Source organism: Daktulosphaira vitifoliae, unplaced genomic scaffold (genome assembly GCF_025091365.1).
Source record: "Daktulosphaira vitifoliae isolate Bord-2020 unplaced genomic scaffold, ASM2509136v1 Scaffold_2, whole genome shotgun sequence".
NCBI lineage: Eukaryota > Metazoa > Arthropoda > Insecta > Hemiptera > Phylloxeridae > Daktulosphaira > Daktulosphaira vitifoliae.
The window spans coordinates 20,088,471-20,232,649 of record NW_026099573.1 but is presented as its reverse complement, the minus strand read 5'-3'; the positions used below and the strand labels follow the sequence as shown (position 1 = coordinate 20,232,649).

The following is a 144,179-nucleotide window of genomic DNA, read 5'->3' as shown; positions in this document are numbered from 1 at the left end:
CTCGTGTAGACACGGAATAGGCCTAGTATGTGTGCCAACAGGCAACAACAGTATATTGGGATAGTAATTTTCAGTTGTTGTTGTTTGTATTCAGGCTGGAGCTAACCGAAAAGTGAAATAATACATAACATTTACGAATAACGCAGCCTAATGTATTGCACATAAGAGATAACGATGTTCACTGTGAGAAATAAATCAGTCGAAATATCTAGATTACGTGCCTCTCGGACATACTCGAGAGTTCTAGCTGTGGGATATGTTATGTGATAAAATCGATTTGGAGAAAAAAGATAAAATAATACATCTTATATGCATATAATTTTTCTTTTTTTCTTCAATGAAAACATTTTTAACGAATGGAACAGACGCTCGCAGTATTTTAATGTCCACAAAATTTTGATCGATGATCATGTCTATACACTTTTCACAGATATCCGTGAACAGTATTTTATTGATCAAAAAGATGTTGGAATCAAATATAAATCAAGGTCAGCTGTAAAAACGTTTGTTCCCAAATAAAGATATCACACTTTTCCTCGGCGTGATACGTTCCCCCGGCAGATCCTCGTGGTTTTAGTTCAATAATAGAAATATAAAATTTTTATTTATGTTTACAAGTATGAGACTATACAAAATGACAGACGTTATAAATAGGCAATAATATTAGTCATGTAAAGCGATTGTTCTGTTTCGTTACAAGTGTATTTGCACGGATAACTGTTTACGAATACAAAGTTGTAAACAGTGTAGTGCATACATCAAATTGTCTTGTTCATTAATAATAATACATTCTGCGTATTCTTAAATTGCAATCGATAAGCTCATCCGTATGATGTCGGAGTTAACGGAAAAATCATTTTCTCCATACCGGATACGGTGCCACCCGTAACCTTGGTCTGTATGACAGTGTGTATACGGCCCCCTTTGACTCCTTGGCGTCTTAGTTGGACATACGGAGGAGCGGAAACACAATAACGTATTCCGTGCTGCAGTCTTCAACGTTTTCATAGTTGCGACTAGCTAGAGACGCCGCCTATGCTGCGCTTATTATTCTTGTGGTACCAACCCATGCGGTCGCACAGGCATGTATGTTAAAATGACCCCCAAAAAACTATAAAATATCCTGAATATTAGTAGCTTGTTAATAATTATATACGATTCGGCGGCGCGCTGTTATGTTTGCGAGGATGGGTGAGCAGGAAACGCCGAATCAAAGAACACGTAACACAATATAACATTAATAATATAATAGCGCCTAGGTAAACCATAAATTTGTAATAGCGTCCAGTCGTCGACGTCGTTAACATGCGTAGTCGGTTCGCGATGGTATGCGTGCACGCATATTAATATTTCAGTGCGGTTGTTTTGTCAGTATGTGTGTGTGTGTGTGGCATAGCGTTACGCTAGCGGCATGGACTCTTCTCCTACTATTGCTACTCTTCCCGTCGCTCCTACCCATCTAGTCGTTTGTTTCCCCATCCCCGCCTAAACTGAACGGTCGACCGCGGAACAGTGAACCTCATGGTGAAGGCGAAAAATAATGCGTGCGGCAGCGGCCAAGGAACGCACAACACAAAAAATAATAACGGGTGTGTAGAAAAAAAAAATACCATAAAAATAAGTGGTCGCACAAAAAGGAGAGAGAGAGAGGACACTGTTCTATTATAGCCGTTAAAGCGAGTAAGCAACCGAGCGAGCGAGCGATATGCGACCGTGGTAGGCGGGCGCCAGATGGAATGGGTATGGTAGGACGAGCGTGAACAAAAAAATAACCTCAGCGCTCAGCTTGGCAAGAGCGTTCCGGGGCCCGCGTGCGCACTCGGATTTCTTGCGGCTGTGGCCTTCGACGGTTACCGCCGTCCGCCTGCCATACCGCTCCTATTGCGAATTATCCCCGCCATCGTAGAACGGAGGACGAACGCAGTGTTGCACCTTATACGGGCGCTGCAACACCGTGCACGCGCGCACCGATTGTCGAAAAACCGAGAGTGGTCGATATCGGAAAAATAACATTTAGAATAAGCTCCGCCACACTGTCAGACGGTCCATTGTGATCTAAAGGGGGCGGCGGGAGGTACTTGGCGTTTTGCGAGAGAGAGGGAAGTACGGATCTATTGCGATTTTGCGCGTGCGTGCATTTGCTGTCGGACGCCGCTTTTGTGTGCGGCGTGGTCGTCACCCTCCGTCGCCACTGCCGCCACCACAGCCGATGGGACGCCGGCGCGCGCGGTATGCGAATAGTGATAGCATTAAATAGAAGTGGAGGGATGGCGGCGTGTCCGGGCGGGGATCTAGTGCCGTTTTCGACCGATGCAAAAACGTCAGCGCGCCAAACTTCGCGACTCATCGGTTCGCCTACAGCCGCCGCCACTGCTGCTGCATTATGCCATTTTCGCCTTCCGGCCCGCAGCCGCCGCAGCCTGTGCTAAAACTAGTGAGTGCGTGTGCGTGAGCGTGTGTGCGCGCTAAACGAGTGCGTTTTATTTTTCCCCTCGAACATACTTTGTATCGCTAGTAAAATATTACACTCCGTTTGTTCTAATAAAATAATACAATATTTAATATATTACACACTTACCGGTAACTGTTTCATATAAAATTAATAATATTAAATAAATTCATTAATACGGTCGATATTCATAAGGTCCCCCTCCACTTGGTGCACGATTGCAATTTTTTTTCCTACAAACGTTATGCGTCTTACGGCGCAGCCTTCGTTGTTGTCGCCGCCGCCGTCGTCGTCGCCGTCGCCGTCGCCGCCAACGCCGCGTACACATCGTTGTAATTGAAAAAAAAATTCTTAATAATTATTTCAAAGTATACAAATTAAAGTTATTTTGTATGTATTTTAAATTAACATATTAAATGTTTTTGCGTACGTTTTGTGCATAGTGTACCTCAATAGTTAAAATAGTATTTAATACTTATCATCGTGTATCGTGTGCGCCGCGGGACTTAGTCAAGAGTTGCGTCCAAAGTTTTGCCAAGGTAATTGTACTGAATGTAATGTAATAGCTAAAGTATTGAATGTTATCAGTCTGTAAAAAATACCTTTCACGACATGCATACCACTGCTTACAAGTGCACGCGCCCGACGTCTGCGATTTTTGCCACATAACTTTATCGTTTATTGAAAAAAAAAATGCAATATCTATTTACTGGCAACGCTATCGCATTGTATTTATCTTTGTGTTTTGTTGTAGTTAATCACCAATTTAGTTGCATGGATATAATTTCACAAATTATTTTAGCTTTTCAATAATAAGGTTGTCTATTAACAAAATTTAAACGTAATCGATTTTTATTTGACATATTAAATTGTTAATTTTTTCCACTCGATCGTATTTGCAGTTATCACTTAAAATTTCCATAATCATATATTTCTTTACATTACTGCATTGAATACAATGCATTCCATTTTTTTGTTTTGTTTGTGTCACGTGTAAATTAAAAGATTTCTTTTTGTTTAATCAACAGTCGATGTAATTGAATTTTTCCTAATAAATTTACCAGAATAGTTTTGATCTAGTTAAAATGTATAAAAAAAAACATTTTATCATTTAACATTATCTGTACAATATTCAGTATTATATATGGCATGCGTGTAAAGAAAAATCGCGCGTTGCACGTCAATTATTAACAATAATGATAATGTCGACGCTGCAACGCGGTAGGACCGTAACTTGGCGATGCGCGCGCTGTGTTCGCCACTAGCTCAGCTGATGCCATCGCTATCATTGTTGGTTGCTGGTGAGCGATCGTCCGTCCGTGTGTGCGTTGTGTATGTGTGAGTGTGTACGGTGTTCGGTGACGGTAGTGGCGGACACGATTAAAAAATTGTAATAAAATATTTATTAATTTCAACAAAAATTTTATGTAGTAATTATCATGTAAAAAAAAAAATCTCAATCACATCTTGTTTTTGTATCATATTTTTTTTGCATAATGCATGAATTTTACACCTGACTGTTAATTACTATTTTAAATTTTCATTTTCATCGTTATAAATTAGTGATAATAATACTGATAACTGAAATAATAATAGTTATTAACTTTTTTTGTGTGTGTAGACCTCAATAAATTTTGGACTTTTGGCCCATCTACCTCATTGCCATGTACATTTGACGGATTTGTTGGCGAAAAAGTTTGTTAACTGGTGAGTAATTGGATAAATTTTTAAAAACATACAACTTTTTCACTCTTTGACCATTATTTTTAATCAATATTTGCTTGGGCAAATTTTTTTTTTTTTTAATTTTCTGATAAGACAAAGATTATGGTTTTAAGAAATCATCAAATGTTAATGATGAAAAAACATTTATGATTTAAATAACTGTTTTAATAAAAAATGTGTGCTTTAGCACTATCTCTATTGGGTTATTATTATCTAGCCGACTTTGGCTGATTATTTTCTCTTTACTATTTATGTTAAAATTAGAAATTATATATATATATATAATTCAGTTTTTTGTTATATAATACATTAAAAATGTAATGTATCTTATAATTTTTTTAGTAGTGATCTGTTATTTGTGTTGGTTGAATTTTACAGATTTGGTATTGTAGTGATTTAATCGGATATTATCTATACTATTGCCCGATATTTGACTAACAATACTTGAAAGTGATTAGTTTTATATCACTTAAAAATCAATTGCTTGATTGTATATAGTACAAAAGGTATTATAAAAAAGATAAACTAGTAAATACATGTATGCGACTTAAATTTGTGAAATTATAACTAAATTCCTTGAAAATAAAATTTAAATTTTTTCTCTTATATTATTAAATTATTAGCCTTGTAATAATTCAAAGTTAAGTTTAAAAAATATTTATTTTTTCAATGCAAAGGCACATATACTTAAATATAAACTATATTGATAATATAATTATAAAGAACCTAAGTTCTTTATTGTTGTACATTTATTTTCTATTAGAAATTTCATTTACTTTTTGGACTTGTCATAATATTGTATAAATCTAACATTAATATATTTATAACTGTATGAATATACAAATGGTAAATTATTTCGCTTTTAAGTTAATTCTTGAAGAGTACTTTTTATACTTTGTAGCCATACATTTATTTATTACACATAAAAAAATGTTAATCATTATTAAAAAAAAAAAAAAAAAAAATGTAATTTAAGCATTTAAATTTACATTTGATTTTGGTATTGACAAATCAATATATGCATTATTAGTGGAATTGTTTAAATGTAATAATTTAGTGGGCAAGTTTTGACCCTCGATTAAAATATAGTTATTTGTAAAGTTGGGTTATTGTTTTTTAATAATAAATGTATTAAATTAATTAGGAAAAATAATTTTATGCATATGTGTAATGATATATATTCTATCATGTTTTGAATTCTAACTTATTGTGTCATCACTTGTCGATCAAAATATAAAAACAATTGTTGTATTTAAGCTTAAATAAATGTATAAAAAAACACTATAAAATCTTCTTTTGAATGTATTTTATGTAAATTTTTCTTACTTGAGCATTGATGTAGAGTATAACAAATATGTTTACATAGTTACATTTGTACTTATAGTATTTCTATACCTAAATAAACAATGACGCTTGATATTTAAAAACTGCAATAAAAAAAAAAGAATATGAAAACAGTAATTATATATATATTTATAATAGACACTATGTATACATAATAGTTTTTTCTATTAAAATTATTTATTTTTTAGAAATATTTATTTTTATACTAAAAAATAATTCTGTTATCATAGTTAAGTGATTAGATTAAAAAAATCATCTCTTAATGTTCATTATTTGAGAAAAATGTGATATGAAAAAGTTATATAATAACAAAAAAAAAAGTATTATAAACAAAAATGTACATAATATGATGATCGTAATAAAAATTTAAAAACAATTTTTTTATAAACTCAATTTAATTTAAATTTTACTAATGAATTAAGCTCTAAAAAATGTTTTTATCTATGGTTACAAAGTTGGGTTTAATTATGTTTTAGCCTATTTTTTTATTTTATTTAAAAAGGTTATTTGTTTTCAAGTTGAACAATAAAAATTAATAAATAGCTATCATTAGTCATGTTAGCAAAGATATACTCTTAAAATAATTTAAATATATGCTGTTATACACTAGAAAAATATAAATATTATATATTATAATAATTAAATATAATATTATAAAATATTTTATACATTTCAAATTTAAATTAGTATATTATTACTAATTCAAATTAAGTAGTAATATGAAATGAATTTATATTTAAATGTCATTTTATATGTAAATCTTTAAATAAAAATACAAACTCTTGGATAAAGTTAGGTTGGTTTATGTCAGCTAATTTTAGACTGGTGTACATTGGGAAAGTACTGCGTTCAAATCAAATCAAGGAAAATATTGATTTAAAATAAAAATACTTAAAAGAAAAAATAATGTTATTAATTGATGAATTTCTGTTGTTTTTTTTTTTTCAGATTACTGTTATGAATATTTAATTATTGTCTCAAAAAAAAAACTGGAATGGACCCACATCAACAATTTTGCCTCAAGTGGAATAGTTTTAGTAATAACTTAGTGACTGCATTTGACAGCCTTTTTAAATCAGAGAGCCTAACGGATGTTTCGCTATTTTGCGAAGGTAATTTATAGATTACATATGTAGTTTTTATGTATTTTAACAATATATATCATCTCCATTGACTCTTTCTAAAGTAATGGGGTTGACTCTACAATAATAATTACAATAAGTTAGGTTTTTACATTGGCTGAAAGAGCCAGTAAGGAGTATGTCACTAAATAATCTACTGTGCCATATAAAACCTACTTTTGACCATTTTTATGTTTATAGAGACCAATTTGAGGGGCTTAGGATTTTAGTATATAGCTAAAGATTATAGATCAAACTTTTTTATAGAAGAAAATCCTGGGATTCTTAATTTAGCTTCACATACCATATATTTTAATTATTCGTTCTTTAATATGAAAATTAATCAGTGACATAATTTTCGAGTCATCAAAATTTTTTTAAGGCTGCTATTTGTACAGTTTTTTTTTTTTACAAACATGCGATTTTTTTACTTTATTTAAGCTATTATAAAAAAATGTTTCATTTAATGTTGAATAAGAATTTTGTTTTAAAAAGTTTTTTGTAGAAATAGCTTTCAAATACAACAGTCTTTATATAATTATTAAATTTTGACCATTTTTACTAAGAATTATTTAATTATTAAAAAACTTTATGTCTTTTTTTTAGGAAAAACATTCAAAGCTCACAAACTAATCCTGGCAGCATGTAGTAAACATTTCCAAGAAATATTTGAAGCTACACCTTTGGGATCTAGTTTAATAGTTATTCTCGATGGAACATCTTCTACGAACATGGAATCATTGCTTGAGTTCATGTATCGCGGAGAAGTCCAAATATCTCAAGATAGGCTCTCTAGTTTCTTAAAAACAGCTGACCATTTACAAGTAAAACTTCAATTAATTTTAATTTAATTATTTATTTTATATGAGTATTTTGCTGTACTCAAAAGATTTTATTGAGGTTAATCTACTAATCATTATATCTTAAATATTCTTTATTGTAATAGATGATTACAATAATAAAGAAATATTACTCTGTGCGACAAATTTTAAAAGGAATAAAAAGGAAAAATAATTTTTAATTTTTTTAAATAACTTTCATTAGTCTATTATCTAGAAACTAAAATTTTAGAAACACATGTCATGTTGCATTCTTAGATTAACTTAATTTATACCTTTTACTGATTATCAAAATATATATTAATATATATTAAATATATAATAATATACTATTAAAAATTTATTCATATTTATGCGTCAAAAGAGAAATCTAAATAAATTTATAAAATACTTTTAAAATTTTAAATATAAGTTTGATCACTAACAGGTTGTCCAAAAAGTCCCGGGACTAACAAAAAAAACATTTTTTTTCACATAATTTGGCTATTCATCGACATGAATAATAATTAAATAGTAATAAATAATTAATTAATAATAATAATACTATTTTTATATGTTATATTAAATTTATATATTGATGACTTAGACATGAGTGGGTTTTAAGCAAAAATGCCACCTATAGTGCTTAATAGGCACTCAGTTTATGTGTTTTTTTAGTTCACATTTGTAATCTATGAAAAATTAATAAAAAAAAAATTAAAAAATTTTAGGTCAAAGGCCTGTCATTTGAATATGACAAATTCTCACTGACAAGTCAACGTGAACAATTTAACAGTGAAAACAAAACACCTATAGATTCCCCTCGGCCGACCCGGCAACAAAACGGATCGGAAGAGGTTCAGTTACAGTCTACCTCATTTAGTCATATCCCTTCTTTTATAAACTCACATTATCGTCAAGCTAGCAATGCACATGGTGAGCAGCATCCTCCATCGCCTGATCCCCAAAGAAATAAACGTTCACTTCATAGTAGTCCAAACTCTACACCGGTCTCGGACACTCTTGGAGTAAGAGAATCAGTTTTACGAAATGGTTCGAGACCAGAACCTCCTCTTTCTCTAACTTATCCGCCGACGACCCATATGGATAATTCACATCAGTCCCAAACAAACAATTCAGGTCCTGTAGATGCTACCACATCTTCTCACCATTATCGCAATATTACCAATGATTGTGGAGAAGGTAAATTTTTTTATTATTCTATACATCTTAATTAACCATAACTAAAATGTAAAATTAATTAAGTATGTAACCATAATTTTTAATTGTTTCTTAAATTATAATTACTTTAGTAATTATAATTTATTGATTGAGTAATTTAAAAAAAATACAAGTTGAAATATTTGACTAAAATGGCTGATTTAAATTAATTAGTACCTTTTGACAATAGAAAAATTTATATGAAAAAAATTTCAATAAAATCAAACACCACATATTTAGGATCCCTGAAATCATTAAAAGTAATATATCATTAATAAAATAATAAAAATACCAAAAATTAATAATAATAAAATGGATATAACATTTTTGTGTTCATATGATAATGATATGTTTTCAAAATATAAAAAAAGGGAATGAAAAAATTGTAATAAATAAATATATTAAGTTCACTTGTCTATTGCAGTACTTAAACTCCTAAAAAGCCCTTATCTATTTTAAAGTATTCTGTAGATCGTACAGCTATTACAACATCCTTCTTCAACATTTAATTTTTTTTTTAATTTTTTAATACTACTAAATAACTAAAAAAACAAATTTTATAAAAATTTTTTTAAAAAATCAAATTTACAAAAAAAAATTTATTAAAACGTTAATAATATACACTTTTATTTAATCAACAATCAAACTTATGTCACCAACTAATATAATCTATAACATAAACTAATCTATTTATATGTGTAAATATTAAATAAGTTATATTACTTTGAAAATAACTAAGTGAATTCATAAAGACATTAAAATAAATATTTTGTAAATAGAATGCATAAGTGTTAAGAAAAAGGATGTAGCAGTTTGAAACACAAATAGCTAAAAAAAATAATAATTTTTAACATTTTTCATTTATTTTATTAATATTCATTACTTTATTCATCTAATTAAATATCTAGAATTTCATTAAAATATTTATCACATATTTATTTCTTTAGTTTATGATATCTTTCCTAATTTTTGTCATATGGATATTAGTTAATTTAAAAAAGTATTTATCAATCTTATATTGTTATAACAATTTATAAAATTATCAAGTTTTAATTTTTGTATTAATGGTATAAATATTTACTTTGTAGATCTGCGAATAAAATCTGAACCTGTAGCTCCACCAAATATTGGAGATTTACATCCTCAGGGTACAGGTTTAACAAATGAATGGAAAACACTTGATAATGGGAAAACACCATCATCTCCTTCAAATCATTCTTGGAAAATGGATCCTTGTCATAAAAATATTGTGACAACTGTTACAGCTGATGGTAATATTTTTTATTATTATAAATAATAAATAAATATTAATAATAAAGTATTATTTATATTTTTTAGTATATAACTTATATTAGTATTTTGTTATGTGATATTTTTAGTTTATAAAATATAAGTTAAAGGTTGTAGGATATTTGTCTTTTTGGAAACTTGTGTTTCCTGAATTTTTTATAGAAATTTTTTTCTGAAAAGCAAAGATTTGTATAACTATCCTAATATTTAACAACATTACCTTGAATTTAATATAAACTTGAGGTGCTCATGATTTACATTTTGAACATTGATATGGGATGATTAGGTAGTATTTTATTTAAAGGCCTAGGATTTGGGAAAAAAAATTTTAGGTATTTTGCATAAGCTATACGTTTTAGTTGTTAGAGAGAAGAGATGAGCAAAAATTATCCATGCATACATTCAGACCTCTAGATTTACTGTGTGCATCTTTTATTGATTTATATGAATTCAGTTTCTTCATCTAAGTGTTTCCACTTAAGTATTGTTGCTATTAATTTTATATATATATATAGGACATCCTATTAGGCGCTTCCTATATATTCAAAGAGTTTTATCTCTCTGGATTTTAGGTTTTTTAGATCTTAATGTAGCTAAGATGTCATATTTAAATATAATGTGAAAAAGAATATTCTATTTTACATTTCCTGCACAGTGATGATTCTATCATTCCCATGTGTAAAGATGTTTAATCAAATGATCATGTTCTAGAAGTAGTTCAGTCTGACTTCTTGATATCTAATTATGTTACTAAGATCCTTCAGTAGTAGACCAGGAGTCTTGGTAAACATTTTAGATTTTCTGGATACTACAAGGTAACTCCATACTGGCCTGTGTTCTTTACAACAGTTTTTGGTAATACTCTGAGGGATTGCTCTTTGGTTCTAATCCTAATAACACCTCTGTTGCTACTAAATGTTTTACTGAATGTCCTGTTTACATTGACATTTTTTATTTTGTAAAGAGCCATCAGTTGACATTCTTGCATTAATAGGTTTTCCATAAGATTACTTTTCGTCACAAAATCGTTGTTTTGTGGTTTTACAATGTTTCATCCATAGAGTTTGCCACAAGTAGTTGAAAAACAAAGGGGTCCATCACAGCAAAGCTTGATACTGTGATAAAACTGTACAGAGGTGTTGTGGAGCGTATACCCACTTCTTTGTTTTTCTGTTATTGCGTATACTTATAAAATCATGAGTGATACGCGGGTATACGGCGTATATCCACTATTAGTTTTTTTATTAGTGCATATACGTATTTATAAAATAGTTAAAGAGTATAGACTAAAGAATAAAATAAAAAGTAATACGTGGGTATCGAATATAGGTATGTTTGTCATAAAACACAAATTTTGAATAACTATTATCAGTTTGTTTAATCTCTACAGTCATACCACATATAAACATATACCTGAAGTTATAAACATACAAATATGGCTCGAGACTATTATCATTTTAAAAATAGAATATAAATGTAAAACAAAAATAAATAAATAGGATAATGTTTATCATTTCACGACAATTTTATTGATAAAATTTAAAACATCGATCAGAAATTAACGATATAGCACATACTAAGTTGAAACTGAAATTTATTGGGTTAACCTATAGCTGTTGAAATTGGTAATTTGTATTTTTCCGTAATAAACCGTTTACCAACCAATCTAGTATTTAATATATTACCTATAATGAATTAAGATAGTACTAACATGTACCTATTCACGTTTATTTCATTTATGATTTAACGATTTGAAAACAATAATTGTAAGATTATTTTATTACTGCATAAAGTTTATTGTTTATTTATAAAAAATATAACAGTATCTAATAATACACATATCGATTATATGACTATGAAATTTAATTTATGTAAGAACTTAGAAGTGTCAGTAAAAATATTCGAGTAATAGTTTGGAAGGAGCTAGGCCGTATCTGGGAGGGTTAAGAGTTTTAGTTGCATTATGTAATAATTAGAAAATACATATTTTTAACACAGTTAAAACATCACAATATTTGTATTCCGTCTCCCAAAACTATGTTATAGTTAAGGCCTTTGAAAAGTAGTGTGGGGGTGAAATTCCCCACGTTTCCTCATTTAGGTTTTTAACTTATCTATTGATCAAATTACGACTATATCACTGTTGATAATGTGAAATATTGTATGTAGAAAATGTAAAGTGCAATGGGGGGTGTGGGGGGCGGAGCCCCCCACGTTATTCTCTATTCATTATATAGGCGTATACCCATAAACATTTTTAGGACTACACCACTGAAACTGTATACTGATATGGTACTCCTGATGCCATAAAAGGGATACCAATGATCACTGCCTTTTGGCTAACTTCTTGCAACAAGTTAACAACCCCTTTTACTTGGTATATCTTGGTTAAGGGGCCTATTTGCTGTTAGTAAGAAGGTATACCGGTCTCAATAAACCAAATTCATGACTGGGTTAAGTGCAGTGGTACATGTTGCCACTCTCATCAAGTTCAACTAGGGTCTGTGGCAGGGTAGTGAAGCATGTGAGTCTTGTAGATCCCTTTGCATAATATTCTACATAAATTATAAATCAATTTTTTTACTGTAGCAAATGTATTTTTTCATAACTTTGGTACAGGAATACTAATTTTTCAACATGATCTGTCATAAGTTTTGCTTTTTTCTTTTTTTTTTAAACCATGTTATGTTACTAGTAGATGAGAACTAGTGTCTATTTCACAGTTTGCAGTTAAAATACATAAATATGTTCGAACAGCATGTTTGAAATTGAAACACTAACATATTTTAATATATAACAATTATTTTAAAATATTGTTATATAGCAAAATATTTATTTTTTATTTGATCTAATGCTTTGGATACTAAAACATTAGCTTAATGCATTCTAAGGTTTTAAAGATTTAATAGTATTAAAAATGTCAGGGATAACAGATCTAGTAAATATGTGTTAACTAGAAATGTCAATTGAAAAAATTTCTTTACAATAATATTATTAATAGTTCATTATGAGTTTTTATATTATGAATTATATCTTAGTATAACAATTTTGACAAATGATGTCACTGGTGTAATTTTGAGGGGATATGGGGACAATATCTCCTCATGACATAAATAATTACATGATGAAGGTATAATTTTTTCATTTGGATAGGGTAGTGTAAATTTTTCATCTGTATATCATTCACTATTAGTCTATTAGTAATAGTAATAATTGTTAATAATAATTTAAAAATGTAATGTGTTAAATTATTTGTTTTATGTACTAGTCCAGTGGTCGGCAACCGGCGGCCTGCGGGCCGGATACGCCCCGCATAGCTATTGAATACGGCCCGCTTTAAATTCTAAATCGACTAATTTAATTGAATATCATTTTGTATAAATATAATTGAACGTTGCGTTTTTGGTACGGGTATTTTATATAAGTCATATTATTATTTTAAGTTTTAGATAGTATTTTTTTGCATAATAAATAATGTAATTATAAATTATTTTTTTTTATCTGGCCCGCGAACTCTTTTTAATTTGTAAATGTGGCCCGAGAATTAAAAAAGGTTGCCGACCACTGTACTAGTCTATTACAAATAATTATGGAATTTTGAAACCTATTTTCATTATTTGTATACATATAAAAGTAAATTTACTATTTTTCTTTTAACTAATAAGGTTATTATGTAAAATAACTTAAATTAAAATCATTATATTAAAAGAAACATAGTTTAAATCTTAATATATTTATTGCAGTAATATTTTTTAACCTATTTATTTAATTTTTATTAAATTATCTTGTTTATTAATTTTAATTCATTAAGTGTAATTTTATTCATAGGTAAAAAACTGCAGTGTCCTTATTGTGAACGATTATATGGCTATGAGACAAATCTTAGGGCTCATATTAGACAAAGGCATCAAGGTATTCGTGTGCACTGTCCATATTGTACTCGAACGTTTACACGGAATAACACGGTGAGAAGGCATATTGCTAGAGAACACAAAACGGAAATCGCGGTGAAATCTAATCCTGCTTTTCCTCAAACGGCGAATAATAACCAATAACTTTACCAAATTTACCTCTTTCCCTTACCCAAAAAACTTGTTATCCTAATACCTTATCTACCTCTCGCTAGACATAGATTATAATATTTATCACCAGGTCAATATGAAATATTCTGGTACATAAGCAAACTGCAGGCTAACTGCCCTTAAAGTACAAATGTAAACCATAAACACTTCTGTAACTATTAAGACTGATAAGGATAGTGTTAGTTTTTAGGTGAAAATACATTTTTATGACACTATCCTTAATATATAACTTACCTCAATGATTTTTATGTTTTATATATATATTTATATATATAACTCATAATACATATATATAAATTTACAATTACATATATATTATTTATAAATATGAATATAAATAAAAATGTTAATGTTTATTCTGTAGATTGCTTATGTGTCCATAAGATACCTTAATATCACAAAGTTAGTTAAGTTACAATGAAAGCAGCTCTCTTGTTGTGTAAAAAACTATTATTAAAAATGATTTTATTTCTACATTTATTTAATGATTTTATTGATGCATATTTATGTACACTTAAATAATTGATTATGAATGGTACATTTTTAGTAATACTTATTTGAGAATTAATGAATTCAGTAATTTTGTTGATAATATTATATAGTGATATAGTTGTTGTTATTATTGCATTAGAATGAATTCAAGTTTAATTGAAACTAGTTTAAAATGAAACTATTATCTTTTTAATTTTTATTATGTATTCATACAATGAAATAAGTATATATGAATGATGATTTTAAAATTTCTATATATTTAAAAACCATTCGTGAATAACATTAAAGTCAAAATTCTCATTAAAAAAACTAAACTTTTCAATGATTTAATAAAACTACTAAAAAAATTATTCATTGTAAAAAACAAGCGTAAAGCTTACATTATATTTTATCTTATATTACACATTTTATTCCATCATAGAATTTATTTCTCATAAGTATCTCTAAATGATATTTATAATACAGTATTGTACATTGTTGAATATGTGTAGGTTATTATTATTTTTTCAAAATGTACCTGATAAAAGTAGTGTTTCATACATTATCTTTTAATGACAAATTTCATCATTGAAATGTACCATTCATTTTCCAAATTGAAACAGTTTATTTCTTAATACTAGTCATAATATTGTTGCACTAGTCACAATATGATTGAAACCAGAATTTATCCTTTTTGTATTATACACGCTTAAAAGTCCAAATTTATTTTTACACCTCAAGACCCTCATTATAATAAAAATTAAGTGTATTTTTCAAAATTTTACCATCATCAGTTGTTGTAAAATTTATATTCGACATTTCTGGTATTAAAAAAAAAAAATTTTTACTCTGTTAATACTTGAATTTGTTTCTTAAATATAATTGATAATTTTTAATGAAGTTAAAAAATTTAACGACTTGTTTCAATTTAATGTACAAATTTTAAATTAAGTAATACTTTATAGTTAATAAAGTAAAAAGATAATGTCTATTATAGATTATAACAATTATATAATATGAAGTGAGGCGAATAGTGATCAAGTCTCAAGTCATAATGCACTTTCCTTTTCGCCTCTATAGTGTTAATGTAACGATAGTACAAGTATTTTTTAATACCACATGTTATAGTTTTATTAGAACGTAAGATGTTTTATTGTTTATTTTGTTATTTAAGCAGTTAAGAATTTTATTATGCGTTTTGCCGGTAATTATAAATAATTACACAACCTTTTTGATGATTATAGTAGCTAATTATAAGAATTAATGCAAAATCAAGAACTCCAATTTAATGTAATATTTTTTCTTTTTATGGTAAAGTAATTATAATTGGAATTCAAGTGAGCATTAATTTAATTAATTTTCATCATCTTTTAATTATTAATTAACAAAATAATTTTTGATTTTTGGATATTAAATTTTATATGGTATAATAATCAAGTCATTCTTATTTTGTTTTTTTAATTCAAACCAAGTTATTCATAGTTATTAAATTTAATTGTTCTGATTGTTACATGCATTTTATTGTATGATAAATTAATCTATTATTTTTATTTTATGATACATATATATTTAATTTTTTTTTTTTTTGTTAGTGATAATTGAAACAAAACATTTACCTTGCTTGGTACATAACTCAAAGTACAATTTGTGGTGTCTTAAGTAATGATTATTAGTAAAACAAAAATAAATAGATAGAATATTATTTGGGGAATTTTTTGCACTAAAATGAAGTGCAGACAATCTGTAAAGTTTGTTCAGTATTCTGTTATAAGTTATGACATTCCACGATAAGTGTTAAAAATTATCCTTTGTTGTTAGCTAAACATCACTTTAAGAATATTATAAAATAATATTTTTAATGACATATAGTACAAATTGACTACCTCCACTTTTAATAAGTTTTAGAGTAATTAAATTATATAAAATTAGGCTAATATTATTATCTAATTCATATCTATAGGGTTTTTTTTAAGCAAGTTCTTTTATTAATCTTATTATTATTACTATCAACATTTATCATTGTTTCCTAACCCATCTACCTCTGTTTTATTATTTTTTTTATTATTATTATTGTAGTTATATAATATTATTATTTTTATTATAATTATAATTATTATTATTATTATTATTTCGTATGGAAATGTGAGGAATATTATAGTACAAAAAGTGCAAAGAATTCCTCTGTTATTCTTTTTTTTTTATGTATAAAATTAATATTATTAGTAATTAATATAGGAATTAATTGTGTTATATTAATGTTGCTAAATTGTAGGTATTTTGTTAGTGTTTGAATTTATTCCATGTGTCACCGTTTTAAGTAAATATTTAATCTAGTGTGTAAGTTTTGCTGTGATTATTCTGTTTATACCAATTGTATAGTTTCACTGAATCAGCCATTTATATTCTTTTTTAAATGTATTTATTAATTTGTTGTTTACAATAAAACTGCTTGCAAATCAGTCTTGTAAAATTTAACTTATAAAATTATTAAAATAACTGGCAAAAATTCACAAAAACTATTTAAATTGCAATGTTTATTATAACATACAATAAAATTTTATGAAACCATTGTAAGATGATGTATGTGAATTAAAAATGAACTTGTTTTATTACCAGGGTATTTTTTTTTTTTTTTTTTAATTTCTTAATATTTTGTTATGGTCATAATTATATTTCGTTTCGTGCATTTAAACCCAATATAATTAATTAAGCTCAAACATGACAGGCTGTTTAATTTTTATTACATTAATATAACAAAACTTGAATTTTTTCTACATTTAAAATTATTTTGCAGAAACGTTTAGTTAACGATTTAGTTGGGAATAAGAAAAATATGAAAAACATTATAATTTGATAATTATTAAAACATTTTTATTTACAAGTTTGTTATTTTTTCTATGTTAACCTCTTATCAAAACATTTTATGGGTAATCATTTAAATTTGATACTCTGAAAATCTATATTTAAATTTGACAAAAACCAGACAAATTTAACAAAGTTATATCTTTTAATAATTTAGTGAATTTTTATAATTTATTACTGAAGCTGTTGTTATGTAATAATTTTAACAAAAATATTTTAAAGTTAATTGAAATTCTATTTTGAAAATAAACATTTGTTAAACTATGTTGATTAAAAGTTAACTTATAATTTAGATTCAGTAATTACGAGATTTATGGAATGTTCATTATATATATGAGTAACTTCTATTTTCATACAGCAACTATATTAAATATACGCGTAAAATCAATATAATTTAAGTTCCCTACTAAAAATAAATTATTTTATTTTGTTTATGAGACATTGGATCATATTTTTACTTCAAAATTTATAAAGGAAAAATAGTTACTGGTTAAATGTTTCTAAACCTTATACATTTTAACTGAATACCATCTAAATATCTTACTATTTGAATTATATTAAGGAAAAAATACTAATTCAGAAAAATGAATATATCACAACATTAATAGGGTGTTTCATTTATCATAAACCATTTAATTAATCAAAAAATAATGTTGGAATTTTTTTTTTATTACTTTTAGTATGTGTTTTACAATTTATCAATCATAAAGTACTTTTAGCTTCGATGCAAAACTGAGAAGGTATTAGTATTACTATGATTGGTTTTTTTTGTGTCTGTTACCACTTTTTCTCAGCTCTCACCGATTTCTTTCAACGATACGTCAAAAAATCACAAATCGTATCTAGTTGAAGACTACCCTCAAAAATTGAAAAAAATTCCCTCGTTCCCCGTAAATGGGGAAATCTCCAAAATAATTTAAATTTTACAAATTTAAAAATCGCTAATTTTCGACATTTTTTACTTAAAATTGCCATAACTTTTTTTAAAAATGAAGAAATCGATATAAATTTTATTTATATAGATACATGACGTATTTACCTATCATTTAATATATTTTTTTTATAAATTTGACCATTTACCTGCCCACAAGGAGGAATTTAAATGACAACTTTTTCATAAAAAATTAACTTTTGAAAGTGTTCCAGAAACTCTGACACTTTTATATATATCTTAAATTAAAATTAATGCAACATTTTTATCATGGGAAAAAAAAATTTCAGACTATTTTGTCTTCACGGAAAATGGCAACCGAATGCTATTCTTGTGTGAAAATTCTCGATTTTATATTTCATTTATTTGTGAAAAATGTATGGATCAATACAATATTTTCATGAGAAGTAGTATTTATATACATCTTTCATTCGACATACTTTTTTTTAAATCGGACCATTTACCTATATACAGAGAGGGTACAAAACTTTAGTCACACCCAGGAACCGCCACTGTTGTTAATGATAAGTAAATTAACACATCAAAGTTTGAGTAAAAAAGTTTTAAAACGATACCAGGAATTTTAAGAGATGTATAAAATTATATTTAGAAATATTGAAAGTAAATTTCTAGATAGATGATTTCTAAAAAAATTAAAATAGTACTAGGAATTTAGCAGATTTACATATCGTTTCAACAGCTGGTCGTTAGCGACAATTGCGTTATTCAACTTACAAAGTAGATGTACAGGTGTGATAAAACCATTGTAGAATAATTTTAGCCTAAAATAACTGATGACATCCTAGACGTTCAATAAAAAACAGAATTCGGCGTTTCCATGGTATATACATTTCGACTATACTGAGGACTACGAGAGAACGCAATTTGGCAACCAAATGATAAGACAAAAGATTCCTATGTTTTACAACTTGCATTCTCTCGTGATCTGCAGTATAGTAGGTTATATTCAACAATATAAGCTTCTGGTATTAAATTTTGTTAAAAATCCTTCATGAAACAATAAATCTTGACATTAATACGGTACCTGTGTATTTCAATTTATGTTATTTCCTAAAATAATTCGTTTAAGGTCCACGCACACTTAGTTTGAGAGGATTTAAGAGTAGAACTGTAGCAAGGAGGGCGAAAGATGCCAATACCCCGGACACAAAAATCAAGAAATTAAAAAAATATATTAATAATATAGAAAATATTTATCTAATTACAAAGATCGAACGAAGTAATGCATTATTATATTAAAAGGATAATTTAGTTATATCTTCAAAGATAAAAAGTAATTTTATTTTTAGAAAAAAATAATGGCGTATCGTTTCATCAAATTACAGATTTAATCTGTAGTAAAATGGGGTTGTAGGTCGAATCCGTCATAAAATCCATATTCTACACAGTTTTCAATATAAGAAAAAAAAAAGGTATGATGTTACCCTGGTTGTCACACTGAAGTTCAAAAATATGATATATACAATCCTATTCGGTAAAGTTAATCATAGTAAGCTTCTAAATGTTGAAATCTAGCTGTTTAATCGTGGAGGAGTCATATATATATACATGAATATTGTGAAAAAAATCTGCATGGATACTCCCACGCGGCCTTGGCGTAACTTGTCCAAATAATAGTTAAGGGCCCCCTATTTTACTTATTTAAAAATTTAGAAATTAATACTTATAAAGAAAGTCATCGAAAAACAGTAGCTTTCAAGTTGAGAGTATCCTATAAATGGTACTCATTTTGGGACCCCTAAGATCAAATTACGACACAGTTATTGTTCTTATAGTTAGGGTAGAAAATTAAGTATGGAAAATTTTTACTTGTTCATTGTGTTTCATCAAAAATAAATTTGTAATCATAGTAATATAAAAATTTGTGGATTAGACTATAAGTATATTTTTCATGAAAAAACTAAACCGAGTGTCAAGGAGTTAATTATAAACTCAACTTATTGTTAAAAATAAATGTACTATCAAGTATTTTTTGTAAAAAGAATAAAGCTAATTGAAGAACGCATGTTGCTTTAATTCAAAAATACTTTAAGATGACAATTATACGTGTTAAAAATGTTATATTTATTTTTCTTTTACTTCCATGATATTAGACCATTTACCAGAATAACCTTATATGTGCTACCACGTTTAATGTTCTTTAACCTGGTATTGCTTCATTCGGCTCGATTAAAAACTTGATAGGTAAGCGTTAGCGGATCGTTTATGTTTTTGTGTAAGTTTTGTTAATTATATATATATATAACATCAACAATTAACTACCAGAAATTTAATTGTTGAATTAAAAATGGCAAGTTCTGCAAGTAATAGAACGTCTCGGTTATTACCTGATGATTTGTCTCATGTCGAATTCGAAACTAGTGAAGATGTTGAAGTACTCTCTACCTTTGATGGCATGCATTTGCGAGAAGACTTGATTCGTGGTATTTATTCATATGGTAAGTGTCGAAAAATTAGTTAGACTATAAAATACTTTGTAAGACCATATAGGAAAATGAAAATGTCTAATAATGTAATAGTTTAAAATGTATGGCGTAGGAATTTAATATGGCGGACAGTTTGTACTATTATAGGTAGTAATAATTAGTAAATGGACACACTTTATTTAAAAAAAAAAAAAAATTTAATTTTTCACATTATAATACATAAAATTATATAAAAAAGTTATGTGTTAAAAATTTGAATGTATTGCAGATAATTTTAAGTAATTATCGATTAGTAATTAATTAATTTTCATGCTGAATTTTGCCTTATAAGTTTTATTTTCAATAGTTAACTTTGTTTTTATTTAAATTTTTTTAATTGGTGCTAAACTTTGTAAATAATAAAAATGACAACGTTGTTGTGTGTTGAGAGGCTCTTAGTATTAGCAAAATTGGAAGCTGATCTAATCTTTTTATTATAGAATCTCGGTACTTCTACCAGATTGTATCGAGTAATCCTGTTGAGGCCTTACAGTAAATTTTGTTGTTCCTAAAACTAGCTTCATTCATTCCATATAATTTATATACTTCTAAAATGGTAGTTATTGGTTTTGTGATTTATAAACATGAACTCTCAATTGGGGGTACAAGTTAACAACATTGTAATAGTATTTGTCTTTATGCCCCACTGTTTTAATTAAGATTGATTCTCATATACCCTCAAAATTTGTTTTACTATTTTTACAAACTGTTTTTTAACAATAATAATAGTAATAAAAATTCTTGTCAAGCTATAATAATAATATGTATTAAAAGCTATAAAAAAAAACTCAATGAACAACAATAATAATAAATATTTATTTCTATGGAGTGTTTTAAGATATCAGAACCTAATTGGTTCTCAAGGGATGTTGGCTGGTAATTCAAGTGTGGTAAATCAATGGTAACAAGCTTACACAAACTTTGTTAAAAACTATGTTACTAATATTTAATACAAATTCTAAGTTGATGTATTTGATAATGGTAAATTGTTAACTAACGTTGAAGTGTCTTATTAATTAAGCAAAATAATAAAATGTTTTATTTGCACCTGTACAGTTTATACTCATAATGAAGTTTTAGGTACATTTATGCTGATTAAGTACTAGTGTTTTAATGAATTGGTTATGTTGGACAAAGACAAATAATCTGTTTATAATGATTGTTTTAAAATTATTTATTGTATAATTAGGTAACTGATAATATTTATGGTTATATTTGTCATATATTTAGGATTTTTTTGGGAGGTGCTAATACATTTTTTTAATAATTTTGTGACAAAGTTTTTTGATAACTTTGCTCAAATTTCTTTTAAGGGTAACAGTTTTAATAAAAAAAATTAGTGGTCATATTTTTTTTGAGGGATGGCCCTTTGGTTATATGTAAAGTATACTCTTAAAATGTCACCAAACTAATATTAATTAAGTGTATTTCGTTTAAAGTTTTGAGAAATATAATTTTATCTCATCTTATAGAATATAATTCCCAGTTTACCTAAGTGTCTACCATCAATTATTATTCATTTATTTTTACAAAATATGTTTAATAAATATTTACTGTTATTTTTGTTTTTATTGTATAAGCTTTTATGTTATACAAATTAAATATTAGATTGTACAAAGTGTCCGTTAAATAGTCATTTGTGTTGTAAAATAATGATGTTTGTAGTTAAATCTCTAAAAATTCATGACAATTAATCTAAATACCTTCCTAGGCTTTGAACGGCCTTCAGCCATTCAACAAAGAGCTATCAAACCAATGATTAAAGGAAGAGACGTTATTGCTCAAGCTCAATCAGGAACCGGTAAAACAGCTACATTCTCCATTGCTATGTTACAGTCTATCGACACACAACTAAGAGATACACAAGTATTGTGTTTATCGCCAACTCGAGAACTTGCTGTACAAATCCAAAAAGTGAGTATCTTTAAAAACAAAACAACATAATTCCTATAATTCCTTCCAAAATTATACTTATATTAGTATAATTATATCAATGTTAATTAAAAACAAAATTTAATATTTAAAATGTTAAGCTTATTTCAAATCAAATGTCAGTTAGATTTTAATTTGTTTAATATAATTATCTTTTAAAAAATTTTACTAAAAAATAAAAAAAAATTTACTACTGAAAATTTTAAACTTATTTCATATAATGCTTAACATTAAAAAAATCTATTTTTAATTGTTTCTTTATAACGTAGTTAATTTTTTTATTCAAAGAGTAATTATTTTACTTTTTTGAGTTATCTACATTATTGTAATTTTCATTTCAATATTTTAAATGTATAAAACTTGATGAATTTTTTAATATTATTATTTTAGGTTGTTTTGGCATTAGGAGATTACTTAAATGTACAATGCCATGCATGTATAGGTGGTACTAATCTTGGAGAAGACATTAGGAAGTTAGATTTTGGTCAGCATATTGTTTCTGGAACACCTGGGCGTGTTTTTGGTAATAATATTGAGAAGTACTTTTAATTTTTTCTTTTATCACTGATTAGATTTAACAGTCTAATAGGCTGTTGCAAAATATTTAAATTTTGATAAATTAATTATGTAAGAGACTTTAATTAATTGTTTACTTAATAAATAAAATAAAATAGTAATGATTTTAAAAAAATATTCAAATCTTATTTAAATTTCATCTGATATTTATTTTTATTTTTTTGTAATTTGAAATATAATGTACCTATATTTTATTCTCTACTTGCATCACTAATTATTTTCAATTGAATCAGGTCTATTCTATCCTTTTTTCATTGAACATTTTGAATTAATGTATAATTTTCGGGGCTAATTGATTTATCAATCATACTATGAAATGAATTAGTATAATGTTTACAAGTAAAACAAATTATTATTACAATATATTTTTTTATTGGATTTTATTTTAAAAAAACTTGAATTAATGGGTAATAATTTTCTTTTTAACTATAAAATAGATATGATTAGACGTAAAACATTGCGTACAAGAAATATCAAAACATTAGTATTAGATGAAGCTGATGAAATGCTGAACAAAGGTTTTAAGGAGCAAATTTATGATGTCTATCGTTTTTTGCCTCCTGCAACTCAAGTAAATATATAACACTTTTTTAATTTTTAAAATTAAATAAAAATTTTTATTTTAATAGGTCATTCTTATTTCTGCTACTTTACCTCATGAAATTTTGGAAATGACAAACAAATTTATGACTGACCCTATTAGAATATTGGTAAAACGGTTAGTATATAAATTAAAGGTGTATATAATTTGTAGTGATTTTTTATAAATATTATATTACTATTATTATTTATAGTGATGAATTGACATTAGAAGGAATTAAACAATTCTTTGTTGCTGTAGAACGGGAAGAATGGAAATTTGATACATTGTGTGATCTGTATGATACTTTAACAATAACACAAGCAGTTATTTTCTGTAGTACTAAAAGAAAGGTAATTTTTCTATTATCTAATTAAAATATTATTTATCTAATATTACTTATTTATAATAAATAATATTTCCAATTAAAAGTTATTTTCATTTTTAACAATGTTTTATGGTAATTAAGAGTTATTATGTAAATATAGTTATAATGTATTAAAAATACATTTTTTAGTGTATTTTATGAGTTTTTTTTTATTGATACTTAGTTCTCTAAATAATGCTTTTATAATTACTTTATCTTTAAGAACAATAAAAAAATCTTCAAAGTTTGTAGCAACCTGAGAATCAAACTTTGAACTCTATGGTTCAAATTAATTAATAATTATACATATTAATAAGAAAAATTTATATATTAATATGAATATCAATTATGAATAATAATTGAATTCTCTATTTAGGTCGATTGGTTGACAGAAAAAATGAGAGAATCAAATTTTACTGTAAGTTCAATGCATGGTGATATGCCTCAAAAAGAGAGAGACGCTATAATGAAAGAATTCCGTGCTGGTCAGACGTACGTATTATTTCATTGTTTTTGAGTTTTTATTTTAATAAACTTATAATATTTGTATTAATACACCTTTACTTTTTTTTTAGGAGAGTTCTTATTACTACAGATATTTGGGCTCGTGGTATTGATGTACAACAAGTATCATTAGTTATTAATTACGATCTACCAAACAATCGTGAGTTGTACATTCACAGGTAAATTATTTTTTTTTTTTGTGCTTTCCAAACATTTGAAATTATGATTTTGAGATAAAAAAAAAGTTTTCATTTTATAGAAATTTATGCTTTATATTTTAACTTATTATATCATTGTGTAGATGAGTTAAATAAGTAAAAATTGGCCTGTTATATATATATATATATATATATAGTAAATTCCTTTATATATAATTTATAAGAATTTTTAATTTTGTGGGTTTGAAGAATCCAATTATCAAAAAAAAAATTTCATAATGTTGGTTACACATCTACCTGAAGTATGATTTTCATCTGACTTGAATGATTAGCATAGGTTATGCTCACTGTGTTCTTCTATTTTAATGGCAAAGTGCATCATGAATTCTAGTCATTAGATTAAACGGTTCAAAGCTGTTTGCGTGAAGCAATCTGAAAAAACAGCCCAGATTTGTGGCAAACAATTCATGCCTTTTGCACCACGATAATACACTTGCTCACTAACTCAAAGATATAGTTTGAGAAGAGTTTCGAGGATTAGAAGAAGCGTTGGCACAAGTGCATAATATCTAATGGGGACTTTTTTGAAGGCGACAACATTATTGTTCATGAATAAATAAATATTTTTTTCTAAAAACGAAAAATTCTCGTTATTTTCTGAGAACACACTTTGTATAAATGAGTACTTGGATATTGTATTAGAAAAGATATTCTATTAATTTCAAAAAATACATTTTCCCTGTATTTAATCTTTAAAAATTATTTTAATTTTACCTTTTTTGCTATAATTATAATAATCTCTGTAAATTATAATTTAGTTTTATCAGTTCTACACAATAATAGTAAGATATAATTTCTTCTTTATATCAGATTAAAAACTCATATAGTTTTTGAATATAATTTTATACAAATGCATAATCTTCAATAACCTAGCTAGAATAATTTTAATTTAAAATGTTGCTGTATTGTAATGTGTAAATCCATACATAATTTTTTCCTTTTTTACATGCATATTTTCCAATTTTTTAGCATAAAAATATGAGAATATAATATAATAGTTTAAATTTACATTTGTTAAATTTTTAGGATTGGTCGTTCGGGTAGATTTGGCCGTAAAGGTGTTGCAATAAACTTTGTAAAAAGTGATGACATAAGAATTTTACGTGATATTGAACAATATTATTCCACCCAAATTGATGAAATGCCCATGAATGGTATGTATATTTCAGTATTTTACCTTTCTCCTAAAACAATAATCATGAAATATGAAAAAAAATAATGATAATATTAGATTAATTTTTATTTTATATTTAGCTTTCAATACACAGCTATATCGCTTATAACTTTTATTGTTGTTATTATGTTTAATTAGAATTTTGTAGAAAAAGTTCAACAATCTTTTGAGGTTATAAGAGAATTGTGGGGTACAAGGACTAAATAGATTTAAATTTATTAATATTTATAAAAATTAACTTCATTTCTTTCTACACATTTAAACTTTGAAATTAAATATTATTTTATTAAATCTATGATTTTTTTTCTATAAATTAATTTCATATAATTATAATTACATATATTTGTAACTATAAACTTTTAAATATAATTCTTAAAATTTTATTGTCAAAATTGATAAATTATAAAGATTTCTTTTCATGATAAATAGAGTTTAAGAAAATGTTTTTAGGTCTAATTATAATATAATATAAAATTTATATTTAGACCCTTTGGTTAATTAACTAATTTTTTTTTCAGTTGCTGATTTGATCTAATATGTACACAGAAGAAAAAATATTACTAAGATATACTTGACAATTTTTTTTTATTTTTTTTTTAATATTAGTATTAGTTTGATAATGTAATGTATGTTGTTAATAAATTAAGTAAACCATAATACTGATAAAAAGTTTTATTTTTACATTTTAAAATCAAATTATTCAAATAAATAATTTTTCTTTATAGACACCGTCATAGATTAAATACACATAGATTGGCCATGGGAATCAGACTATTGGCAGCTGATTTTTTGTTAATTTATAACTGGAAACGTATTACCCCTTTGAAGAATATTTATTAATGATGGTAGAGGTTTTCTTTCTTCAGCTTCATTCTTCCCACTAAAACCATACCCTCCGTGTACTCTTTCATATCCTTTCTTCTGATTACCTACATGTCCATTCGTATCTCTACCTATCACCGCATCCTCATTGCCAGATACCCCTTGCATCACTTCATCCACCTCTCTCCAAAACACTTCCTTGTCTATTTCACCACATCATACTGTGGTGCTTAGGCACTTATTACATTCAGCACTTTTTCCTCAAATATCAAAAATTTTTGTTTTAATTACAATACTAAAATAATTTTATTGACCATTTTAATAGCACAATACTAACACTATCCAACTAACAGATACTTGCACAGATTTATAATAAAACCGTTTTATTATAAAACAGGACATTTCAGGTCAAATCACTAAATTTTCGTGTTTTCTTGTATGCCTATTAATATTGAATTTATTCAATGTGAATTTACAAGTTGTCAAATGTTATAGGCACCGACACTAGTTAACTTATTGTCTGCCAGAGCGAACTCTTCAGTTCGGTGCACGATATTTATAGAAAAGTAATCATAGTTTATAGAAAAGAAACATGCTTTAAAGAAAAAAGAACCATTGATTCTATAAACATTTTGTTTTATGAGAACTATGAAAAAACAAATTTACGAACTAAGATAAAATGGATTGGTTACGAAGCTTTATCGAGCAATCTGGTTTCGTTGATGCAACAGTTACGTAATAGCGCCATCTACTATTTTATATGAATTTTCCTGATTTTCCATTCCAAAACCAGATCGCATTCTTCGTTCTCGTCGACCTTATCGTGTCCAGTATATTTTATCTTAATTCGTGGTTATAACGTATAAAATAAGTAAAATGAATAAGAATATATGATATACATAAAAAACGAGAGTGAAATCGATGTAATTTTCCGAAATCAGATAATGAACTGTTGGTCGTGAGCCGAATCGAATATATGAACCTTTGCGTATAGAGTGCACTATATCTAGAAAGTTGGAGAATATTCATAGACGTAAGTAACATAGATGGCGTTACATTTTGAATAATCTAGACGCTTTAATTTAGAATATACGACTTCGTTTGTCACGTGTCTAATTTACTAAGAGTCATACAGTGAAAGTCTAACAATTTTTGATGATATCATGCTAACTAAGAAGCAATTAGTTTAATTTTCTATACTGGTTTTTTTTCTGTGTCAGTAATCAAATTGATTAACTTTTACATACAATTCTCCTTAATCATCAAGATAAAGAGATATATCCTCAACAATTACAATTCAAATAGATGAATTTAATTTTTTTTAAACTTGCATTAAATTATAGCTAACATAATGTACCTTACATGTTAATATAATGTACTTATAATATGATGGAATAAACATTCTGAATTTTGATTTTATGTATTCTTAGCCGAATATGATAAATTTTTTATTTTCAATTATTCTCCATCTTACAGCACATCAAAGCGTTTTCAATCAATACTAATCTAAAAAAATTGCCTCATCTCTCCTTTGTTGGATTCTGTCAATATTAGCAACTTAAACCGTTTAATTTGTTTTCGGTTATGAAAATCCCAAAAATCTATTTAAACTGTTATAATCAGTTTTCAGGAAACCGATTAGATCCTCTGGTTTGTAATTAACTTTTTTTTATGTACTTTCAGCTTGGTTGATATTTTAGCTATGAGAAGGTATTAATTTTATCGTGTGTTTTTTAAGTAATAGTTAGGACTGACATATGGGAATCTGGCTTGGTGGATACTAGTCTTTTTTTTTCCTCGCTTTAATCCCTACTAATTTGGAGTCGACCACCTTTATTTTAAACTTCACTGGACACGATCACCCTTGGCGAATACTAGGCTTGGTGGATACTAGTAAATATTTAAATCTAACTAATTAAAATTACTATGACATACACTTCAACGTAAATATACTTAAAAAAAAATTTGATCATTACTTTTTTTAGGGGTTAACTAGTTTTTAAAAGAAATAATAACCATCTCGAATATTAAGTAATATTTATTGTAGTAATAAAAAAAAAAAGTTTTCTTGTATTCAACAATATTTTTCAATCTAGCTATTGTACTCTTTTTTTAATATTGGTAAAAGTTTATAGATCTAACAATTTATAATTTTTAATGGATAATGATCCATATTTTGGGGTCTATTCATATATTCGTGAACCGTTAAATGCTTAATATTTTCTTCCATGATTACAAATTCATTGAATTTGTAAGCCACGATGTAGATATAATACAATTGTGACGTTATGTTATTATCGTATATGATTACATGAGGTATTATCACTAAGATCTCCTAAATATTATCAATTAGAGAAAATTCCGAATCATAAATGTTATTAGTTTCTATTAGAAGTGGCCAGATTCCTGGCTCTCTCTTTAATTAAATTAAGTCATCATTTGTTATCAGTCTGAGCGTATTGGAAAGCGAAAATATTGAGACCCTTGAACGAGTCAATACCAAAAGTATGTAAATGGGCATAGTAATTAAGATCAATAGAATATTTATTAATTGTTAACAGCAATATTGAATATAATATCAGTATCATTAGGTAGTATAGATCACTTACGTGGATTCATTATAAATGCCACAATTCAGTTATGACAACATATATTATCACATATCAAGCATAACTCATTCTGAGTTAATATATTAGAAATATTTGAATAAATTATTGTTTTAATATTACCTAAAATAATATTTTACTTAAAGTAATTATTGTTAGTAGCTTTTATAGTAACTTATTTCTTTAGGAGTTAAATTAAATCTTAATTTATTGAAAAAGAGTAGTTATCCATTTTGTCTTTCTATATTTTAATTTTAAAAAGTTCAATTTTGTAGAGTATTTCATTAAAACTCTGGCAAGATTTAGCTCAGAGTATTACATTTTGTTAGGGCAGTGATTTTTGTTTTCTCATTAATAACTAAGCTAAATATTATGTATCTTTTATTAGATATATTATGTTTTTATAACGCAATTGAATTATGGGTTTAATATATTGAATCCTAAAAATATTCTTTATAAAGAGTATTTTTGGGATTATATCAGGAACTACATAACTTTATAAAGAAGGATAACTTAAGCAACAGTTGTTTTTTTTTTTTTTTTAATTAAACATTTTTAGATTATTGTTATTTAAGACTTAATGTTTTCATGGCAGATTATTACATCATTTTATATAATAATTAAATTTTACTTAATTATTGTATTTAATACAGTGATTGATTTATCAGAAAATGTTTTATTTATTAAATAAAATATTGTATGTTATCATCTAAATTTATACTTAAGAATATTTAAATTATGATTCAGTTTAATTATAATATAGTTTTATTGTATTTCAGTAAATAGATAGAAAATGTTTCTTTGGGATTGGGTATCTGGAGCTTTAGGATATTTAGGTAAGTAAATTTTCTACTAAATTTAATTAATATAACAGCATTATATCAACTAATATTAGCATTAAATAGTTATAATTAACAATTAGTAAATTTATAACTGTAATGCATTATGTATCTTAGTAACATTTTACTTTATTAAAGAAATATTTTATTTTTACTATATTAATTATATTTTATTATTTGATTAAGTGAATTTTGTGTTTTAGGTTTATGGAAAAAGTCTGGAAAGTTACTTTTTCTTGGATTAGATAATGCTGGAAAAACTACTTTGTTACACATGCTTAAGGATGATCGTTTAGCTCAACACACTCCTACATTACATCCAAGTATATATTTATCAATTCTAGGCATATTTTTTAGAAAATATTATTTGTGTATAAATATCTATAAAAATTATATCCTCTTACTTTAATTAAAAATTAAGCTTACTTTTCTTAAAATATGAACTAATATCTTGTAATTAATTTTATAATTCTGAACTCTAGTAAAGTTTTTGGTTTTGGTTTAACATTACCAGTTAAAACATAGATAAGAGTATTTCATGTTTTAAAGCTCTATTAATTTCTCTCTAAAAGCTCTCTGGAAAATTTTCTGTTATAATAATGAAAAAATATTTATAATTGACTGACATAAATATTTTAATTTACTACTTTATGTTGAATATTAGATTTTTCTCATAAACAAAAGCTGTAAATGTTATTGTATTAAGAATTACAGTATCACAAATAATAGTAAAATGTTCAGTTTGTTAAAAATATTGGGGAAAAATCAAAAGTATTAATACAATAATTGTATTATTACTTTTGATTTTTGTTAGTATTTAGTTTTTTTCTAGTATTTTATACAGCTAAAGCAATTATTAATAATGGGTTAAAAATAGGTGATGACATTATGGAAATGTAATTATATATAGCTGAAAAAATTAATTTGAACATTTTATCAAAATAAAATTATTTTAAAAAAATGTAGAGAATTAAGTATACTTATTCTTTATTTTACTTCAATACTACTAACTAAAAATGTATACAGCTTGTACTGATGATTATTATTTGCATACTCTCCATGACATTTTTATACTTTGGGGCAGGAAGAGGACAACTCCGAAATTACTTATAATAAAAATAATACCCACGTTTCATTTCCAGTCATCACTATATCATGCTAATAACTTCAAAAATACGGTCTTATAATTATTATTGTCCCATAATTTTCTTAATCATTATCTATTAAATAAGTTAGTTAATTATATATTATACCATTTGACAAAATAAAGTTTTTTTTTTCTTCACCCTTATCCCAACTACTTGGGGTCGGCCACCCTTATCTTAATTTCACTTGATACAATCTTCCACATCAGATGTCCTCATATCGCATTCAATAACATCCTTCCATTTCTTTTTTGGGCTTCCTTTGCCTCTTTTTCCTTCAACATAAATTTCCTAAACTGTTTGTTCTTACAGCTTCCAATTCCTCTCTCTTTATAGCATGACCAAATTATCGAAATCTATTTTTTCTCATCTTATCCATTATTGACGCTATACCTATATTTCCTCTAATATATTCGTTCCTAATCCTATATACTTAAGTCGGAGTGACTTCAGTCTGAGTGGAGTACTCATCCATCTAAGCATTCTTATCTCTGCTACACTCATACTCTGCTCTATTTTCCTGTCAACCACCCAATACTCTGAACCATACAAAACTTACTTTTCAGTGTTATTGAAATTCTCTTGTCACATAACATACCAGATGCTTCTCTCCACTTCACCCATCAACACTTAATACTATGTCTTTCATCCTTATCAATACCACCATTTTTTTGTACAACTGATCTTAAATACTTAAAACTAAGGTATAAGTGTGGAACATAAATAATACTTTATAATTGATAAATTGAGAAAAACATGTAAAAATCTCCCCAAAAAATGTCTCAATTTTATTTTTATTTTTTGACTATTAAGTGGTTTATGATATATAAATTATTCTGTATAAATATAATTCATAATTATCTTTTTGTTAATTTTTTTCATATTTTAAAGCATCTGAAGAATTATCAGTTGGGAATATTAAATTTACAACATTTGACTTGGGTGGTCATTCTCAAGCTCGTAAAGTATGGAAAGATTACTACCCAGCTGTTGATGCCATTGTTTTTTTGGTCGATACATGTGATCGTCAAAGAATAATGGAGAGTAAAAAAGAACTAGATTCTTTACTTCTTGATGAATCTTTGATTAACTGTCCAGTACTTGTTCTTGGAAATAAAATTGATAGACCAGGAGCACTCAATGAACACGAATTAAGAACATATTTTTCTTTACATCAAACTACTGGAAAGGTAGTATTTCATTTTATTTATGTAATGAAATATTGAGTATTTATATTTATTTGGTTTTATAAACATGTAACATATAATAACATAAAAAATGTATAGAAAGTATAATGGTATACAGTCTCTTATTAAGTTTTGTTATTATACAGAGTTATACAGTGTTCAGTAAGTAAGGAAACGGGTTTCTATTTTTCTCATTGTTTGTAACAACTGACCTATTTCCTTATTTACTGAACATTGTATAATAATTTGTGTAATTATATATTTTTATAGGTAGAAAGTAAATTTACAATTACCAATTATTTTGTTAATTATAATATATGTCAAAATGATATTTGTAAAACATTTTCATCTTTGAATTAAAATTATGCATACATAATAACTATTGTTATTAAAAAATATTAGAATTTTTTTTTTATAAATACTATTTGCCAGTCAAACATTTATATAATAAAATAATTGTTGGTGTAAAAATGAAAATATAATACAATATAAGTGTTATACTTATTTTATTTTTATGTATTATGCTGATTCACCATTATGTGATGAAAAAATTTTGTATAATATCATTTCTTAATAATTAAAATTTGTACTCAACCTATTTCATACTTATAAAATCAAATTTTTAGGGTAGAGTATCAAGAGCTGAACTTCCTGGGCGCCCATTAGAAGTTTTTATGTGCTCTGTTCTAAAGCGTGAAGGTTATGCGGAAGGATTTAGATGGTTAGCACAATATATTGATTAAGATATAATATGCCTAATTTTTTTTTTAAATATACATATTTATAAAAATTATGATTCAAATATATATATTTTTTTTTACTGTATTAATTTTTAATTATTACGAAACTAAAATATAAACTTTCAATATACATTGAATTATTTTTCAAACAAAAAAAAATTACATGTAGATAAAAAGTGTGATTATGTGTACATTTTTACTGAATAATTACTGTTTTTATTGTTTTAAATTAAATTTTTATCTACAACAATTTAATAAAGAGTATTACATTTATTTTATGTATACATTTTTCTGGTAATTTTTTTTTTTTATTATTTATAAATCACCCTAAATTAAGGTGTTATTTAAATGTTTAGTATGAATGAATATGTTTTTAAAAATAAAAAATAAATTAAACACTACTCTATTTATGAAGTAAATCTTAGTCCAGAAATTTTCTACAAATCAGATTCAAATGTATTCGCACCACCGTTATTAGTTTATTTCATTGTATTGATCATATTGGAATATCGAGTTTAAAAAAAAAACCGATATTAGACCTGAATTAAAAAAAAACTATAATGTAAGGCGGTAAATCAATTTATACTTTAATAAACATAACAAAAAAATTTATGTTTGTGAGTCTGTTGTTGACAGATGATCATTAAGTATAAATAATTTTTTTTATAAATTAAGAACTACTTCATCCTTGATACAATAAAATGTTACATTTTTTTTAAGTAGGTATATGTAAATTGTTATAAATTATGTTTTTAATTATAATTTGTAATTTCTGATTGGTAAAAAATTAAAATTGACTCATCTCTATTATAAACCCTGTTTTTATTTATATACAGGTTGAATTATCTAGATATACTTTAATATAAAATATATAATTATCTCCCTATGTAATGTCGGCTCTACCTTACGATTTGAAGAAATTTATACACCGTCTGTCGACCTGATGTAAATTCATTATGATTAAGTAAGCCAGTATGGCGATAAGGTGTGTATCACTGTTAAATANGGTAGAAAGTAAATTTACAATTACCAATTATTTTGTTAATTATAATATATGTCAAAATGATATTTGTAAAACATTTTCATCTTTGAATTAAAATTATGCATACATAATAACTATTGTTATTAAAAAATATTAGAATTTTTTTTTTATAAATACTATTTGCCAGTCAAACATTTATATAATAAAATAATTGTTGGTGTAAAAATGAAAATATAATACAATATAAGTGTTATACTTATTTTATTTTTATGTATTATGCTGATTCACCATTATGTGATGAAAAAATTTTGTATAATATCATTTCTTAATAATTAAAATTTGTACTCAACCTATTTCATACTTATAAAATCAAATTTTTAGGGTAGAGTATCAAGAGCTGAACTTCCTGGGCGCCCATTAGAAGTTTTTATGTGCTCTGTTCTAAAGCGTGAAGGTTATGCGGAAGGATTTAGATGGTTAGCACAATATATTGATTAAGATATAATATGCCTAATTTTTTTTTTAAATATACATATTTATAAAAATTATGATTCAAATATATATATTTTTTTTTACTGTATTAATTTTTAATTATTACGAAACTAAAATATAAACTTTCAATATACATTGAATTATTTTTCAAACAAAAAAAAATTACATGTAGATAAAAAGTGTGATTATGTGTACATTTTTACTGAATAATTACTGTTTTTATTGTTTTAAATTAAATTTTTATCTACAACAATTTAATAAAGAGTATTACATTTATTTTATGTATACATTTTTCTGGTAATTTTTTTTTTTTATTATTTATAAATCACCCTAAATTAAGGTGTTATTTAAATGTTTAGTATGAATGAATATGTTTTTAAAAATAAAAAATAAATTAAACACTACTCTATTTATGAAGTAAATCTTAGTCCAGAAATTTTCTACAAATCAGATTCAAATGTATTCGCACCACCGTTATTAGTTTATTTCATTGTATTGATCATATTGGAATATCGAGTTTAAAAAAAAAACCGATATTAGACCTGAATTAAAAAAAAACTATAATGTAAGGCGGTAAATCAATTTATACTTTAATAAACATAACAAAAAAATTTATGTTTGTGAGTCTGTTGTTGACAGATGATCATTAAGTATAAATAATTTTTTTTATAAATTAAGAACTACTTCATCCTTGATACAATAAAATGTTACATTTTTTTTAAGTAGGTATATGTAAATTGTTATAAATTATGTTTTTAATTATAATTTGTAATTTCTGATTGGTAAAAAATTAAAATTGACTCATCTCTATTATAAACCCTGTTTTTATTTATATACAGGTTGAATTATCTAGATATACTTTAATATAAAATATATAATTATCTCCCTATGTAATGTCGGCTCTACCTTACGATTTGAAGAAATTTATACACCGTCTGTCGACCTGATGTAAATTCATTATGATTAAGTGAGCCAGAATGGCGATAAGGTGTGTGTCACTGTTAAATATAAAATATTATTGCTTATAAGTAATTTTAACAATTGAGAAAGGATATAAGATGACATATCGATAATACAATTTTTGATAAACAAATATAAATATTTGAAAGAATAGCGACAGAATTAGAGAGAGCTATCCCTCAGTACATCCCAAATTGCGTATAAGGTAATATTCAAACTCAAGTCGCTATAAATGTTATTGGATTAATCAAAATGTGTCGTAGCAATCATTTTTACACTTATTAAAATAAATAAGTACCGGACAAAATTAAAAAATTCGTATTCTAATGGTTTTCGTAAACATCATTGTAAAAATATAATAATTAAGTAAATCGCAACCGAATTTCCGTGATGCCATTTACGTTGATCGAACACATAACAGGACGAGGGCCACTTAGATAGAGGAGAACAATATTTTTCGTCAGTCAAAACATTTAAATAATTGTTATTCATCAACATTACATGAGAAAGTAAGAAATATGGTTCGTAAACAAATTGGTTTTGGCAGGTGGCTACCTACAAGTCGCATAATGCGCATACAAGATAAACGACCTAAGTCTATGAATGTAAATTCCATGAGCATATTCTAGTGGATAGCTTCCTTTAGAATGCATACGGTACACAATACACGTCGATGACATCAACGCTGTGTTTTTTTGTGATCGCAAGTATTATGATTAAGTGGACGTATTAAAACAAACGGAGCCCATTTAAAAATTATTTCAACTTACTCGAGGCGTTGTCCAAAATATCGAAATAACAACTACGCTCGCTAGTATAAACCCGTTTGGACAACAATATTCACCAATAAAAGCCAAGATGAGTCGGTAAAGAAGAAAGCCGACGGAACTGCACCGCAGGACCATTAACATAATTCAGTTTTAATTTCGATAGAATAAATCGAACCAAAAGAAATTTTTAGTTTAGTAATTTATATATTAATCTACGAGTAGTATTCTAGGAATTTCGCTTTACTTAAAAAAAAACGACCAATAAAAAATATTGACTAAAAAACCGCCTGGGTCATATTCTATTTAAACGAATGATTTTTTTTATTGGTCATATACTTAATCTTCAATTAGACTGAATAATTTGCACACATATACAGATTAATAGCAAAATATGTTCGTTTAATCTAATCGGTTGTGGTGTTCGACTAGTTATTTCGTTGCATGTACTTATAAAATTTACTCTCAAAACTTGCCAATTAATTCTTTTGAACAAAACTTTTTTTAGAGATGTCAGATTTAACAAAATTCCATCTTAATTAAAAAATTAACGCATTATGTGAATTTATTAGTATATTCCAACTATTAAGTTAAAACTGGATAAAATTCTATTTTTTATATTTAAATTAACTGTATCGATGCCGCCAATGCATATCAAATAGATATATTTTCTATTGAAAATGTATCAAATTATATAATTGGTATTCTATTCGATTCAAAAAGCAATTAACTAATAATCCATGCTAACAGAATATAAATTACAACAGAAATAGAGAAATCAAAAACCGGAGAAAAACAGCGTATAGGATTGCCATTTTCCTACTAAAACTAAACTCGTTTATTTATCTGTTATGGATTAACTAGGCAGTAAAAAATAATTAATACTTATTTTTAGAATTACTTATAGATTTTACAAAAAATGTAATTTATTATAATTTTTATTTATATATACGACAATATTAGTTATCTAAAATGAAACTTAAAAAACTACCGCAATCTCACACGCAATGTTATGAAAAATATGAGAGGTCGTTGAATTTTTTAATATATTTTTTTACGAAATACTACATACTCTTAGGGTTATTTCAATTTTATGTCACCGTAGAAGTTTTAGTTAAGTATTCGAAGTCATAAAAATATAATGAAATATAAATTTATTTTACACTATATAGGATAAATAAACAATTTTTTTAAAGACTATGTTTTACTTATATTTACTACTAGACATTAAAGTGGTTGACCCCAAATAGCCAAGAAAAAAATTTAAAAGATAATAATTTTTTGTTCAATGAGCAATAAACACGATAGACTTTACTTAAAGAACATTTTTTGAAATTTCATCAAATGAACTTAATAATTTTGACTGACTGTTTTACCTTCGAGTGTAAACTGATATTCGATCAGAAATTCTGAGGAATTTCGTATAACGGATTAATTGGAACATTTTAAAAGAACTAGAAAAATATATTAACCACAGACTTTGTGATTTTTAAATATTAAGTTTTTGTTTGGGAAATATTATTGTTTATTTCCAGAGACTAAGTGATTTTCAGTGTTAAGAGGGAGGCATCCAAAGCAAGTACCTTAGGGCCACACATTTGAGGGGTGCCAAATATATGATTGCACTAGGACGCCAATGACAGTTAGCATGGCACTGCTTATTTTTTATAAATTATAAAATATAATAAAATTTTAAAAGGAGTTTAATGATTAATCCTAAAATTGTAAATCGAGTATGTAATCATGTGAACTTGAGTGCCCTTTGTATTAATATTGATCTCAATAAATCAAATTTAAAAATTATTTCATTAATGAAATATTTTATAATGAATGATTTGTTTTGCTATTTCCGTTGATTAATCGTTCTGGTATTTGTAAAAAAGCTGAATGCAAGTATAAATATGAACCGCTATTATTATTATTATATACATTTGTTTGGTGTCATTCACTAGCTCATTAATTCGATGTAAACATCTACTAAGTAAACATCGTGTGATTAATGAAATTAAAGCCCGGAAGCTTCTTTCAAATTACCGAGTGTCCGCTGTCAGTGGGACATGAGTGCCTGCAACCAAAAGCAAATTAGTCGTTGTAACATTGTGGAGTGCCCGAAGACTTTGCGAATATATTTTTTAGTAACCATTACGAGCACATATTAATGCTTTTGTCGACTCGTTAATAATAATTTTTATCATCTGTTTATCGTACGTTGTCCAAAGTGATTCACTTTAATAACGACAACTAAGTGTGAGTATAGTACGAACGCAGGTCTAAGCGTAGAGATCTATAAAATAACCATTTCCACGATACAATCTCGGGTCTCACGATTATAATTTTTTTTTTCGTGTTCTCCGACACAGCATATAATGCTATGAGTTTATTACTATTGTTGTAATAGACATCGAAATTAACTATATTGAAACGAAATTTGTAATATTAAACGAACAACCGTAGCAGTACAAGTATTAAACAAAGTAAATTTATTTTTTGGCGAGCAAAAACCGTTAAGGAACATTTCTACTCTCTCACGGGAAAGAACCTGGTATTTTATATACATCTAAGGAAGGTTACATTATCATTTTACAGTAAACAAAAAGTTTGTTATTAATATAATTTTTATAGTTTCATTGCTCTTAATAATGGTAAACATTCATATAGTTTTCAAAATATTTCTATAAATCGAACAATGCCATAAGACCCTTATAACTGAATTGCAAAGGAGTTACTATATTTTATTCTAAACGCACATTTATAGTACAGTAAGTCCATAATTCATAATCCAGTGAACGAACACAGGTTAGTACAATACAACAACTCTTGAGAAATTTTAATATAAATCAGTTTTTTTTTTTGAAAAACAAAGATATAAAATACACACTATTCAAAGAGAACGTGTTCTATTAAAGCACACAATGTTTAGCAACGGTGGTAATTGTACCTAAAAAAGAGTGATAAATGTTAGATTAAGTGTAATATGACGCAAGTTTTACTACAAGAACTTAGCTATTTACACAGTTCTTTATGATTTATGATGGACACTTTTATTTATTTAACGTATAAGAGCCATATAAATATCATTATTATATAAATATATTAAGTTAACACTCGATTATTTATACATAATCAAATTTATAATTGTGTGGCACATACATGAGAACTAATTGTTGTATCAAACACTATACATTTTTAAAATAAAAAACTTTAAACATCCCAATCGAAAAACAAACATTTTTTTCAAGTTTAATTTAAAGATATACTTTCCGTCAAATGAATCCTCTTGAGGCACTTAAATATTTTACGAAATTTGTAAAATCGTTGATTTTCGCGAACAATTAATTTGAGTTTCTTAACATTACTTTTATACATTTTACTAATTATGTAGATTAACTAAAATGATAATAGATATATCTATTGTTATTCTGGTGAAACTTGAAGAATTACATATATTTAACTGCCTCAAGTTGGTTCGAGTTGTACAGTATTTCCAAACACTGTCAAGAATTATGCATTTGTATAAGTAAAATGGCTATAACTTATAGAAAATTTGACTCGTAGTATTTTAGAAGACTGTAAGAGTCTTACAGATACTTTTCAACATAATGTTTTTAGTTAAAGCTTGTTAAAGAATTGAGTACCTGCATTGTACACAAACACCATAATGCATGTAGAATAGTATAGTAACGCCTAAAAGTGTTACATGTTCGCGTGTTGTGAAATGTCAGTTTAGTTTTTATTAACTGCTAATATTTGAGTACTATAAAACGCAATTGCGATATAAATTTATTATTTTGTTAATTGAATGATTTATGCTGAGTATTAAATTATTTTTTGTAATCATTGGTTCACAGAGAAAGTCTGAACGACTAGTTAGTGGTTAATCAGTTGAGCAACTTTTTTTTTTAATCGCAAAACTTGGGGCTTTATGACTGTAATTGATGGGTTATTCGTCGCATATTGGTTGTACATATTGTTAATAGCACAAATTTAAACACTTCTTGGAACTATAAAAACCGAGAGACGAATAACTAGCGTACGGTGTTCAAGTCAGTTCTCAGATGCACTATACGAATTTTATAAAAAAAAAACCTAGTGGATGTAAACACGAGAGTTCATAGAAATATTTGAATATGATAGTTTGCCACGGAGGCAATAAAAAAATGATAAAAAAACTGTAGTTCGGTGTCTCTAGTAGAATTATGGACAATCACTCAGGAATATTTTAGCAGATAAATAGGTGCTACAAGATATTATATTAGCTCATAGCGCACAATTTACGGGCAATAAAAAAATTCTCTGCTCGATTTTTCAAGATGGTGTTTACTATTAATTTCCGGACGTTCACATTTTGCTCGTACCTTTAAATGTCGGTAGTTCAATAAAACAAAATTAAATAATCGCTTGTCAGTCGCGTCTGGCCAACGGTAAACGTTTACTACCACATCAGTATAATAATTCAGCCACGCTTCATTATAATAAACTGTGACATTTCTTTTTATGCGTGTGTTTACTTTAGTGTCAAAAGTCAATATTACCTATAATATATTAGAAGTATTAATTTTCCAGCTGACTACGACTGTGTCAAAATTTATGTTTTTTTATTTTCAGAGATGCAGTAAAAAAAAATTTTTATGCTTCGGTTTGAAGGGCCTTAATAGAAATTGTTGAAAAATGTAATTATAACGGGCGTGAGTAATAAAATTTTCGCAAGAGTCGACGTATGCGCATTGGCCTGATTAAATTTTTATCGAAGCAATAAAGCCAATCATTTTTCAGTGTTTTTTTTTTTATTTGTTTAGATAAATGCCAATACGGAGTCAAGTTGTTACGATCCTTTTCCCAGATGGACTCGAGGTTTGACTGGCAGACAACCTCAAGATTTATTCCATGTAACTAATGATTTTTTGAACAGTCGCAAGTGTCGCGATAAAATGTTCACCGGAAAAATAAAATGAAACCTTTACACGAAAACTTTATTCTAAAATACGATATAATTTTTAGCGTCGAACAACTGGCGCAATGTCAGTTTACAATTATTATCGATATATTTAACAGCACAATTATTATAGTGTTAAAAATCGCATTATTACCCCGCGCCTGCATCCAGTTCATAGTTCACGATTTCTTACCTTCTCCTCGCACTTAAATAAAGATCTACAACTCCGTTCACAATACAAATCGCACGGTGCGGCCGTATCGTGTCCGAATCGCGTTTGTTACATTGCGTTACAACTGAAACCATGTGCTTTGGGTCTATATATAATATGAAGCAAGCAATTCCTTCTACGCGGACACGTACACTAACCGTGTAAATCACACCACGCTGCAGCCTTTACTCATGAATCAGATCGTAGGCGTGTCCCTAACGAACATCATAATTACACAATCGAATCGTTTTAACAAAAAAATACAAGAGTAATCTTCGTAGTTGGTGTATTTTTCACTGTCTGATAAAACACTATTCGTAAGTTATAAGACTTCTAGACTTCTGACCTTAATTTCATAAGCTTATTCATACCCGAAATTTACAACTAGGAAAAGTATACGACGATGTGTTCATAAAATCGTAATAGTTACTTCTACAAGTAAAAAACTCATGCGTCGTTGTAGTTGTTTAAATAAAACAATTCCGTGGCTTCTACTAAAATTTGGAGCTATGCGCATGTTTGCTTCTCGTTGTATTTCTGAAATACAATTTTATTGCGCGTGCTGATTTTTTCTATGCCAAATCGATGGCTCTGTTATTTCGCTTTTTTTTAGATCATTATTATTTTGTTCCGAAACTACTTTTTTGGTTATGGTAGGTTACGGTTACGCTAGCCCGGTTCACCTTTGTTGTTCGACGAAGTGTACTCTTTACGATTCATCCCGTGGACATTAAAATAAAAAAAATAGCATTTCAAACAATCCGTTTCTAGTTCAACGAGTTGTTGAAACATAGTATTGATGGGGAGCTCTACTCTTTGTCACTGTGTGGTATCACATATAATGGAGATATGTGAGCTGCCGAAAAACGTATGTATCCATACTTTGTAAATTTTATTTACCAAAGACACTGTACTCTTGACTGTACGCGTTATAAGCAGGAGAGAGAATCTATTTTTTAAGTGTGCATGAAACACAAATAGACGCATGTGTGGCCCTAAAGAAAACCAAAAGAACTTTATTTACACTGTAGTCGGCGGTAATCAAAACAAGGTGCAAACCGCACTTACAACACGATCTACCACAGAGATCACCAGAAACGGTCTTATACGAGTATAACATTATTATGTGTTACAGGGCGGCAGTGTTAACTAGAGATAACACGACCGCGTGATATAGAGCGACCACAAACGATTAATGGCTGTCTGAGTCGATGCACTGCGTGGGCGACCAGTGTGTGCGTTATACACACGGGAACAATATCACGACACTATATTGTTTATTTACGCGCAAATAACTCCCACATAGTGTTGTTAATTTTTATATGAAACTGTTTTTTATCTAATTGACCACCTTTGACCGTCCGATGCCGAGTACAAAACGATTCTTATTTAATTGACACCGACCTATTTGACTAATGGTACACTTTTATTGTTTGAAAACTAAAGATCATTCAATTAGAATTAACGAGAACACCATTAATAAATAAATCGGTTAAAAAGTACGATATAACTATAGTTTATACGCTTTGTTTGAAAACAATATGTATTTTGCATGCGTTTAAATAGAAGAATAATTATAAAATCAAAACATTGTGTTCTGAATAAAAATCAATGATAAACGTAAACTGAGTGTATGATTTTCAATGTCGGTGAGGCACAAATAATATACAAATTGTTTCTTAGGCGCCGTACATCTGTTTGTACAGTGTACGATTTTGAGTTAGTACTTAAATGTTTTATATATTGTTGTTTTGGGGGAAAATTAATTAAAAATATACAATTTATATTTGAAATTGTATAGGTTTATTACAATTAAAAATATCCGAACTTTTCAAAACAGTATTGCAATATATTCGTAGATTTTTTTGATAATCTATTTAGTAATGAAACAAAGCCATTAGATGGATCCGTCAAGCTCTAATAACAATACAGTATTGTTGTGCTGCACGATCATTTTTGTATCTCTTAAACAACATTAGCGACTCGAGAAAATCCGTGAGTTCGATCTGAGTTCGTGATGAGTACGTCCTGATTAATAATTACGAATAAAAACAACCAGTTAATCGTACCATGACCTACTTAAAAATTAGGTAAAAAATGCATATACAATACAGCACACTTTATTACATCAAGTCATATAACAAGGGGTGATACAATTACACTTGTAACAATACACTTAAAATGTTTTTCGTATTTTCAATAGGCGCCCAGCAAATATCTTGTCTTTTGTATTCAACATTGAAGTCTAATTTTTCTACGATTAGATTAGTACTTCTGTTAATTTTACACTACAGTGTTTTTTTTTTTTGTGTCAGTTGACCAAACTGAATTCCTCTGGACTTTTTTTGCTTAAAGATACGCTAAAACATCACAAATCAAATCTAATTAAAGCTATCGGCGCCATAATTTTGAAAAAATCTCCTTAGACCCTTTAATAAAGGGAAATATCGCTAAAAATGACAATTATAATAAAACAGTTGTTATTTATATAATTTACTTCATATTGTAACAACTTTTTGAAAACTGGACAGATCATTACGACATTATTATGGGTAATAATTTAGATATTTATTTTTCAAACGACATACTGTTTTGAAAAAGCCAATCGTTTAAAAACACAACGAATTCGAAAACAAAAGTACATTATATTGAATTTTATTTTTTAATCATTATTAAAAAAAATTTCAAAATTTTAATTAAGAAAATCATACAAATTTTCATAAAAATAGCAGGTTTTATACATTTTTGCATAATTATAGATTAAACTAAAAAATATCTCATCTCCATTTTACTAAATTTCAACTGTATTTAACTTTTTAATTTTATTTTATAATAAAAATATTGTTTAAAAGTGATGGGTTAAAAAGTAGTTAAATTAAAAATATTCCTTTAATAAATGTCTCATTAAGCACATTAACATCAAAATACTTAAGACGCCATAGATATACAAAAACTTTAAGAGACTTGAAAAATACAAAAATCATTAAAAGTCTTGAAAATTTAAAAACTCTTAGAAGTTTTAGAAATGCATAAACTTTAAAAAGACATAGAAATGAAAAAAACATTAAGATGTTCCATGTCTATGCATTAAACTCTGTTCAAATTTATGGACTCATAATAATTATGTAAAACCATTAAACTACAACCTTCTGTAATAACAGTACTTGTTAGTTTGAACTCCAGTTTAAAGAAAATATGTAAATTTATATATATTTTTGAGTTGATCAAATATGTTTATTTAGATATTCATTTTGGATTCCAACCACAGATTAAGTTAATACGGCATAAGTAGAAGATAATAATTAGTAAACTCTATAAAATTATGTTTTAGAACTATGAATTTCTTTATATTTTTCTAAAAAGTAATCAAAAAGTACTAAAAAATTAAAAAAAAATTAATGAATTCATGATTTTGTCAGAAGAATAAATGGGTGACACTTAATTTTTTTGTGAACTTCTAATTTCAATATTTTTTTAATTATAATTAGTTTAAAGTGTCAATAATTAAATGGTTTATATTATTCAAGTATTTTACACGCATTTTTTTTATTTGAAACCGGTATAATCAAGAATAACATAGAAATTGAGTTTATTTTTCAAAATACATAAACAGATGGTGTATCATAGTATTAAGATTATACTTGATACCAATTATTATTTTCAATCTAAAATATTTTGCATAATTAACTATGTATGACATTACTTGGCTTCTTTTCATGTCTGCAATCAAATACTCTTTCAAATGTTGTTATATGCATGTTTGGTGTATCATTTAACTATAATTACTTGTAATATTATTGCTCATACATTCCGCCAAGTCCAGAAATGTATATGGAATTTGTACAGTACTCATTATCCTGAATTAGTATTCTAGAGGTTTTAACTGATTCTTAAGTACCGGTTAATAAATCAATGGCAAGTATTAATAAAAAAATACTGTAAATATTTACTTATCAGTTTAATACCTTTAGCTATGTTTACTAGTATACTATATTAGCAAAAATATAATAATAATCATATATATAATATAAATTGAAGTATATTTCATAAAAAATGTATACAGTCACAATTATTTATTTAAATTTTTCAATTTACACGAAAACGTTAGTACTAGTACATATTATATATGAATAAATTATATTAATTACATAATAACTTTAGTTTTTATATGTAATTGAGAAGTTATTGGTTTTACGTTGTCTTTTTTTGACTGCGTATATGCTATTATGTAAACTCTAACTAGATTAATTTAGTCAATGATACGTTAAAGATCACAAAACGTATCTAGTTAAAGCTATTAAAACAATATTTTTTTAAAATTTTCCTCTCAAATAAACTCAAATAAAAAAGAATGTAATCTGAACTAAAGAGATTATTGTTCAAATATTATAACATTTTAGAAAAATGATATACATTGCATCAATTTAAAGTAAAATGTTTACATTCATAATTATATAATAATATTACTTAAAACAATTGAAAAACTAAATTCAATTTAATATTCAAGTATTTTCTATAAAAATTCAAAAACTACCAGTAATTCATGTATATTTTAATAATAGTGATATATTTAATTAATAACGCATTATATTATTAATATTATAAATTTAGTCTTTAGTAATAGTCGTAATGTTAATGTCAGCCTTGTCCTTGACTCTTGTGTTTTTATTGATGATTTTCATCCAACCCTTTTTCTCGACTTATCAAAGATTAACCAAAGTCTAAGATCCTCTGATGATGAATTATTTTTTTTCGTTTTAATCAATCCAATTGTTTTTGTATTAAATGCTTTTTTTAAACTCATTCAACTGGGGAATTACTTTTTACTCTTTCAAATGCTAAATAGGCAGCGAATACCTTCTTGGATTCTATACATGTCTTTATTTTTCAATTTGTCTTTCAGCAAAAAATTCATTTCTTTAAATTTTCACCATAGTTTATTACTGAGCTCATGAATCTTTTTTTAAGAAAAAACGTGTCCACAACAAGTATAAATAATCATCCTCTCTAAATAACAACCATAATTTTTCTTTATATCAAGCATATTATAAACGCCTTACTCCACAAAATGTTTATAGCTGTTTTTATGCTGAAAATTCCCTCCATAAGAGTCTTCTATTTCTCCCGATTCTGTTAATTTATCTGGCAATGTTTCCCATAGTAAACTGTACTTTTTCTCTGTTTATTCTCAACCTTCTTCTTCCACTATCCTAATTATTAAACCCCACTTATTCTTCGATCTCCCTTCAAATACGTATATTTCTTTGGAAGACGTCTTTAATCATCTTTCTAAGCTCTCCTATAATAAGTTTATATGTTCAGATTGTATTCCTGGTTGTTTTTTATTCAATTTAAGATCATATTTATCTTTTCCACTATTCTATGTCCCCTCTTTTAAAATCTGGTGATCTAACATAAGTCATTAACTGTCGTCCTATTACCAAATACATATCTAAACTTTTTAAATTCCTTGTTCTTTAGTCAATTAATTCCTGTATTAATAATTTCTTCGTTGACGAGCAGCATGGCTTTCATCATAGCTGATCGACTTTGAGGTGTAATCTTTTCATGATCATGCTCAAGTTAATGTGATCTATACCAATTTTTGTAAGACTTTTGACAAGTTATAGTATATTAGTATAAAATACTTTTTTTCATTGATGATTTTAAATTATTTATGAGGATCTACAATAGTTCAATGCTACCTTGATTCAATACGATCTTAATCGCCTAATTACTTGGGGGAATCTATTGACTTTACGTTCATTATGCTAAAATTTTATAAAATGACATTTTTCTGTATTACTAATCCTCCATTTCTCAACAATTTACTTTATCCATAATCACCCTGATTTATCCATTTCCTCGGATGCTAATCTTGGTTTCCGTCTCTCCTACTTTAAATTATTATGCTCATACCGAGGAAATATGTTGTAAGGCTCTTAGAACCTTAAGATTTATTCAAATAATTGCAAGTGAGTTTCGTCTTATGTAGCCATTAAAGTCTTTATTGCTCTTTAGTTAGGCCTAAAGTGTAAATTCTGTCAAATCATTGTAAGGTGGTAGAACCGACATCAAATATCTAAGGACATGATGATGATTAACTTATTGAGTTAAATACTTGACGTCAATTTTCTTTTAATCAAGTTGAGTAATTTATTACAAAAAATATATATATATATAATGATTTGGCCGTAAAAAATTGGTTGATTAAAAAACAACACAATTGTAAGATAAATAACATTTTCCTTTATTTTTTGAAAAAAACAAAAAACAAAATCAAGTAAAACTGCTAGTTATTAGGAAGATTCTTTTTTGACTTCACATACATTTACAATACATTTCGCGAAATATAAAACAATTAATATTAAAACATTAGACCACAATGTTGGCAGACTTGAGTATTTGCTTTCCTGGAAAATTGTTGAAATTGACATATAAGCATTTGGAAAAAAAACATATATACAATAAATAATAAATACAAGGTGATCCTATTATTGTTGTCCACAAAATATTTATTAATAAGTGGTGAAATATTTTTTAGATCTATCCTTATATCAATATAATTTTTTTAAATGGAAACTTATTTTAATGTATTAAATATATGATCTAACTAAGAAAGTAACTGATCGGTAATTTTTAACCAATATTTCCGAAGTTATTAATATTTTTAAATGTAGACTGCAGGCGATGTGCAGATTATATTATTTTTATCAATAGGCATCACTCTACCGCACCCGTCCTTCCATGTATAAGTAATGTAATAAATAATAACATATGTTATTATAAAAAATAGATTATGTTTCGTCAATAAATTATATCTGCTATGAGAAAATGACCACTGAGGCCAAAATTTCTTTAAAATTTTCTGAAGTAATTTATATTGTGTATACTTTAGTTATAAATATCATAAGTATTCGATTTATATAAGTTATTTTCTGTTATATTGAATAGTGTTGAAAAATTATTATTTTGAATATATACTTTATATTTTCATATTTTGAAAAATTACTGAATGAGTATCTAATAGAGACATTAGGGGATCTCACGAAACAAGGGATTGGTAGATTTAATTATAGATTTAGTGAAAAAGATGGGCGGCTGTGGCATCAATGAAAAAGAATATGCAAAAAACAGTATGATCAGATAGATATCAGATAACTGTCAGTAGAAGTATGGAAAATATTAAGCGGTGTTGGCTTAATTGGTTGAGGGATCTTTTTAATAAATTCTATTAGAAGGGAAAATGCCAAAAGCATAGAGGAATAGTATCGTGGTGTCAATATTTAGAGGCAAAGATGATATATAAGAGTGTGGAAATTATAGAGGCATAAAACTACTATGAATCATAATATGAAGATTTGGGAAAAGGTATAAGAGAATAAGAATTGACACATCGGTAATTTATGCATGGTAAGTCAACAATATAGCCATTATTTTGTGTATGATATAGATTTGGAGAAAGTCAGTAGTAATGAGTACCGAGAGAGATTTTAAAATGAACATTAATGAGAACAGAAGTCCCGAAAAGATACATTTATATAATAGAGGAAATATATGATGACCCTTATACAAGGTTAAAAATGTGAGTAGAGTAACAGGACATTTTAGGGTAAGAGTAGGAGTGCACCAAGGTTCTGCTTTAACCCATTAGTTCCCAAGGTTAGGAAAAAAACAAATTTTATATTTTTACTGCATTCTATTAGTTTAATATATACCCAAATAAGAATTTATAAAGTCAAAAAAATTTTTTTCTTTTTAGTTTTTTTACAATAAAACGTTGCGTATACGAAACATTGCGATTAATACTTAATGATTTAAATAATTTATTAATGCACAATATTTAGTGTGAAATTGTTCAAAACAATTTGCATAAAGATGCACTTGACACTTGACACACATGTATATAGTGTTACTTTTACACTGTCTGATGTAGACAGTGTAAAAGTCTTCTCGCATTATTTTCATCTTCTACTATCACGTGACCAACATTATCAACTCGAATTTCCGTGGGTAATGCTTTACTAGATGGTTGTTTGGTTACTTGGTCCTGCAATATCTTGGCCTGGATTATTATCTTCAGTGACTGGTTCATTAAGAGTGATTGCTATGTAGGACTTGAAGTCTAACTATGACAATTTTGATTTGTTTGCTAAATTGTATATTTTCCAGGAATTTACAGTGACACTGTCGATCAAATGGCTGAGGAATGGAAACTTTTTTTCTTTTCTGTTGTATCTTTTTGCGTTTACAAGAGGTTTGACTACACTGTTGTTAGTGGCAATGGACACTACAGAATTGTCGTTCCAACTGACCAATAATATTTTTTGATCATTGTCAAAAGAAAAATCATATGAGCCACGATCTTTTTTCTTTATATTTTTTACACTTTCTATCACAGTATTACACGTATGTTTTCACGTATTGTTCCAGTAGCAAAAATCCCCTTTTCATTCAGCAAAAAGAATTTGTACGAAGAGAAGAAATTGTCAAAAAATACACGATGAACTGATGACTACTGAACAACTGACAATAATTCTAGTACAATATTTTCTCCCAGTCCTAATTGATGTTCATTGATTAATTGATGTTGTTTTTTCACCATATGGTATGAATTTGTACAAGTCACCATTTGAATTGCATAGACACCATAGTTTGAATCCAAACCTGATTGGTTTTCCCTTGATGCACATCTTACAACTATGTCGGCTAAAATATGGAATCATTTTCTCATCAATAGAAAAGTTATGAGAAAACACTCCAAACTACATATTCTTTTCAATTATCAAATCAAAAATAGGTTATAGTTTTGAAAATCTGTCGTTTTTATCAAGCTGATCGTTATCTGATAAATGTATGTAATATATGATAATGATATTATGTCTTCTTTACTAATGACCTTGTAGATATAAATTCATAATTTGGAAAATCCCATTGTATTCTGAGTCGACGAAAATACAGTACGTAGAATTCAAAGTTTCGTCAAACCTTATAAAAGTGTAAAAATTAAATCATTTAAATATAATGAATTAATGCATAAAAAACGTAATTATTGTTTTGTTGACAATAAATTTTAGCAGCTAAAAAGTAATTTCGTTCNGAAAATACAGTACGTAGAATTCAAAGTTTCGTCAAACCTTATAAAAGTGTAAAAATTAAATCATTTAAATATAATGAATTAATGCATAATAAACGTAATTATTGTTTTGTTGACAATAAATTTTAGCAGCTAAAAAGTAATTTCTCTAATCTATTCTTCAATAACAAGATAAAGAAAAAATTATTTTTTAAATGTTTCGTTTACGCAACGTTGGGGACTTATGGGTTAAAGCTTTTTTATTTTCTCTAGTGATAAATGAAATCACTAGAAAAATACAAGGAAAGGTGCCGAAGTGCTTGTTTGCCGACGATATAGTGTTAATAACAGAAAATAGCGAGGGAATTAATGAAATGCTAGAGGTATGGAAATAAGCTCTGAAAGAATGGGATTAAGAATAAGTAGAAGTAAGGCAGAGTATATAGAGTATAAGTTTGACAAAGAAGAATACGAGGTAGGTGAAATGAAAAGAATAATGACAATAAGTGAGGATATGATTGATGAGGTGAAAAGTTGTAAATATTTAGGGTCAGTTGTGTAGAAGTATGGTGGTATTGACCAGAATGTAAAACACAGGATTAAGTGCGGGTGGTTAAAGTGAAGAAAAGTGTCTGGTGCGTTATGCAATAAATGAATTTCAATGAGGTTAAAAAGTTCTGTTGCAAGAACTTACCTGTTACATGAACTGTAGTAAGACCAGCTATGATGTATAGTTCAGAGTGTTGGGCGGTTGACAAGAAAAATAATGATTGTAGCAAAGATGAGAATGAGCTTAGATAGATGAGTGGAGTGACAAGAGAAGATAGGATAAAGAACGAATATATAAGAGAGAATATAGGTGTAGCGTGAATCATTAATAAGATGATAGAAAATAAACTNTAGGTGTAGCGTGAATCATTAATAAGATGATAGAAAATATAGATAATTTGATCATGTTATTAGGAGAGAAGAATCAGAAGTTGTAAGAACAGTTTTGAAATTGAATGTTAAAGGAAGAAGACGTAGAGGAAAACCAAAAAAGAAATGGAAGGATGTTATTGAATGCGGTAAGAGGGCAGATAATGTAAGATATCGTGTCCAGTGAAATTTTAGAATAAGGTTGCCCGACCTCAAGTAGTTGGGATAAAGGCGGAGAAAAAAAAGAAGATTAAATAGTGTGAAAATATTGTAACTTATTCAAAAAAAGTCGGATCTTATTAAGGCATTTTAATAGGATATTGTAATTTATTTTGTTTTTTTTTGACAATAAATTTTTTAAATAATGGCAAGCCTTTTAAAATTTACCATTAAAATTGTATTAATTTATTCAAATTAATGCATAATTAATTTTGTTTATATCTAAAAAAAAAAACGAAAAAAATAATTAATTCTATTATTAATTCTAGTGAAGTTTCTAATCTATAAATCATTATAGATAGTATTATAGTCAATAATGGTTAAAATAAAAAATAATTATTTTTATGACAATTTAGACTAAAGCATTAAGTTTAATTTATAATGTAAAACACAATGATTAAATTTTATTGTTTGTTTTTCACAATTTTTATTTAATACTCAACCGGCTATTAAATGAGTTATACAACAAAATCATTATTATTAATAATGATTAATTTATACAAGATGAATAAAAACATTTAGTTTAAACCTTAAGGAAATATCCTAGGTTTCAATTAGTATATATAACTAGATACTAGATTTTTAATAAAAAATTAAAAATTATGGTTTCAGAATTAACATTAGTTAAATAATCATTTTTTTACTTAATACAAGTTATTGGCCCTCATTTTATTGGAACACTTTTTTAATTGGGATTATGTAGAAGCCATATTGAATTGTAATCTTTTTCACATAAACCATTTGATTTCTCTAAAAATAATAATTTTGTTGTGAATTTATTTCTTAGATTTTTTTTGGTACATATGTATCTCCATTTTTCTGTCTTATAAAAAAGTATAAACTTTAATTTTTCAATAAGTTACATAGATAACCACATACATAGATAAAACATAAAATGATTTAATTAAGAAATTTACTGGTCGATAACTTTAGACCAATATTTTTGATGTTATTAATATTTTTATACCCTGGTGGAAGAAGTAAGATTAAAAATTATCTAGTGATAAAAATAGAAGCAAATCTATTCTCCACTCATAATAAATTAATATTGAAAATTACTACAAAATATTACTATATTAATATTAGTTAAAAATATATATACCATTTTTAAAATAAAGTTCATGCTCCTATTAGACCATTTTTATAAATGATAATGGGAGATACATATGTAAATATATGATTTTAAAAAATTATTATTTTAAGAGAAATCGAGCATTTAGTAAAAATCATTCTATATATGTTATTCAGTTTTACAAAAAAAATGTATATGTTACAGCAATAACTATCAGCATAAAACATAGTACACAATACAGAAGAACACTATCTTGTAAAACGCTTAACACGTAACACGCATAACTAAAAACTATATTCGAATTAAATAAAAATACAGACATGGACGCCTATAAAAAATTTATGTTATCAAAAAATAATTATTAAAGAAAAGATCGCATAGTATAAAAAAAAAAATTATTTAATCGTCAAAATAAAATTTTTAACTCCTATTCCATATTTTTAGCTCCGGAACGACCCTGATTATTTTCCGAGACTCAACTAATAATTGGTAACTATTTAAATTTAACAATAATTCATTTTGGATAGTGATACTAGATCCGGATATTCACCGTATTTCCAAGAGAATCAAAAATTACTATAATATAATGATTTTTTTTTTATCGCTTTGTAAGCCCATCAAGGGCTATGGCGACCTCTCCCAAAGGAGGAAGTTTCTTAACCATTGATACCCCAAAACGGGTGTTTAGCCGTCGCCGGATAGAGAGATGTCGACTTTAATTACCGAACTAATCTTTTGTTCGGCAAATAAAGCCGCCTGTGACTTAGTTTCGAACCCGAGGCAGTGCGCGTCAAGCACTGCCGCTTTACCGACTTGGCCACACCGTCCCTCGTAATATAATGATATAAATATTAAAAAAATAAAAACAAAACTTACTTAAAGATTATTATGTCATTGTTTTGAATAATACATCTTTTGCAATAGGAACACATTCGGCGAATAAAAGGAACAATGAAACAGCAATAAAATGTACAAAAATAATATTAAAACACATTTATACTCTGATATAATTCTCATGATGAAAAAACAAAATATTTGGTTGTATTCTGATTTAACTTTAAATTGTAAAATTAACCAAGCCAATTTAACTAATGATGTAATCAAAATAATTATAACAAAAAATGATAGTAATTCGGTTATTTATATAATTTATTAAAATGTTATATAAGCCAACACTACTTTATTAATTTTGCTAAATTACTTTTATGAAATTGCATTTATTGAATAATTTTTTGCATAATATATATATATATACTACTTGTAATTTCATTAAAATTAATGAGGAAAAAACAAAATACCTGATAGTATCTAGACAAAATCACAGAACAGATTCCTTAAAAGCTAATGATTACATATTTAAAAGAGTAGGAAATTTTAAACATTTAGGTGCAGATATTAATAAAGATGATAATATCCGTGAAGTTAAAAGACTGAAGTTAATAGGCTGGGCCGGATATGAATGGAGATCAAAAGGATTAATTGGATAAATAACTGCATAGAAACCAAACGTAAAGAGACCTAGAGGACAAAGATGGATATATAGAATTATAGAAGACCTGAAGATGCTGGGAGTAAGAAATACAGAAAAAAAGGCAAAAGATAAAGGCGGTTGGAGACAATATGTTGTTGCGACAATGGGCCTTTAAAGTCCAAAAAGAAGAAGATGATACTACATGAATACCGTTAGAAAGGGCAAACTTGGAACAGTGGTTAAACTTCAAGCAGTTCAATGTCTATTATCAGTTTAGTCATATAAATTTACAGTACTAATAAATGCCTTAAATTGGTCCATTTAACGATACTAAAATGTGTTTTAAAAATGATTCTGTTTGCTGAAAGAAAGGTCAGTTCGGTTTTATGTCGTTATCCCTCTTTCCGGTTGTATACTAGTTCCAGAGTATTAGACAAAAAATTATAATAATTCTTATAATCATTATTATTTTAAGATATATGGTGTGTGTTACTTGTTGAAACGTAATTGGTTTTAATTTTGAGTCGATTAACGTTTGCATACAATTAATAACTCTATGGTAAATTTGAATGTCGTGGTTAATTTGTATGCATATCCGAAGTAATATCATTTTAAAATGGTAATGATTAAAATAAATACAAGGAACAATAAAATTAATCTTTGTTTCTCGGTGCCAGCATAAAAGAAACCGCTGTGCTTTAAAAGAAAGTATTACCGCTTTAAACATTTAAAGGAGTATTAGTCTAACAAAAATTGATTGAGGATGTGTTCTAAATAGTTAAAATTATAATATATAGTTAAATTACTGTACAAACTATTATTAAAATAAATATGAGGCCTAAATGATATTATTAATTCACAATTAGCTTCGCTGTCGTCATACTTACTTTAATACATAATTGTGCACATTAAATACCAGGTGTGCAGTGCGGTACCATCAATTTTTCATTGAATTCAAAAAACACAAAAACGAGTAGCTGTGATTTCCAAATGATTAATACCCACATAGCAATTTCAATATATTAATATTGTCAAAATATTCTTACAAAATACTTTTTAAAATATTTTGAATAAAATATTGTGACAATATCTCTTAAACATAATAAAAAATATATTCTATTGAAATATTTTCATAATATGCTCACAATATAATTTTTTAAATATTTGTTTATGTATATTTTGATAATATATTAAAGAGAATAAATACAGTATATTACACCGAAAATATTTCTACAATGTGCTTAAAAAATATCTTTTTAAATATTTGCTTATAAATATTATGAAAATATATTAATTAAAATAAATATAGAATATTTAACTTGAAATATTTGTTGAATATATTATCAATATAATTTTTTAAATATTATAAATATATATCTTGTTGGCCAACTGAGGTAACTTAAGAGACACAAGCCATCCTCTTTTCTCCCTTTAGTTACATCTTTGGATGATATTGGTATCTTGTTATATAATACTTATGTATTATATATACATATTCCTAAATCTTTAATAAGTAAACAGCCATTTTCTCTAATTAGTATCAATTTTAATTAACTTAATTCAATTAAGCTAAGTAAGTTAGGGACAGTAAAAAACCCTTGTTGCTATTATTTGCAGGCCTATCGAGTTAAAATTTTTTTAGTTTTATCAACGCAATTATATCTTATTATTGTCCTGTGAAACTAAAAATCCTAAAAAGTTTTTTTATTATAGTTAGAATATATTTCTATATTATCAACAATAATAGTCAGTTTCTAACTTACAAGGAGAAATCATGGTGATGGGATCGCCGATTTTCAAAAAAATTATATGAATCTAATCTAAATTGAATATAAAATTGTATTTACTTTGAATTTTTTTAAACAAGAAAAATTATTTAACAGACAAATAACCATTTGAATTACCTTAAGTAGTATTTTTTATCCTATTTTTTTCGAATCAACCTGGGGCTCAATGGGTCACGTACGAGTCCAAAGCGCTAGAAGTACAGGGTTCAAATCCCGCGTAGCGACCTATTTTTTTTGCATTTTTTTAATATATTTATAAAACATTTTAAAAATATTGTCACAATATATTTTTTATAACATTTTAGAAATATACCTTTAAAATATTGTGAGAATGTAATATTCGCTGCCAAAGTATATTCTGAGAACATTGTGAGAATATTTCAATATATTCTGGTTATATTCTAGAAATATTTTAATATCAAAAATAAATATTCTAGTAATATTCTAGAAATATTTCATTGCTATGTGGGTAGATGTTTTTTTCATTTTTATTCTTCTCTTTAACACGTTTTATGCATTTGTAAACAGTAAAAGAATAAACTAATTACCATTGTAATCGAAATCATACAAACGATCAAACAAAATGGAAAAGCTACCACATGATTAATTTTTATGTTTTAATGGGATACATAAAGTATGATGAAATAAATTATTTTTATTTATCATTTCATTTGAAAAATGCTAACAAATAAATGCAATAAAAAATATTCACCTTTTTTCAAACTAACTTACTTTATGAAAAAATTATTTTGTATATGACTAGATTTAGCATTAATTCTTCATTTAGATATGCCTTTAAAAGAACAGGTTAAATTAGAACACGTTTTCAGAAATGTTATAACTTCTAGATAATCCTATCCGATAACTCAACCAAAGTAAATGAATTAATTCTTCAAGTATTAAAACCTTTATAGCGTTTTAAAATTTGATAAAACTAGTTATACTTATTATATTTATAAAAAGGCAATATGGAAAATGTATAATTTTGTTACCTGATAAAAATGCAAATCGGCCATTCTATTTCAGATCAACTAATAGAATATCGAAAACTAACGTTAGCTAATGAATTAAATTTTTAACTAGTGAGAACCCGTTTCAGTTGAACAGAAATATTTGACAAGTTTTTATTTACTAAAAAATAGGAAACTGAATTTACGGTAACAAGTTAGTCACGTGTGTTGCTAAAAGCTAAGAACCTTAGGACATTTTACGCATTGTAATTTATTTTTACTTTGGTCGTGTCCAACCGATTATAAATGACACTAATGCATCGAAATTCAACAAAAACACTATTGCTAACGGCAATTCGGTTGTTCTGTACTTATTTAAATAACAATAAACCACTAATATTAAGTAGCTAAAATAATTTTTGGTAAAAAATGAATAAAATAAAACTTTTATATGACTGTGTATACGCTGAATTATCATAACAAAACCTATTTCGGTTTAAGGTCAACAGATAACCGACACTTTATTAAAAATAGCATTCGAATTTCAATAATCTTTTCGACAAAAGTTTTGCCGCCACATTAAAATCATGTGCCGATAATTTATTAGATATTTTTCTACAGTGAAAATGTTTACTTTTAAAAATTAAAATATCAGTTAACATTATGTATTTTTTAATTTTCATTAAAACTGAAATATTCAGTTCTGTCACAACTAGGACACAAAAACCGTAGTAGCCCTACTCGCTCTAAAACAATTAGCATTGTACATAAAAAAATTATGTAAAAAAAGAAAATAATTTTTTAATTATTAATTTAATATTATGTATTTCGAATAATTACAATTTCGATTAATACATGTAACAATGTTTCTGATCAAGCAAAGCAAAATTGTTTTTTTAATGTGACATTGCTCCTTGTTTCCTTGGGTTACCCTCCTCTGCTATGTTTGCACTACGGTTTGAAATGAAAACATTTTCTTAACGAAATGTTGTCAATTCAAATTTGTATACTTATGTATAATGTTGGTAGTATAAACGCTCCTAGAATAAGAGAACAAGGGATCAAAACTCTTTAATTCTACACTGAAGATACAACCTCTCCTGTGGCAAAATTCTGAGTACGCCTCTAGTAATTTCATGGATATCATTTTTACAGTCGTATATGAAATAAATGATAATCAAAAATTTAGAAATAATAATTTTAAAAAAAATTGCACTTGAGTTGTAAAAGTTTTTTCAATGCATAAATCGTTTTTAATTTATTTAAAAATATTTTGACGTTTATTTGAATAAGTGTGATAAATTATTTTGATAGACATCAGAATTATAAAATCATGTTTACTTGGTCAAAAACCATTCTTACGGTTGTTATTGGATTAGTACTGATTCTGAATTAAAATGTTATACCATGTATAAAAAAACCATTAATGTATTTAAATTTAATTTTAGAATTTTGTTAATATTTGTATAAAAACATTTAAAAATTTTAAATTATTATAATTTATATGTGGAGATATTGGCACACAACGTGACGTCTTAGCGAAATGTATATCCCAAAAAGTGGATCTCGAGACTTGTTTAATTTTGCAGCAAAATATTTCAGTTATGAGGCAAAATTATTGATTTATTTATTTTTTTAATGTTTAAAACTAGTTTCTGAATTGGATTTTTCGTCCCATATTTGATAATTAACAGTTCTGTTTTTGAACGAAAGTTGCATAAAAACGTTTTAAGGTCTGAAAGTTATCAAAACAGCTCATTAGTTATTAATATAATTAAAGGGAAGTAAATTGTTTCAATTTTTAAAGAGCACATTTATTTATTAATTTAACAGCTTTATGACAGTATTTAGGGAACATTACTGTCAGCATCTGTTTCTTTCACCTCTAAATACTTGAAGCTATTTACCGAATAAAACTTTCCGTTTGTGGTAGCAAAAATTCAAAGCCTTGTTTTATCACTATCTTCAATACAATAATTCGAGTATGTCGTGTAGTTCGTTTAGTGGATTACTACGAGGTAAAATGAGAAACTTGATACTTATTTCACGTCTAACGCACGTCCATAATTTATAAAATGACAACAACAATAGAACGAGAAACAACAATAACAAAATATAAGAGGGGTATTTTTTTAATGATTTTTAAACGGCTCTGGTAGCACGTGGTTGGACAAAATTATTAACAAGGGAATATAGTTCATTTCCCAATGCCGTCAAATCGCAATCAAATATTGTGATTTTATTTTATTTGCTTTTCTTTTGGACACTAGCCAGCGGGTTGCCAATCGACCTTGGAGGTTATTCGAATAAAATTATAATTAATTCTAATAATAATTTAAACGCAACCATTTTCATTAAAACTAGTTTTGCAATGCAACATCCGCGTTGTGATTTGAGCACATGATTATGAAGAGCATTATACCCAAAAAACTCAAAAAATTTCACCGCGATTGTTTTAAAATTTCTGTCGCATCTAGTGGACTAACCGGTCAGCAATTGTCCTTTCTACCCTTTTTTAGTATATTTAATTAATAATGTTCCACTGAATTGAATTTTTACAGTCTTCACTGTATATTTTGGTTAGTTTGGAAAGCAATACAATCTGTGGTGTATGAATTTTATCTTAACATAAAATGTATAGTTTTAAATTTGTATCCGTTGCTCAATAGGTATCCGACCTAATGCACAATAAATGCATATTCAAAATAAATTAGTGATCTTAATTACCAAACAAAATAAAATTTAAACTGATTTTATTCCTCCTTTTTTTTACATTATACAAAGCAAACAGTAGGTGAAAATTGTCTAGCCCGCATTTGTCATACATCATTCGAGGTACAATGCAATGTGAGATTACTTTCATAAATAATGCAGGTATAGTTACACAACTATACCTTTTTACTCTGCCCTTTGTGTAAAGGGAAGAGTAAAAAGGATATACAACATCTTTACTAATTTTTAATTACCCTATTGTCCAGATTAGCCGTACAAATGCGCGTAGGCAGCTGAGTCGTAGGCATAATGTGCAATGTTCTTCGGAATGGGCGGTTTATCTCTCATCCGTTATTAATTTCAATGGGTACAAGCGCGATGCCGATGGTATTTTTTGCACTATACGACAACTATCTTGATGCGTTTATCATGCAAATTGCATTTGCTACAACGAAATTTTTATGGTTGTGTATACATTCATTTCCATAAAACATTTCAGAATAACGCGAGTCACTGATATATTTCATAGTACATCCTGTAAGATACTTCAATCGTTGATTATGGGCTTACCTGGAAAACATAAAATTCCTCATGTTTCGACACCGACCAGAATCTTCTTCTATTCGTATCTAAAAACCACATCGTAAAATCTTTAACCAAACGAATAATTAAAAGCTATGTGAATTTTAATTAGTGTTATTGTTTTCAAATAAAATGATATCACCATAAATAAAATATGACAAAATTGACTGTATTATTATTTTAACACTATCTTAATTAAACCTAACATAGTTAAAGCAAATTTTAGACGATTTGTGAAATATCTTGGATAAATTGTGTTTGTAAGATATTATTATAATAAAGCTAAATAGTTGTCATGAATTTAACTCGCCGATTATTAGAATTTCGAATTAAATTTAACATGAAAAATAAATTGTAATTGTATATTGCCATTACTAAGTGATATATCACTGTAATTTGAGAATGCATAGTAGCCCCAGGGTGTATTAAAATAAGTCGTATAACGTAAGAAGGGTCCTGTAAAAAATGATAAACGGAAAAGAGTTGAATTATTCGTTAGTACTTGATGTTAACGTTAGTAAAAAATATTTTAAATAAAACAGTCACCTAATCATGAAAGTATTGATACGAGTATTTCTTCAACGGTGAGGTATTATACTGGTTAAATACAAATAAAGTAAAGTAATAGAGTAGACATGTACGAAAAAAATATTAATCTAAATTACACACTTTGCCAAAGATTTAAATGGTCGTCTACAATAATTCACACTTGGCCGTTGGAACTAAAATGACTGGTATAAACGTTTATTAGTTAAGTGGTTGTTATTGAATTAAATAAGTAGTTATATTGAACATTTAAACGCAAACCTCAATTAATAAATCAATACTCTAAATAAAATTTCCATATTTATGCGTAACATTTTTTAGGATATAAAGTTTGACATTTAGTTGTCAATAAAAATTCTATTCATATACATATCTAAATGTATATGAATAGAATTTTTTAACACAGGTTAAAAAAATGTTGGATTACCGATGTAACTTAAACGAAACTACCTACGAGTCAAAGAAAAAATGCATATCAACACTTACTAGCTGCGTGCAATAGAGAAATAGATTTATTACATTAAGTCTGTAAAAGTTACAAGATAATAACTTTCTAAATTCGCATTAACGTTGTCGTTGGAGATTTCATTAGTTATTTTATTGACTCTGATGTTATTATAGTGTGTTTATAATTCATTCCATTAATGGATTTCTGAATTACAAGATTATACAAATTATTCCACTTAATATAATTCGTTCGCAATTTTAAAATCAATAAATATTAAACAATCATTAACACACAGAAGCGTTAAAGCAAAAACTACAAAAATATTTAAATTTAAAACTATAATTTTGCATAAATGTTATGACTTTCACATTTCAAATTTTTTTAAATGTATCAGACAATATTGCTAAAGACATTGCTCGTTAGGATTAAGTTATTACATTTTTTTATAAATTCAAAAAAATAAAAAAGTAATTAAAAATCATTTTAATCAGATGATCCTATTGAAATTTTTGTAAATTAAATATATTTTACGTTAAGGCTCTTATTTCGAAAAAACTTCATTGATAATCACATTCAAGTCTATATGGTTTAATTGAAGACTGTAAGATTGAACTCAGACATCATTTGGCGTTAGTTTGTTACTACAATAAAAAAAATAGCAACAGTAGTAAAAACCCATACCGACCACATATTTTTATATACCTTCAAAGATCATAAATCATCGGCATGCAGCGGCGCTCGTTACATGTATGTATATACTTTAATTTCATATATATATATATATATATATATAGAATACTTTTTTGTAATTATTGCCGTGAAGAGAGTTACACACATAGCCACCGCTACTGTCCACAATAATACCTGATGCATATTATACACGCGAGTGTGTGTGCACTACGAGATGACTGGTCTTTTTTGCCGGTTCCTTATTATTTTCATTATTATGATTATTCTATTACACACCCGCCATGGGAACTAGACTCTACCGTTTAATACCGTAGGAACCCAATCCATTTCGTGATATTCATTACTGGACCACCGATCTCTCTTTATTTTTCACACCCTTCACCACCCTTCCCCTCGTGGCCTTCCACTCGGGATCTGCCGAATAGACCATTAGCACACCTTTCGCCACCACGCTCTTCCACCGACCCTGGAATAATGTGGTCACATAGTATCTTAGTCTGCGATATCCACAGTGTATCATTACTATTATTATTATTATTATCATTGCAGCGCGATTGTACCCACGCGCGTTGTCAGATACGGTTTTTTCTTCAGTCCAATACACGTCCGAGATATTGAAACGACAGCATAACAGCTTGACTAGGTATCATTAGCCTAGTGCAAAAATTGTATTACACACTACACAAAATAAGTACAAGTAAATAATATTTCCGGATCTAGTTATGGTGGTCGGAACAATGAATATATAACGAAAAAATTTGTACACATTCATCTTTGAAAAATAAAAAAAAGTTTAAAGAAAAATATTTATTGACAATTATAGAATAGAATCTTGTTTATTCTTCCTGTTAGAAATAATTAATTATGAGTTTTGTATATTTTTGTAGAGATAATATTAATTCTATAATTTAAAAATATATATGTACGTAGAAATGAAATATTAAAAAATCACTCAATATTCAACAAATAGCAAACACAGTTATAATTTTTAAACTTAACGAAAAAATCTACTTCTTAATATTTGTTTTAGGCCTTATAAGCATGGCCTGAACTATTTCCTTGTCGTGCTTTGGATACACTGAGCTGTCAACACATAAATAAACATCATGACAAAAAAAAACAATAGCCGTGTTTAGTTAAATCGATGGAAATTGCATTGTGCAGTTAAATGTTTCTGGATTGTTACTTGATGTAGGTGTATATTTTAACAATCGACCAAGCGGCTATATTTCACCCCATAGATAATCCGGATTATTAAAAGTGGCTCATGTTGTGTTAGAAGCTTAATCCGCATTTATTTATGTACCAGACGTTATCTGAATGGTAAAATCTTGTGATTTACCGTATCACGTTCAATACGTTACAGATTTAGATCAGAATACTTAAAAAAATAATAATAGATTATGTTATAAACAGTAAAATGCACATATTTTTGCCCATTGTATGTTGTTACATCGTTTGGATGATGATAAAATATGTTTTGCATTGAACAATTATAGACATGGTCACCGAATAGTTTTGCATAAAACTTAAAACGTAACAAAATAAACATACCAGCATGATACCAATATGAATTACTAATGAGTTACAAAGCATAAAAACAGTTAAAAATACACTATTCAGTATATAGGATAAGGATTTAATCTTCTGTGTAAACACAAATATTAAATGTGTAGATGCATTTCATTATGAATATTTTAATATCCAATGCACCTTCATCTGCTGGACAAATAATGAATCTTGTATAATTTATACCTCAGAAATATTTAGAAACCCTTAAGGTTACTAATTATTTATTTTAAAAACATCAAATGTTTCTATTATTTTCACCATCGCTAAATATGATATAGACGAATATCATTGAGAAATGTATCGTTTAAAATGAAAAAAATATTTATAACCTGGGTTAAGAGCATCGTCTTAAAAACAAATGCATTCGAAATTAATTTTTTTTTCAAAAAAAAAAAAAAATGCATTCAAGATAACATTTGTTCAATTTTTTTTATTAAACAGGTTTTTAGCTAGACAAGCATTAGCGCATGTTGGGGGTTTAAAAAGACTTAGCTCTTCCAAAATTCTAGAAGAACTTAACATATTAAATTTAAAAAATAGTACAGAGGGAGAACTATAAAAAAAATATCTAAGCATACTAGATATATATCTTGTATTAAAAAATTTTAGTTGATACCTTTATAAGACATTTATGCATCAATTATAATTGAAAAGTCAAAATATAAATTAATACAAAAAAAAATATCTTAGCATGACTTTTATTTTTTATTAAGAGAGTTGATTTTGATGAATTGATCACCTTGTATACTGTTTGATGGATGAAAATAGTATATATATATTTAAGTTTTATTAAAATTAAAAACAATCTGTTTTTACAATCATTAGATGAATACTTTTTGAATTGAATTTTTATGATATGATTTATTCATACTGTAAAAAATGAATAAATTAATTCCAAATCCTGTTAATTATGACAATTATTAGTTATAGTATGTAATATTTACACAAATATTGAGTAAAACTGATCATAATTAATTGTTTTGGTTTCTATTGAACGAATTGAACATTTTTATGAAGTCTAAAATTTCTTTTAGTATGAAAAATAGACGTGTTGTTGTTGTAGCTCTAAACTTTTCTCCAATGTTTTTACTCATTATTAAACTAATAAATACTTATTCATAAATTATTATAGTAATCGCAGTGATATAAATACATGTAAAGTGTGTTGCTTTGGCACGAGGCCATCATTGAATGGTCAAAACGACAACTACATAGATGAATTTCTAAGTTCCACCTTAAAAACTACCAATTTAAACTTGCCAAACTTGTGAAATGTTTAAATCGTTTGACAATCATTAAGTACTATTGCGTACTAAACGGTTTTAAATTCTTCAAAAATAATCATTGGGGTCTAACGGCTTATGTTTGTATAAGTTATAACCCGACTAATAATCAATTCTATCTGAATTATAAAATGGTAAAACTTATAATTAAATGATGATCTATAAAAAATACATCACTAAGCAATTGTCGTTATTTTGAAAAGGTATCTGATAAATAGATTTTTTAGTTGTTAGTTTGTTATAATTTATATTCAAAAACTTTGTTAATTTTTACTTTTTAAGGCTATCTTAACTTCATCTATGTTTTTTTACGATAAAAGAGTAGATGGTGTATAAATTATAAAAGTGGAAAAATTAGAAAAAAAGAATAATTATTTCTAAAAGCGAAAGATGAGACAATATTAATTTACATTATTATTCCTCTTCTTCATATGAAAAAATAAAATACTGAAATTTTAGCTAACATAATCATTGGTATTTTTTCATTTAAGTTAAATCGTTTTTGTAACTTAAAAAAAAGCGAAAATTTCAATATTTATAAAATGTTACTAAAATAAATTTTACGAATATTTTTATTTAAAATTAAAACAACTGTTTTATAAAAGAATGTCAACAATTTTAGTTGAATATTTTCTGAAAAAAGTTTGGTGACGTGGGGAATGGTCCGAAATTAGAATTATAAAACTAAATGACAAATATTATACATTTAAAACAACCAGATTTTTTTCGATTGACTGTTGCAGATAAACATAACTGCATTGAAAGCCATATAGATCTCTAGTATAATTATAAACATTATTATCATAAACACTTCTATGCCTATCAGTAAGGCGGCATTGCGTTCATCCGTAAAAGAATACATACAAAATCGGAACTTGAGCCGACTGGTTTTTAAACAGTTTTTTTGCGCATCCGTTTTAACTATCGTGTAGGTATTCGATCTTCTTTGAAATATTTAAATTCCGGACACTTTTGGACAAAAACAAGAATAATTGGTTGAATTTTTCTCAACTGTCACGACTGCACTTATGGAGATCTTTAGTAATGGCACACATATATGTATGGCGAGACGAGAATGCACCGGTATCACACTCCTATAAGTTTAATATATTAACATATTCGTGTATTAAATATATATTTTGGCAGTGGGTCAACCGGTCGAAACCTGTAAATCGAGTGGACCCAGTGGACCCGTGCAAACGTGCGACACGAATGAACAACAATGATAATACAAAAATTTTTTACAGAACTAGTTGGAAATTAAAAACGTAAATTCAGTCGAAGATTAGAATATAATAAAAGTAGTAACAATCTAGTTAAATGCACTTCAATCTAGAAACTTAATGACGTAATGATGAATTCATTAATTTCATATTGATTTAATAGCGCATGTTGGTAGAAAAAAATCTTATGGGCTTGATTCCTAAAATATATGTACAATTTGCAAACAAACTGTTTGAAAAAAAAAAATAAAAATATTAATCGAGCAAAAATAGATTTCATTTCTCTTATACTTTTACACTTATGTATTTTTAAAACTCCTCCACGTGTTTTACCGTTTATTGCTCTTACAATTTCACTAAAATATTAAAATACAAGTTTTATGTTAAACACCACATATATTATTCAGGAACTATACGATTTTCATATTAAAAAATTCTATACAACTATAAAAAAATGTATATAACTCATCGTTCCAAATAATTTGAAAAAATTGAACAGTTTACTTTATGTTTTTTTTTAATTAACTTCACTTTTTATATTTTTTTTAACTCGGCGTTTTATTGAACCGGTAAGTTAAGAGAAAGAAACATTTTTATTAGTTGTTAATTTTATAGTTAAAACACACTTATTGACTTGTTTAGTATAACCATTGGGTGTAGATAGAATCATCTATATTATTTATTCTCAATGATATAATGTAAGCAAATTGCATTAAACAAGATTAAAAACAACTTATTAAGCAAATGGGTTAAATAACGATGTTACATCACATAAAATAATAATCGAATAAGTAATACATTTTCAATTATGTGGTATCTATAATTTACACAGAATTTTGTTTTGATATACTGATCAGTAGTATTCGAGTTTTAATTTTCAAAAGTAATAATTTACACGCTACTGTGCGTGTACACATTTGAATAACAATGTAAAAGCTAACCGTTATTGTCATTATTTGTTTAGGCTGTCGTATACAGAAAAAAAATTTCATTTTTTATTTGTGCTATAAGTCATGACTGTAATAAAAGTGTCAATAGCTTTATTATTAAAATTTGCAATAAATTAAGACACGACGTAGTTTATTATTAATAAAAATTATGTTATGACAAACTAATATGTTCTTAATAACTGCCGCGATTCTCCAATATTCTGGTAAAACGTCGCAATGTATATTTTACTTTATTGGAGCCTAGAAAGTTTCAAATATCACTGAAACACGCGAAATTAAATTAAAATGTAAACAGTTACAACTTTCCCGGGAATACACACACAGTTTGATTGCTTTTTAAACTGTGCAATTATTCATGATATTAATTTAAAATATTGTCATACGTGACATGGTATACTGAAAAAACTGCGGTATAAGCGTATACGAGTTTACGGTTTTTTTTTTTAAATAAATGTATTTACCAAATTCCTCTCAAACCTACGTATGAGCAAAAAGAGACGAGTGCGGAACTGCCTAATGATATACACCGTAAGGCACCAGCATCTATATGCATTTATTAAGGTTACGCCTGGTGCTATCATATTTATTTGTTAGTGTGTAACGAATAAGGATATTTGTGTTAAAATATGGTTAAATGTCCATGAAAATAATTACTGGTGATAACTTATAAATAGAGATCCAACTTCAGCCGCAATGTTATTATTATATACTTTCATATTTAAATCATTGTGGACAAAATGATAACACAAGGGAGTTCATAGAGTTTTTAAACTTGTAAAAACGTTTAATTAGTAATTAAAAACCAGTAATGGTGATCGTTTTATGTGGGCTTTGTCGTTGTAGTCATTTAAATACTAAAAGAATTAATTTGTCACTCGATATTTAGGTCGACACAATAAATCTTTAAACCATATTGCAGCACACGTTGTAGTCACGTCTAAGTAGTGAGTAGTATACACTCGGTCGTTGGGTGTAGATAATATTTATGGTCATAGACTCCAATTCAAAAATGGAATGTGCAGGGTAGTATCTTCTATCTTACGAGCATACCCGTCTTTATTCCAAATTTATGACAAGGCTCGGCCAGAACAAAACTGCAGAGAGAGGAACTCATGAAGAGAGATTGCTTGATGGGAGATAACGTTGATCACTAAAGTGATCATTCCACGCAGGTGGCCTGAGCAAAATATAGAGAATCATTTCTCATTGATACATTTAGTGTATTGAGCAATGATAAAATTGTACCATTAATCAAAACTACTAGCAATTTTAAAACTTAATGATACTTTGAAATAACTGCGAGACAACTTAATTAATCATTAACTAGATAATTAATTTCTACAATTATAGTATACCTGTAATTATAAATAGGTTTTTTTTAGTAACAAAATGTACAATACGCTCCTTTCATACTTTTAAATTCAACTATGTTCACATTATAAAGAATCGTCGTATCTTTGAGATTTTGAACAAAAAAATGATTCCTTATTATGCTTCAATAGTTTCCTATTAAGAGATAATACTTATTATTCATCAATGATTGTAGCCAAAAAAATACTGTCGTTACATTACGGCAGCGCCCGCAATTTGTAGTTAGCAGTATAGAAACATGAAAAATATACCAACGGTTGTTTTTTCATTTCTAATTATAGCGAAACGCACAAAAAAATTAATCATAACTTCCTACTTCTCAAAAATAAGTTTCATTACCACCGTTTCGTGCAAGTTTCGTAACTCAGTAAAGACACAAGGTATCATATGATTTATTTTGTGTTTATATTTTCAGGCATTTTTAACCGAAAGACAAAATAAATATTTTATGCAGATGTCAAATTTACAATTTTTACTATAAAATTTTCAAAATACCCTCAACAATTATTTGAAAATACGCTCCGCATAAGATTTAAATAATTTTGTTACCCAATTGGATTTTAATGATTAAACCGAAAAAAGAACCCATGACTATGTGTTTCACAGATATTGAATGTTAAAAACATAAAACGCACTATGTTTTATTACTTAGAAATAGAGTTATTTATAAAATAAATAACTGATAGAATGTGAATTCAACTATATTTGGAAAAAAATCAGGTTATTAATCCTAAATTAAAATTAAATGTGGTCGGTTATTTGAGAGACAAACTCAAAAACTTGTCCTACTAATATATTTTGATTTAGGTACATGAAACTGTATACGAATTGACAGATATAATTAAGACTATAAAGTATAACTTGTGTAAATAATATTTAAATGAACATATTTTGACAATAATACAAAAACTAAAATGAATTAATTAATATAGCTCCAATTATCTATAGATTATTATTAATGTTATTACATTAATATTCTAGTATATTAAAAAAAATTACATTCATATTATGGCTTATAATTGAATCCAAAAATAGTAGAGAAAATAAAGAGGATGAACTATAAAAACATATTATTTTTCCTGAATGATTTTAAAACTTATTTCGCAAAATTATAATTTCTGATAGAATCAAAAATGTTTACATTCAAATTTTGTTGAAGTTTTTTCTAAAAGACAATTAATTTTATTTCTTCTTCTTCATATGTATTTCTCAATTTTCAGTAAACACTGACATTCGTTGCATCTATCTTTAAATTAAAAAAACTTTTATTAATCTTAGTCTTGATTTAAATTAGGTAATTAAATAAAAATAGATATTTAATATAATTTTCACTTACGTGTGTCTAACATACTAACTTATTAATTATACAGACTTAATTAAGTCTCTATAGGATACGATAGATCAATATCTTCATACTAAAGTCCAATCTTTAATATATTATTCTCAAACATTTTTATTTTATCTTTCTGAATTGTATTCTCTTATAACTAAACACAAAAATATTTGTTAATATACATTATCGGAATTCCTCGATTTTTTGTATTTTATTTTTTATGCATTATCTAAGAATTCGTTTAGTCATATAGGAAGATAATAAAAATAAATTTAACCAAAAGCATCAAAAAAATATTTAAATCATTGATTCTGTTTTTATAATATATCGATTATTCCAATTTTTACCTATTTTCAGTCCACAATTTTTAAATATTATAATTAATTGAATTTATAAAGCATAATCTATGATAAGAATTTAAATTATTTTTTCAATATTCATCAAAGGTATCATAATTATACTAGTTCTTCAACTATTAATGGCTAAACTATAAAGTTGTTAAATCAATATCAAAAAAGATTAGACCGGTTTTGTCGAATAATAGCATCAAGTTAATCTGCAGCAATTAAAATAAATTTACACGTCTTAAAAAAATAAGATCAACATCATTATTATTAACAGTATATTACACTACGATTTTATCAGTTTTCACAAACTAGTGATATTGATCCTTGTCAGCAGAAGGTTGATCTCTCCTATATATATCTATTATGGTTACAATAAATTAAAGAATATATAGGTAAGTGGTATATTAGAAGACATAAAATACCCTTCACCTTAAGCAAATACTTAGATTAATATAGTGGGCAATTTTGTCAGTCCCAGCCAACAATTCACAAATAAGACAATTATCTTTTTTTTGCAGATTGCAGATTTTCATAAGAAATTGCGTGTATATTATAGACTATACACTTTATTATTATTATGCCCAATTATTTTATGTCATATTTTCTCTAAAAGCAATAGTTCTTATCAAAAAATAAATTATTAGAAATATAATATATTTCTTAAACACAATTGAATTAACATATTAATTTAATCGTATTACATTTTACATAAATAACTTTGTGAATTTTATTAATATTTTCTTGTTTAAGCAATAAAATTATTCGAAGGTATCAAATGACTCAAGAAGTTATAAGCTACACGGGAGAGATCATTCAACGATTGACCAAAGAAGAACTTGTAATTTTCCTGGAAAAAATAACAGTATTAATTGCAACAAGTTTTGTGTGTTGTGTAGAAGTTATTTTACAGGCGCCCTACTTGTAAGTTGAAATAAAAGATGAACCAAAAGGAAAAAGAAGGCATTAAAAATTATTTTCAAAAAACTTAATGATTTTGACAAATTTATTTATACAGCGCTGTTAATGCGAAACAACTTTACGGTCAAAAACCGGTTCACCATATTGTCCTAAAAACAAAACGCCTATAAAATATTTTGCTAGCTAAAGATATTTGTACTATGTAAATTGCACAGGGGAAAAGGGACGTATAAAATAAGTGGTTACATATAATAACTCAGAACAGAATTTTAAAACAAAACAGTTAAGGGAAATGCAGCCTAACAGGTTTTTTATGGTCATTGATCTCAACAGTTCATTGTTTATCTTATACGTGATATTTTCAAAGCACTATTTAAGTATGTATAGAATTTTGTAAAAAAATAATTAGATTAAATTATAATTATCAAAATTGTGTTTGAATAATACTATATAACAAAAATTGATTCCTGGTGGGTAATTTTTTAAAATTATAACAAACATTTTTATTTAAAACTAAAATAAATATTTAACTCAAAAAGCCACAAAAAATAATTACTAAAATAATACGGATACGTATCTCGGAAACAATGTTACCATTATAAACGCTAAATACCATTAAAACCATTAAACTTATTAAAAACGTAATTAAGTACAAATAATTCAATATAAGAGAAGTAATATAAAATTAAAAAATAAATATCCGCGATTTTTTTTTTTAGTTTTAAAATTATATTTTTTACATAATTTTAATTTTTAATAATACTATCCATATTATCTATACTTAATATTATTAATATATTTTCATGAGATTATGAGTATTATATAGAAATAATTTTTTACTAATTAATCGAGTAGATATGTTATCTGTTAAGTTGTCATTTCTTAAGACAATCTATTGAAAGGAACTAATTTAAATATTAAGTGTTATATAGAACTGGCGTGAGGATAAGAAGACGATACAGACATAAAACGTTTGACAGGCTCAGAAAGACTAGAAGAAATTTCAAAAATCCGATATTTAGTCAAAATTATATTTGCATTGTTATTGATAAACTCAATGGTCACTCAATTTTATATTAATATAGCCCATTAAAATGTTTACCTAATGTCCGCCTGTGGTATCAGACACTTGGGCGGCAACTGAATATCAAAGGGTATCTTTTTTTATATGTAAGAGTATACGAATACCTCACACCGACCTTACTCATTCACTTTACTCAATCAAATGACCAAAAAATTCTGTCTTATGATATCTATACAGTAATAGCAAATTCAATTCAATTGCGGTTCGAACAATGTTTATACTTTGTGAAAAAATCTAACGTTCGAATTTACATAAAACAAAATATGTGTCAAATAATTATTATTAATTCTTTGGCTTCTAATGGTTTTTCTTTCTTTACGGAAAGCCCAATAATACCAATACAAAGGAATTTCATTGATACTTAACGATTTAAAAACATTGCAAAAAGAAGTTCTGTCGAGATGTGTTTACATTTACATACAATTTGTTTAAATTGTGTCGGAAAACTTTGTTTGTAAAAAAAAAAAAAATTAATGCGCCAGTGATGTCATTCATAGGCTATGCCTAAAAGGTGAAAGACTATCATCTATCAACAGCGTCGGCGTTTCCCTCGGGCAGTAGTTAATATGTAAACATAAACATAAAATGTGGTTAGCCACTAATTGATCACTACCGGTACGGTGCACTGTCAGTGTCGTGCCGCCGAAGAATTGTATGGGAACTAGTCCGTCAACGTCACAGCTCAACAAGCGCATGTGACGGCCCCTCGCTCGCGGTCCGGTGGCGTCTGAAGAGATGCTGCTCCGGATGATTCTTTCGCCCACTCGTTCGCGCGCTACCCGCCGTGCCGGTCTTCAGGTGGGTGAACGACTAGACACTGGCACGCGCTCTGACTCCCACTTTTTTTTAAGAACGGGACGGCCGAGGAGAGGGAAATTTTCACGTCCCAACGTGTGTCGGGGACCATCATCTCTCATTGGGTCGAGACGCTCAACAATTGTGCTATTCAGTCCATCGCCAATGGTCACGTGTCACGCGGCTCGTATTATTTTTTGGCGCGATTCGTTTTTTCACCGAATCGACATCCTCCACACCTGACACGCGTTGTCGCATATCATAACGACTCGCGCGAACTTGTTCTTAATTTTAAGTATAAAACATTTTTTTCCCTTTTTCATTTCATAAGAGTTTTAATTTAATATTTTATTTATTTAACGCCGCGTCAAACAGAAAAACAGTACGTATTTACACATTTTCTTTTGGCCATTTTTGTTGTTTTTGTGTGTGCATCAAGAGTTTTTGTTTTTGCTATAATAACATCCATCAAATTGTTGCCGTTTACACGTTTGTTTCACATTTATAATGAAGGTATTTATTACATAAAGCTAAGTGAAATAGTAATAATAACTTAAAATTGTTATTATTGCTAAGTAAACGCCAACGTATGAAATGAACAAGCTCAATCTTTTAAATATTCTGTTGTCAATATTATTATAAAATATTATTTCTGAAATATCTTCAAACAGTTAATCAGTCGCCGATTGTTATTCTGTTTAAAGAACAGATACCTACTTCTGTTTAAGAAGTAGGTATCATTTCCATGTAGTTACAACAAATATTTATACAAATTACAACTAGTAGTATGGTCGGAAGATGATTGTCCAAAGTTTTTGTTGTGAAAATTTCAACTTTTTCACTGATTAGATATTTCAGTTGAACGACTTTTTTTTTAATTGTACTTTTGTGACAAAATTTATCTAAAGATATTTAACCACAAAGTGCCCTTGATTGAGATTTAGCAGAGAACAACGAAATTAAAAAGCATTGTCGGACATTTTTTTTTCTCGTAAATTTACATAGTGGTTAACCCTACACTTATTTGTAATCGTTCAATTATGAATGTGCATAATTAGAACTTCAAATTGAGTAATACTTGTGCATACATTGATTTCATAGTATGAAATTAATTTACCCATTACGTACACAATCTATTGTGGGTACAAACTGCTATGGTAGCCGTCGATGTTTGGTCTCTCGTGTATCCCTTGGAACTGTTCGCTGAATTTACATACCTTTTTTATAAATCGAGGGAGTTCGATGAACTCTCGGAGGAAAGTTTTTGTAGGATGCGTTTGGCGTATATGACATATTATAAATATACATGCGGTATCAGTGTATTATATATACTTAATATGTAGAACATAAAAACAGTAGGTATAATAAATAATTTGCGTAAAAGTGAAAATGTATGTTTCGTTGAAAAATTATCAAAAAATATTGGACGCGGATCCATTTTGAATTGTTCAAAAAGTAGCTAAGCCTGTTTTTGGACGATTTAAAATATTATGAAAAACCGGTCGGAATGCGCCGACGACAGATATTTTTTACGATAAAGAAGCATTATATTACTATGTATTCAGGTTAGTTTGTCTTTGCGAATCAGTAAACTTACATTCATCATTAAAAAAAAGTAATTTTTTGAGAATTTCAACTTGTTTTCACAGATAGATTAATTAATCATCGTAGTTTGAATGTAACACCCATTTGTAAGTCATAAGCACCAATTCGTTTCAATAGTTGGAGCTAAATAAGAAAAAGTAAGGTTGTGGTAGGAAAAACTTAATTAACTAACGTCTTGATACTTAATAGTAATGGGGAAAAATGATCTTAATGTATTGACAACCTACCTAGCTCAGTCAGTAACGCGTCGTGCCTTGATGAGAAGGTACGGGGGTTCGATTCTTTTGTGATGAGCTTTGTGGATTTCCCGTCCTCTCTGGTACAAGCGTTAACTTTAAGACAGCATGTTAAACATGAACATAAACAATAATAACGAAATGGTCATTTTATCCAATGACGGGGCTAGGATTTTTCCCAATAATAATTGCAAAGGTTCCTGTGCCAGGAAGGAGGGGATTGAAATAGATTCCCCCAAAATATGATTACGTGATGAAGATACAATTTTTTTTCTCGTGCATATCTCCTAAAAAGTAAAACCTTAACATTACTATGCACAGGGCATCATGGAGCGCGGGGTCCGGAACAAGTACCCCACTTGCCCGACCTTGTGCCGGCTCTGATTGTATCAAAAATCACGATAGCTAATTAACTTAATAAGGTGCAGTTAACTCGCATCATTAATTTTGTCAAATTACTCTGTTTCTCCCTTTTACTAGTAAAAGCGGTTGTATTGATTTTTTTTTAATTCGCTACATATTTAATTTCAACAAATAAAACCTATTAAAAAAATGAAGATATATAAAACTATCTAAAGCATTAGTTGTGCTTCGTAGCGAGCGTACAATTTTAAGCAATTAAAAATGTACATTGAACAACAACAGCAGACAATTATTCGAATCTCGAGACGAGGAAAACGTCGTATTTAAATTTAGAATCTGTTTATCTGAGATACGTTCAGACAACAATTTTATAGTTGTGTCAGGTCAGTTTTGTTTTTGGCTTTTAACGTACTTACAATGTGACAATAGTGTTTATTACTCATAATTTCTCTGGTGATAAAAAAAGCATCAATCAAATTCAATTATTTTCTTTTGTCTATGTTTAATTATTTGTCGTAAATCACAATACCTTCCTGAAATTGCACGTTAATTTGATGAACTGTGTTGTTATAAGTTGTTTTACTACCTTAATTATCACTTCAATATTCGTCCACACGCAAAATTTAAGTTGAAATTCCTAAACCCATTGTAAATTTCTCTAACACATGCAACTCTTACGAACTGTTGTACATTTCAAGGTGTTGCAAAGACCGTTAGGCGTTTTCTTTTGATTTACAAATGGTAAGTGATCATCAGTACCGTCGGAAAGGCAAAGCCACAAATGCACTTTCCTCACAAGCGTATATAAAAAACAATACAATTTTAATTCAAAAATAGTCATTAGTCACCATTTAAATATTAACGAAAAAGCTTTGAATTTAAAATGTATCATTGGTTTATTCTTATTGCTAATTCGTCAAAAAAATACGTTATGATATTCAAGAAAAGCAACACAAAACGTATTCCAACGTATAAAATATTACTTAAAAGTAATAAAAAAAAATTTATGATTTTGAATAACATTAATTTTAAAGTAATAGGATTATAAGTTCCAATCATTAAGGAATATGTCAAATAAAAAATACTAAATAGGCTTATTTTTTTCTATTAAATTCATTTTCACACAAATCCATGAGAACCCTAACATTTTTTTTTTTTAGTAGATATACAGTTTACTTATGTCATTTTTTATTAGTTAGACAATAGACAAACTGGTTGTAAACGTTATTTAACCTAAACAACTTTTAAAAATATCTATTTTATTTTATTTTATTAACTAATTATTAAAGTTAGATTATCGATGTCTTATTGATACATGCCATCTTAATATAATTCTTATTTCCCAAAATATATTTTTGTTAAAGAAAGTTTTTTATTATGTATTTACAATAAATACAATAAGTAAAAGTACTGAAGTATATGGAAATAACATGAATATTATAAATAAGAAGCTCTCGTTAGAACCCCTCACAATAATAATAAAATATTTACTAACATATGTATAACATAATGTGTGTCTCATGAAAACACTAATAGATTTAAGCTTAATACACTTAATACATATATTTTGTGTATCAGAATCAAAATACACCTATTTTATAGTTTGCGAACTACAAATCTAACATTAGAGCAGTTCGATTTTCTAAGAAAATTTTAAGGAATCTCTATAAATGTAAACAAGTATGATCATTTTTTGAATCTACATATCGTAACAACTATAAATACTTCCATAATTTATACTTTGTACTGTCAAATGTATATTTGTGATAAATGAATTGGTCATTTTTTAGAAAAATAATTGGTCATAGGTGAAAATTACGGGGAAGGAGCTTCAAATAAAATAACGAAAAGTTTCTCCTGAAACAAAATATTTCTTCGGTTTATTTGTTTCAGTCAAAACATTTTCATGACTTTTGAACAATATTTTGAACTTATTTATGCTGTGGCCTTTATAAATAGTATTGATGGTAATTTCAAACAGTCACGAAAGTTGTTCAAGTTTAAGATTTTGCTTTCAATCCGATAACACATAAGTGTTAATAGACATTCTTTCTAGAAAAATTCTTTTATTTTCTAGTTTGCTTTGTTGTTGTTGTTGAAATCATCTGCGCAAAATTATTACAATTCCAAAAATTTCAAGTACGCTCGAACTAAAACAAAGCGTTTAATATTACCAATTTTAAAATAATTACATTTTAAAATGTTTCCGTCAATTAAATTGATATCAGACATCACTAGTTTTTCGTTGTCCGAAAAAAAACAAAGTGTTTTATCAAAGATCCCCCTTATATTGAAATTATTCCAGAAGAGGAGGAGTAAAATCTATGAGTGACAAAAAAAAACTACACAACGCGTAACATGCTTACTACCTGGGGCTCGATCGTTTTTTCGCGTTCATTGACTTGGAATATAAAAAAAGAAAATTCGTTACATTGTTATTGGCATGCAACTTAAAAAGAAACATCTCTGCAATATCGCCGTTGCTATTGCAACTTCTGACGTACGCCTGTGCGTGTGCAAGTTTTTTTAACTTGGACGGCGGTGGCGAAAAAAAATGAGCGGAACAGAAGACGTTTATAAAGAACATTGAAACGCATATACATATTAGCTTTAGTAAAAACGGCAATCGAGTATCGACATTAAAACGGTATACGTATCTATTTTTGGTTAACTTGTCGAATGAGCCGTCTCCGGCAACCACAGCACTTGCAGCTGCATCGACACACGTGTGTAAGTGTTTATATATGCAAATAAAATGCAACTCTAATACACACACACTTAACAAAAGAGTAATGACAAAAATATAGTGTCGAGTTTCTAAAAAAAATTTATTTATTTATTTTAGCATGAAAAATGTGATATATGTAACGAAAATATTACCAACTCCTTTTTTTTTTTTTATGAACTTTGGAATTTAACAATTGGCAATGTAACATTTTCATGTCTCCAAAGCAATTGATTTCATTTATTTTTGTTAGTTTTAAAAAATTTAGTACTTTTTATGAACATTGTTTCACTGTAAATGATCTTTTTTGAGCCGCTGAACAGACCAATTTATAAAATGCAACAACTGATGAGATAGACACGATCGCAATTTATTCCGGTCAATGACGTTAAACGGCTATTAATACAATTGTACAATATACTTGCAAAGATTATCTGGTAATTATATAATGCAGTTTTTGAAATGAATAAGTACTAGAAAGTACTACCAGAACAAAAAAAAACACTCGATTTGTAATAACTTAAGTCTATGAAATACGATAGTATAAGCGAACTCGTCATTTTCATCATCTTTTTTTTTGATTCATCAATCATCAAATAGTAAAAGTAAGAATAAAAATTACTCACTTAAAACATAGAAGCAAATTATTTTATTTTTTTAAATATAATTTTTCCCTTTATGGTTATTTCACCAATATAACTTCATACATAAATACAAATATAGACTAAAATGAAATAATTAGCAAGACAGTAATGATCTAATAACTCTACTTAAGATTACTCTTTTTCAGTATGATCTGTGTATGAACTATTTAAATAAAGAATAATTTATGTTGAATATTATATAATTATATTCAAAGTGACTTATAAAATAGACTAAAATAAAATATAAAACATTTTGTACTAAAATTTGTTGGATTTCTCTGTGCGAATTCCATCCAATTTAACCGGTTGATTTAAGAGCCAATTTTTTAGGAAGAATTTTTTTCTCGTGATTGAATATATAAATTTTGAGATAAAATTAATAATAACAATCGAACAATTCTATTCTAATCTTTTTTCAGTAAAATCTTTAACAATCGTACAGGACAGAAAACACATGATAACTTAAGTTACAAAATTGAGTTAATTATCTTAACTTTGTAATAAGTTTTTACAAACTTAAAGTTACAATTTTACCCTGAATTCGCAACATTTGGTACGGGACATCCCTTTAAATTTGTCACTTTGAGCTATCACTTGATAAAGTTATATTTTATTACCACTGCACATCCATTCGTATAACTATAGAATATATGTCTATATAAATTTAAAAAAAAACTGTAATATTATGCCACAGCTAAAAATTTTAGAACCCCAATTCAATTAGAATTATTTTAATTTTGATCTACAAGTAAAATCCTTTTTCCAGACAATTGATTTATATTAGTTATATCTAAAATGACCCTTCGGAGAAGTTACATAGAAGTAGCATTATAATTTAAATAACTTTAATTCTTCTTTTGACATTTTATTTAAGGCCATGTTTACTTAAATGTATTTAAATGCATTCGAATTAGATTTATTTCTGAATGAAACAACTGCAATATATTTTAGTCATAATTAATCAAATTACAATTACGTTACGATGAGTAATGAGTTTAAATAATAGATATCTCAATTATAACGATAAGTCTACATTAAAGGGCGCAAAGTGATTGAATACACGTCTATTATGAATTTAGATTATTATTATTATTATTACAGTCAGTGTAACACGAGAAGCTCGGCGCATGTGTAAACGTCAATTTTTCTAGGCTTATTGTGTCTATTATACAAGCTAAACGTATCGAAGCGGACGAGCATATAGTATTTTATTTGTGACAGAACGCTGTAGGACGTTCCTTAGGGATATCTAGTCCCGCCCACGCCGTCACGCTGGTCTCACACGAGCCCCCACCCCCTTTACAATAATAAAAACAGGGATATGTTAATGAGTAGTAGTTTATATCAGTATGACACTATTCCAATAAACGCGAACACAAAATTCTATTGGAATTAAATAAAAATATTTTTTTCTAAAAAATAAAATAAGCAAAGGGCTTTAGATATTAAGTAATATTGATTCTCAAAAAATGATATCCTCCTACAGAAAAGGTTAGTAACATTTTTGTGTAATATCGTTTATTCAGTGTGTTTTTTTTAATAACAAAAATATAAAATCATAGCGAGTTATAGTGGTTTTATTTTAAAGCTCAATAATATTCGTATATAATTTATTCGTATGCCATGAAAATGAATAAACGAAAGTATCGATTTAATTTTAAATTAAATATCAAGAAAAAATTAAACCTAATATTTAATTAAACATTTTTAGAAAAAATAATTCCTGAACTCGTTAATTTAACTTTATTTTAATAACCGTTAAAGTCTCTACCGAAATAATTTCATTGAATTTAATAAAAAGTAGTTAACTTTTGATGTCTTATTATCATAAAAGATATTCTTATGATAGAGCAAATAATATCTGTTTTAAAAAATGAAAAAGTTAATAAAAAGAAACTCTTTTTTTTCTTCTATATCACTGTTAAAATAACATCAACAATTAGATTATAATACTTAGTACAAAAAATTGTAGAATTAAATCTACTTAGTGTTTGAATCAATTATTACTTAAATTAAAAGAGACTGAGCAAATTTAGTGTCGATGATTAATATATAACGTTAACTAAGTTTTTTTGATATGATTAAATGTGTACCTGTTAATTTTATTAGTTAAAATAAACGCGATTTAATTATTTGTTTTGGTTAAAATCACTAAGAAAATATTCTTTTTTACTAATATTTAACTCAGTAATTTAATGTTGTAGGGAAAGAAGATTCTTCCAGCGATATTTACCATTCTCCTGGTTCATCGTTTCCAAGTCAGTCGAATATGCTTTTGTTTCAGACACAGGTAAGTCATCTAAACTATTTTTAACACTTTTAGTAAAATTACTTTAATATCAATTACCTGTACAATCAGTATCGTGAAATAAAATGTATACACTTTATGTTTTGCATCGCCATATACGCGACAGACAATTTACAAATTATTACATTATACTCCCACGTGATAAATTAATATTTGATAAATACATTGGAGTTTTTAATTATTTTTTTATCGCGTGATCATACAAACGTAAAAAAGCAAAAACGTTTTTTTATTTTTCTAAAAATTCGGCTAAGTTAAAATTTGTAATTTTAAAATCTCATTTCTAAACATCAAATATTTAATCATCTTTTTTGTTTATCAAACATTTTTTGTAAATATGGCAAATTGGAATTTTATGAAGTAAAATTTATATATATTATTAGAAACACAATCTGTACATAAAATTTTCCATAAGTTGGAACATTAATAGCGTTAAAGGAAGTCACCCATTGGTAATACCACTAAAAAAATGTAAAAAAATTAAAATTCTATTCAATCTCATTCAAATTCTATTAAATATAATATCTATTTTATATTTAAAAAACTGTAAGAATTTAAGTAAAGAGAAGTCACTTGGCAATATTAAAAACTGATATAATATTGTATTATATTTTGTAATATATTAAAACGTTAAACGAAAAAAATGTTAAATCTGACCGCTGATTAAAAATCAAACATTGATAAATTTTAATGTTTGTAGTAATATTGATGATAAGAAATAAAGTATCTCATTTCTGTTTCAATATTCAATTCCTAATATGACGTATTAACATTTCTTAAAGACTTGAAGTCTATTAATGTTTTTAACGAAAAAAAAAACAAATATTACCTTATTCATCAAATATTTCATAGAAATATTATTTATTATTTTTATTTTTACAAAACTAGGTTTACGCTAGTAAAAATTAATTGAAACATTTAGTGATATTAACATATTATATACAATATAATAAGTTATACTCTATTAGTTTAACTGTATAAGATTTTAACTAATGCATTAAATGTTTTTAAACTTGTGGTAAAAAAATTCACTAGTTTAGCTTGTGTACTTTCTAAACACAATAAAAATAAAGTAAAATTCAAGGCAAACGGGCAGTAGGGTGTAAAATATTCGTCTTGTATTATAACAATATGATATTTTATTAAATTATATCATCATTAAGTAATATATATAAGACAGTTTTTTATCATATTCCAAAATTCACTTGTTAAAATTGTTTGAACACATCGATGAAATAAATAGTCATTACTATAGGTTAGGTAAATCGTACAATTTTCAAATCTTATAAATAAAGAGATATTATCGCATAATTATCAAAAACTCAAAAAAAAAATAGTTGAATATTTATTAACACATCGAACAAGTACCAACAATACTATAAGGCGTAGTAATTAAGGATATTTCATACTTAACATCCTACGAAACTGTGCCAAATTGTTTATTAATGTTAAAGTTACTTGCCTATAGAAAAAAACATACCAAGCAAATTTAATATTTAGCTCGAAAATATTTTATTAGTCGATAACAAATACTGAGCTTGTCTTGAAGTTTGGACAAACCGGTGGTTGGCAAACTGCAAATGTATTGCAAAGGCTTAGTATAATAACAGTCGCAAACAATACGTTAGTATTAGGTAAAAAAAAAAAAATCAAATTAATAGTCCTTTGTCGGTGAACGAGGGAGGTGTAGTCGGGTTGGTTACGGGCGAACTATTTCCCGAGTCGCTGACATTTATGAACAAAATGCTTCCCAAGACGGTTCTTGCGGACATACCCACTGATTGTACGGTAGAGTACATAACTTCATGCACCAAATCACACAGCTATTATGTACATTTGCTTTAAAAAACACGCCCTCGACCCTTGTTCGTCCACCTACTTTCTCGTTACTGTTATTATTATTATTAATGCAGACAATATACGCAAGCATGTGTATTTATATCTGCCGTCAATTTACCATTTCATATAAGACCGGGTGAAAGTGTGCGTGAATTTATTCATTACAATTATATGTGTATATGTTTTGACGGACAAAAGGGAAATACTTTGCGAATGTCCAAAAAAATTATTGCCCTACAAGCGTGACTCTATTTGTACAATATTGATTATAAAATAACTCAATTAGAAGTATATAAATAATAGAGCTTAGATTTATATGCATTTATAAATTTTGTAAAATTATACACCGTCGGCCAAGGCAACATGTTATTAATTGGCTTTAAAACTTAGTAATATGTTATTATACCACTGGGAAAGATAAGGAGGTTTATCTCCCTTAAAACGAAAAATATTTCTATGTTAAAAATTACACCTACGACATATTGTACAAACATGGCTACCTTCAAAGTTACTTAAACAAAATGTATAAATGCGCATGATTTAGCGCCCTAATAATTAACCAATACATACAAAATTTAATTATATTAATATGCTCTATTGAGAAATAATTTAAAAAAAAATTTTTTTCATATTATGAGGGAAACTCGTGTAGAATATTTCTCAAAAAAATTATTTCTGTATTGCAATACACAAGTATTAATTATTATTTATCGTGATATAGTATTTTTAAAACCATTTTTTACCTCTTTAAATATCATAAAATCAGGGCCGTCATTGCAACTTTCTTTTTTTTTTTAATGCGTAGAAATGTTATAGATGTCAATAAGAGGTAGGAAGGATATAATGCTGGGAGTGGGGGGAATCACTCAAAACACTAGCGGTTCCAAAAGCGATGGCACAGAAATTTAGGTACAAAAATGTGTGAAATTGATTTAAATTGCAATTCAAGTGATTTTACCATTTATATCATCACTTGATAAAAATTTGTTTTTAATTATTAAAATTTTAATATAATTATTGACTGTCGTTCACAGTACCATCATAAATAGGTTTTGAAATTTAACTAGGAACTCAATGTATACTGGTTTATTACGTTTAATTCATAATTTTACCAAATAATCTCAAGGATGTGATTGCCTCAACGAATTGAAACATGAATACGAATCAATTATTATGATTATTTTTGCAATTTTTTGCTTAAAATTTCACAATGGTTAAACAATTGTAGTCGATCAAGGCAAAAAACAAACAACAATTTTTCTTTTACTAAAATAACAGATAAAGTTGTTCACCTAGTTAAATTTTTTTTTAACTAATAGTTGTTATAACTTAAAAGTAATATACATTTTTTATATGTTCACTAGTCAATGCCATCAAAACCGATACTTAATTATTATCACGTGTATGTTAATATAGAATGTATATTCTAAATTTGTTTTAAACATATGGGTAAACAAAACTGGTTGGAAGTATAATATTAACTTTAAGTTTATGAATGATGCAAAAGCTTTCTTAAATAAATTGTCTCGTTGATCTCTAAGTGTTTTTTTCGTAATAGCAATTTACTATAAATGAGTATAAATGAGTTAACCGGTAGCGACGAAAAAATGATAAGTGAGTTTGAAACTGCTAAAAATATCATTTTTAGGGGGCTACATTTCCATGCTGCATTTTTCTTCCATATAATTAATCATTCTATTACATGTAAAAATTATAAAACAGTACTTATAAATGATTTTATCTGACGTTATAACGTTTAAATGACTAAAATGTCGGTCATTCAAACATCTTTCCTTAAGTAGTTATAAGCTAAATTACTTAAAAAAATCATTAAATATAATGTAGATAAATGTGAAATTATACATTATTTTTGAATAAAAACATATGTTACTCATTGGATATTTTTAACATAACATATTACACGCTATAATATAATTATCTATATAATTGTACTTAATAATTTTGCCATAAATATTATACAGATTTACTTTCATGCAAAAAACAATATAATTTTAATGGAAGGGTGCTTGTATTAAACATCAAATTTAGCATAAGTTCCTTCCTTGACTAAACGTTGACCTTTTGAAAAAACAAATATAATATAATAGTGAAGCTTTAGAGGGAGTTGACAGGGGAATTTACCGTAGTAAAAATGATTATAAGATTAAAATTTTACTAAAGAAAACATATATATTCGTGTAGATATATTTTTTTTATGTAATGATTTTTTACGGTATCAGTACCAGAAACTTAATGTTTGAGATACAAAAATAAAAACCAATTGTACAGTCGAAACCCAGCATAGTTGTCTTAAAGATAGATTGATATCTGACAGTGATTTATATTACTATTATAAAACACTTTTTAGTTCGATTATATATAAAGACATATAAAATATAAAGAAGACATAAAAAAAATTTTTTTTAAATATTAGCAAACATTTTGACTAATATTTATAAAATAAAAATCGACACGATGTTTTCATTTTTTTAATCATAAAGTAAATTTTAAAAGCTTTACTTTGATATTGGTTTCTATTTATCAGAAGTCCCCAAACATTTTCAAATATTGAAAACATAAAAAAATTTGATTGCGTGAGTAGTCTTGTTCTAACTCTTCCTGTGCTCAGATTTAAAAATAGATTTATAAAAAAAGTATACAATTATTTTATTGTCTTTTGTATTATCGAAATTTTTTTTTTATTATTTGTGTACTTTTTAAAAGGTTATAGCAATTTTAAAAAACAAATACTTTCTCAGCTTCGTATTAAAGCAAAAAAAATCTGAATAGGCTTTTTTTATGGTAAGGTAATTTTGAGAAAAATTTTAATAGATTTATTTAATTTTTGAAGCTTATAGATACAACTAAGATAAATTTGAATTGTTTTGATGTATCATCAAAATTGTTTTGAGGCATCAAAATCAGCCTAGTAAGACCTTAGTGTTTTTATAGAAACAATAAAAAAAAAAATAGTAAAATCAACCTTCTCACCTTTGTATCAAGGTTAAAATACATAAATGACTCTTATAGAAATTTCGAAATAAATTTATGAGAATTGAAATTCAGAAAATATCTTAGAGATTAAAAACAAAGTTTTTACAAAAAATATTCTACTAATTTATCTCAAATTGTAAAAAATTTATATAAAATCATTTTTTTTTCTTACATCCATATTGTTGGTTGAATGTTAAGAAGTGAAAATTAAATGTACTGGTTTCTTCTTGTCTTCTGCATTGCCGCCTGCAAGTGTAAAGATTACATTAAGGACCACAGCGGTCGGTGATATTTAAGTATATATTTTATACTGTAAAATCCAAATTAATTTATATTTTTATTAATAGAAATCAAAGTTATAATATTGTAAAAGAAATTAAGAGGAAAATAATTAACAATACATTGACACTCAATATTTTTTGGTGTTTTAACGTTACAAGAACTATTTAAAACAAACCACGCTTTATGAAGTGTTACCTAAATTTTTTAAAGAAAAAACCCGTTATTATGATAATTACAGATTGTATTTCATTAAATTGAAGATTCGACGAACAAATTTACCATTAAAATAAAATAAAATTAGTGAATCGCTAGCAGTTCTTAGTAATTTGTTACGTTAGGTGAATATTTTTCATTTTCAAAACTAGTTCCAGACTGGTTTAAATATTTAATCTGTACTTAATTGATTTAGATTACAGTACTCGCAGACGACAATGATTAACGGATTTTGTACTAAGAACACTCGCGTACGTAATAGATCTACAGAAATTAAAATATAATAATTATTATTTAAAAAATAAAAATCAATACACGTTGATAAAGTAAATAAAGGCCTGGCTTCGGTTTTTTCCATTGATATGTCTAACACATTTTACATATAGTCGTGACCATATCAAAAAAAAGAAATAAATTGATATTGATTGCTAAAAAATAAAAATATTTTTCATTGAAATAAAGTACAGTTGTTTATCAATCTTTAAAGAGTTCTTAAGGCCTCTTTTTCAAGTCATGCCCACAGATAAATTGTTATTTGATCTGTATGTTTTAAATTAATTAATTTAAGTGATTTATTGCTTGATGTTTACAGAGCACATTCACTCCTAACACATTTGCAGAGTTACTCACCGGTGCTTACTCAGAGCTGCCATTAAACGAAGAGTTGGACACGTTGACTGACGTTCACGGAGTACTGTCGGACGTTTCTGGCACTGAAGATTCTCATTCGCATAATGCAGACACTGCCGCTGGTCTTTTGCCTAGTTTTCAAGAGACTTACGCCGGGTCTGGTGTAGGGTTCAAAATGGAAGACGAATATGCAAACATGCCGCAATCGGTCGCGGCTTCAGTTTACCCATCGCCGATGCATCAGCAACACCATCACCATCACAACAACCACCATCATCATCAACCACACCAACTCCCCCACCATCACCTTCAACATCAGCAACAACAACTTCATCACCACCATCATCACCTACATGGAGTACCACCTCCTCCTCCGCCACCACCGCCATTAGTTCATTTCGACTATCCGTATCAACATTATTCGGATAGTTCGGTAAATCACCAAACCACGGACTCCTCGGGTTCTGATCATGGTTTGGGTTTCGAACTTAATATGGTGACGGAACATGTTACACTTCACCCGCCACAGCAACAGCAGCAGCCGCCGCCGTCAATATCCCTGACCCATGACGTGTCAACGCGACCTAGAAGGTCATCTGTGCATATGCACAGGATGGATTCATCCGAGTAAATTACCCTTGCTAATTAAATATCACTTGACCGTGTTTCATACCTTAGAATGATAATAATTATCACTTCAAGGTATGAAGCACGATGATGATATGATTTATTCATATCATCATCGAACACGTAATACGATGTGTCAATAGACATAAGCTTTCTAATTCAGTAATTTAAAATTATTTAAAGGGAAAATGTCATAATCTTATGGCTCTTTTTGAGTCACTTTAATATTCAGCTATCAAGGACATTGGTAAAATGTTTGTCCTTCTCTCTTTGGCAGTTAAGAAAATATCGGTTGAAAATATAAAGGAAATGGTTTAAATCTTTCCTTTTATCTCTTTTCAATCGAGTCTTTCCGACTTGCAAAATAAGAAATAAAAAAAAAATTGTACCTAATCTCTGTCAATAATTCAATAACTATAAAATTTTTTTATTTTTTAATTTGTTATCCACTCTACAGAAATTTAATTACATATTTTCCCTAGAATCGTATAATATGATACCAATAATACTTTTTAGTATTGTATTTTTTCCATATTTATAGCGGGTAAATATTTAATGACCTTTAATTTTTTTTCGTAATTTTATAATTATTTAATAAAAAAAATCTCAAAAACAACGTGAAATCAATTTTACCCAGCTACCTCTAGACCGACAAATTTTTAAAGATTCTTTATTTACGATTAAATCTCCAATATGTGTTATAAATCATATAAGAGTAGGTCATTAGGTGGTTTATGAATTTGTAGTGTTCATGTACATTAGTATGAAATAAAATGAATTAAAAACTAACGGACTAAACCCGAATAATAAATTATTGTAGCTTCTGCTTTTTGCATTATATCAAGTATCTATTTATTCAAATTAATTCTGTCTGTTCAACGCAAAAAATTAACATTTTTTTATTTACCCGTCAATAAAAATAATTTTTGATTCATTTTTAATACTCGCAGAAGTTTATCGCCAAAAATGCGACATGGCATTAATTCGCTGTCTGTTGCTGCATCCAATGACTGTTCTCTGCAAGACGTTTGTTTGTCTAGGAACGTTACGGGGTCAGCACCCACATCGCCATCTCAATTATGTGCCGTGTGTGGTGACACAGCGGCGTGCCAACATTACGGTGTTCGCACGTGTGAAGGATGTAAAGGTTTGTATTAAATTTTTAATTCGTTTTACGGTGAACTGTTTCTGTCCATCATGAACTTTAGAAACAATTTCGAAGATAATTTCTATGTGTTTAGGATTTTTCAAGAGGACAGTCCAAAAAGGTTCCAAGTACGTTTGTCTAGCCGATAAAAATTGTCCCGTTGACAAGAGACGAAGAAATAGATGCCAATTCTGTCGGTTTCAGAAATGTTTACAAGTGGGCATGGTCAAAGAAGTCGTTCGCACCGATTCGTTAAAAGGCCGTCGGGGTAGATTGCCGTCAAAACCCAAGTCGCCTCACGGATCACCTCCAAGTCCACCCGTGTCTCTTATCACAGCTCTGGTGCGAGCACATGTCGATACTAATCCTGATTTTTCATCTTTAGACTATTCCCAAGTAATACATTTATACATTTATAGGTTATTTATTCAATAAGGGAAAAAGTTTCTATTATTTTCTTTATTCATAACAAATGATCTGTCTGTTTACTTATTGGAAAAATATTTGTTTACCTACATCGAATTTTCTAATGTATAAACATGTATTTTAGTATCACGAGCCCAAGCCATTTGAGCCTTTAACTACAGAAGCAGAAAAAATACAGCAATTTTTTGGGTTACTCACGACGTCCGTAGAAGTAATAAAGCATTTCGCCGATAAAGTACCTGGTTTCAAAACGTTATGTAAGGCAGACCAAGACTTACTTTTTCAATCGGCGTCCCTCGAATTATTTGTTCTCCGTCTAGCGTTCAGGTGTGTTTAAAGACCTTTGGTTTGATTAATTAAATTTTACTATGATAAAATCATTGTAAATTCCACAGGACAAAATATGCAGATACGAAATTGGTGTTTTGTAACGGAGTTGTTTTAGATAAACAACAGTGCTACAGAAGTTTTGGCGATTGGTTGCAAGCTATTTTAGATTTCAGTCAATCTTTACATTCATTGGAAATTGACATATCTTCATTTTCTTGTATATGTGCTCTTACTTTAATAACTGGTGAGTAAAAAAAGTGTTTCTTTCAGTCGAAATAATTTCAAATAACTGATAACAACTTTATAAGAATCATTTCAAATAATTTTAAATGTATATGTAACCTTATTCATTTTTAATTTCAGAGCGTCATGGACTTCGAGAGCCCAAAAAAGTCGAACAGATACAAATGAAAATAATTAACACCTTGCGGGAACACATCACCTACAGTATGTCTGATTCTCAACGCAAATCATACTATTTTTCGCGACTGTTGGCCAAACTTCCAGAACTTCGTTCTTTAAGCGTACAGGGCCTTCAAAGAATATTCTATTTAAAACTAGAGGATTTGGTACCAGCACCGCCTTTAATTGAAAACATGTTCATAGCTAGCTTACCATTTTGAGACATTAAAACCTTAACGTATTTCTCTATATGTTAAAACATATCAACGCGCGTTGAAAATACTTAAATCGCGAGAAATTTATTTACTATATATTATATTAAATTATAGAGTCACAATATAATGTCTTTATAATATCTTTGTACTTAGTTATACAGCTTTGTTTTATTTTTTATTGATGTGGTCACTCGCACTTATTTTTAGTCTTTAATTTTTGCTTGTAGATTGTTAAAATGATTCGAAATGATTATATTGTTATAAATATTACTGTTATTTTTATTTATTTTATTTTTTGAGCTTTTGTAACACAGAATCTTATTGTTTTATTATTTATTCTTATAACTATTTATACTTCTTTCAATTGATAACATGTATTATATTATCATGTAAATTGTAATTATGATCTGATCTACATTTAGATAGCCTATTTCTTTAATTTTTAATTTATACACTTAACATTTTTTTAATCATAATCGTTAATTTTATCAATTAAATATTATAATATGTCTAATGTTATAATATTTGCATTGAGGTTTTCAAGTGTTCATAAATAAACATGTACTTATTTATTTTAGATGCATATTTAACAATTTACAACAGTGGCGCAACCAGATAATAATTTTGCGAGAAAGAAGTGTTATTATCTTTTTATTTGGTCACCAAAAATTTTTTAATCTGCATCGCGATTTAGAAAATGTTAATTGAGCAGAAAAAAAAGATAACCTCGATTAAAAATTCAAAAATTGTAAATAATTTCCGGGGGGGGGGTTGCAATCCCATACCCCTAAGTTGCGCCACTGATTCACAAACATCTTAATGCATAACATTACATGTATAATTATCTATGTTGGATATTAACTGTCGTCAATGTAAAGCACAAACAAATTTACACATACAACTCTCTAATAAATATAATGTTCCCATCATAAAATTATGAGCAAATAATAACAAAAATAAGCAAACATTTCGACTTAACACAAAATATAACTACGGTACTGACCTATATAGTCTATACATAGTGACAAAAATAACAAGGGGATTTTCTCCATTAATCGATGTAACAAAAATTACATCTATAAGAAAATTCAATTAACTTATACATATTAACTTCAATTGTCTTAAATCATGAATTCAGCAGTTCGGTTAAAAACAAATAAAAAATAAAACGGTAGCAAAGTGTGGACGTGGCATAGTTGGGACAAGTCTAGATGATATATGACAGTGATTTTAATAACTATCTTAAGAAACGCTTAAATGCAAATCTGTAGATAGTATTTAATTCTAAGAAATTGATGGATTATACTAAAAGCAGAAAGAACTCTTATTTCATTATTCATATCCTGATGACAAGTTTTATGATTTATAATTGTTATAAATGAATAAATATTTACTATAGCAATTAAATATAGTATCAAATTGATATATAATAATTTAGTATTGCAATTTTTACGGAGAAATTATAAATTAGTTATTACTATTATGGCAACGCGTATAAAATTTAAAGGGCTCGATACAAAACTTAAAAAAAAATTGTTTGCTAAATTAAAGTATATTACATAAGCATTAATTTAAGATATACATAAAAGTGTCAGTAATTCCGGAATACTTTTAAAAGTTAATTTTTTATGTAAAAATTATATGACAAATATGAAACCCCCCTGTGTGCAGGTAATGGGTCAGATTTTTAAAAATAATTATTCAGATTTGTTCATTTCTCAAAAAATTATAACAGTTTTAAGACAAAAAAGTTTAAATTGTCAAAATTTACTGATTTTAAAAATCATAATTTATTTGGGGGATTTCTCCATTTACAGGAAACGAGAGAATTTTTTTAATTTTTAAGCATAATGTTTTCGACTAAAACACATGTCTCTTATTCATTAAATTAGCACTTTTAGATCTAATTCTTCTTTAATGGATTAAAATCATTAGAGTAACATATTTCTGGTTTAAAGATTAAAGAATTAAAATATTGTATCTTAATTTTGTTTTATTATTTCTTAGGACTCCTAAGAAATAATAAAACAACTATAAACAATGAAGTTAAATTATTTTAATCAAAATGATTAAAATATGAGGTAGGACGTTCCAATAATATTATTATACCAAAAAAGTAAACATTATCATTTGAATGTAACATTGTAACAATGTAACTTTAAAATAAAACAACGTTATTAAAATATTATGAAATAATGTGAAAATTGTTATAAGAATAAAAAAAATTATCTACTCATTTAAAAGTAATATTCTATGAATATTTATATTTTATTTATTATTTTCTTTAATTAATATAATAGAAATCTAAAATTACTGTCCGAGTATATCAATAATGCCGACAGCGTATTTATGATAATAAAATTGATAAATGATAACATTATCAAAATTTACTATTTGTTTACAAGAAGCTGTATATTTTTCTTTGATCTTCAATTCAATTTTAAAATAATAAAAATTTTAAAAATACAGAATTCTTTAAATACATTTTATATTATTTATTACTCGAGAATTTATCCGAAGTCAAAGTATTAAAATGGATCCAGCTTTATTAAGAGAAAGGGAGATATTTAAGTTGAAAGCTTCNTATTAAAATGGATCCAGCTTTATTAAGAGAAAGGGAGATATTTAAGTTGAAAGCTTCAGCTATACCCGTGTAAGTATATATTAAATGATGTTTACCTATGAATTTACTTTTATTTAATCTAATTATCATATATTTTAAGTGTTGAAAAAAGACAGAAAGATGATAGTAGTAAAGATGAATTTAAAAAAAAATCAAAACCATTGCCTCCTATGCCTAGACCTCCATCACCACCAAATACATCTAACTCCGTAAAGTAATTTTTTTTGTATTTTATTTATTATTTAAGAATTTATGATCTACGTTTTAACATTTTTCTATCTTCCTATTAGTTATAAATCATTTGGACAGAGTTCTCAATACAAATTTGGTGTACTCACTAAAATTGTCAAATATATCAAAGCAAGTCATCAAAATGGTGATGATCACCCATTAACTTTAGATGAACTTTTAGATGAAACTAATCAGTTAGATGTTGGTGCCAAAGTAAAAATAGTAAGTATAATTTATTTTTCTTCTAACCTAAAAAAAAAGTAATTGGTAAATCTATTAAAAAGTGGCTTGAAAGTGAAGCATTACCAAGTAATCCTAAAATTGAACGTACACAAGATGGAAAATATATGTTTAAACCACCATATAAACTAAAAGATAGAAAAGCGTTGTTGAAGTTACTAAAACAACAAGATTTAAAAGGTTTAGGTGGAATAATGTTAGATGATATTCAAGAATCTCTACCCAATTGTGAAAAAGCATTAAAGGTAGGTACCACATATATTCTACTTTTATATTTATCTTAGATATCATGTTTTAAATATTTTAATTTATTTGCTTCAAATATTGTTTTTTAATGTAGAGGTATGCAAGGTATGAGTTATGTTATTTTTATCATTACGAATCACTTTTCCACACTCTTCCTCTCACATAGGCATTACAAAAAAATAACCTATGAAATACATGTTCTAATGTTGTTGACAAGTTATATTCTTAGTTAGATCATTTTCTAATATGTAATTTTTTAAAATACAAATTTTAAAATGGTAACATACATATACACAAAAGAAATCTAGTGTTGAACAATAAATCTTATACATTAAATGTAAACTGAAATATCCTAATTAATATAAAATAACAAATTACTACAATTTGCTAGCCTCTAAAAATCATTACTATATTCTTTCGTGGATATCTGGTATTTTTATACCTCACTTCAATACTAAATTATTTAAAAAAATACTTTTTTGTTTTAAAAAAGCATTTGCAAAATGAAATACTTTATGTATCACGACCAGGAGATAAGAAAAAGGTAATATTTTACAATGATAAGTCTGCAACAATTGAAATAAATGAAGAATTTAAAAAAATGTGGAGAAGTGTTGCTGTAGAAAATATGGATGATGATAAAATTGAAGAACACTTAGAAAAACAGGTATGCTAATAATTATAATAATAATATATACTTAATTTTTTTTTAATTATTTGCTATGGTTATTTGATTTCATAATTAATTGTAGGGTATCAGTTCCATGCAAGATAATGGTATAAAAAAAATAAATCATATAAAACGAAAAAAACCAATCACAAAGAAAAGAATATATAAAAAACCAAGAGATAATGAACATTTGGCAAATGTTTTAGAAGACTATGATACCCTTTAAATTGTAAAAATAATAAATGTGTTCAAATTGTTATGTAAAATATGTAAATAATACTTTTTTGTAAAAAGATATTGAATAAATCATTTAATATGAACAATATGTACTTGTATTTTTACATTATATTTTGTAAATTAAAAAATTATTACTAATATCATAAAACCATATCTTCTACTAGTATAGTATACCTTTTTAATTTTCTTGTTTGTTTGTAAAATTGAATGGTTTTTTTTTAAATATTTGGTCCATGTTAAAAAAAAAAGAATTTGGATATTAGCTGAGTTCAAATAAATACTAAATATAGTTTATAAAAAAATTACACAATTTATAGTACAAAATAAATCATTTATTAAAATATTAAGGTTGGTTTCATATTGTATTTCATTTTATATACACATTCAGTATTTTAATCTAATCTTTCTTTCATTTTTTAGTGCTTTTTTTTGTTATCTTTTTCTTGTTTTCTGAAACATAATTAAGTGTACTTAATAAAAAAAATGTTATTACTGTTATTAAATATATAGAAATGAATGCTGAAGGGAGAAGAGGTAGAGGAAGACCAAAAAAGAGATGGATGGATGCTATTGAATGAGATTTGAGGACCGCTGATGTGAGCGTAGATGATGTGGGAGATCGTGTCAAGTTGAAGTTTAGGATAAAGGTGGCCGACCCCAAGTAGTTGGGATTAAGGAGATGAAGAAGAAGAAGAAGAACATTAGTAGAAAAAATCAGTGGGGGCAGATACCGCCTTGGTCAAAATACGAGGGGGTCAAATGTATCCTTATTACTAAAAATAAAATGAATTACTATTATTTGGGTTAAGTTAAAAAATATTTTTTAATAATTCCATTTTAAAAAAACGATAGAACAGTTGGTTTGCGTCACAGTATGGACGTGGCATAGTTGGGACAAGTATAGATGATATCTGTAAGTAATTTAAATCACTATCATAAAAAACACTTGGATGCAAATTTGTAAATTGTTTTAGATTTTTAAATTAATGTTAAATTTAAAACAATTGATGGATTATTCAAAACGCAGAATGAAATCTTATTTCCTTATTTATATCCTGATAGTAAGTTTTATGATGTATAAATGTAATATATAAATAAATATTTATTATAGCAATTAAATATAGTATGAAATTGATATTTAAGAATTTAATATTGTAATTTTTACGGAGAAATTATAAAAAATGATTAAGTAAATATTAAATTTATGGCAAATATGTATAAAAGTTGAAGGACTTGTGATGCAATACTTTTCAAAAAAAAATTGTTACGTATAAATAAATTTATTTGTCTACAAGGAATTATCATCAGAGACCAAAATGTACTTTCTAAACCCATTTTTGGGCCTATTTAAAATCTGCAATTAAAGTTTCACATATGGACTATATAAGAACAAAATCCTTCTAATTAATATAACAAATATTTATGTTTGACAATTATGATACACATGAATAATCAATAAATATATTTTAATTAAATAAAATACGTAACAAGCAGAATATATAAAATGCAGTATATAAATATAAATAACTATTTAAACACCAAGAGTTGTATATAATTACTCAGTAAGACTTCTATTTAAACAATTTGTTACAATAAAAATAAAGTAAAACATTTTTAACGAAATTTTGAGTTTTCCTCATAAATTTTCTGTTCTAAAAAAAAAATTTTATTCCTCATAAAAATTTCTATTTAATGATATAAATTCTAAAATTGTGTTTAAAACGTTCAACATTTTTAAATTATAAACTTTCATAAAAATCAACTTTAAAGGAACAATAAAATAAGTTAAATATGTTATTTTGTATTGAAATTTTGCACGGATTATTTTTATCATAATAAAAATTAATAACTTGATAAATTTTTTTTTTTTTAATTAATTTTTTCATGTGTTTCTAATTAATAACAATTCCAAAAAAAGGGTGATTGCAAAAATCTAATTTATAAGTTGAAATCAGCATAAAAATTTAACTAAGAAAAGTATATATTGATCTATAATCATTAAAAATATTTTATTCTACTGATATGATTTTACCGTGTAATTTAGTATACGGGATAATTTTTTTTTTTTAACATATAGTACGTAACATATGCTTTAATTTAACATATATTTAAAAAACGCAGTATTACCGAAACATATTAAAAAGTCAAGTTCAAAATTTTTTCCTTTTTATACGTATTTTTCAAGTTTTTAACGCCCCCCGATATGGGGAAAATATCGTCCGATTTAAAAAAAAATTATGTCGGATGATAGAGGTATATATAAAATATTTAGAAACAAAAATTCGTGTAGATTTACAAAAAAATTATATCAAATGAGAGAGAAATCCCTAATGTTTCTATACAAAAAAAAATGATTTTGGTACGTTCATTTTTCAAAAAGTTATGACAGTATTAAGAGACAAAAACGTCAAAATTTACCGATTTTAAAAATTATATTTTTTTGGGGATTTCCTCCATTTATAGGAAATGTACGAAATTCTTTCAATTTTTAAAGGTAATATCTTCAACTAGATTCGATTTGTGATATTTTGACGTATCGTTGAAGAAATCATATCATTAAAGCTGAGAAAGTGTCGACAGACAAAAAAAAAACCCATCATGATAAAATTAATACCTTCTCAGCTTCGCATCGAAGCTAAAAAACGTTTCTTATGATTCCAGATTTTGGGAGTATCTCAAAATTATCTTTTAAACATTTTATTACTAAAATAAAAATAAGATTAAATTTGTTCTTTTTTTAATATACCATTTATATATATATATAAATTTTAATTTTTAATTTAATATAAGTTATTTTGCTAAAAAGTTTGATATTGAATGTCCCATAAATTGAACTGAACAGTTTTTAAAGTTAATGAAAAGGTAATTTTTTTTTTTATTTATTGTAATAAGTAAAAATAAAAATGTAATTAATCCATTAACTATAATTTATTATATTATCAATACTTACTAATAATATAATAAAAATAATATGTATTATTAAGAGTAAAATTTATAAATTACTGGATTTTTTTTATATGATCACTAAAATCTACCAAAAACTAGCTTATCCCCCTTTTTATAAATAGTTTAGTAACAATCAAGAAGACCGAGTTTTAGTCATTAAACTTTTGCCTCTCTCCCACGTAAAAAATAGTTCCGGCGCTAAAAAAATATTTTAAAAAAATAGAATGATATAACAAAAACCTAGTCAAGCTTATGTTGGTAACACACAATAAGGTCCAATATTTTCATCAAAATAACAGTGAAACTTAAAATATTAATTTTAAATCCTAATAATCTATTTTCCATGAAAATCAATACAAATTTTCTTTTTATAAATACTTCATGTATACCCCTTTTATTTCAAATACTTTATTAAAATTGGGGTTATTGCCTTTTATACAGAGGGACTGTTCAAAATTTGAAACATACAAGTAAAAGTAGAACTTTTTAAACTTAATTTATGAAAATTATCCGAAAATACTCCAAACTTCAAACATATGTTAAATTAAATTAATGCTTATGTTACGTACTATATGTAAACGGCTCCTAAAGTAAAACAAAATATTTTATTTAGTGTGAAAAATTCAGTTTTTTGTGTCATAATTTTATTTTTCAATTTTTTCTAGTAACTAATCGTATAGAAGGGTGAACTTATGTACCCCATTTAACCATTTACCCATTTTACAAAAAAAATTATAAAAATCATTTAAGGTTATGTTAAATATTTTACAACTTTTAATGTCTAGATTGACATTAAAATAGTAATAAGTATAATTAAAATAGTTTTAAAAAAAATTATTCTACGTATTAATAGCATATGATAAATTAAGGTAACGAAATATAGATTAATTTTTTTTAATAGCGACTCTTATCCACTCGATTTCTATTAATATAATAATTATGATAAGACAATCCTTTACGGTACTTTTTAGTTTTATATATTTCTCAATTTATCAAGTGTGATATTTTTCAGTTTATCTTTTATACCTTATAAGAGTGTCAAGTTAATTTTTTTAAATAGTAACATATATATTTAACTAGCTTATTAAATAAAAAATGACCGGTCGGTGACAACTTTTGACACATTATTTCGGTGGTTAAAACTATTTTAAAATATAGTAGTTGGAGGTGAAAAATTGGCTATTTTATTTTTGTCATAACACATATCTCTGTCAAGCTCTTCCCCCACTCTATATTTAAAAAAAACAGTGCACAGTTGGTTTGCGTCACAGTATGGACGTGACATAGTGGGACAAGTATAGATGATATCTGACAATGATTAAAATCGCTTTAAACGCTTTAATGCAAATCTGTAAATAGTGTTTAATTTTATGAAATTGGTGGATTAATCCAAAAGCAAAATTAACTCCTATTTTTTGTTCTACTTCAACTGCCATTTGCACATAGAAAATAGGTCGTCGGTACAATTTTTTTTTTTTTTTGAACTTCTAGTACATAAAATAAGCTTTATTTTAATATATATTTGAAAGATGCAGTATTCCCGGAACATTTTCAAAAGTTGATAAAGTTCTACTTTTTATAAAATTTTCAAAAATTTAAAAAAACTTTACTAAACTTTGAAGAGGCAAAATAATAAAACTAAGTAAAATTTATATTTCATGTAAGTTAGATTCATATAAAGTTTATATTTATTGGTGGACTCATTACTATAGCAAACCCTTATATGGTATTTATAAACAAACAAAAAAAAATAAAATTTGAACACAAAAATAGCATGTTTTTAACTACGACGGCCATTTGCATAAAGGAGATAGGTCGTCGGGATAATTTTTTTTTTAAATTTATAATACGTAACATAAACTTTAATTTGACATAGTTTTAAGGACGCACTATTTCCAGAACATTTTCAAAAGTTAAATTGAAAAAATTGAGTTTTGTAAAAAAGTTACTATTTTGAATCCTCTTTTGTGGGCAGGTGTCAAATTATCATAAAATTTATATCAAATGAATAGGATATGCGTAAGGTATCAATGTAAAAAAAAAATAATTTGATTTGTTCATTTTTCAATAAGTTATGACAATTTTTAGAAAAAAAGTCTAAATTTACAATTTAAAAAATCGTAATTTATTGGAAATTTCCACCATTCACGAGGAACGAAAAAAAAATTTGTAATTTTTAGGGTAATGTCTTCAACTAGATGTAATTTGTGATCTTTTGAAGTATCATTGAGAAAAAGTGATAACTTCTAAAATAATGGGTCTAAAGTTTTCTTATTATATAAAGTCATTTTTTTTTTAAATTATTTTTTATTTTATTAATTAAATGGGTTGACTTTAAAAGAATTAAATGACTAAACCGAGAATTAAATAATATTAATATTAATATTGAATTAAAATAATATTAAAAGAACCACCCTGTATCTTANAATATTAATATTGAATTAAAATAATATTAAAAGAACCACCCTGTATCTTATAATTTCTTCGTAAAAATTATTAAATATCAACTTCATGTTAAATGTAATTACTATAATAAGTATTTATTTAAGTATTGTATTTATAAATCATATAATTTGTAATTAGGATATTAATAAAAATATAAAATAGGAAATTCTTGTTGCTTTTGGAATAAATCAATAATTCCCCTTCTAACAGAAAAAAATTTGAATTGCATAAGTGGTTTTGTTTAAACCCTTCCTGTACTCATGTTTTCCATTAGATTGTAATGAATCGAAAAAGAAAGCTTAAATCTTATATATATATATATTCTACTAAAATTTCATAAAAATTCAACTTTTAATAAAAATTTATTGTATTTTTTTTTATTTTTAATATATTTTTTTAGATTTTTAAAATTAAGTGGTTTTTAAATTTTTGGCACTAATTAATTAAACTAGATTAAAACTGAGTTATTTTGACATATAAATCTCTAAAATCAGCCCTTGACAGCTTTGCATCGAAGTTAAAAACTATATTAATGGAGAAATTTAAGAATAGCATAAAATACTTTATTAATTTATCTATCAATTATCTTAAACAAATATGCCTAAGTGTAGGTTAATACATATATGGTATAACCATATAGAATAAAAATAAAAATCATGAAGAAAGAACAATTTTTTAATGTCATGGCTGATAAATAACATATACTATGAATAATCAAATTAAAAATATTTTATAATTACTTTTGGAACTATTATTAGAACTTGAACTTTCACTGCTGCTAGAGCTGCTACTACTACTAGAGCTACTGCTACTACTACTACTACTACTGCTAGAACTATCACTAGTTTCTGACAATGCATCAACAACTTTGGCAACGGCTGGCAGTTGTTTTGGTTGAGTTTTAAGAAAGTCTCTTAATTCATCACTAAAAAAAATTGTAATAATATAATTATACAAAAATTATTGATTGATGATAAATAATATCAATAAAAATTAAAAAATATACAATATAGGTATAAAATATATGAATATAGATCTTCAACTTAAATTAATAATTTAAAACATTCTACTTACGTCAGACCTCCTAAACCTATTGAAGTGAAAAAATTAATTGAGAATCTAGTATGCTTAGGATTATTCCTTGGAAAAATCCCCTCAAATGCTTGTTGCAATTCTCTAGATTAAAAATACAATTAAAAATTGCATAGTAAAAAAAATATAGTAATACTTACTTATCTTGTATTCTAGCATTAAGTTTATTAAGTCCCATATGCTCAGCTAATTCTTGAAATAATATTTTGATGTAAATTCTACTAGATGATGTTGTTTCATCTTCATTAAGATGTATTGTAGACAAAACAGACCAAGATATTGAATCAGTAAATAATAAATGTGCAAAAAATCGTGCCACATTACGCAATTTATTTGTTTCTAATCGATGTACAGTGGCATAACTATCAATAAAAATTTTTTCCAGTGGTTCAATAAACATATTATTGATTTGACAAAATCTCTGAAAATAAGTATTATAAAAAATGTAGTACATAAATCAAAATGGAATTAGTAATTGTAAAGGAATGAATATATGCAATATTGATTTTAAAAAACTTAAAACTTAAACTTGATTATTATTTCAATTTAGAGTTAATAATATTTATAATTAAACTACTACACTTTGCCCAAAGAGGATATTTCTTAACTGTTTATAAATTAAGAAATTTTAATAATCTACATGAATAAAAATAATTGTTTTAAATACTTGTGCCAAAAGTCCAAAAAATTTTTCATAAGTTCTTTGTTCACCACAACAATCCAAAAACATGTGACACATTTCCATCTCTTGCCCAGGCTTCAATTGCATTTTCATAAGTTTATGGGCACATTCTTCATAGTCCAATGATGAATGTATAGTCAAATATATAGTTTTTCTCAAAGCAATCATGTTGGTTTCAGTGTTATCAATAATAACTTTGTCATTTTTTTCTTTAAAACAATAAATTAATAAAATTACAATTTAAACACAAAGAATGTTAAAAATTTTAAGCCATTATAAAATTGTAACTTTACAGTTACCTAATAACTATTTAGGTAGGTCTCAGAAATTGTTTTTATGTTGACTTCACATAAAGATTTTAAAATTAATTGTTTAAAAAATAAATTTAATAGAGCCTTATTTTAATTAAATTAGGTTTTACCTATTATTAAAATTTTACATAATATAGAAACTACTTCGATAATATTTATTGTACTAAAATACATATTTTTAAATATTATTTCAATTATCCTTGATGAACTTTATAATACATATAATTTAAACCTCTATTATTAATCTAAATAAATTGACTCATTGAATATTTGTTTTAGAAAATTAAACAATATATTATATTTTCCATACCTTTATCTTCATCACCATCTTCATCATCACTTTCTTCATCGTTCTCTTCATCAGCATCAGAACCACTTTCATTCTCATCATCAGATCCTAATATTTCTGTTCTTAATGATTTATATCGCTCCTCATTAGCCTCATAATCTGGATCAAACTTGTAGACATCTAATAAAAAATAAGCACAAATTATAATTATAGTAGCTATTATATTAAACATATCAATCATTATATCAATATTCTAGCACACAAAAGAAGTAAATGGACATTTAAGATTTTTTTAATGAGCATCATTTAAAAAATTTTATTACCATAAAACTAAAGATAAATAAACTAAATACTAAAATATAATGATATTTCAAAAACCATTAGTAATTGTTGTACAAGAAAATCACATTCAGTTTTCTACATTTATTCTATGCCTAAATTCATTTTCATAAAAAATATCAATTAATTTTTTTATGCACTAGACCATTGATATTGTTGATGTCATACAAAAAGTGGTCAAGTGATTTCAATAAATTATACAAAAGGTAATATTGTATTTTTCAATTGTTAAATAAAATATAATTAAAATTCTTAGTCAAAAAAAGAATTTTTCAATCATAAATTCAAAAAAATAAATAATAAATAATACAATTTGCATTTGGCCAATTATTACATAACAGCAACATTATTTGTTAAAAGCTAGATTATTACTTAAAATATCTTGAGTGTCTTTAGCAGCATCTAATGTTAACAAATGAGTGTACTGATCTTCTTCAGGTACTAAATCAAGTTGCTCAATTATAGCTGGATGATCTTTGAACCCATCTTTTCGTATTTGAAACATTACTTCAATCATATATTGTACCTGTAGAGCATTTTTATCTTAACTCTAGTTAAGGTTATATCTTGATAGAATAATAATAAATACTTAAATAAAAAATTAACAATTAATTATTTTTAACTTGAATTTAATAAATTACATACTCTATCAGGTAATAAAATTATATATATATATTATGAGGCGTTATACAAGGGTGTATCCTTACACCCTTAATTTTCAACCTCTATTCTGAAAAAATATTCAATGAAGCTCTACACGTAATAGAGGAAGGCATATAACTAAATGGAGCTAGAATCAACAACATTAGGTATGTGGATGACACCATAATTCTAGCCGACAATAGTGCTGGACTGCAAACCTTAATGGACCACATAGCACAGCACAGTCATCAGTTTGGACTGATGACAATATAAATGTACACAAAAAAAAACAAATGGTCATTAGCAAGAACACTATAACTGGAGCTCACCTGTATGTCAATCAAACCAGAATAGAAAGAGTGGAACAATATTGCTACTTAGGCACCATGATAAATAAAAAATGGGACAACACTCAAGAAATAAAGTGTCGTATAGGTAAAGCGAGGACAACATTTATTAAAATAAGTGCTTTCTTTAAAAGTCATAACTTATCTCTTAAAACAAAAATAAGACATATAAGATGTTACGTATTCTCTGTTCTACTCTATGGTGTAGAATCCTGGATACTAAATGATACCATTACAAAAAAGATAGAAGCATTTGAGTCATGGCTATATAGAAGAATATTGAAAATACTGTGGACTGCCCGAATTACAAATGACGAAGTCCTTAGGAGAATAAAAAAGAACACTGAGCTAATTAACACCAGAAAGATAAGAAAGCTCCAATAGGTCACATAATGAGGAATGAAAGTAGATACACAATACTTCAAGCAATTTTGCAAGGGAAAATATATGGAAAAAGAGGCCCTGGCTGAAGAAGAAAATCATAGCTTCATAATCTAAAAGAGTGGTATGGAAAGAGCTCATCAGAGTTGTTTCACGTCGCAACCGACAGAGAGAGCATTGCTGGAATGGTCGCCAACATTCGAATTCGGATAGGCATCCTGAAGAAGACGAAGATATTTTTTTAAAAGTTGCTGAAAACAATTTATTTCATATTACTCATTATTATTACTATTTTATCACAACTAATATCTTGTTTTCAACATTATTGAATTTTTACAAAGATTCTCTAAAAATACTATACATAATAGCCAAAACTTTTATGTCTTAGAATTAAAAGTTTACAACTAAAAAAATGAAAAACTTGCTAAACTATTTAACTCTAAACTTGAATTAAAGTTTGTAAGTATTCTAAACACTATGCTAGATAATATACTGCATTTTTTTTACTAAGTATTACATTTATAAATATTTTATCACTGTATTTTATTATTTTATACAACTAAAATTTATTTATTAAAAATTTGAGTATTTGAGTGAATAGCCAATATCAATAAAAATTATAATATATTACACATAACTTACTCTTTTATCTAGTTTTCCATCATGTAATATATTACGTAACATATCAAAAATAGCACTTATGCCTTTTTTGCTGACTTGACTTAATTTTTGACCACATTCTTTCAAAAAAGCAACAGCTACTTCTATAGAATCTTCTGTAGGTGACTCAACAAATAATGTTAATAATTCCAATGCTAAAATTTCGTGGGCCTAATATATTAATTAATTTCAACAAATAAAATACAATTATAAGTGTTATACTTCATTTTTTTTATTAACAATTACAGTATATAGTACTAAATACTTACCACAGCTTGATTTATTAAATGAGCTATAAATGTAACAGAAGCAATGCAAGGCAACTTTTCATTCCTTCGAAATGATCTTTTAAATTGTATAATACATCTAGTCAAAAGTAATTCACCAATATTTGGAAACTGAAAATTATAAAAATACAGTGTAATAAAAAATAATTACTATAAACAAAACATTTGTATCAAAACTTTCATTAATAAGTATTAAAAATAAGTAGAGCATGCAGAAAAAATTTGATATAGTGAGATACTTGAACATTAATTTTAATTAGAAGTCTGTTTCATAGGGCATAGATTTATATGCATTTATAAATTTTGTTAAGTTATACACCATCAGCTAATACAAATTTTTATTAATTGACTTTACAACTTTGTAATAAATCGTTATCATGGTTATAGTATTAAAAATTATTAGGAAGTTTATCGCCTCCATTACTAAAAATATTTTTTTGCTACATTATAATACTATGACTAAGTCGCACAAACTTGGTATTCTACAATATGGCTTAAACAAAATTTATAAATACATATATAATTCTACGCACTATTAATTATCATAAATTAAACAACACAAGAAATATATATAACACAAAATGTTCTAAATAATCATTTGAATAAATAAATTACCTTTGTATTTATTATAGCAACCAGAGCAGCATATACATGAGTATAAGTTGTAGAAGCTAATTGTGCTTGCATGATAGATCTGCATAATAAACCACGACCACGTACAACATTCTCGCGTAATAAATCTCGTGTGACTTTACCAATATTATCCACATTTATTTTGTTTGTTAAACCATGGATTGATTTCTTTAATGCTTCCCAAGCTATTCTTTGGTACGCAGCACTAAAATTTGATTATGGTTAGTAAATATGTATAATTATATATTATTACACTATACTAAAATAGATAATATTTTTTTTTTTTTAGTCTGGAAACTAATGTGTTTATAATTTTCTGTAAATTTTGAATAATGTTGCATCATAATGTTAAGCTGATGACAAAAAATTTTGTCACTAAGTAAAAAATGAGAATAGTTTAATATGTGATATTAAAAATGAAAAACAAATATTTTCATTTTTATCTAAGCCAGTAAAATACTAAAAAATAATGGGGATAATATATAAATTAATTTTATTGGTTCCAATAACTTATACATAAAAAAACTTTATTATTTTTAATATAATTTCATATTATTAATTATACTTTTTAAACAGTATTGAGACCAAAAAACGTACTTAACTTAGGAGTCCTTAAAAATCTTTTTTTTCATAATGAAGAGCAAACAAGGCCCACTAAGGTTTTTCTAATAACTCTGAAACTAATTTGGGCATCTAACTACATTATATATTTAGTTTTATCAAAAAATTAAATTACTATCAAAGCTATTGTAATATTCTAAATAACATTACAATACATTAAATCATGATTGCAAAATAAGGTTAATCTTAAAAATTACATTATATCAAATAAACTGTAAAATGATATAGTTCAGATGTAAATGATCATGATGACTTCAATATTACAAGACAAAAAGATGATAAGATAAGATTTTACTATGTTTCAAATGTGTAAAAATTAGTTTTTTTATCAGTGTATTAAATGATAGAAAATTTAATTTAGATGCTTTAAAGTTTTATATTTATTTTATGCTAACATGAAAAATATCTACTAATGTGGTTAAAAGAGTAACTTGTAGCAAAATCTATTATCAGTTTGTTACTTATTCTCCATTACCAGTAAATTTTTATATGCAAAATTATATATTTTATATTACAATTTGAAATAAGTACCTTGACTTATCAGTAATACTTTCTTGCATCAACCTAAGTTTTGCTGGTGGAATATATGCACCTCCAGTTTTAGAAGTTAACAAGTCAACAGTTTTTTTTTGACTCTGAGGAATTATTTCTTTATTTTCATCCTTCAAAAAACAGATATTATAAAAATTTATTATAATATTTATAAACCTAGAGTTCAATATTAGTTACTTTTTTGCCATATTTATTCCAATAACTTTCACTATTTTCTCTTTGAACATCGGGAGTTTTTCTGGAATAGTATCTCTTCCCAATTTTTTCATCACTATTTTTAATCTCACCTTCGCTTAGATTTTCATCAACTATCTTACCGGAATAATATGATGCCCCAATTTTCTCTTTATTTTCATTGTTATCATTTTTTGATCTATTTTCTTTTTCATGACGATCTCTACTTCTATGTCTACGATGGTAACGATCTCTATCTCTAGTTGACACACCACCACCCGAATAATACGGATCGCCGATTTTTGCATCATCATATTTACTCCTATGATATCTATCACTAGATCTATCTCTTGAACGACGGTTTCCACTTTCTTTTTTCCTATACTTTTTAGGTTCATCTTCATCGTCACTCCTTCTTTCTTTTCTTTTCTCAATTTTAATTACTTTACTAGACATTCTAATTAATTTACTTTATTAAAGTGAAAATAACAGTTTGTTTACAAACGACTAACTTATCTCATGCAATTAACATAAATGCTGTAAAGCATACAGAAGTGTTTTCTTATCTATGTTCTAACTAATTGATATTATCATTAAAAAGATAAACGGACTCCGATAAAAAAGTAATAAAGCTTTGAGCTAAAAAATCACTCAGTGCAACCACTAAGAAGGAAAATATGTAAATTATTATAATTGTAACACAGAACAATGTTTAGTAATAATACTATGTTGATAATTATGGTATTGATGACCCTTAATATAATAACGTTTTTACTGAAATTATTAAGGGTCAGATTAAAAATTGTTTTTTCATTTAATGTTTTTATATTATAATATAATATTATTGTTTTACGTTATAAGTTGTATTACCCTTAACGAAATTTGTGCTATATATTTTATGACTATAACGTTATCCATAGTTTTAGTGCCCTGCAAATGATAAGTAGGTTTTGGTATTTGGGTTTTAGATACTATTTAATAAATATACTTTGTATAAAATTCTATACAAAATATGAATGTTATGTTTATATTTTATTATTGGTATAATTTTCATAGTATGATTTTATAATTTTATAATGTGAAAAATATTTTAATAATATTAGAAAGATCTAGTAAAACAATCCTTATGTGCATTATTCAATAGTATAGAAATTATTTAGATTTCATTTTTAATGTTGTTAGGTTACAAAATAATGCCTATCAAATACTTCATAATGTACATACTATGGGTCGATGGACAATTTCCAGTGTTTTAATTTTTCATATTTTCAAAGATTATTGAAAACTGTTGAAACTTAAAAAAAAAAAAATATTGAAAACATGATAAAACAATTACTTATGCTTCAGTGGCGTAATAACGAGAGTTCCATGGGACACAGGATCCCTATGAATATAAAATCATAGGAACGGGAGATAGTAGAAAGATGAATTTCCTTACTATTCTACATTCTAAAAGTTAACTAGATCCCCGTACAAAATTTCTAAATATTTCCAAGAGGGGTCAAAACTTTAAACATGCGTATTGAAACTAAGACATTTTCAATTTAATTTTTAAAAGTGTTCCAGAAATACTGACACTTTTATATATATCTTAAATTAAAGCTTATGTAATATACATTAAATTAAAAAAAAAAAATTTGACCTCTGGATTTGTCTTCATGGTAAAAATGACTACCGTATTCAAAAATTTGCTATTTTTGTGTTAAAATTCTGGGTTTTGTATTTTATTTCAATTTAAAATACCTGACAAGGGGAGTACACTGATTTTCATAAATATTTTATAAATCAAATTGATATAGCATAGAAAGTTAAACTTATTTTAATTTTTTTGCTTTTTTTAAGTCGAGAAAATTTGAAATTTGAATTAGCTTAAATTGACATTTTTTTCAATAAACGTTAGCGATATACGGTTGTCGAGTCGGTAAAACTTGTGTTTTGCGCGCTTGATATACAAGGTTTCAACCCACGAATGGCAAGGAATTTCTTACATTTTTTTCTTATTTTTTTTTATATTAGAATAAATTTTCAACTCCTTTGATTTTTATCTCATTTAGATTCAATAACTTCAATAAAGATCAAGGATCTCATCACTGTTGTCGTCCCTCGTGAGAAGAAATTTATTATTCATATTAAAATTATTTTACTATATTTTAGGTTTTAGCTTCGATGTAAAGCTGAGAAGGTATTTTTTTATTTTCTCTGCTCTAACTTGACCTACTTTTTTCAGCGATACGTCAAATGATTACAATTAGTTGAAGATATTACCCTCAAAAAAATTCTAATCTATCAATTAAACAGTTACTTGTCCATGTTCTCCATACAGACAATTAAAATCAATCATTTCTAATGTTTTCAAAGTATTTATTGACAAATCAAGTTTGATATGATAGGTTTCAACTACAAAAATAAATCATTTTACTTTGTAATTTCATAATATATTTACTCTATTTGAGTGTGCTACTACTAGATTATAATATTCCAAATTTTTTGGTAACATGTTGCAATATAAATCATTTCTAAAAAAAATGATTGTTAGTTTCTCCTGAATTAATAATGGATTTTTTCAATTATAATCAAATTTTATAATACGCTCAATTGAGTAAATTTTTTTAACAATTTTGTTTTGATTGATTCTTTTGGTCAAAGAAAATCATTAAAATTAATTATCTTCTGAATATTTCAATTGTAGAATCTTTTTAAACACCAAAAGTTACTAGGAAATAATTACTATTATTTCTATTTCAGTTATCTATTACAATAAAAATGCAAAAAAATATTGAGCTTTTTTGATAAATTACTATAAATAGTAATTATAAATTTTCCTGACTGCATAGTAATCTTAACGATACAATTTTCAAAATTGCAAATTGAGCTAAAAGTTATGGTAAAAATTTATATTGATTTGGTCATTTTTAAAAAGTTATGGCAGTTTTAAGTAAAAAAAATTGAAAAAATGTCGAAAATTATCGATTTTTAAATTTGTAATTTTTTAGATTTCCCCATTTACGGGGAACGAGTGAATTTTTTTCAATTTTTAAGGGTAATGTGTTCAACTAGATACGATTTGTGATTTTTTAACGTATTATTGAAAGAAATCGATTTAGTGAGAGCTGACAAAAAGTGGTGAAAAAAAAAAAAAAAAACACAGTAAAATTAATACCTTTTTAGCTTCGCATTGAAGCTAAAATAATTAACATCTATTAAGTACTACATTTTTTTGTGAACCTGTTCAATTTTAAAATGTTGTTTACGCCCCTTTGTCAATTAAAACATTATTCTTATTAGTTAGACATACCAAATTAGCATATTTAGTATAATAATTGATGGTTTAAGTTGTTAATTTAGTTTTTCACAAAATTGTTTTCAAACGAATGCATATGACGTATCGTTATGCAAGTTGTATTTTACATTATGTAGAAAATGAAAAGTTAGTTATATTATATTAAGTCTAGACTTATTTTATTATATTTGAATAGGCTTAAAGTATAAATGGAAAAATATAACAAGTCCAGGACTTATTTTTTGACAAAAACATTATTGTCAGTTTTGAAAGTATCTATACTTATACATCCTTAAAAACCTTATACATCCACATTAAAATAAATAACATATGTCACTCATAAGCCCCTAAATAAAAAGAACCTTTAAATATGTATACAAATACATAGTAAACATGTAAATAAACAAAAAAGTAATGAATAAAAATTATTTACTTATAATAATAAAAATCTTCACACACAAAATACAAGTAAAAAAAAATTATAGTTAACAATATTTCATTTTCAGTACTATTTATATAAAGTAAGTAAACTAGTAAAATCACTAGTAATATTTTTGTAAGTATTTAAACAAATTTTACACCATTTCTTTATTTATTTAGCTTCCTAGAACCTTTGGGTAAAAATTTTGACATTTGAGATCTACATACATATGTTGCACATTTTTCTATTTCTTGATCATTTTTACTATAATATTGGTTAAAATTAATACGATTGGCTAATGACTGTAGTGCTTCTTCATTATCAGTAGATATTTTTATAAGATTTTTTAAAAATTGTATCAAATCAGTCTAAAAATTAATTTAGTAAAGAAAAAAATTAACTTTTATTATTTTGTTAAAAATAAAATAATTACATATAATACCTTATAAGAATTACTTATGTCTTTTATGATAGTTTCATAATTATTAACTTCATAGTTGAATATTTCTTTTAATTCTATATCATTATTTTCTATTTCATTACATGTACCATGTACTTCAATATATTTATCAAGATTCTTTCTTCTTTGCATTTCATATTCAGATTGACTGTGAAATTTTTCCTGAATTCCACGAAGCTCAAGGACTGATTCAAACAGTTGGCGCATCTTTTTTGATAAATCCTAAAAGTTATCAAAGAGGTTATTTTCATAACTCTCAGCTTGTTTTTTTATTTCTCATAAAGTTTAACACATTTTATAAAAGAAAAAATGTTTATAATCCTAAATCAAAAAAAATTAAAAAAAATAAAATATATTATAAAACATATATTTAGTAGTTAGATTTTAGTAGGGCAACCTCTCTATCTCTTAAAGGAGGAGTTGAGTGGATAGTTGAAGGTATCCATGTAAATTAATAATTAAATAAAGTGCATCAATAACATAAAATATGTCTTATTTGAACATAAAAAATTCTACAAAAAATAAAAGAGAAAAAGATCTCTCTTTTTTTTTAATCATACATTGGAAATCAATGATTAATAAACCTTGCCAAAACCTACTTAAAATTATAAAAGTAAAAAAATTGTTATGCAATGTGAGATTCAATTAAAATTGGTAAATTTTGTAGCCTCACTTATCTTAACCCTACTCAAAAATCAATTGACAAAAAGAAGAAAAATTTCTTTTTTTGGTTTTTCTTGAAACATAATTTTTTTAGACATAAGATTATACAATTTTAGCAAGCAATTTTATACTTCTTTTTCTTCTTCCCCTAGTTAATAATAATTTAAAAGTAAATATCCTATAATCCATAGTAAAAGTTTCCCATTATATTTATTTATAAGTCATCAGGAATTATTATATATTTTTAAAATCAAGCTGAAAATTTTTGTCTTTATATTTGTTATAAGATTTTAGATGTTATTAACTACAGTTACTTTAATTAAAATTAAATAATTAAATTCAATTTCATATTCTATTTAAAAAAAGAAAAGTAATTTAAATACTCAATACATATAACTTACATGTGATTCCTCAGTTTGCATCGATCTTTTAAATATATTTTTAAGAAATTTATTATGAGCATCAATTACAGTTTCTAAAAGAGTTGCTTTGTTAATTGCTTGACGAAAGTGTTCCCATTCAGTTTCAATAACGTCAGACAACACATAGAATTGTATCTGTCTTATGCTATGAACCATTTCGGCTACTAAATTATTTGTCAATTTTAAAGCTGATCTAATTTCTAAAAATAAATTAGAATAAGTGAATCAATTATGATAATAATTGAAGACAAAATTTTACCAGGAACTATGTAATATGAGTTTTTCATTAGTAATTTCAATTCCCTCCACATTTGAGATAATACAAAGTCAATTCTTTTTAAACGCCACAAAAATACAAAAATTATTGAATACTTTCCACTACGACTAAATTCAAATATCTGAGAATAAAAATTCAAATATTTTTTCACAAGTTAAATTATATTTCAATTAAATATTTACTGTTTCTAAAGGACCATCGGTAGAATAATTCAATTGAAAAATATCCCAACCATAATCTTCCCCAGATGTTAGCAATAGTTTTACATCAAGAGTTTTTAATATTGTTGGGTCATCATGTTGGGCATTACTCATCCTAACTGCTGTATCTAAAAAGTTTTGGAACATGAGGGATCCATGAGAACCTGATGGCTTGTCTAAGTGAGGTCTAATTATTAAAATGATAATTTATTAAACAGTAAAGTGTATCCTAACTTATTAATAAATAAATTAAATCAATTTACTGAAGAATTTCTAATAGAGTTGTGACAAAGTCTCCCTGGCCTAGCAACATATATCGCCTTAGACCTTCAAAATGTAAAAACAATTTAAACTTTTCTTTTAAAATATCTAATACCATGGTAGATGATTCTGTACATGCCTTATTAATCATATCTGATATGATACTTCCTTGTTCTAACATAGGAAATAAATCTTTATCTATAAGACATAAAAATATTGTTGTATTTAGTTACATTAATCAATTTTTTTTTTTTAAGAACCTCCTGAATTCCTTAGTTCCTTTAATACTTCTCGTGATGGTGAAAGTTCAGGTTTACTACCACATATTGTGTGAAGAAAATTGATATAACGACCCGTACGAAAAATACTATTGATAATGTCTTTTGTAAAAAAGGCAGGAACCATTGATTCTCTTTTAAAAACATATTAAAAACTAATAAAATGTCAAATAAATACAAATTAAATATTAAATAATACTTATTATGATGTTAAATTCATGCAGATCATGATAGTTATCATAATAAATGTTGAAAATATTTATTGTTTGTTTTATTTATGATAAATTCAGATACAAAAAAAATGTTCTAATATAATTTATAAGTGAGTATGAATAACTGTAAAATATGCAAATGGATTATATGATTATATCAAGAAATACCCATTTATAGACATAAATAAACATTAATGTCTTATAAAAATAAAAAACTTATATTTTTATTATATAAAACAGTAATAATTTTATAACATCAGTATTTTCAATGGATTTACCTTATTTCATAACGATTATTCCACATATCAAAGTTTGTAATACCTGGACGTTGAGAAATAAAAAACTCATCATATGGATCAAGAAGTTCTCCATCTACCATCCAATGGCACATCATCATCATTAGTGGTCTTGTTGCCTAGAAATAAATAAATGTACTGATATATTTTAACTACATTAAACTTAGTATAAAAAATAATACAATTTTTATCATATTGATTGCCATTTGTCGGAGAAAAGGATTTGCACAGAATGCAAATGGCGTTATTACAGACACAAGTTCACCTCCATGTTTAGAATCTTCAATTAATTTCACAGTATGAGCTAAATCTTGTAACTGTCCTAACCATAATACTGACCAGCATAAAATATTTCCAAGGAAATAAGATTTAGAATTTTCACACGAATCTTCTAGCTATATTATAACATACAAAATCAGAATAATGAAAACAACAACAAAAATAATATATATATAACTTAAAACTATGAAAAGAATAAAAAAGATTGTTAAATATTTAAACCAACAAAAACTTGACACTATATTCAATCAAAAGACTTACATTTTTGAAACATCATTTAAATGTAATACAAAGTTAAAAGAATAAACAAATAATTTAATTAAAAAATTAATACCTCTTTTTGAAGTTCACTGATGCTATTATAATATATACAAAGTTCTGTATGTAAACAGCTAGCTACACCTGAAGCAACAGATCCATTTTTATTATTGCTATTTTTATCAATATATTCTTGGACAATTCTATGTAAATAGCCTAACTCCATAAGTCGATTACATTTGTCAGTTTGGTAAAAATCTAACTGTAAAAATAAATTTGGGTTAATTGTACAGGACAATAACTATTTTACTGTCTACAATATTTAGGTAAGTCTCTATTTAATTTCAACGCTGATTCCAAATATGTTTTCAGATTTTATCCATCACATTCCAGTTTATGAGATATTTATTAATTAATTAATAAGCATTGAATAAACAATTAAATCATTAGTAAAAAGCTAATATTTTTTTTATTTTATAATATAATTTTATGATAATAAAAACCAGTTGGGCAAAACGTAAGGCTTATTTGTCAAGTTTAACCATTTTATAGACATTAAAATTTGAGTTTTTGATTTTCAGAAAAAAAGTTAACTATACTATTTCATTTTTGAGTTAAGCACATAACTATGAAATTGCTATTAATAGATAGACAACTTTATAAGAATTTTTTAAATTTTAATTTCTATACTATACTATACTAAAATAGTTTATAAAAATATAATGTTCAGCTGTTTCATTAAAAAAAATACATATGCAACTTAAATTTAAAAGTCTATAAAAATGGTGAAATCTAATGGATAACCCCCAAATTTTGCATGACTTAATATTGACATCATCAAATTATTTAATAAATGTTTATTTACTAATAATTATCTCAAAAATTAGATGTGGTGCAAAAAATCTGAAGCCCGATTTGCAATTCCATTTTACATTCACCTAAATATTATAAGCAACAGAAAAATTTTTATTATTTGTTGTCCTGCTATTAATTAAAATATTTGCAATCACTAAATTTACCTTAGAATTAACTTCAAATTCCTTAGTTGTTCTGTTAAAAACAACATACGAGCTATCAACACCTTGAAAGCAATATAATAAACTACGAATTAAATCTTCGTCAGATACTTTTTCTGAAGCTAATAAACAAAATTAATTATTACTATAAATATCTTTTAATTTATTTAAAGAGTACTAACTTTTTACAAAATGTGACATTTTATTAAATTCTAGACTCAAAATGTTACCATAAGTACGCTAAAATTTATAAAAAAGGATATGAATTTTTAAAATTAAAATAAATCAACAATTAATTTAGCGCTATAGTCTCATCTAATATCTAAATTGTAAACTGAATTACTATCACTTATCAAAACTTATCAACTTATCAAACTTATTTTTACGCGCCATTTCAACGTTCTTTAAAAAGAATAGTGATAATGCACTGAAAAAAAACGTAAGATAAAACAAATTTACATTATTTTGTATTTCTTTGCTTCACTGCTTAATTTATTAATTCGTTCTTTATTAGCTAAAATTTCAAAAATGGAAAAAGATTTAGTCAACTTTAAAAAATGGTTCAATAAATTAGGCAAAGACATTGAGAAAGAAATAAGTGATGATATTTTAAAAAAGTATGAGTTAAAATCATTACTTATAAAGAATTTTTATTATTAAATTTTAACTATTGTTATGTTTTATACTTTTTAGCTTATTTATTTTTCATATCTTAGTATCTTTTCTTGATTATTATTTATTCAACTTAAATTTTAATTTATAATTTTAATTGGGCAGTAGAAACAAACTAGGATGTATGAATAAATTAATGATTTCTTGGATTGTTTTATTACAAAAAATATTTATAAATATATCCATGACAGTATAAAACTGAATACAAGGATATATCTGTAAATATTTTTGATAATACTAAGATGTAAAAATTATTTCTTAATGTTGAAAGTGAATTGACATTAAAAATTATCATTTATACATTGTTAATACTTATACTAGTTATTAATATTATTATTACTTAGAAAAATTTCATGGTTGATTTACTAATCAACTTATAATATTGTGTAGATTGATACCACCCCAACGACGGGATATGTGGCGAAACATTATTGAAAGAGTTTTACCTCAAGAAGAAGTAATTCTGATAAAAAAGTCTATTTTACTCCACAAACTTCAAAAAAGACAATCACCTTTAATTGTATTTTTAATTACTATTATAAAATTTATGTTAATTACTTATTAATAATACTTTTATGATTTACTTTTCAGGCTAAAGTTGAGACTGTAAACGATCTTAACAATGCTTTAAAGTATGAAGAATTAATGAATAAATATCTTAAAATTCAAAAAGAATTATCTGATACTAAATTAAACAATGATAAAGTAAAATCAGAGTTAAATGAAATATATGAGTATAAAAATTCATTGTTGAAAAACATCAAATTAAATCAAGATAAAATGTATTTAGTTAAACGAAGAATAGATTTTTATGAAACATCTTATGATGAGCTAAAAGAAATGTCTGATATTTGTAATCTTTTTTCTATGAATCCTGATGATACTTTAACTAAAACTGATTACGAAGTAATGAAGTTATTAATAGTTTTTATTTATGTTTTAATTTACATTTTTGCTCTTAGGATTCATTGATAGAATGCCTTACTCAGGTAGATGAAGCCAAACAGTTGGGGATCATGAATGAAAGTGTAGGAATAGGAAAAAATCTCTGTCAAGCCTTATATGCAACTATGAGAAATAAATCTCCTGCTATTATGATTAGTACAATTGAAGATAATTTTGTCAGTCACATTAACAAAAGTAATGAAGTAATTTTAGAAACAAATAAACTTAAAATTCAAGACAAGTAATATAATTAAGTAAGAAATTAATTATATATCATTTAAACTTAAATGTTTTTCTAGGAATGGCAATGAAAAACAATTTAATGAAATACTTATAAATCTTCAAAAAGAACAATTATACTTAAACTCTAAACTGTCAATAGTTATGAAAGAAAAAGAACGTAAAGTTAGACAACTTAAAGAAGCTATAATACTTGCAGAAACAGAAATTATCAATCAGTATAAAGTAATTAAAAAAAATATATATATATATATATATTTGTTAAATTAGTTTAATAGATTTATGAATAGTAACTTAATATTAATAATTAATGGTCAGTATTGATTTAGAAAATCAGCTAGTTAAGTAAAAAAATAACTCTTAATAATTAATTAATGTAAAGTGTAATTTAAAATTCTTAAGAGTTTAATACTTTGAAAAATCTAAGAACTTTTTTTTAATATATTTCAAAATTGAGAATAATTTTCAGTCATCTTTCTTGTCAAATACAAATTTTAAAACATTTAAGTTATCACACAAAAAATACCAATATTAAATTTAAGTTGTTATATGTATTCATCATGTTATATTGTCCACATGTAGTTATATGTAAACAATATCTTAAGTTGATTTAATGTTAAGTTCTAAGTTTAAGTATATTAATTTATCAATTTCTTATTTTCAGTTAAAAAATGTAACATCTACAGATGATGAGTTATTATCTTTTAAGAATAAACTTGAGTCAATAATAAAATCTCTTCTTGAATATAGTATGAATAGTATTAATTCAAAAAATGAATGTACAACTTTCTCTAATAATGATGAAACTTTTTGTAATTTGAATGAAATTATGAATTATGCTGACGAAAAAGAAAAGGAAATTGTAAGTTTTTAATAACACTATATTCTAGTGTTAGTTAATTTTTGTAATGATTTTTGAAAAACATATTATACTTATAATTTTTTAGGAGCAAAAAGTTGAACTAATTTGTGGAATGCTTGATGAGCTAAATTGTGAAAAAAGTAATTTTGGATCTAAAGAAGCTGCATCCATTTTAGAAAATATATATGAAAATTATTCAAATAAATTCAATAGCAATCATCAATTTAACAAGATAGTTGAAGCAATAAAAGATACATCAAAACATGATATAGATAATATTATTAACATGCATACTAGACTATTAAATAAGTATGTCACTTTTATTAGCTGATATATAACATTAATAAAATTAAGATAGGCATATGTTTAAAGAGTTTTACACAATATCTTATAACTTTATTTTTCTTTAGGCCCTGTCCTTTAACTTCTAAAAATATTGAAGATATGAAACAAATATCAAAACTGATAAAGATAGTTGTGGAGTCTGCTACTAAACTTGAAAAATTAAATAATACTGGTAAGTTATTTTTTTGATAAAACTTTTCCATTAGACATTTTGACAAACATTTATGTATTATTTTAAGTTATAATTTTATTAACAGATTATACAACATTTAAATTGTTAATTTTTGCAGACAATCTAATTAGAAATTTAATCTTATGTATTTTTTTAGATGAAATAATATTTATATTATTAATTTCTTAGACAGCTAAAAAAAGTATTGCATAAGCTATTTCTGTATACTTGTATTTTTTTAAGTATTAATTCTATGCACCTTTGCAAATTGTTTACTTTCATTATTAAAAATTTTTTTTATAAAAATAATTGAAACTTAAGTAGTTACTAATAGTCCTTTAGCTAATATTTTATTAGTTTTTGAATATTTTTTTAATGCTTAATATAGTAAAATAATAATTGTTTTTCTATATTTGTATTTATATTATAAAAAATATAACTATTATATTTATTATTTCAGTTTCTCAAAATGAATTCAAAGAAATTGAAAAAAATGAAAAAATGCATAGAATAGAGTTTCAATCATTGATATCTGAAGTAGAAAATACAATTTCTCTAGTGCATACCAATGTAGAAAACTGCAAATTAGTTTCTGATATGATATATTTCAAAAAATAATATTTTTAAAGCTCTCAAAATGCATGATTTATAAGTGACATTCTATAATTATTGATATATTAGAGTTCAGAGTTTCCCTTTCCTATTTAACATTACAAAAAAATTTATCAATATTTTTATTTTCTTCAGATAATTACTTCAAAACAGGCGCGTATTGAGTAATTTTGAAGTACCATTAAATGATTTCTATGACACCATATTTTAGCAAAAAAATATAATATTTTTGTAGAGATGCATTCCCAGTATGTTGGTGAAACAACACATACCAGCTGCTAAGTTAAAAATATTGTGATAATTGTAACAAGATTTTTGTATTCTAAATGTCTTATTTATAATTTTTTGTTTATTATAATGCGGCATAATATTTTGATTAAAATATATTAAATTATTTAATCCTGTAATTTATCTTAATTTCTTAATTTTAATTTTACATTTTTAAACGTGTTTAATAGAAATTTAGTAGTGATGTTGATTACCTTGTCCGTTTTCATCAATGGGACTGAAAATAAAAATTTATCTACTTATTTTGTTTAATTACATTTATAATTTTTATAATACTTTGTTTTTTTTAGATATAAAAAAAATTAATGATTGATTTATAACAAGATTTATATTCATGAAATATTTACAACTACAATTTTCATTTTACTTAAATATTTGAATTCAACACTAGTAAAGTTTTATAATTTCTGGTTTATTCATTTATTTTTATATTAAACACTAACTTTAAATATTAATGTTTCCAACAGCATTATTTGGTTTTTTTATTACTTTATGACTTTTTAAAATCATATTACACACAGGAAGACGAGCATCCACATCTTTTGATTCTACAATTCCCAACAATAATTAGGAATTTATTTTCCAAAATACAAAAAAATAAGTTACAAATTTTATCTTTTAATGGTTAGCTTTTTATAGATAGAGAAGTAATAAATTATTAAACCTCGAAAATAATTATTTATGATAACTTAGTAGTGGTTATAATTATTCTTAAGTAATCTAGTATTAAATGACCAAGATATGTTTAAAATAAGTTGCTCAACATAAGTTTGGATAAATAGTAAAGAAAAAAATATGACTGCACATCAAGATAAATTTGTCAGCTGGAAATAGTGCGAGTTTACTTGTTGTCTTATAGGTGTTATATTATTTCCATGCACTGACTTCTGTATAACAAATTAAAGTTATCTGTATAAAAGTAAGCTGAAGCTGAGAAATTCATTGTTTCTATGATGTCATTTTGTCGTATTACAATTAAAGTCTTACTGAAAGCGAGAATCCTTGTAAGACTTCATTTTCTTGTATAAAATTACTAGACAGAGTTTGAGACTTTAACTGCATTTAACTTTTACATTTATAGTGATACTTAACTAAAAATTGTGTTTATTTTTTTAATTGTTTTTTAGTTTACTCATCCAAACCACCGCTAAGAAGCTATGCTTCTATCATGTGTCAAAAATCAGATATATAAATTTCACTTAAAATATATTTTATTGAAAAAAATTAAGTAGAACAAAAGTGTATGTCATAACAAATTTTTACAATACTGCAATATTTAAATGCTATTTTTTAAAATTGTCTTGCATCAATAGTTAAATAACTGGTAAAAAGCTTTACACATTTCACTATAAAAATATAAGCTTTAAAATATGATAATGTTTAATAACTTAATATAAAAGTTATTTATTATGTTTAAATGATATTGAAAAATTATTTTCAATGTAACTAAATATAATAAAAGTATACTACACTACTTTTCGGTTATAATATACATAATGGAATGCAAATAACACAAAAAATTTGTTTTAAAAATTAATAGATAATAATAAAAATTATATAGGTGACGATATACAGATTTCTTTATAAATGCTAATTAAAAATTTTAAATGAATGCAAACTGAATAGGTGTATTAGTTTGCAAAATGAGAATTTAATTTTTTTATTACAAAATCTTCAAAATCAATTTTTTTATCAATTCTTATATGCTCAGCTCCATCTAATACTTTCAATACAATCCACTGAGGAACTTTGTCTTGGAGAAGATTTAAATGCGATTTCCAATTATCTAGTAAAAATAATAATACTACTTTTTATCACAATATCATTACTTAATAAATTACTAATAATTATATGATTAGTAAGTGAACAATAGGAGTAGAAGGAGTGAATAGTTAGTTAAACAATATACAATAATTTAAAAAAACAAAGTTATTACCTTCAGTCATAGCTTCTGGATAACTTTGTTTTAACTGGTCAATAACTTTTTTGTAAGGTAAGACATTTCTTTGTAATTGTACAAAGTATGTGCGTATTCTACGAGCGATGTCGGGTAATCTACTCATCATCCTGTCTTCATCCAATTGATCAACAGATCTTGTCATTAGTTCTTTAGCTTTTTCTGCTTGTTTTGCTTGAATCTAAATATATTCAGGTTAAATTAATATTTAGTTAATTAACTACACTTCATATGTGTTTAATAAAGCTAAAGCTTTGAGTAACAATTTATTCACAGTACTATCTTTTGTTTCTATCTAAATTACTATAACTGTTTGAAAAATATATATTTTAAAACAAAACATTTTTTTAAATGTATTAGGTTTACGTCAACCATTAAACATATATATTTAAATCTGACCATTTGCTTATCCATAGAAAGGGGTGAAAATAGTTACATTTTAATGAAAAATTAACTTTTTCAACTAAACTTTTGGGCAATTTCCAGAAAACATAGATGTCTAAATACAGAGTGATTAATTTATTGTTGACCACTAAATTTATCTTAAAAAAATGGTTTCGAATTATTTTTTTTATCTAGTTCTTGATTTACAAGTGATAATTTATGAGATAAAGCCTTATCCCTTATAAGGGTTCCAATTTTTTAAATGAAAACATGCATATTTTACTAATTCAAGTAATAGAAAATGATCAAACTAAAAATAACTAGTCCATAACAACTTTTGAAGAAGTATTATGGAAGTTATTAACATTTTAAAAAATGGATTGGAGGCAAGGTGTAGTTTTGTTATTTTTAACATTTTACATTACTCTGTCAAGCTACTCCTCTCATAAACGTATAAATATATTAATTTATAATCCCTGAAGAACTGGTTAAAAAGGTCAAAAGGGCCTTGTACAAATAAACAAATTGCACCACTCTTCACTGGCTTTAGACCTTGTAATAATCAAATGATCTATTTAAGTTCTATGTTATTCCAATTTTTAAAAACTATATCTTTATTTATAATAAATTATGTACTATATTCCTAAGCAAAAATGTTTAGGTTATATGTCCCTATATAATACATACCTTTAACAGTAATGATTTTGGAATGCCTTTAAGTGCATTATTTAAAGCATTTTTAGCGTCTTCTGTAACAATTTTCTTTTCCAGTACATTCTTTTTTTCTTCAACCATCGTAGATAATGTTCTATTTAATCTATTATTTTGAACAAAAAGCGTGTGCGATTTATCTAAAAAATATTGAAAGTCAATTATACAATGTTAAAATAAATATTGTTAAATTAATGAGTTTTTACCAAGTAAATCTTTAGCAGATGTAATTTTTGGTTTGCCCACTTCAATTTTAGGTAATGCTGATGGGACAATATCAACAACAGACTCCACATCAAATTCAGGATGCCACCTTGTAATTTTTTCCTTGTCAATTACAATGGGTGGAATTAATTTATTTAAATACTCCTAAAAGTAATTACAAAGTAAGTATACTTAAATCAACCCAAACTTTATAAAAGCAATTAAAATTTTCATCCTTACTCTATGATGCTCTTTGACAATATCAAGCAAAGAATTTGAGAATACTTTTTTCCTATGTGATGTTAATTCAATTAAGTCGACATTAGTTTCTTTTGTAGAGCCTAAAGTAATTTTGAATTTATAAATCTATTATTCAGTAACAAACAATAAATTAACTAAGAAAACACAAACCATAAGATGGAGCTATTACTAATTCAAAACTAGATTTGTCTTTAGGAGATTTAACTAACGAAAATGTATAAAAGTCTGGTGCAACAGTTTTTATTTGAGCCAAGTGTTCTTCAGTAAAATTCCTTTAAAATAGAATTTACATTAATAACAAAGAAAAAGAAAATGTTTAACATAAATGAAGAGTGAATGTGCCAAAAAAGTGAAAAATTGTTTTATTTCTGATTTATGTTCTATGTGCCAGAGGCCACAATCTTGTATGTGTTTCAAATGTCAATTAAATTTTTTACTTGTACAAAATTGCATTCATAGATGGTGTTCGATATGTGAGACATGCCCATGTTACCATTGTTTTTTGTGTTTTCTGAACAAATATGTTTTTGGCACATAGAACGTTTGACACATTCACTCTTCAAATATGATACATAACTTACTTTCTTGTCATTTGTTGAATACCACGTTTAAGTTTATTAAACGTTATTTTTTCTTTCCTACTATACATCATTGAAGTCATTGTTTCCATTGATTTAAATAGTTCATCTAAAACTCTATATTTGAATGGCAGAGGTAAAGCTTTAGTGTCAGCCAAAGAGCTATACTTTTTTGAGGGAGACATAGCTAAAAGTGTTCCAACTTCATCCAATAATTTTCTAGGTGATACATACTCTTTGGTCTGTGGTATTTGGACTACAGCTATCATTTTTCTAGGACTAACCATTGCTTGAGTAGGACTAGCAAATAACGCAGTGGGCTTTAAGTTATTCCTTTTGACTGGACTTAATCCCATCTTTATAGGACTAGTGTCTACCATAAGATCAACGGATTTAAAAGAAGACAAATAATGTTTTTTAGCAGTTTCTGTTTTAGTTTCAGCAGCAAGTAGTTCATTTTGACATTGTTCTATATTGTTCAATTTGTCTTGTAGCTTTTTAAGATTTTGTTTTTTGCGTACAATCTTACGAAATTCACCCAAATCCAAATCCTTTTAAAAAGGAATAAAAAATTATTAATCTTGAATTAATTAGTTAAATACCAATAATTTACATGGTATACTATTTTATGCATTTTATTTAAGACATATCTTAAGAAAAACTAATATCCATTTATTGAATAGCATAAGTAACTAATTACTTAATAATAATTAATAGTACAATAATTATAATGCAATTAACATTTCATTAATAATTTTATTAAATTATATTAATAAAGTTTACTTTGCGTAATTGAACTCTTGTTGATGGAGATTGCACTGGAGTAGTTGGTCTATCAACTTCAACATCAATTTTGTTTTCAATTTCTTGTGTAACAACATTATTAGGTTTATCATCACAAAATACTGATGTTACAGCTTCAGATTGAGTCTACAAAATAAATTGCAATTAATATGAACAATTGTAAGTAAAATTGAAAACAAATTTCACAATTGTCACAAACCAAATTTTGAACAGCAATTATTGTTTAATATTATGAAACTTGAAAAATAAATTATGTATTGTTTTTTAGTATTAATTTTAAAAGGCCTTAAATACAAATTACTTTTTTTTAGAATCACATGTCAATAAATTTTTATTTTTTTTTATATAAGATTACAATTTACATAGAGAAAATTATAATTTACCGTTTCTTTAAATTGCTAAAGGTTTTATCTATATGCTAATCTATTTCTAATAATATTAATAATATGTATTAATATATAAACTTCTATTTAAATTATTTTAAATATATATAATGTTAATTTGACCTTTTCTCGCCATTAGAAAAATTTTACCAGATGGACAACTCACAACTAATAATATATAGATCATTATTTAGGAATTTATCTTGTTATAAAATTAACTTTTTAGTTCAAGACTGGAACAAATCAAAGCAGGAATATTTTTGAAAATTTGAAAAAAAAAATTGTCATATAAACCCTTGTATAAAATTAATGATTTCCAAAAAACCTACCTATTAGAGAATAATTTAGGTATGTGACATTAAGATGACCATTTATCATGAAAATTCTTTGGTGCCACCCTCTAAAATTGTTTTTCATGTTCTTTTTTCTCTCATTTATCCCAACTACTTGGGGTCTGTCACCCTTATCCTTAACTTTCACTTGACAAGATTCTCCCACATCACCAACATACACATCATCCGTCCTCATATTACATTCAATAACATCCCTCTCTCTTTTTTGGTCTTCCTCTACCTCTTCTTCCCTCAATATTTTCACAACTGTTCTTATAGCTTTCTTCTTTCCTCATAAAATGACCAAACCATCTAAGTTTATTTTCTCTCATCTTATCCAAGATTGACACTACAACTATACTCCTTCTTATATGTTCATTCGTAATCCTAACTTCCCTAGTCAATCCATTCATCCATCTAAGCATTCTCATCTCTACTACATTCATTCTCTGCTCTACTTTCTTGTCAACTGCCAATCACTCTGAACCATACATCATTGTTGGTCTCACTACAGTTTTGTAGAATTTACCTTTCAGCCTCATTGGAATTCTTTTATCACATAAGACACTTGACGCTTCTCTCCACTTCAACCTCCCGCACTTAATCCTGTGTCTTACATTCTCGTCAATACCACTGCTCTTTTGCACAACTGACCCTACCCTCATTTTACCTACTTCGTGTTCTCCTTTGTCAAACTCGTACTCTATAAACTCCGTCTTGCTTCTACTTTTTCTTAAACCCTTTTCTTCAAGAGCTGATCTCCACACCTCTAGCCTTTGATTAACTTCCTCTCTATTTTCTCCTATTAATATTATATCATCAGCGAACATACACTACAGTATCTCTCCTAGTATTTCTCTCCCCTAGAATTATTGGAAAACATAAAAAAATAGTAATACAAAATGTGTTGACAATTAGTTTATTTTAAGGTGTACCCTGAGAGAAGGTTAAAAATGAAACCCTAAGAGTAGTTTTTTTATCCAACATTTCCACTATCATATGCTTTTTCTAAGGGCTATATATATATATTTTTTTCATGTTTTTCATTAAATTTATCAACACCTAAGACACAATTAAACTGTCCCTTTTCTCTCTAAACCAACAATAATTGTTTGTCAACTTTCATTTTAACTACGCTTAAGCATCAGAATTGGTGATATTAAAAAAGTTATCAAGAATTTATAAATTCCTTTTTATTTTTAGAATTTGACTTTCTAGTAGCATGTTTTTACAACTATCTCCATTTATTGTACAATGAATGGATCAATAATCAATGTAGCCTTTGAATAATAAATAGGAGAAAAAATATTTGACATAAAATTTATAAAAAGAATTATTTTTAAACAAATTTTGCGTTAAACATTTTTAAGTGGATGGTTTACAAAATAAATTAAACTAACAGTTTTGACCATAAAATTGAAAATTTGCTTTTTAATTTTTTATTTGGCAAAATAAAAGACTTTTCAAAAATTTTTGTAAATATATTTTTTAATATATATTTACAAATTTATTATTTATTATCTCTATTTAACTAAAATTAAATTTTAATTGTATTCTATGTTCACATATTTATTAGTTAATTCAGTTATTGATGATGATAATCCAAGGTTTTAATTGTGACTTTTTATGCGTGTTAATATTTTGATGATACTTACTTGAAAATTTTAAACTTAAGTAGAAGGAAAAGAATAATTAAAATAAATAAAAAGTATAAAATATTACTTTTAACTTGGAATTTCATAAAGATAATTTAAAAAAAATAATCACCTTTAATTTCTTTGCAGAAAGAGAAGCAATTTCATCATCTTCAAACAATAATTTCCTACTAGGTTTTCCAATTCCAAAATTATTAGATTCAATTAAACCTTTTTTGTGAATAATATCGTCATTAGCAGGGCGTTTTCTACTTTTAATGAAGCCATCCAAAGTCTTCTGTTGAGTTTCCATCTTTAAATTTTATTGAGTAATTCGGTAATCAAACAAATTATCAACCTATATAAAACAAATAAAACAAGAGACGACAAAGTAAGATGAAACAGTACCTACCATGACAAAATGGATATATTTTGTTATGGTACCTACAGAATTAACTAATAGGATCTAAAGTAAATTAAAAATTCTTTCAGAATAGGCACTTTTAATATTTATTTGAATGATGGGTTTTCTGAGATTTGTTCAGTACCAACTACCTACTCTGTCGCCACATATTAATAACGTAATGATACAGTATAAAATGTAATAAAACCACCAACAATGCAGACGGTTGAACTAAATGAACAGCACACATTTGTTTGATCAGATTTTAAAACTCTTTGGAAATATGGTTATCACTTAATTTGTGCGCCTATCACAATCGGAACGGGATTAAGTTGGCGGTTAGGTTTATGCTCATAAACAAAGAACTATCGTGGTCGTACCTCTTTATCTGTTCGTTATTCGTTAAAAAAATTTGTATTTGATACATACATATTAGCAAGTCACACTCCAAATTAGTTATAGTGCAGTACACACGTGAAACTTTGATGCGTTATTTATTATTTATTGATCCCGTATAAAGAAAGGTAAGTTATTATAATTTATTTTTGCAGTTCATTTTTTCAATTTTCTTATACGTTTTTATTATTTTATTGTTGTTTAGTAATAAATTTATCAAAATGAGCGACGCTGAAGTTGTTCAAGTCACCAGCCTGTTGGAGCGAACAATCTCTACAGATAAAGACGAACTTAATCAAATTCAAAAATTTTTAGAACATGCTGCCCAAACAAATCTTCTTGGTTTCCTAAAAACGTTGTCAAATGTTCTTTTATTTTCAGTTAACAATCCAGTTGCTCGAATTGCTGCTGGTCTTCAAATAAAAAATCATATTACATCTAAGGATGAAGCTGTTAAAGAGCAAATGAAACAACGTTGGTTATCATTTCCTGAGCAAGATCGTGTTTTTATAAAAGAAAACATATTTAAGGCACTTGGTACTGAGAGTCGTCCTAGTTCAGCAGCTCAATGTGTTGCCAGTGTTGCTATTATTGAGCTACCACTTAACTTATGGCCTGGCCTAATTGCTTCACTTGCTTCAAATGTAACTGATCCTAATTCTTCTGATCTATTAAGAGAAGCTTCTTTGGAAACTATTGGATATATTTGTGCAGATACTGATAGAGAAGTTTTAAAATCTGAATCAAATACAGTGTTAACTGCTATTGTTCATGGTATGACCCAAAATAATATTAATGTATGTTTTGCAGCAGCCACAGCTTTATACAATTCATTAGAGTTTACTAAAGGAAATTTTGATAAGAAAAATGAGCGCGATTATATCATGGAAGTTGTCTGCAAAGCTACACAATCTCCTGAAACTCAAATAAAAGTTGCAGCTCTCCAATGTCTTGTTAAAATTGTTTCACTTTATTATGAACATATGGAACTTTACATGTCTACCTTGTTTCCAATAACTTTGGAAGCAATCAAATCTGATTTAGATGAAGTCGCTCTCCAAGGAATTGAATTTTGGTCAAGTGTTGCAGAAGAAGAAGCTGACCTTATGTATGAAGGGCAATGTCAAGATTCTACTCCTGAAAAAAAACTCATGATGTACTCAGAAGGAGCATTAGAATTTATCACTCCTGTCCTTATGGAAAAGCTTACTAAACAAGAAGAAGGTGACGATGATGATGACTGGAACCCGTGCAAATCAGCTGGTGTTTGTGTTATGTTATTAGCAACTTGTTGTCAAAGCAATATTGTACCTCATGTAATTCCATTTATCAATGCCAATATTGGTAGTCCTGATTGGCGTTATAGAGATGCTTCAGTTATGACTCTTGGATCAATACTAAGTGGTTTAGATCACAATGCATTAGTTGAACTATTGGAACCAAATATTCCGATCCTTGTACATTTGATGTATGATACTAGTGTTGCTGTTCAAGATACTTGCGCGTGGACATTTGGTCGTATATTTGAATTTGTACCCGAGCTAATTATTAATTCTCCTTGCTTAAGTGATATACTTAGTGTATTTATTAAAGGTCTTAAATCTGAACCTCGTGTAGCTACTAACATCTGTTGGGCATTCAGTAGTTTAGCTCAAACCACAGGAGAGGAAATGACATTTTTAACCCCATACTTTGAATATGTTGTACAAGGTTTGTTAGAAACGACAGAAAGAGGTGATGGAATGCGTTCAAATTTAAGATCTGCAGCTTATGAAGCATTGATGGATATGATTAAGTTCTCACCAGCTGGCTGTTATGAGACTGTTAAACGTACAACACTTATTATTTTAGGTAGATTAAATCAAATAATTAATTTACAAACGGTAAATGAAGATTGTTTGGATATGCAAGGACTTCTATGTGCAACATTGCAAAGCGTTGTACGAAAAATGAGTAGTGATGATGTAGAAAAAGTTGCTGATACTATCATGAATGCACTTTTGGTTATGTTAAGTACAAGTAAAGATAGTGGTCTTCAGGAGGATGCTCTTATGGCTATAAGTCCATTAGTTGAAAATCTTGGCAAAGGGTTTAATAAATACATGGAATATTTCAAGACTTATTTGTTCATAGGATTACAAAATAATATGGAATTTCCTGTTTGTTTAGCAGCCATTGGTATTGTTGGGGATTTATCTAGAGCATTACGTGAAGATTTTGCTCAATACTGTGATCAAGTTTTTGCTTTATTATTTGAAACTCTAAGAAACAATACTGTTAACAGAAATTTAAAACCTCAAATTTTATCTACTTTTGGAGACATTGCCCTTGGTATTGGTGCAGAATTTAAAAAATACTTAGATCATGTTCTAAATGCATTGGTTCAAGTTGCACAACTTCAATTAGATCCTAATGATGTAGATATTATAGATTATCTCAATGATCTTAGGGAAGGTGTTCTAGCTGCATACATTGGTATTGTCCAAGGATTGAAAGGTGAAGACCTTACACCAAACCAAGATGTATATTTACTTGAAGCTCATCTCCCTTTCATGGTTCAATACATGATATCTATTTGTTCCGATCCCAATGCAAATCCAGGAATTTTAAAAAGTTGTTGTGGTCTTGTTGGAGATTTATGTACTGCTTTTGGAGCAAAGGCATGTCCAGTTTTAGATAATGGAGAAGTACATAATTTGTTACATAAAGGACGTCAATCAACAGACACAACTGCAAAGAACTTAGCACGCTGGTCTGCTAAAGAGCTACAAAAAATTAAGACTCTTGTAGTGTAAATATGTCCTATTTTAAACACTAGACTAGATTGTTTGTCTTCTGGTATGATTGTCTGTATTTATAATTTGTTTTTTCTTTTTTGTATAAGTGGAACCAATATGTATCTGTGATAATGTATAAATGTTTGGGTAAATGTGCTACTCTATAATTTTTATTCCTATTAGCTTATGGATTTTTACTTATATTAGTTTACTATCTCTGAGCTCATTTACTCAGCTCGTATGACTGAATGTTGATCAAAATATTATTTTTTAATCGAATATTTAATTTGTACATATAAATTAATAAGAAGTAAGGTGCCTAGTTTTATTTTAGAATGTCTCTTATTTTCCAAATGCCTATATTTTTGTTTGTATGGCCACTTAGTATAAATGTAAATCTATTTTATTTTTATGTCTGTCTGAAAAAGAAATAAAATGTCAAAATCTTATTGTATGAAAGTATTCAAAACTTAGATTATAGATAATTATTTATTATACATTATTTTTAGATCAGAAAACATTTTTTTTTTACACAAATATTTTGAAAAAAATTATATTATCTTAACGATTGAGTAGATACTATTTATAATAAATAATTTAATTTTTATTTGGTTACTATTTCATTTTTATTATTATTACAAAGCAATGGATTAGTTCATTGTTGATGAATTAAAAAATACTTGTAAGAACAATGTAAATTGTAATTTCAATTATTAAAAAATTATTTAACCAATCTACCTTTTTTTTTTTGTCTTTCCCTACCTCTTCTTCATTCAACATTAATTTTACTTAATTAATTAGCCACAAGTGATCAATTTTTATTATATATTAATTTCGATAATTTTTCTTACATTTCTGAATTAGATTATTTCTTATTTTATAAGCTATTTAAATATGTATGTTACATAATAATTATATTGCCACTTAAAAGAATAATGATGTTATTCCTATCAGGTCCGGATTGAGGGAGGGAAATAATTTTTCAAAACGACACTTATTGTGGGTATTAAATGGTCATGAATTAAATATTTGTTAGCTCTAATACGATATCTCGTAGATCAAATTGTATATTTTGTTCTTTAATCTGTATCATATGTTTTGAGTATAAAGATTAATAAATACTCAAAACACTAATGGCTACAAAATTTATAAGAGGGCCTAATATAAGTTTTAAAGAATAAATCATTTTTGTTTTTTATTACGACATATGGTCTTTTAATTATAAAACTTGGAATATTAAATCACTTTTGATAAGAGTAAAAACAAATGAAAAATATTTATTTCTGTAACGTCACAAATTTGAAGGTGGACTATTTATTATGTCTAATTATCGATATTTTTTTATAGCGCGAATGAACCCTTTTTGACGCAGCTGTGTCTACAACTCATTATTTGATTGCTAGTAGATAAAGCGATAAGGGAGAATAAATACAATTAAAATCAAATTGTTTATCGACATTGATTCCTCGTAAAAAAATTGGCCATTATCGATTTGAAATTAGGAATGGTCTAAAACACGGACTGTCCGCTACTGACGAGAACTTCCAAATAATTCTAGGGGACGCAGTTATACTATATAATAACTACTGACGTATATGCTATTGCCGCCCGTCCGCTGCAGCGTGTTCGCATGACAACCGTCCGACCTCTAATATATGTTCTGCGCTCATAAAAATTGCAAATCTGCTGTGTATAAACCGGGGCAATTTCGTAGAGGCAATGGAGATATACACATCCCTCAAAAATTTTTCACAGAAATAAAATTTTAACTTTAAATTCTAAAAAGATTGTAAAAATTGTGTATAGTCGATGATAAGTTAATAGATTTTATAACCTATGACTTTTGTTAAAAATTTTTAATTATTCCTATTTTTAATCAAATCTTTGGTAAGGTTACATAAACACAAGATTCTATTCAATCCATCGAAAATTAACTACTTAAGTATTTAAAATATTAAAATTAAATTAGGATCATTTGACATGCATAATGTCAAAACTAATAATGTGAAAATTTAAATAGGCGAACTTGTTTATAATGTGACATGTTCGTAAAATTTTTAATGATCATGTTGGGTTTTATTAAATTCAATTGAAATTTTGTATGTGAAGGTTTATTTTTATTTTCAAATATTAAATATGCCAAAATTAGCCAGCTAGCAGTGTTGTAAAAAATACTTTTAAAAAGTATTTTAAAAGTAATTACTCAGATAATTTTCAAAATAAGTATTTAAATTTCCACTCAATTACTATTGATAATTATGTATTTAAAATAATCTTCAAATAATAAAAAATTTGTTGGTTGCACTTTAAAAAATTATTTATTCAAAATGTGTTATCAGAAATGTTAATCCTTTTTTTAGTGATTGTAGCACCACTAAAACTAAAATCTTTCAACTGATGTACTGCTTACAAGAGGAGTGTTGTATTTAATGACAAACTAAAAAAAGTACACATTTTTTTAGTTAAATTATACTACTTTTATTTATTCTAAGTATCCAATTAATCTTACTTTTTCATTGTAGGTAAATTATGTAAAAATTCTAATGTTTTTGCTTTAGATGTACCCAAGAATCAGTCAATTTCATCACTAACTTTTCCTCATAAACATTTTATGTCCTGGTAAAGAAGCTAGATAAATCATCATGAATTTGGTCATAATCTGTAGAATCATTTTCACTAATATTTTGGTGCAATTCATAACAGGCATATTTTAAATACTCGGTGGCTATTAGTTTTTTTACTTCATTTTTAATCCAGTCAGTTTTAAATTGTGGGGAGCAGACAGCAGCAGCAATTAAAAATTTGTTCATCAAAGAATCAGAACACCTTGTTTCTATACCTAAAAGAAGAAAGTAACACTTAAATATTAATATCAACATGGTTTATTTTTATTATACTACTTAATGTATAAAAATGTAAATATTCAGAATAAAACAATGAAAATATAATAAATTAAAATATGTAGGAATATGAGATACTAAACAATATTATAGAACAAAATTAGCTAACATAAAAATAATTAAATATGTAAAATAGTAAATGTACTTGGCAGTTAAAGTATATTTAAGTATTATTTTTCACAACATAAACAACTAATATTTTTTTTTGAGATAAATTCTCTTAAAATTATAATGCTTTATAGTTATTGTTATTACATACATTTTAGTATAGCAGTTACTAGACCTTGCATATAATTATGAATTGTGTGTTGTGTCAATGGTCCATATTTATAAATTACTTTTCAATAGTAGGTAAGAGATTACCAAAACATTAGTTAGTATCGCCTTATGGTAATTCAAGGCTCATTGAAATTGGTACCATTATTTTTTGACATTGATTTAAACATTTAATGTCATATCTATTAAATCTGAAAATATATATATATATATGGTCAATGAAACAATAAATTATTTTATTTTAGTATTAATCACATAATAGCCAATTCATCCATAATAATTCTAAATTTAAATTCATTAATTTTAATTAATTTATTAAGCAACACCACTGCATTATAAACTAAATTATAATGTGTCTTGTTGGGTGTTATTAAATAAACACCAAGATTTTATTTGATTAAATCAGCTAATTTGGTTGAGTGCCATTGTTTGTTTCACAAAATAATTGACTTGGCAAACAATAATTCTGGACTGTTTTATAAAAGCAGCATTAGATAAAGTTTCTTAGAGTCCTTTGAAAAACAGAAATTGTTAATTAAACAAATAAAGTATTTGATCTAAAATGTTACTTTTTAAATGTACTATGGATAGTTTATTTTATGGATAGTTGGATATTTATTTTTATTTACCACTGTTGCTATCAAATTGTGTGTGTATAACATTGGTGATTTTGGGTAACTTATAATGATAATTTTGTTCCTCAATATTTAGAATGTTCAAATTGATTACATCAATTTTTTCTATTTCATTATCTACTTCTACTAAATAGTTCACAAGCAACTGATTAGAAATTTGAATAGTTTCATCATCAAGTCATGACACCAATGTTCTAAAAAATATAATAAGGATTAAATTCAAACTAATTTAAAATCATGATTTTCCATTAATACAAATGAAAAAGTTTATAATTTCGGATGTATGCATGGGCGCACGCAGGGGGTGAAGAGGAGGCGTTTGCCCCCCCCTGGACTTTGGAAATACATTTTTAAATTTGTTATAAATTATAACCAATCTGATTTAAATTTGTATAATCTGAAAATTTTTATTTAGTAATGACTCATGAATATATATAATAATTATATATATATATTTTGCAATTTTCAGTTAATAAACACTTTATTTAATGTTACTTTTTGGTATTTAATTTTTTTTGGCCCCCCTGATAAATTTCCTGCGGGCGCCCATGGCTGTATGTTATATAAATTAAAAATATGAGCAATACCAACATAAATAATTTTATAGTTATTAATTATATAATTTGAATATATCTTATTTCAAACATTTTACAAAATTAGAACCATTAAATATAGTACAATAACATAATTTATCTAAAATTTCAAACTGTGTGTATACTTTATCTATAACTTCAGCTAAGATACCATATGTATGTGACCCTTTTAGTTTTCTCAGTGTTAAAAGATGAGTTGTTCCTAATAAATCCCCTTTGATCCATGTGACTGTTATTCCAATGTACAATCTAACAAAATATATTATATTACTACCTATAAAATCTGTTGATTAGGTATCTATACAAATAAAAGTAAATCTGTTATTTACTTTTTAAAAATCAACTAACCATCTGCAGTTTGGTTTATTGCAATATTACATTAAAACATCTTAGATTTTATTTTGAAGGAAAATTTATGAATGTCATTCTCAATACTTTTTATTAAAGTAGGCCGAGACATAAGTTTTCTGTTAGGGATAACTTATTCAATTAATTCCTTTAAAACAGGATTTTCAATTATTCTAAATAGTAAATTAACACTTATAATAAATTGTTGCTGTAGTTGATCTAGATCTAGATCTAAATCAAAATTATATAATATTGATGACTTGATAAATGTCACTAAAATAAAAAATTACTATGCATATTCTTACGTTGATTAGTAAAATTTTTTTTGCTCAAAAAATCCTCCAAAACCAGCTGATTTATCTGTTTTTCTTCAAATTATTTTAAAGCATTAACACTACTGTCTTTCAGTGATCCATCATTACACCTCTTTTAAGTTTTTTTCTCCGCTCCAATATGATCAATAATTTTTAATATATTTGCATGTTGATTCTGAAAACAGTTAAATAATAAAACTTTAAAAGTTTTAATTAATATATAAATTTTTAATTTACTGCATTCTAGTATGACATAAAATAGTGATCAATTGGATTTTATTTGTTCAAATTTACAAAATCCAATAATTATAATATTAATTTCAATAATAGAAACTGTAAGTTACAAAAGAAAATATATAAAGCAAAAAGTTCAAAAATATAATTAAACTTAAAAGAAATATAGTACAATAGAAAATTTTATGTTAGACTTAACATAAACTAAGTAAAAATTCTAATATCAAAACTTTCAAAGATTATAATAAGATTAAATTTTTTCTTTAATTTTATCTATATTATATTATTATATATAAAATAATTATTAACAATAATAAAATTAATAATAATTTTGGAATTATTGATAAAAAAATATTCCACTTTTGCTATTTTTTTAAACTTTCTATGTTATTATAATAGTATAGAATGAACTACCATCAGTGAGTATGCTTAAAAACACAATGGTCATTTGTTCAAAGTATAAAAACTTTTAAAAACTATAAAATTTTTTATTTTCATTCATACCCATCCCATCCTTCCTTATTAGGAAATTAATTTAAAATATTTAATTAGTTAAATTTATTAAGTAACACAATCTTTATCATAAACCTAAGTTTCTAAAGAAATGATGCCTCGTTTTGTGATACATTTTCTGTAAGACCACTTAATTATTGTTTCATCAAACCTTCAAATCCAATAAAGCATTTCTTTATTGTAGATATTGTTTAAAACATTATTAGCTAATATTATAAAAGTAATATATTAAATTAAAGAATGTTACAATTGGGAATATTTAGTAAAAAAAATATCATAGGTATTTTGTTTGAAATTAAAATAAATTATTCAGTTGTCAATGTGTTGGACGATGTCTCTTTAACGTTCCTTAAATAATTTTACCATACAGCATATTTCACTAAAATTTATTTAATTTTTATTTAAGCTAATTCTAAAATAACTTACAAATTCAATAAACTACTGTACTTTTAAAAATATAATTAAATTATTTACTTTTGAGAAAAAAAATGCTGAAAATTTCCTGCACTCATGGGTCGCTTGAACCAACCGTGAAACAAATATAATGCTACTCGGATGTAATCCAGATTGAATACTTTAGTACTTATATGACATTATTTTATTTGTTTTTAACAGACTTCAAAAATAGGAGCATGTAATAAAATTTGGTAGTATTGTTTTGTTCATTACTTCGGAACTCCACCATTTATAAACCAATATCGAAAATTTTTTTTTTATTTAAAAATACGTGATTTTAAATTAGTCCAATAAAAATTTCATCAAAATCGCTTTTATAGTTTTTAAATTAAAATTATGTCATCAAGTGAACGAAATTGCGTATTAGATCGCTTTCCTGTGAGACCAGTGGTATTGACGGTCGCTAAAATAGATCCAAATGAACTACCTATCTTCCGGCTTCATTATCAAGTAATACTTTATAATTAAAAAGTAGAAATATAAAATTTATACAAAGAAAAATACCGATCATTAAATTTGCTTTGAAAAAACTCACTAATAAGATAAAAATAAATCAAATTAGAATTAGAATAAAATCAATTAAATTAATTTTATTCTTGTAAATTTTATAAGAATAATGATATAAATTTTTAATATTGTTGGAGTCGGTTCCAGCCAATGTAAACAAACGTGTATAAATGTGTTTCATAATCAACAAGACAGCAAACATTTGACTTGAACATCACGCACGGCGTACATGGCGGACATATACTGAGATGACGGAAGGGTAATAAAGTTGAGTAGCGACCTAAATGCTCGTTAACGTGGTGGGCAGATGTTGTTGACTGTCGGTATTTATAAATAAATTAATGGTGATAAAATGTTATTTAATTTAGTAAAATCTTCTTATGCTATTATTGTTTTGAAGTAAAAGTAAAAAACAACAGCTATTGATATTTTTTAAAGAAAATGCTAATTTTTATACCTATTAGCTTCGACCGTAGCTAAGAAGCTATTGGTCATACTCTGCTATTATAATTAATTTTTTGTGTGTCCCTGTGCGCAATTATTCCGCTCCTACTGGACCAATTTTGCTCAACTATACGTTAAAAGATCACAAAACATATTTATTTGAATGATACATGAATTTAAAATAAATTTCTGTTATATAAAATGCTTTTCTAAACTTTAACATACGTTTTTGAAAATCATATCATTAACCAAAGTACTGGAAAGGGAAAAAATCATAACAAATTTTTGATAATGTTTCAAAAAACCTGTTTTCTTTAAATCTACGTTAAATTAAAGTTAAAACAATATACTTTTAGGTAACAAAACATAAATTATCCGAAAATTCGATTTCTGGAAGTTTTTGAGTATTTTAGGAAAATATTTAAAAATGTATAATAGTATTTGTGCCAGTATGACGAATATATTGTCATTGTTTGACGTTGTTAATAAATAATAGTCAATTTATTTGAATAAAACGTTAAATCTGACTTGGTAATTTGTGGCAGTTATCAATGAGGTCAGAAAAGTAATAATATTGATAATTAATTCTAATTCTAATATGACTTACTTTATTCTATTTGGTCGGTTTTGTTCTAAGTTTTACATAGAAAAAACCGACCAAAAAAATGTTATAAATATAAAATACAAATTTTATATTTGTTCAAATATTTAATATACATGGACGGATTTAGTAAAGGATTTTATTAAAACTTGCCTCGTGACACTCATTTTCGGGGCCCTCAGACATGATCGCAAAAAAATTAATTCAGCATCTTTAAAGTTTTAATGATCCTCGCATATCATAGATTTAACCATCCCCTCTCTTTAAAAAACAAATTAAATATTATGTTAATTTTTACACAAAAAAAAAAATTATAGATGGTGGGGATTCAATCATCCATTATAAAATATTTTTTTATGGAATCAAATCAAATCTAAAATATTGGGAAGGGGGTTTATGTTTATATGCTCCTCTTCCCATAAATTATCTACGCCTCGTGTATACACCTTTAATTTGTAGAAGCTACTTAAAATGTCATGCACTTCAATCAATTTTTTTTTAACTTTTGAGCAATCCATACAAACGGTCCTGTATACAAGATGGATGTGACGGAAGGTATTATGGAAACTTGCCACGTGCACATATTTTTGAGATCCTCGAACATCAATCGAAAAAAAAAATAACCTATTAAACGTTATAATGATCTTGGCTAATCGTATATGCAACTAAAGGGGTTAAGGCACCTCTGCTACTTAAAATTGTTTATGCTCCAATCATTTAAAAATTGAAGCTTAAAAAATATTAATAGTTTTTAAAGTTGTGAACTTCATAAATATATAAAACTGTTGATTAAAATTTGCTTGAAATATTACAAAAAACAATTTTAATTAATTTACAATGTGATTGATTAATCATTGACTACTAAATTTCCCTAAAACAATAATAATTTTGGAATTATTTTTTTGTCTTTGTTATGTTCATTTGATCTTTCAATTTATAAGTGACAATTTATAAATAGAAAATTATTTAGTTAAGTAAATGAATGATCAATAACAATATTTGGACCAGTACTTAGTAATTTATTAACATATTTATACTTAGACAAGTAGAAGAATGCGACCGAAAATGTGTAATGATAAAATCTGATTACTAATTAACTACAAGAGAGTAATTGTAGAGTACTAAATTAAAAACTAAACAATAGATTGACAGCAAATTCGTTAATTATTTTGAATTCGATGGACAGATATTTGAGAAAATTAATACTGAAGTCAAACGAGTTAAGTAGTAAGAACGACAAATTCAAACAATCGGAACGTAAATCGCTGGGCACATGTTAAGATAGCAGGAAACCAATCTTTACCAATAATTACTCAGTTGTTCTTTCGTGTCCCGTGGGTTAGAAATAAATTAATAAGCAAACTGGCAACGTTGCTTTCATACGTCTGTATAATTACAAGGGACACAGCGTTGAAATCATTCTTAAGGCTTATGAATTCTACACGTCGCCAATTTTCTTATTAACTTATATTTAATTGGAATTTGTCGCCGTTTTAAAAATATCTATTTAATCTGCTGAAAACGGTTGTCTGAATTTGTCGCTCAAATATACTAAAATCATTGCTATTAATAGACCGTCCGGTTATGTTATTTTTCTATTTGTTATTGGTCGCCTATTAGTATAGTAAATAAATTGCATTTATAAAATGTTGATTATTATATCGGCTTCTTCAATTTTTGTTACAAATTATTCAAGCACAACTTTTACTACATTAAAGTACTTCTTTTTTTAGTGGATATGTTTTTTTATGCTTGATAAAAGTTTAAAATTTTCTTTTTCATTTGAGACTAAATATATATTGTAATTTATATTAAACTTAATCGGTTATGCGTTTAAATAAATTTTGTTTAAACTTTATATTAAAATTTGAAAGTATTAGTAATTTTTTATAAAGTTGTGAACTTAATAAATGTATAAAACTATTAAATAAAAATTGTATGAAATATTACTAAAATTATTAAAGTACTAATCTAAGAAATATTTTTTTTTTTTTGCTTTGTTGAGTACTATTTATTTCTGAATTTATAAAAGGTTAAATACCTTTTAGGTTGGTCCTTTATCTCTTATTAGGATACAAACCTTATTTTTTTTAATAATACATTATTAACTTAATTACAAAATAGAAAATGTCCTAATTTAAAAAATGACTGGTCGATGATAACTATTAGACCAGTGCTTCGGAAATTAGAGATTATACATATAATGTAATTAAAAATAATTTAATCGGTCATGCACTCTAATAACTTTTAAATTAAAATTTAAAAAATTGTTTACAATATTGTGTACTTAAAAAATGTATAAAACAGATAAATAAAATTGTGTGAAATATAACTAAACATATTTTTTAAATATTGTTTAATTAGCTTTAAAGAGTAATTTATTTATCATTAACCACTAAATTTTTCCTAAAGTAGTAACAATTTTAGAAATATTTTTTTTGTCTTTATTTAGTAATATTTATTTTTCGATTTATATATGATTATATACTTTTTAGGTTCGTCCTTTATCCCTTATAAGGACACCATCTTTTTTTTTTTTTTAACGGCAACATACATATTGAGTTATTTCTAAGATAAAAATGTAAAACTAATTATTTAAAAATAATTTAGGATCAGTACTTATTACTATTTTTATATTTAGATGGGTTAAAAATGCGCAAAGATTAGAAATGTCTAATTATAAAAATAATCAAATCCAAATACTAATATACTATAAAAAAGCAATTGTAGAGTAATAAATTTAAAACTAAATATCGAATTGACAATAAATGAATTGATTATTGTTAATTGGATGGTTAGGTATTTGAGAAAATGATTACTTAAGTTAATCGAGACACACGTAGTAAGAGCGACAAATTCAAATATTCAGATGAACAAAATTAAAGTGTCATAAATGTATAGTATAGTGAACATATTTTACGACCGAACGCAACTCTACTGTCAAATGGCAAGATAAACGGCTCTTATTTTAATATTCACTCTATTATGTTTTCTCTGGACCAAATTATAGAAATAAGTGTATAAGTAAACTGACAACGTGGAAATAATAAGCGTAAGAACGTTTTTAACGCTCTGTAACTTTTAACTGTATAGGTTTATCAAAGCAACGTTGTCAGTTTGCTTATAACATACCCTTTATTTGAATTTGACGCTTTCACTAACCCACCCAATTGATTTCAGTATTCATTTTCTCTAATATCTGACCATAGAATTTATGAATGAATTTGTCGCCGTTTGAAAAATATTTTCTCCATCTTCTGAAGATGGTTGTTTAAATTTGTCGCTCAACACATAAACTAAAATTATTGCTATTAATAGACCTTCCGGACTGTCTTATTTTCTTATTTGTTATTTATTGGCCATTAGTATTGTAAATAAAATATATTTGTATAATGTATGCTGATTATTATGTCGGCTTATTCAATTTTTGTTACAAATTATTTAAGCACCACTTTTACTACATTAAAGTTATTGTTTTTTGTTCTATTTTTAGCAAAACTGTTTGTTATGCTTGATAGAAGTTTAAAATTGTCTTTTTATATTTTATTTGTGATTGTATAGATATGATTTATAATAATTTAATCGGTTATGCAATCTAATACTTTTTAATTTAAAATTTAAATATATAAACAATTTTTTACAAAATAGTGAACTTAATAAATGTATAAAACTGCTACATAAATATTGCGTGAAATATCACTAAAAATATTTATTTAAAAAGTTCCATAAAATATTTATATATATATATGTTATTTAATTAATTTTACAGTTATTTGAATTATCATTAACCTCAACATTTTTCCTAAAGTAATAATAATCTTAGAAATATTTTGTTTGGCTTTATTGATTACTATTTATCTTTCAATTTATCAGTGGATAAATATTTTTTTAGTATGTCCATTATCGCTTATAAAAAAGTTCAAACTTAATTTTATACATTATATATTTATTGATACATTTTTAACTTACTTAAAAAAAAAGAAAATGGTCTAATTTAAAAAATGACTGGTGGATAATAACTATTGGACCAGTATTTCGGTAATTATTAGTATTTTTATATTTAGGAAGATGGAAATGCGCGCCCGTGAAACGTCTAATGATAAAAATAGTCTTAAATATATAAGAGCAATAAATTAAAATCTACACAACAAATAGGTAACAAATTTATCGATTATTTTTAATTCGATAGACAGGTATTGAGAGCGACAAATTCAAATAACCGGTCGAACAAAGTATCATAAAGGTATAGTACAATTAATACACTGTATGAGTGAACGCAACTTGCCGTGCAAAAAGTAAGACAGAAGGATCATGTCTTATTCAATAGTCCACTCAGTTGCGTAGACTGCGGTATAGAAAAATGTACATGAGCAATCCGGCAACGTTGCTTTGAGAAGTCTGAAGGGCAGAGCGTTAAAAACGTTCTTGATGCTTGAACACCACATTGCCAGTTTGCTCAATACTTTTCCATCTGCTGAAAACGGTTCTTTGAATTTGTCACTCAAATATACTAAATTTATTGCTATTAATAGATCGTCTGGTTGAGTTATTATTCTATGTGTCATTTATTGCCCATTAGTATCGGAAATATTGCTTTTATAAAATGTATGTTTATTACGACGGCTTTGGCAATTTTTGGAACACATTAATAAAGCTCCACTTATACTACATTATAATTATATTATTTTTTTCCATTTTTAGCAAAAACTGTTTTTGTTCTTAATAAAAGTTTAAAATTTTCTTTTTACATTTTGTTTAGTTTTAAATATATATTGTAATTTACATAAATTAATTTATTGTTGAAGAACAATCCATATAAAACGATCAATTATCATAAAAAAAATCACCAATTTTGATGTTACATAGTAAATAGTTTTACTGTTATAGCTATATTTTAACTTCAATGCTAAATTTCTATTTAAATAAACATCTGGTCTTCTGTAATAAAATAAAATAAATTTTAATTTTTTCTTTGCTCTTTTTTAAGAGGAGGATGTAAATTTATTTTAATAATATATTGTGTATGCATTTAAAATTTTCTTTTTACATTTTATTGAATACTAAATATAAGTCGTAATATATGTTAATTTAATCGGTTTTGCACTGTAATAAGTTTTAAATTAAAATTAAAAAATATTGTTTACAAAACTATGAACTTAATAAATGTATAAAACTGTTATATAAATATTATGTGAAATATTACTAAAAATATTTTTTAAATGTTGTTTAATTAGGTTTAAAGCTTGATTAATTTATCATTGACCACAAAATTTCTCTTAAAGTAATAATAATCTTAGAAATATTTTTTTTTGGCTTTGTTAAGTGCTATTTATCTCTCAATCGTGTTAGATGGCAATATACAATTTTAACATACTTATAAAATGGAACACGGTCTAATTCAAAAAATGGCTGGTCGATAATAACTATTGGACCAGTATTTCGGTAATTATTAGTATTTTTATATTTAGGCAGATGGAAATGCGCGACCGAGAAACGTCTAATGATAAAAATAGTCATAAATATATTAGACTCTAATATATTTAATATATTATATTTAATATATTATATTATTATATCTAATAATTAGAGCAATAAATTGAAAACTGAAGTCAATCGAGTCAAGAAATAAGAGCGATAAATTCAAATAATCAGATGAACAAAATTAAAATGTCATTAATGTATAGTAAAGTGGATATATTGCATGAGAGAACGTAAATCGGTGGCCACATGTTAAGATAGTAGGACACCTATCTTTACTAATAGTTGCTCAGTTGCGTTCTTTCCTGTCCCCCCTGCGTGTTAGAAATTAGTTCATAATCAAGCTGGCAACGTTGCTTTCGCAAGTCTGTATAATTAAAAGGGACAGAACGTTGAAATCATTCTTAAGATTTATGAATTATACACGTTGCCAATTTTCTTCTTAACTTATATTTTATAAGAATTAGGCGTCGTATAAACGCTTATATTAGTTTCATCTGTAAGTATGTTTGTAACTCTCCACGCGCCACGTGTTATTATTCTCGCGTATCCCGTCGTCTATGGCCTTGAGACTAGACTTTCGTAACGTATTCACCCCACCCCGCTCACCGCTCGCCGGCAAACACAATTCCTGTATAATTTTATTTTTAGTTTTCGTACCCGTACATGCGTGCATTTTATCAATATTATATATATATATATAAACAAATTTTTATTGTTTATTAATAGATATAAACATTTAAAGATTCAATTTTTTTTTAATTAACATACATGTATAATA

At 26.4% G+C, this 144,179-nt stretch overlaps 10 protein-coding genes and 1 long non-coding RNA gene across 27 annotated transcripts; 7 read left to right on the top strand and 4 right to left on the bottom strand.

Annotated features, from left to right (window-relative positions):
• The first annotated feature begins 2,061 nt into the window (after positions 1-2,061).
• Positions 2,062-16,980, top strand: LOC126899939 (zinc finger protein chinmo). Of its 2 annotated transcripts, none has more exons than XM_050675230.1 (7): positions 2,062-2,988; positions 4,071-4,156; positions 6,467-6,630; positions 7,246-7,463; positions 8,189-8,660; positions 9,767-9,949; positions 13,797-16,980. In XM_050675230.1, exons 3-7 carry the CDS (start codon positions 6,513-6,515, stop codon positions 14,021-14,023), a joined length of 1,218 nt encoding a protein of 405 aa, XP_050531187.1. In that variant the 5' UTR covers positions 2,062-2,988; positions 4,071-4,156; positions 6,467-6,512; the 3' UTR covers positions 14,024-16,980. The 2 variants fall into 2 exon arrangements, with proteins under 2 accessions (XP_050531187.1, XP_050531188.1); XM_050675231.1 differs by lacking the exon at positions 2,062-2,988 and adding an exon at positions 3,705-3,839.
• A 3,523-nt stretch (positions 16,981-20,503) lies between these two features.
• LOC126897865 (eukaryotic initiation factor 4A-III) lies at positions 20,504-26,808 on the top strand. Its single transcript, XM_050671797.1, has 10 exons — positions 20,504-20,773; positions 22,512-22,714; positions 23,123-23,255; positions 23,746-23,879; positions 23,938-24,026; positions 24,103-24,241; positions 24,632-24,747; positions 24,831-24,938; positions 26,004-26,131; positions 26,670-26,808. The coding sequence occupies exons 1-10, from the start codon at positions 20,623-20,625 to the stop codon at positions 26,684-26,686; spliced, it is 1,218 nt and encodes a 405-aa protein (XP_050527754.1). The 5' UTR covers positions 20,504-20,622; the 3' UTR covers positions 26,687-26,808.
• A 2,502-nt stretch (positions 26,809-29,310) lies between these two features.
• On the top strand, positions 29,311-35,052 carry LOC126897872 (GTP-binding protein SAR1b-like). Of its 5 annotated transcripts, none has more exons than XM_050671809.1 (5): positions 29,311-29,478; positions 30,343-30,415; positions 30,622-30,741; positions 32,455-32,753; positions 33,377-33,575. In XM_050671809.1, the coding sequence occupies exons 2-5, from the start codon at positions 30,373-30,375 to the stop codon at positions 33,491-33,493; spliced, it is 579 nt and encodes a 192-aa protein (XP_050527766.1). In that variant the 5' UTR covers positions 29,311-29,478; positions 30,343-30,372; the 3' UTR covers positions 33,494-33,575. The 5 variants fall into 5 exon arrangements, with proteins under 5 accessions (XP_050527766.1, XP_050527765.1, XP_050527764.1 ...); XM_050671808.1 differs by lacking the exon at positions 33,377-33,575 and adding an exon at positions 34,854-35,052 and having other exon boundaries at positions 29,312-29,478; positions 30,359-30,415; XM_050671807.1 differs by having other exon boundaries at positions 29,312-29,478; positions 30,359-30,415.
• A 38,240-nt stretch (positions 35,053-73,292) lies between these two features.
• LOC126898347 (probable nuclear hormone receptor HR38) lies at positions 73,293-90,631 on the top strand. 4 transcript variants are annotated; one of them, XM_050672291.1, is made up of 8 exons: positions 73,293-73,564; positions 80,960-81,045; positions 86,984-87,648; positions 88,599-88,795; positions 88,890-89,191; positions 89,346-89,548; positions 89,617-89,795; positions 89,915-90,630. In XM_050672291.1, exons 2-8 carry the CDS (start codon positions 81,025-81,027, stop codon positions 90,172-90,174), a joined length of 1,827 nt encoding a protein of 608 aa, XP_050528248.1. In that variant the 5' UTR covers positions 73,293-73,564; positions 80,960-81,024; the 3' UTR covers positions 90,175-90,630. The 4 variants fall into 4 exon arrangements, with proteins under 4 accessions (XP_050528248.1, XP_050528247.1, XP_050528249.1 ...); XM_050672290.1 differs by having other exon boundaries at positions 73,293-73,695; XM_050672292.1 differs by lacking the exon at positions 73,293-73,564 and adding an exon at positions 78,337-78,716.
• Positions 90,632-92,570: 1,939 nt separating this feature from the next.
• On the top strand, positions 92,571-94,503 carry LOC126899119 (general transcription factor IIE subunit 2). 2 transcript variants are annotated; one of them, XM_050673673.1, is made up of 7 exons: positions 92,571-92,751; positions 92,810-92,821; positions 92,892-93,005; positions 93,082-93,244; positions 93,307-93,507; positions 94,002-94,175; positions 94,261-94,503. In XM_050673673.1, the coding sequence occupies exons 1-7, from the start codon at positions 92,702-92,704 to the stop codon at positions 94,402-94,404; spliced, it is 858 nt and encodes a 285-aa protein (XP_050529630.1). In that variant the 5' UTR covers positions 92,571-92,701; the 3' UTR covers positions 94,405-94,503. The 2 variants fall into 2 exon arrangements, with proteins under 2 accessions (XP_050529630.1, XP_050529631.1); XM_050673674.1 differs by lacking the exon at positions 92,571-92,751 and having other exon boundaries at positions 92,757-92,821.
• A 222-nt stretch (positions 94,504-94,725) lies between these two features.
• On the bottom strand, positions 94,726-107,395 carry LOC126897759 (pre-mRNA-splicing factor CWC22 homolog). The gene is made up of 12 exons (XM_050671610.1): positions 106,820-107,395; positions 106,622-106,752; positions 105,452-105,674; positions 104,819-104,947; positions 104,532-104,720; positions 102,892-103,045; positions 102,202-102,360; positions 101,566-101,789; positions 101,039-101,319; positions 100,881-100,982; positions 100,547-100,731; positions 94,726-94,865 (listed from the first exon to the last, which is right to left on the bottom strand). Exons 1-12 carry the CDS (start codon positions 107,270-107,272, stop codon positions 94,825-94,827), a joined length of 2,271 nt encoding a protein of 756 aa, XP_050527567.1. The 5' UTR covers positions 107,273-107,395; the 3' UTR covers positions 94,726-94,824.
• A 3,113-nt stretch (positions 107,396-110,508) lies between these two features.
• Positions 110,509-115,461, bottom strand: LOC126897760 (gamma-tubulin complex component 3-like). The gene is made up of 12 exons (XM_050671611.1): positions 115,322-115,461; positions 115,143-115,261; positions 114,200-114,385; positions 113,769-113,981; positions 113,569-113,705; positions 113,061-113,212; positions 112,803-112,998; positions 112,522-112,726; positions 112,322-112,460; positions 112,042-112,262; positions 110,960-111,199; positions 110,509-110,885 (listed from the first exon to the last, which is right to left on the bottom strand). Exons 1-12 carry the CDS (start codon positions 115,338-115,340, stop codon positions 110,685-110,687), a joined length of 2,028 nt encoding a protein of 675 aa, XP_050527568.1. The 5' UTR covers positions 115,341-115,461; the 3' UTR covers positions 110,509-110,684.
• A 100-nt stretch (positions 115,462-115,561) lies between these two features.
• On the top strand, positions 115,562-119,394 carry LOC126897763 (repetitive organellar protein-like). Its single transcript, XM_050671616.1, has 9 exons — positions 115,562-115,756; positions 116,202-116,331; positions 116,403-116,717; positions 116,774-116,997; positions 117,056-117,221; positions 117,661-117,858; positions 117,944-118,167; positions 118,269-118,375; positions 118,836-119,394. Exons 1-9 carry the CDS (start codon positions 115,668-115,670, stop codon positions 118,991-118,993), a joined length of 1,611 nt encoding a protein of 536 aa, XP_050527573.1. The 5' UTR covers positions 115,562-115,667; the 3' UTR covers positions 118,994-119,394.
• A 1,324-nt stretch (positions 119,395-120,718) lies between these two features.
• On the bottom strand, positions 120,719-127,165 carry LOC126897762 (DNA replication factor Cdt1). 2 transcript variants are annotated; one of them, XM_050671615.1, is made up of 10 exons: positions 126,936-127,165; positions 126,657-126,881; positions 124,154-124,300; positions 123,374-123,921; positions 122,943-123,064; positions 122,772-122,872; positions 122,534-122,696; positions 122,304-122,467; positions 121,212-121,413; positions 120,719-121,061 (listed from the first exon to the last, which is right to left on the bottom strand). In XM_050671615.1, the coding sequence occupies exons 2-10, from the start codon at positions 126,834-126,836 to the stop codon at positions 120,907-120,909; spliced, it is 1,782 nt and encodes a 593-aa protein (XP_050527572.1). In that variant the 5' UTR covers positions 126,837-126,881; positions 126,936-127,165; the 3' UTR covers positions 120,719-120,906. The 2 variants fall into 2 exon arrangements, with proteins under 2 accessions (XP_050527572.1, XP_050527571.1); XM_050671614.1 differs by having other exon boundaries at positions 120,720-121,061; positions 126,972-127,164.
• Positions 127,166-127,271: 106 nt separating this feature from the next.
• On the top strand, positions 127,272-130,832 carry LOC126897758 (importin subunit beta-like). Its single transcript, XM_050671609.1, has 2 exons — positions 127,272-127,450; positions 127,528-130,832. Exon 2 carries the CDS (start codon positions 127,544-127,546, stop codon positions 130,115-130,117), a length of 2,574 nt encoding a protein of 857 aa, XP_050527566.1. The 5' UTR covers positions 127,272-127,450; positions 127,528-127,543; the 3' UTR covers positions 130,118-130,832.
• A 2,452-nt stretch (positions 130,833-133,284) lies between these two features.
• Positions 133,285-137,186, bottom strand: LOC126897776 (uncharacterized). Of its 7 annotated transcripts, none has more exons than XR_007702188.1 (6): positions 136,387-137,179; positions 135,157-135,340; positions 134,833-135,024; positions 134,629-134,752; positions 133,905-134,104; positions 133,285-133,466 (listed from the first exon to the last, which is right to left on the bottom strand). It is a non-coding gene; the product is annotated as an uncharacterized LOC126897776 (long non-coding RNA). The 7 variants fall into 7 exon arrangements; XR_007702186.1 differs by lacking the exon at positions 133,285-133,466 and adding an exon at positions 133,474-133,787 and having other exon boundaries at positions 133,845-134,104; positions 136,387-137,180; XR_007702190.1 differs by lacking the exon at positions 133,285-133,466 and adding an exon at positions 133,474-133,787 and having other exon boundaries at positions 136,387-137,180.
• Between the last annotated feature and the right edge of the window lie 6,993 nt (positions 137,187-144,179).

What these genes read in the sequence shown, in the direction of transcription:
- LOC126897763 (XM_050671616.1), top strand. Translation starts at nt 115,668, where the DNA reads ATGGAAAAAGATTTAGTCAACTTTAAAAAATGGTTCAATAAATTAGGC. An exon ending in AAACTTAAAATTCAAGACAA is followed by an intron (nt 116,998 to 117,055) that starts GTAATATAATTA and finishes ATGTTTTTCTAG; the next exon opens with GAATGGCAATGAAAAACAAT. An exon ending in ACGAAAAAGAAAAGGAAATT is followed by an intron (nt 117,859 to 117,943) that starts GTAAGTTTTTAA and finishes ATAATTTTTTAG; the next exon opens with GAGCAAAAAGTTGAACTAAT.
- LOC126898347 (XM_050672289.1), top strand. Translation starts at nt 80,225, where the DNA reads ATGATATCCTCCTACAGAAAAG. An exon ending in GTTCTCCGTCTAGCGTTCAG is followed by an intron (nt 89,549 to 89,616) that starts GTGTGTTTAAAG and finishes TAAATTCCACAG; the next exon opens with GACAAAATATGCAGATACGA. An exon ending in TGCTCTTACTTTAATAACTG is followed by an intron (nt 89,796 to 89,914) that starts GTGAGTAAAAAA and finishes TTTTAATTTCAG; the next exon opens with AGCGTCATGGACTTCGAGAG.
- LOC126897762 (XM_050671615.1), bottom strand. Translation starts at nt 126,836, where the DNA reads ATGGAAACTCAACAGAAGACTTTGGATGGCTTCATTAAAAGTAGAAAA. An exon ending in TTGTCAAAGAGCATCATAGA is followed by an intron (nt 122,697 to 122,771) that starts GTAAGGATGAAA and finishes AATTACTTTTAG; the next exon opens with GAGTATTTAAATAAATTAAT. An exon ending in TCCAGAAGCTATGACTGAAG is followed by an intron (nt 121,062 to 121,211) that starts GTAATAACTTTG and finishes TATTTTTACTAG; the next exon opens with ATAATTGGAAATCGCATTTA.
- LOC126897872 (XM_050671808.1), top strand. Translation starts at nt 30,373, where the DNA reads ATGTTTCTTTGGGATTGGGTATCTGGAGCTTTAGGATATTTAG. An exon ending in TGGAGCTTTAGGATATTTAG is followed by an intron (nt 30,416 to 30,621) that starts GTAAGTAAATTT and finishes TTTGTGTTTTAG; the next exon opens with GTTTATGGAAAAAGTCTGGA. An exon ending in TACATCAAACTACTGGAAAG is followed by an intron (nt 32,754 to 34,853) that starts GTAGTATTTCAT and finishes TCAAATTTTTAG; the next exon opens with GGTAGAGTATCAAGAGCTGA.
- LOC126897760 (XM_050671611.1), bottom strand. An exon ending in TCAGTGAACTTCAAAAAGAG is followed by an intron (nt 113,982 to 114,199) that starts GTATTAATTTTT and finishes GTTATAATATAG; the next exon opens with CTAGAAGATTCGTGTGAAAA. An exon ending in CAATCAATATGATAAAAATT is followed by an intron (nt 113,706 to 113,768) that starts GTATTATTTTTT and finishes ATTTATTTCTAG; the next exon opens with GCAACAAGACCACTAATGAT.
- LOC126897865 (XM_050671797.1), top strand. Translation starts at nt 20,623, where the DNA reads ATGGCAAGTTCTGCAAGTAATAGAACGTCTCGGTTATTACCTGATGAT. An exon ending in TTTTGCCTCCTGCAACTCAA is followed by an intron (nt 23,880 to 23,937) that starts GTAAATATATAA and finishes TTATTTTAATAG; the next exon opens with GTCATTCTTATTTCTGCTAC. An exon ending in CGTGAGTTGTACATTCACAG is followed by an intron (nt 24,939 to 26,003) that starts GTAAATTATTTT and finishes TTAAATTTTTAG; the next exon opens with GATTGGTCGTTCGGGTAGAT.
- LOC126899939 (XM_050675230.1), top strand. Translation starts at nt 6,513, where the DNA reads ATGGACCCACATCAACAATTTTGCCTCAAGTGGAATAGTTTTAGTAAT. An exon ending in TGTTTCGCTATTTTGCGAAG is followed by an intron (nt 6,631 to 7,245) that starts GTAATTTATAGA and finishes TCTTTTTTTTAG; the next exon opens with GAAAAACATTCAAAGCTCAC. An exon ending in AAACAGCTGACCATTTACAA is followed by an intron (nt 7,464 to 8,188) that starts GTAAAACTTCAA and finishes AAAAAATTTTAG; the next exon opens with GTCAAAGGCCTGTCATTTGA.
- LOC126897759 (XM_050671610.1), bottom strand. Translation starts at nt 107,272, where the DNA reads ATGTCTAGTAAAGTAATTAAAATTGAGAAAAGAAAAGAAAGAAGGAGT. An exon ending in ATTTAATAAATCAAGCTGTG is followed by an intron (nt 104,721 to 104,818) that starts GTAAGTATTTAG and finishes TTAATATATTAG; the next exon opens with GCCCACGAAATTTTAGCATT. An exon ending in AGACACTCAAGATATTTTAA is followed by an intron (nt 102,361 to 102,891) that starts GTAATAATCTAG and finishes ATTTTTTATTAG; the next exon opens with ATGTCTACAAGTTTGATCCA.
- LOC126897758 (XM_050671609.1), top strand. Translation starts at nt 127,544, where the DNA reads ATGAGCGACGCTGAAGTTGTTCAAGTCACCAGCCTGTTGGAGCGAACA.
- LOC126899119 (XM_050673673.1), top strand. Translation starts at nt 92,702, where the DNA reads ATGGATCCAGCTTTATTAAGAGAAAGGGAGATATTTAAGTTGAAAGCT. An exon ending in TTGGTGCCAAAGTAAAAATA is followed by an intron (nt 93,245 to 93,306) that starts GTAAGTATAATT and finishes TCTATTAAAAAG; the next exon opens with TGGCTTGAAAGTGAAGCATT. An exon ending in ATTGTGAAAAAGCATTAAAG is followed by an intron (nt 93,508 to 94,001) that starts GTAGGTACCACA and finishes GTTTTAAAAAAG; the next exon opens with CATTTGCAAAATGAAATACT.